Below are 144,179 nucleotides of genomic sequence, written 5' to 3'. Positions count from 1 at the left end.
GGCCAGAGAACTGGATTGTAAGGCAGTTGATTGATGAGCCAAAACTGGTATATGAAGTAGGATTTATTAGAGAGAAAGGAAAGGCGACAACTAGAAAAGTGATGTGGAGCATGGAAACCAGTAGCTTGCTGCTCAAGTGAAGGCTGGGGCTTTTATGGACGTTTTAACTCTGGGTTTGGGTAAGGGTTAGGTGGGCACTTTTCATGGCCGTGGATTCGCAGGCTTTCTTAGATGAACTGGTTTGTTTTGCCTCTTATTGGGGGAGGGGAAACTATCTTAAGAGCATTTTGCTTATCAGCCTGTGGCAAATCTGAGACCCTGTATCTCCTCTTCAAGGTGCAGGAAAGAAGGTTTACAACTCCTTCTCAGGATGCAGGCAGGCAAATTTACAACTCCTTCTCAGGATGCAGTAATCATAGTGGTCTCCATGGGGAGGATAGGATATTCACTCATCTGCCTTAGGTCTCCAGACCCAACTAGTTCCCCCTCTGAGACAAGTACCCAACTGCTGTTAGGGAGAGGGGCAATGATTCATCTAGCTGATTCATGATGACAATGGGATGACAGGGGGATAGGGGTGGTGCTACTTGTCTCAGGGCCTCCAATAGAATGGATGGAAGACTTATGTGTAGGCTGAGGTGAGTATTCCTTGACTAAGAGCTGGAGTTTGATCCATTGGACCTGTTGAAATATGGATCTGGACAGAGCATTTATTATGCAAGGCCCAAATAGGAATATTAGTAGAAGCATAAAAAGTGGTCTGCCAAGGGCTGCATATCTAGGGATCCAGATTCTGCAAAATCTTGTAACTCCCAAGAAAGCTCTAAGCTGCTTTATGGTCTGTGGGAGTGGGAAATGGAGGATTGGGTCAATTCACTCATGACTCAAGGAGCAAGTCTGTTCCTTTAAGACCACACCTAGGTAGGTGACCTGCAGGAAGCATAATTGAGCTTTTTCCTTAGAGACTTTTTATCCCTGGGAGGCCAGAAAGTTTAAAAGGGACTCAGTTGCCTTGGAGATGAGGGGCTCTGTGGCTCCGCACAGAAGTAAGTCATCAACATATTGAAGAAGTGTGGCCTCTGGGTAATCCCAATTTAATAAATCTCTGGTTAGGGCTTGTCCAAAAAGATGAGGACTGTCTCTAAACTCTTGTGGCAAAACTGTTCAAGTTAGTTGTTGTGAAGTGTTTGTGGAGTCTTCAAAGGCAAACAGAGGCTGACTGTCAAGATGCAGAGGAATGCAAAAGAAAGCATCCTTTAAATCTAGTACAGAGTAATATTGGGCTTTTGAGGGTATTTGAGCCAATAGAGTATAGGGATTGGGAACAACTGGGTGGAGGGGAATGACTGCTTCATTAATGAGCCGGAGGTCTTAAACCAACCTCCATTTGTTTGGCCCCTTACAGACACCAAGAATAGAAGTATTGTAGGGACTGGAACAACTAATTAGTAGCCCTTGTTTTTTTAAGGAATTTTTGATAGGTAGGAAGCCTCCTCTTCCCTCAGGCTTGAAGGGATTCTGCTTTTGATGTGGAAACTGTGAGGGATCTTTGAGTTTTCTTTGAATTGGGAGGTCTCACATTACAGTCATTCCATCAGTCCACACTGTGGGACATACTTGTTCCTAAAGAAGGGAGCAGCAGAGATAGTCACCTGAGGGGAGTAGAATTTGAGCCTTTAGTTGAAATAGTAAGTCCCATCCCAGCAGGGGCACTGGAGTTTTGGGGACTATGAGGAAAGAGTGACAGAAGTGGAGATCTTCCCAAAAGTAGGCCAGAAGCCAGGTAAAATAGTGTTCTAGGGGCTGGCCAGATATGCCCTGAATGATAATCTTGTCACTGGACCAGGAACCAGGAGAGAATGGTAAAACAGAGAAATAGGCTCCACTGTCTAGGAGGAAAATGACCTTTTGCTTCTCTACCATTATGGCTACCAGAGGCTCCTCAACATTGATGCTAAGAAGTGGAGTCTAGACAGGAGGCCGCAGGACCCATCCATCCATAGGAGGTGGCGCCCCACCTTCCATCTGGAGACAGAGGCACTTAGACCTCCAGTGGTTACCTTTGCACAGCAGGGGGCAAGGTTGTCTCCTGGGCTGTCCCCCTTTTGGGCATTCTCTGCAGAAGTGCTACTCCTGTCCACAATGGTAGCAAGCCAAGGATGCAGGTCTCATTTGGGTGGGGCACAACCTGAGAGCTGTGATAAGGTCTTAGTGTCTCTTATCTTTTTCTTTCTTTTTAGTAATGTCCAGGTTATAGTATATATACATGGTTAGCTGCATTAGTTGGTCCAGTGATTTTTCCCCTTCAGCCATAGGCTTTTGGAGTTTTCTACAGATATCTGGGACTGACTGAGTTAGAAATTTATCTTTGAGGAGAACCTCTCCCATCTGTGACTCTGGGTCCACTGTGGTATACTTTGAAGTAGCGTCCTTAAGATGCTGTAGAAAAGTAAGGGGGTTTTCTTCAGGGCCTTGCTGTACTAGTCACCTGGGAATAGTTTGGAGGTTTGTCTTTGGACCTTTTTAGCCCTTCCACTTTAAGATGGATGAAGTGGCATCAACGCCATCCATTCTCTTCACCATTTTGATTCCAATGTGGATCCTCCAAAGGGATTGCCTGCACCCCTGTGGGTATAGCCACATTTATTCCCTCATTTTCAGGTGCCATGGGCCAACCTGAGTGGCCTGGGCCAGGAACCACTGCTTTTCTAATGAGGAAAGAGTCTGGTCTAGTAGAAGCATAATATCCTTCCATGCCAATTCAAAGGTTTGGATCACAGAGATAAAGCCTTGGATGTATTGGTCTAGGCCATCAGTATAGCTACCCAGATCTTTTTTAATCTCTCTTAGATCTGATAACTGGAAGAGGACATAGACTCACACTCTTCCTACCATTGCCTGTTGAAGGAGTAAGCATCCATTAGGAGAGTCTGAATATTGGGGTAGCTTAGAAGGTAGGGCAGAGGGTGGGGAAGTAGAGATGAGCGCCTTTTCATTGGTAAGAAGTTTTTCTGGTCCTTCTTCCCCATGTCTATCCTGCAGCTTACAAAGAATGGCCAGTGTTTGAGTATCTAGATAGCAATAATGGAGCCATTCTGGGTGGTCTCAGAGATCAAAGAAAAGCTGCATATAGTGGACTTCAGTCCACTTTTCCTTGTTTTACAGAAAAGGTCTAATTGGTGTATGGTATTGTAATTAAGGAGCCCTGTGAAGGCCACTTCTCTTGGTCACCTTTGTACTGAGGCCAAGCCTCAGTACAAAGAAAGATGAGGAGTTTTTTCTTGAGATTAGGGTCAAGGTCCTTCCAATGTTTCAATATACAGGCCAGCAGAGACCGCTTGGGTACTGAGGCCAGAAGACTGGAGGGGGCAGGTCCCATCTAGAAGAACAACAACAAAGGACAGAGTCAGTTCCCCTCTTGACAACATCCTGACTGGGAATTGACCTAATGAGAGCAGGTGTCCCTGTCTCTTGACTTTCTTTGCCATCATGACCAGGACTGGAGAAAGTGATTGCATTGGATTATGCCACCTGACTGGCACAGTGAGAGGAAAATTCTAAGATCCTGCCTTTTAGCCAGAAGCAGGCAGCCTCTTTAAAGGGATGCCTGTAAGATTAGTGAAGTGTATTCAAAGGGGGCCCCAGGGAAATCACAGTACTACCAGGGACAACTAGTGCTAATATTTGGAGGGAAAAATTTTTATGCTGAAACCAAAAGTATAGGAAATTTTAAATGAGAAGTTTAGAGACCACAGTAATACTCATTTTGCTGTTCCTGGAAAGTTACATTAGTGCTTTTGGGGACCATAACCTTGAGATAACAACTGGCTTCCAAGGGCTTGGTCGGTCAGTCCCAAGGCATGAGGTGAGGTTAGGAATTCTGTCCCCTCCCACACCCGGGACAAGCAACCCTGTCTGCCCAGCCTGATCCTGCATCCTGTCACCCTGCATGCATTTGCATTTTCTCTCATCCCTTTTAGGGGGAGTGGCGGTGGGTTGCAGTCACCATTACGTGTGGCTGGCAGCTTTCGTTGTGTGCCAGGCTCTCCCTATGGATTGTCTTAGCTATGCCAGGCATTACCGCTGCACCCAGAGGCTGGCATCCGTATGCATGCACACATCTGTTTGTTTTCCCCCTCCCCTTGTGGGAACAGAGTTAGGGTGTGAGTGTGTGGGGCAGCCGCAGTTTTTTTGTAGGCACCTTGTGGCTGATTTAAAGTTGATGGGGACTGAGGGGCATGACAAATCTAGGTGTGGAAATAACTTAAGAAAGTCATAAGGTAACATGGTATGAGTTTTCCATGGGAGGCCAGGGTCCCAATAAGCCCAGGGAGAGGAAGGACATGGTGGTGGGACCAGGGAGGGAGCAGAAAAGGTGCCCTGACATCTTAAGTAAGGGAAGGGAAGGCAGAGCCTTGAGACAGGACTCATGCCTGAGGGATTAACAATTATGTGTTTTTGCAGGTCATTCCCACTAGGTGGTACTGGAACACTGCCAGTGACATAAAATCTCCACTCTTGGGTCACAGGCAGAAGAGATATTTGGCAGATGAGAAAAAGACAAAAAAATCATCAGGTGCCACAACCAATCAGGTATCCTTCAACATAGCATAAGGTGTACCTGAATAAACCCCATGCTCAGTCTTGGCCCACAGGGAGGGAGCAAAATCACCCCCAGAGCCGGAATCACCATGAGGCCAAAGTTGGCTAGGAGCTACTGGTTTGATACCATGATGGGAAAGTCCCTCAGGAAGACAGGAACAGAGAGAGAGGGAGGGAGAACACTGCAAGGAAGTCTGCTTTTGGCTAATCCTCAGCAGGGGATTCCCTCAGCAGGAGCATCCAGAAGGGCACCAGACACTCATGGTCACACCTTAGGCATGCCCATGTTGGTTTGGCGCTCAAGTCATACCAACTTTGGTCCAGAAGAAAAGTCCCTTTGTGGTCGCCAAAATGTTATATGCCAGTTTGAAGTGTTGCAGGCTGGTGTCGAAGGTCCTTGCCTTTACAGGCCAAAGAACTGGATTGTAAGGCAGCTGGATGATGAGCTAAAGCCAGTATATGGAGTAAGATTTATTAGAGAGAAAGGAAAGGCTACAGGTAGAAAAGTGGTGTGGAGCACAGAAACCAGTAGCTCTCTACTCAGGTGAAGGCTAGGGCTTTTATGGACATTTTAACTCTGGGTTTGGGTAAGGGTTAGGTGGGCTCTTTTCATTGGCCATGGATTCACAGGCTTTCTTAGATGAACTGAGTTGTTTTGCCCCTTACTGGGGGAGGGGAAACTATCTTAAGAGCATTTTGCTTATCTGCCCTGTGGCAGATCTATGAGACCTTGTATCTCCTCTTCAGGGTGCAGGAATGCAGATTTACAAACTCCTTCTCAGGGTACAGAAATGCAGGTTTACAACTCCTTCTCTGGGTGCAGGACTCATAGTGCTCTCCATTGGGGGATAGGATACTCACTCATCTGCCTTAGGTCTTCAGACCCAACACAGGGATTTGAACTCAAGTGCTCATACTTACTAGACAGGTATTCTACTACTTGTGCCAATACCCCAGCCCCTTTTTGTGTTGGATTTTTCAAGATAGGGTCTCTCAAACTATTTGCCTGAGCTGGCCTTGAGCCATGATCCTCCTGATCTCTGCCTTCTGAATAGCTAGGATTACAGGCATGAGCCACCAGCTCCTGACTTTCCCTGAGTTCTGTGAGCCCTCCTAGAAAATTAACTGAACCCAGTAAGTGGGAGTCATCAGAACCCCAATTTATAGCCAGTTGGTCAGAAGTATAAGTGATAATTTACTATTCATAACTGCATCTGAACTGTGGCTGTATAGGACTTTATTAATCTGTGAGATGTCCATATAGATAGTGTCAGAATTGAGTGTCCACCCAAGAATGCTTAGTGTGTGGAGGGAAAAAAGTCCACACATTTGGTCACGGAAGTGTCCTGTGTTGAGTATGAGAGTTTAGTAGTGGGTAAAAAACTTATTTTCCTTCAGATAGACTAATCAGTTAGTGTACATTATGTTACCATTAACTTTTTTCATGACAATACTAAAGGATAGGAATTTTTATCCTCATTTTTCAAAGATTTTAACCCAAATTCAAACTTGTAAAATCCCGGTGTGCTTCCTACTGAGCATTGGTATTATTCTCCTATGTTACAAGTTGACTTTAAAACCTCAGTGTAAATGAATTCAAGCATAATTGACACAGAATTGGTAAGTCCTGAGTACTGTTTTGAATGTATACTAATTTGTTCACCTTTTTTAACTTTATACACACGAACCTGAGTTTAGATTCCAGTAACATTTCAATCCTATTTTTCAAAGGACAATCCTTTAACCTACTGATTCACTGTATCTTCCAACCAACATAAATATCAGTTCCATGTTTGTTTTTTGTTGCTTCTTTTGGGGTGCTGAGGATCATACTTATGCATGTTAAGCAGGCACCCTACCTCTGAATAATACCACCTGTCCCATTTCATATGTTTTAAACTAATTCTAGGATTTCCAAATAAATGTTCACTTGAAGATGGACATTCTTTAGATAAAGCCATTTCCCTATTAACATCATCAACCTCTCCTGTTGTCTTCTGAAGAAATCTATTACAAAAATGTATTAGTTGAAATAGACTAGGTTAATTATGGTAACAAATTAATCCTGAATTCTCAGCGGCTTAACATAATGAAGATTTATTTCTTGTTCCTTCTACATGTTCAGCAAAGGTCAGCATGAGCCTCTGCTACATAGTCACTGAGGGGACCAAGCAGACCAATACTCACAAACTTGTAGATGTCCTGTATGGAATACATTGCTTTCTTAATTGGAAGAAAAGAGAGACTGGAAAATTATATGGGCTTTTTATTGCCTCAGCCTGAAAATCAGTTTTGCTCCCAACTCACTGGCCAAAGCTAGTCATACACGCTCACTAATTATAAGGAGGCTTGGAAATTTATATACAATGAAACATTTGGTGAGTGTTACTCTCTCTGCCACAAGTCATAGGATGATTTTTTGCCTTTTAGTAATTTCCTTTACCCTTGGCTTAGAGAACAGAGGAATTTTTGGTCAAGATGAATGAACTCAAATAGAAATCTCTTTATTTTGTTTTGGTTGTTTTTGATGCTCATTTGGAATCTATATATATGTGCACTAATTTAAGAATTCATCTGGGGGGAAAAGTAGTTTCTTGATGGGTTAGCTAACAATTTCCATTGAGGCAAAACAGGAATCTGTAATATCTCCTCCCCCTTTATATTTTTGCCCTTGCGATTTTCTTTCCTATAATTGGGTGTATGACCTCACAAGAAACCAAGTTTTCCAGAATTAAAATTACTTTTTATGTTCTAGATTACCCAATATAACATGGGTTCATAACTTAAAACTCTATAAATCTACCTATTTATATTTTATAATTTTTCTCTCAATGTGTTAACCAGAAAATAAAATTTCCTGAAGTTATGTGTTCTCTGATTCCTTTTCTGAAGTAGTTTTATGGCCAATGCCACCCATTCAGTTCAAAAGTTTTTCCAGGATCAAAAAATTGTAGACATAAGTAGGGTGAAGAAATTTGAAACTCTACACATTTAATTATCTGTGGTTTTTGTTTTGTTTGTTTTGTTTTTGCAGTACTGGGGTTTGAACACAGGGCCTACACCTTGAGCCAATCCACCAGCCCTTTTGTGTGATGGGTTTTTTCAAGATAGGGTCTCACGAACAACTTGTCTGAATTGGCTTCCAACTGTGATCCTCCTGATCTCTGCCTCCTAAGTAGTTAGGGTTATAGGCGTGAGCCGCAGTGCCCAGTCTAAAGCTATAAAACTTTCTGATGCTTTGATTAAGGCGAAAGAGATATTTTAGAAATTGTATAGCTAATGGTTTAAACCTTATGTAAATATGTTCAAAGCAAACTCTTTTGATCATAACGATCATGCAGTCTTTCCTCCAGAAAATGCACAAATGCACATGCATGACATTTAAATACATTTTCAAGGGATTCACAGTCTTACTGAGGCCCATCCAGGGATTCCTGGACTCAAGATGGGAATGTGGTTTACAGTAGTGTTTCTCCAAGTATACTGTGCATAAACCACTTATCAAAATGTAAATTCTGATTTACAAGGTCTCAGTCAGGGCCCAGTTTCAGCAAATCTAAGTTCTCAGGTCACACAGATGCTGCTGGTATGTGGATCACACTTAGCAGTAAAAGAGAAGGGTGGCCTGAACATTCTTTGGGGAACCATTCATGAATATAACTTTTCTCTCCTGGAAATTTGATAGAATGAGCAAGCAACAGATCTGAGGTGACAGCTGTTGGCCTGCATCTGGAAAGCAGCAGTTACTCAATGTGGAGCACCATATGCTATATGCAGCATTTAGTAGTAAACTGGTGTTCATCTGCTATTGGATTCTAGAAAACACAAAGCATATCAGTGGTCTGTCCTTAATGAGGAAATGGAAACCATCTCAATAAGCCCTTTATGCTCTCACTTTGCTCTTAGCTTTATGCTATTTTCTAACCCTCATGTTCCATCTACTCTACTTCCCTTCCACATTCAAAGTAATGTTTTATTATATTCAGTTTTGTAAGCTATTAAGACCTTTCGGGAGCCACAAAAGGTATGAAATTTTCTCTCAATTTTCACTAATAAGAAAGCATCCATTAGCTATAGGAATTTTGATCCAGCATTTTTTGTCCATAATAATCACAAACTGATAATAAAAAGCACCCTGGAAATTCTCTCTCCCAAAACATATAAACACACAAACATTTTAAGTGCAATTGTAGGAGTCTTATGCTCCATACTGGAGCCCATGCACAAGCCCCAAGTTCAGAGCCTATTTTCTGTGGGTTTCCTTGATTAACTGAGAGGATCACCTTCCCCAAACCTTAAATAACTAAAACAGAGTCTTCAAAGGGCACTGTACACCTGTGGGGGCAAGGGGAAATACTCTAAGACTTTTCAAGGGATAAAGGGACATGCATAGTTTTAGTGTCATCAGTTTTCAAATCCTCATATTCCATTGGTATTTTTTTCTAAGCATAATGTCTTAGTCAAGACATGATGATGGCTTTCCTTTCTTACATTCCCTTACCTTTCATAATTACATATTCTCTTGTTACAAAACAAAGATATGCTTCTTTAGCACATATAGTAAAATTGGAACAATACAGAAAAGATTAGCATAAATCACACACAAGGAAAACATGCAAATTTGTGAAATGTTCCACATTTTTTTAAAAAGGAAAGATATGTTTCTCATGCATCCCAAAACTTATTGTATTGTATTGCCCTAAGAGAGAAAACTGCAGAGTGAAAACATGGAGAGAATTCTACATATCTGTGTCAATGAAGCCATCTTTAGTCAAGACACCAAAAATTTATAGTAGACCATAGCACTTTTCTCTATCTTAAACCTACTTCTGCCTCCACACTCTATCCAGAGGATGGAACCCAGGGCATCACACATACTAGGCAAGCTCTCTACCACAGAGTTTCAAACATTTTTTTTTAAGAGTGAAGCAAGGTATCATGAAGTACACTGCCAACAACAAATGTTGGCAAGGATGTGGATAAAAGGGAACCCTCACACACTGCCGGAGGGAATGTAAATTAGTACAACCACTGTGGAAAACAGTATGGAGGCTCCTCATAAGACTAAAAATAGAGCTGCCATATGATCCACCAATACCACTACTAGAGACAAACTCAAAAGGAATGTAAGTCAGGTTACAATAAAGATATCTGCATACTCATGTTTATTGCAGCATTATTCACAATAACTAAGCTATGGAAACAGCCAAGATGCCCCACTATTGAAGAATGGATTAAGAAAATGTGGTATTTATATACAATGGAATTTTACTCAAAAATAAGGAAGAATGAAATTTTGTTGTTTGTAGGTAAATGGATGGAACTGAAGAACATCATCTTAAGTGAAGTTAGCCAGGTTAAGAAAGTCAAAGTCCACATATTTTCTCTCATATAGAGGTATGAATATCTATATGTGGAATATAGATCTAATACATATACAGGCAATGTTAAGAAAAACAGACCATGCTAAGCAGAGGTCATATATAAGAGAGGAAGAGTAAAAGAAAGAAGTTAAGGTGAATATGGTTGATGTACTTCCTATACAAGAATGAATATAGAACTTTTAAACCTGTCAAAATCACCATAAAAAGGAGGATTAAGTAGAAAAGAGAAAAATAGAGGAGATGAACCAATTTGGGTTATAATGCATATATACATGGCATTGTCACAAGTAAACTCCCTGTATAACTATCTCAAACAAACAAAAATATCATTTTTTCTTTTTATAAAATCAGAGAACAGGAGGGCAGAACAGGTCCTGTCTGAGGTGTTGGTAGCAGTGTGGAAGGGGGAGGAGGTGGAGAAAGGGTGTGGGATGATGAATATGGTAGAAATATTATGTACTCATGTATGTAAATGGAAAAGTGGGACCTGTTGAAACTATTGCAGAAATCAGGAAGGGGCAATAAAGAAGAATGTTGGAGGGGGTGTTATAAATGTCACAATGACACCCCAGCACAAAAATAGTAAAATAAATAAATAAATAAGAATAAAGTCAGGTGTTAGACACTGTGTTGAGTTGTTTTGATCTTAGATGTATGGTAGAGTGGGGCAGAAGTTTTGGCTCAGAAACCTTATCTCTTCCCTCTTCTACAAATTATCACAAAATGCATTGAATATACACTATTCTGAGAGCAAAACAAGAGTCTTAGCAAGATGAATAGTAGTCATTCAGTAATAAACTCCTGGCAAAACTGTGTACTTATCTAATATCTGTCAGTATTAGAATTAGGAAGGAAGATGATAATTATTGTGATGTATACTAAATAATCTATTTCATTCTAACATGAAATCATATTTTTTTCTAATGGAAAGTGTGAGGACTGGGAATGTGCCTCAAGTGGTTGAGCTCCTGCCTGGTAAGCTCCAGGGCCTGAGTTCAACTCCCAGTACTGACAGAGAGAGAGAGAGAGAGAGAGAGGAAAGAAACAAAGAAAGGAAGGAAGGAAGGAAAGAAGGAAGGAAGGAAGGAAGGAAGGAAGGAAGGAAGGAAGGAAGGAAGGAAAAAAGAAGGCCAACTTTTTTGAGGGAGGCTGGGATTTGAATTCAGGCCTTTGCATATGAAAGGCTTAAGCCTCACACCTCAAGACTTTTTTTTTTTTTTGCTCTGGTTATTTTGGTTGTTTTGGAGGTGGAGTCATGCAAACTTTTTGCCAGGGCTGGCCTTCAACTGCAATCCTCCAAATGTCAGTCTCCCAAGTAGTTGGGTTTATAGACCACTGGCACCCAGATAGGCCACCTATTTTACATGTCATCCATAGATTAAATGAAGTAAATCTAAAACTCTGAGCACACGGAGATCCCTCTAAGTGAAAGAATAAGAGTAACTAATACTCGTTGGACAAGTATTTGCCTCTTGCAGAGACTCCCAGAAATTAAGTGACTTTAATAACTGAGTAACAAATATGTTTGCTAGTTGGTTTCTTTTGTATTTTTGAATAATATAAAGGGATTTCATTGTGAGAATTCCATACACGTGGACAGTGTACTTTGAACACGTTCACTCCCTCTATTGTGTTTCCATTCCCCCCCCTTCACTATTCCCTCTTTTCAAATGTTTGGTGAGTTTCACTATGCTATGTTCATATGTACATGTGAAGTATACTTCAATCCTCTTCACCCCTCAGTATCCATTCCTCTCTCCCTTCCCCTCCCACTGATCAAGCCTACAGAGTTCCCCATAAATTCATGTTCAATTATTATTATTACCAAGTCAGGTAGCTTCTAATTCTGTGATTTCAGCAAAATTGAAGAACCACCTAATCAGGCTATTTATTATTTAAAATAAAAATGCAATACTTCTGGCATGTAACTTGAAATAAGTTTTTAAGCTGAGTAATGTTGCCACAATAAAAATCATCTATTTTCATTACTTTACTTTGGAAATAAAGATTTCTCAGGGCTTACATCATTAAAATTAAAAAATAGACTATAAATAATGTTGAAAATCCCATCTTCTTCTAATGATAAGAAATTATAACAGTTCTTAACAGATGGACTTAAAATGTGGATAGAATCACTACATCATAGTGTTACTGTGAAGAATAAATAAACTAGCACAAAGAAGACTTAGACAATGCCTGACACAAAATGAATGCCAATACACATGAACTACTTTTGCTGTAATTATTGTCATTATTGCTCCTGTACTTAACACAGAGGTGGCAATCATAGGAATTACATCTACCTCCACATGTATCTCCAAAATGTTTTTGCTAATAATTTATCAAATTGTAATATCTGCATGTTATTTTGGTAAATTCGTACTTTAAATAACTATAATGATACCACAATCCAGAGAAATGTTTTCAGTATTCAACAATCATAGACAATAAAATTGCTTTAGGTTCAATTTTTATACATATTTTTGTGTATGATAGAATATTTATTAAAGATTTCAAGCACTAAAATATATTACTTCAGGACAGAATTATACTTTAGAGAAATGCAATAGAATGATTTTATTGATTGGTCTGTATATATTATGAAAATATTAAGAAGAACACTTCACTAGAATTCTGTTTCTGCTTTTTCTTTTCAACTACACAACCTCCTTAATTACAGAGCTTAACCACTGTGATGGTTTGGATCTGAAACACCTCGCTAAACACTCATGTGTTGAAGGATGCATTTCCAATGCATCAGTGTTCAAAGGCAGGGTCTTTGGGTGGTGATTGGATCAAGAGGGCTTTAACCTCATCGAAGGGTTACTACAGCTGGTGCAGGTGGCTCAGGCCTGTAACTCTAGCTACTTAGGAGGCAGAAATCAGGAGGCTCACAGTTAAGACAGCCTCAGGCAAATAGTTTGCAAGAACCTATCTCAAAAAAAGTCACCCTAAAAAAAAGGCTGGAGGAGTGGTTCAAGCAGTAAGAGCACCTGACTAGCAAGAGTGAGGCCCTGAGTTCAAACCCCAATGCTGCCAAAAAAAAATGGAGGGAGGTCAATGTAATTAATATACAATATAATTCTAGTCAGAATTGTCACTATGACTCAACCCCTGTATAACAAATATATCCTAATAAAAATTATTAAAAAAAACAATTACTGCATTGGTGGATTCATAGCTTAATGGTTATTGGACTAGAAAAAGTAGATTACTGGGGGCATGCTTTTGAAGGTAATATATTCCATTTAGCCCCTTCCTCTCTCTCTTTCCATTTCCTGGCCTCCATAAGGTAAGCAGCTTTCCTCCACCCCATGCTCCCCACCTGCCTCACCAAAGGCCCAGAAACAGCAGAGCCAAGGCACGCACTGTGGGCTGAAAGTGCTGAAACCATGAGCCCAGATAAATCTTTTCTTCTTTAAGTTGATTCTCTCAGGTATTTTGTCACAGCTACAGAAAACTGACTAATAACTACACTTGTTCAATTAGCCTCTTTATCATCAATTTTACCTCTTAAACAAGGAGCCCCTAAACATACATCTCCACACATGATCTTGCATTTTAGTTTCGATTTCCAGTATCTCTGGAACATCTCCAGTTACAATTCTTCTAACAACAGCAGACACAACTTATCAAACAAACATACTTCTCTTCTACCCTTTTTTTTGGTGGGACTTACATTTGAATTCAGAGCATCACACTTCCAAAGCAGACACTCTACTGTTTGAGCCACACCTCCAGTCCATTTTGCCCTGGTTACTTTGGAGATGAGGTCTTGCAAACTATTTGCCCAGGCTGGTCACAGACTGCAATCCTGCTGATCTCAACCTCTCAAACAGCTAGGATTATAGGTGTGAGCCACTGGCACCTGGTTCTTCCATATTTCTACTCTATATTCGGTAATATCTTTTTTCCAGTGTGAGCCACCAACCCAGTGCTTCTGTAAGTGCTAACCAAGTGCCCTACTACTTAGCTATATCTCCAGCCTAATACTTTTATTTCATTTTGTTTTAGGTGACAAAGAATCAATATAAATGAGTTTTTTCTTGAGGAAATTTATTGGTTGAACAACTGAAACTTTGAGTAACAGAGTTTGGTCATGACTGCATCAGGTCTTGTCTTTGGAACTCGGCCTTTCTTTTTCTACACTGGTATCACTGGTCACAGACTCCATTAGATTGTTGGTGGTTGAAGAAGGCATGGTTGAGATTCAGAACCTCTCAACTCTAAATTCAGCAGGCAAGAACATCTACCTTTCTCCCAGGATCCTCAGCGAAAGACTTCTAGCATCGATAGGTTCCTTTGGAATCAGTCACCCATCAGTAAGCCAATCCCTACAGTCAAGAGAATGGAAGGCCAGACTAGAACCACTTGAGTCAGAGCTCATTCACATGCTAGTACAGTCAGACACACTACAGCTATGGAGACTGAGATTCTGAAAGGAGAAGATCCCACAAACAAGACTCAGGACTGTACCTACTACAAAGCAGTTCTGATGCCAGGCCACACAACTCAGTTGTCCACTACACATTCTCAACTTCACTTCAACCTGGTTCTACACTTTCCTAAGAGTATCACTGATTTTCTTGTGATGGCTTGACTCTTCTTTTTTTGATCCTCATATTCATTTGATTACTGGTATAAGATGGTGGTTAAAAGTGGGAACTGCCTGGGCTATGCTGGGTTAAGAATGGGAAATGCCTGCCCACCTCTACTTTTTTCCTAGCTCTATAACTCTGGCACATTTACCTTGCTCTTTGCCTTAGATTCTTCATCTACTAAACATAGGTAGTAATAATACCCTCTTCCTAGGGTGCTGCAGAAAGTGAATAAACTATTTCATGTATAGAACCTAGACAGTGCCTAGCACATAAAAATTGTTCAGTGCATACTAGCTATCACTATTATTATTATTCCCTCTGTACTTGGCAGAGAGACCATAGAAACAATACATAGAAGCACATTAGACCACACGTATCAGTCCATGTCTAATTCCATACTGCTTTTCCATTGCTCCTCTGTTTTGCTCAGTTTGTTCATTTTTCCTTAAATGTCCTTGCTTTGTACATCTAGGTTTACTGTGGTTTTGTGTTATTGTTTGTTTCTTTTGCCTTGGTATTGCTGCATCTAATAATAATTGCAAGCTGAATTGAAGCCTATGAAGCAATAAAGGGCCATACAGTTAAAGGCCTGTTTCTAGTCTGACTTTTAGTAATGGCCAATGCAACATTACAACCAATTTGGATATTACAGAGAGAGAGACATACAGAGAGAGAGAGAGAGAGTGAGAGAGAGAGAGAGTTACTGTTAGACCAAAAATAATACACACTTCATCATAAAACCTGAGCAGAATATGTTCTTTATCGTTTGGGGGCAAACGAGAGTTAGATGGAGTAAGTTAGCTTCCTACAATGAATAGGCTAAGCAGCCCAGGTTGTCTTCTGACTATCTGTGAGATCCAAAAACATGTTCTAATTGGATCACTTAACCTCCTCTATCCACCAAAGACAGGGACATTTGGAAAAAAAAATTGGAAAGTTTGAACATATATTTCTGACCATGATCACAAGACAGACTGTCCCAATGGTTCTGGCCTGCAGTCACTGGGGAAGGCCTTCACAATCAACCCCACGAGATATGCCATGTCAGCAAAAATGTACTCTATACTCTGCGATCCAGAGTCTGTAACTGTAGCTATAGTAGAAAAGTATTACTTGACACCACTCCATAGTTGGTAGCCAAACTGAAATTTGGTTTTTTAAAAAGTAATATAGGTCTATACTCTCACAATCTTACATCTGAAATCAGAATCTCTTAAAACTGAAAAACAACTTATAAACCATTGGCAGTGAGTAAAATCTGACCTAACAGGGATTCATTTGTCAACAAATTCTCTTCCAATCTGAGGGCATGATTTATAATCTTTATTCCATTTTGTGTGAGTATGAATGTTTTGCTGAAAATTATTGATATGCTTGACTATGATTTACTTTCCTGAAGTCTATGTGGGAGATATATGTCTACATAGATATGTATATATCTATATCAATATGAGCCCTAAGGATTTTAGATGAGATTGTGAACCTGAACAAATATTTTAAAAACATCTACAAGATATACTCTTCTTTTTAAAACTGTCATTTTCAAAGTCTTCTTGTATTTACCCAGATATTTACTATTTCTAACAATCTTTAATTCACTCTGGGAATCTCAGTTTCTACCTTGTATCATTTACCTTCAGCCTAAAGAACTTACCTAGGCATTTCTTACAGTACAAGTCCTCTGGCAATAAAGTTTTTTAGTCTTAAAAAAAGATCAAAAAAGAATTAACCTAGAAGGTAACACACACTCACAGGAAATCAATGTGAGTCAATGCCCTGTATAGCTATCCTTATCTCAACCAGCAAAACCCCTTGTTCCTTCCTATTATTGCTTATACTCTCTCTTCAACAAAATTAGAGATAAGGGCAAAATAGTTTCTGCTAGGTATTGAGGGGGGGGAGCGGGAGGGGGTGGAGTGGGTGGTAAGGGAGGGGGTGGGGGCAGGGGGGAGAAATGAACCAAGCCTTGTATGCACATATGAATAATAAAAGAAAAATGAAAAAAAAATAAATAAATAAAAATGACAAGAAAAAAAAAACTGTCATTTTGTCTGTTATATGTAGGGGATGATGTTGAGGCTGGGTCTAAATACATTTCAAATGAGTAATAGTGGGTGTCAAGCAATTAATTTCCATTTCCTGCTTACTAGAAACTTTGTGAATCGCCTTCCTTTGAAGTTTCAAAGAAATGCTAGTAAACTTGTTTGACTTTTCTATAGATAATACACATCCTGAAAATTGTCTTGTGTGTGTCTACTTTTTCATCCAAAATTTAAAGCTTTTGGGTTTTTGTTACCCAGGATTCTTTACTGTTGCTTCCAAAACCCCACCAGAGGCCTAAGAAAGGCCCCCATGAACCTGCTCCTCTAAATGAATCTCAGTTCTTTGTTCTAACAGACATAATAAGATAGCTCCAAGGCTTTGACATTGTTCCTCTGTCTTTCTTTCTCTAGCTCAAAATTTCTAAAACTTTGTTCTCATCTGTCACCAGTACTTTCGTCATTTTCCTCTTTTCTATTTCTAATTCTGTCTTTTCTTTAACTGCCCCCCAAATAATCATTTCACCTACTCTGGTAATAAATTGTTGCTTATTGAAACACATACAGAAATGAAGTCAAGAACACTAGAATTTCTTATAAAGAGAACGTGGGGAAAGAGTACCATCCTTATGAGTCTTCAGACATAATTTCCAGTCATTACTTTCATCCAGAAATCATCTCATTCTGAATGCACAGCACAATCACAATCATTTATGGGTTAGTGTGATTTTCCCCCCAAAGTGAAACCGACAATACATGTTTCTGACATAGGAATGGCTTAAATGTCTCAAGCAGTTGCCCTCCTGCCATCACACTCAGTCCAGCCACTGATCAATTAAGAATTAGTTGAACCATTCGATCTGAACATACTGAAAGTACTCAACACAACACTTCTTAGAAGGCATTACTACAATGTGCCAGAGCTGTGGTAGATGGCTCAAATTGTACATATTGGGCTGCTTTTTTTTCCCCAGGCATACAACTAAAAAGCAAAAAATCTTGAGCTCTTTATACAATAATTAGTGGCACAGTATTTGGTAATAATTACAGGTACAGCGATACTGTGATAATAATTAGTGGTATAGTATTATACTTACGCAAAACTCAGAGAAAGTGTGTGATCTACACAAATTATAAAAGCATGGCCCCAGCAGAGAAAGAGGTGAGACTTCCTAATCCCTGAAATTACATTAAGGAGTCTCTGTCGTTTGTGCCTAGTTCTGCTCTTTAAGCAATACCCTTTGAGCAGTAACAATGAGCATCTCTTTGTGGCATTTTGTGACTAGACCCAGCTCCAGCCCCGATGTGATGGTATGTAAGTGGTAAGAAACGGTAGTTTATATTCATCCTAACGTATTCCAGTACACTAAAAGTTGATAACCATTTGACATTCAGAAAACATCCTCATGCTGGCAAGTGCTGGCAAGTGCTAGAAAGTGCAACGTTTCTGTCTTAGTCAGCTCAGACTATCATAGCAAAACACCATAGGATAGGCAGCTTAAACAACAGAAATTTATTTTCTCCTTCTGGAGGCTAGAAGCCCAAAGTCAAGCTGCCAGCACAATTATGTTCTGTCAGAGAGAGAAAGAGAGAGAGAGAGAATGAGCACCCTGGTAATCTCTCTCCCTTTTTTTTTTTTTTTCTTTGTGGTACTGGGGCTTGAACTAAGGGCCTACACCTTGAGCCACTCCACCAGCCCTATTTTTTGAAGGGCTTCTTCGAGATAGGGTCTCGTGAACTATTTGCCTGGGCTGGCTTTGAACTGCAATCCTTCTGATCTCTGCTTCCTGAGTAGCTAGGATTACAGGCATGAGCCACCAGTGCCCAGCTGTGATGTCTTCTTATAAGGGCATTAATTACATCATGAAGGCCCTACTCATAACCTTGTTGAAACCTAATTACTTCCCAAAGGCTCTATCTTTAAATACAAACACATTAGGGCTTAAGGACTTTACCATATGAATTTTGGTGAGAAAACAATTCAGTCCATAGAAGCTTCATAATATCATTTCTGAGTAACCAATGAAATAGTTATGCATAAGCTGAGTTTTGTGAGAAAGGCACACGGAGGGAGTGATGAGGCAACAGGGGCTCAGCCAAGAGGTATGAAGGAAGAGAATTTTTGGTGACCTACATATGTGCACATACAGAATGATTTCATGGCATGGTATCTAAGAAATTCCTCCAAACCAACGGGCTTCGTCTTTAACTTAAGAAGCAATGCAGAACCAGGCACCAATGGCTCACACCTATGATCCTAGCTGCAAGGGAGGCAGACATCAGAAGAGTCACATTTCAAAGCCAGCCCAGACAAATAGTTCATGAGACACTATCTTGAAAAATACCCAACACAAATAAGGGCTGGTGGAGTGGCTCAAGTAGTAGAGCACCTGCCTAGCAAGTATGAGGCCTATAGTTCAAATCCCAGCACTGACAAAAAAAAAAAGAAGAGAAGAATGCAGACTGGGGTGTAGCTCTGTGGTAAAGTGCTTGCCTGCAGAGACCAGGGTTCCATCTCTAACCACAAAATTAAGCAATTCACTTAACTGTTTGTTGATTCTATAAGGGAATTTTACATTTCAGAGTAATCTTAGTTTTTTGTTTTTGTTTTTATTTTGACAATGCCACCTGAAAATTAACCAGAGAAACAAAACCCAGGAGCAGAAATTCTCCCCCAATCCTTTCATCTGCTGAAGTGAAGTATATTTACAGTCACATGGAACCTTAACAAGAAGCACTCCTTTTCCCATTACAGGATTGAACCAGTAAGAGGAAAAGGAGTTGTCATTTATCAGTTTTAATTCTTTTGCATTTCTACACTTGCATGATTCCCTGATGGTTTGTGCCTGGAAAGGGCTCCAGAACTAAAAGAATATCCTTTTGAAGACTATTCCTTCTTTGGCTAATTTTTTTGGAGGAAGTTAAAATTTTATTTTCACTAATAGCCAAATATTTCTCCATCTCTCACATAAATCGTACTTACTCCTTTTTTTAACACTCCAATTTTTCCTTTGTATGACTTAAAATATTAATGCAGACTGGGCAGGTAGCTCAGTGGTAGAGTGCTTGATTATCATAACAGACTTTGGGTTTGATCTCCAACACCACAAAACAACAAAACCTCCAAACCAACCAACCAAACAAATGAAAACACACACACAGATTATAGGAACTATGAAAAATAACTCTCTCTATAGTTCTGTAAAATGGCTACACATAACATTCAATAAATATTTGATTGATTCATGGATATTCTTTATAAATAGATCTAGTTCATTAATTATTTATCCTTTATGTACAGTTTGCAAAATAAGGAATTGAAAGAGAGGGCAAGTTGTGTGCAGATGGACTGCTTCCTGGAAGTTCCTTTATTGTTTATGCTACTTAACGTGTATCTTCTTGTACTGGAGGTTTTAGCTCAGTGGTAAAGCATGTGCTTAGCATGCTTGAGGTTCTGGCTTCAAATCCCCAGCATCACTTTAAAAAAAGGAAAAAAAGCCAAAGCATCTCATCAGATCCATAAGACCATCTGGCAGGAAGCAGGACATCAAATACATTCACTCATGGATGCCCAAATTTATCTGGAGTCTATCAACATCACCCCTCTCCTAACCCAGGCTTTGGTTAAAGAAGTACAGACCTCCTTTCTAGGTACCACTCACTATCATTAAATTCCTTGTTTTCTTTCTAATGTTCTTTTCCTCTCCCAGTGCAAGAAGAGTATTTTTTGTCTTTTTGCTTTCAGATAGGAATTGACAAAGATTCTTTGCCAAACTCTAGTCAGGCTTCTGACCTTTCTTCTAGACCCATCTTTGCATTTTATTGTGAAATCCAGTTCTTTTTTTTTTTTTTCAGTCACCAAAATTCTGTTTATTTATAATATTTGTTTTGGCCTCTTCAAACAGGGAGACATAGTGGTTTTTTTTTTTAATTTTATTGTTCATATGTGCATACAAGGCTTGGGTCATTTCTCCCCCCTGCCCCCACCCCCTCCCTTACCACCCACTCTGCCCCCTTCCTCTCCCCCCCACCCCCTCAATACCCAGCAGAAACTATTTTGCCCTTATTTCTGATTTTGTTGTAGAGAGAGTATAAGCAATAATAGGAAGGAACAAGGGTTTTTGCTGGTTGAGATAAGGATAGCTATACAGGGAGTTGACTCACATTGATTTCCTGTGCATGTGTGTTAACTTCTAGGTTAATTCTTTTTGATCTAACCTTTTCTCTAGTTCCTGGTCCCCTTTTCCTGTTGTCCTCAGTTGCTTTTAAGGTATCTGCTTTAGTTTCTCTGCATTAAGGGCAACAAATGCTAGCTAGTTTTTTAGGTGTCTTACCTATCCTCACCCCTCCCTTGTGTGCTCTCACTTTTATCATGTGCTCAAAGTCCAATCCCATTGTTGTGTTTGCCCTTGATCTAATGTCCACATATGAGGGAGAACATATGATTTTTGGTCTTTTGGGCCAGGCTAACGTCACTCAGAATGATGTTCTCCAATTCCATCCATTTACCAGCGAATGATAACATTTTGTTCTTCTTCATGGCTGCATAAAATTCCATTGTGTATAGATAGCACATTTTCTTAATCCATTCATCAGTGGTGGGGCATCTTGGCTGTGTCCATAACTTGGCTATTGTGAATAGTGCTGCAATAAACATGGGTGTACAGGTGCCTCTGGAGTAACCTGTGTCACAGTCTTTTGGGTATATCCCCAAGAGTGGTATTGCTGGATCAAATGGTAGATCAATGTTTAGCTTTTTAAGTAGCCTCCAAATTTTTTTCCAGAGTGGTTGTACTAGTTTACATTCCCACCAACAGTGTAAGAGGGTTCCTTTTTCCCCGCATCCCCGCCAACACCTGTTGTTGGTGGTGTCGGTAATGATGGCTATTCTAACAGGGGTGAGGTGGAATCTTAGTGTGGTTTTAATTTGCATTTCCTTTATTGCTAGAGATGGTGAGCATTTTTTCATGTGTCAGAAAACCTAAGTCAGAAATCACTCCACACTTGATAGCTACACCTTGCATTTCTACCCCTCCATGCCTACACTTTGAAATTCTTTTCAGGGGTTGGGGATTTAGCTCAGTAGGCCTAAAGAACCTGTGACTGTGTGGAAACTGGGAAGCTCTGGGAACCTCCTCACCCCTCCTCCAGTAACATAATCAGATTTCTCTTCCTTGTCCATCCTAGCCTGTCTTTAACAAGAATCCTGTTAGGTCCATTTTGTCAGAATCTTCTTTTACCCCTGGTATTTTCTCTCAGTAATTTTATATCCATTGACCACCCTCTGTCCTGATTTTTCAGTATAAATTCCCATTTGCCCATCCTATATTTTAGAGTTGAGTCCAATCTCTTTCATCCACGGAAAATCCCATTGTTGTAGTCCTTGTACCTATTATTATAGCCAGGAATAAAGTCTTCCTTACCATGCATTATTAACAAGCATCATGAATAATTGGGAGGAAGGGATTTGCTGGGGATTGAACCCAGGATCTCACACATACTAGACAAGTGCTCTATCACTGAGCTATACCCACCACACTCTGAATAATTTTTTCTTTAACAGAATCACAGGAGGTAGGGACAGACTCATTTCTCAAGTGTTTTCAGCCTTATCTTTGTACCTACTATTTTGAACTTATAAAGCAAGCAAACAAACAAAACCAGGCAATTACTGCCTTGTTTCCCTGGTTCTGTTGTGATGATTTCATCCTGAAGACTGGTTCTCCTGGGGAGGGATTCTCTTGGGGAAGGATTAAGGGAACAAAAGAAAATAGAAGGGGACCATTAATATTTTGTTCATTGTCAAAGGTAGACTCATAATTATTGAAGGACTTATTAAAATAATACTCATGAGAAAGAGCTTTTAGCAATGCATTATAATGATTGTTGTTAAATGAGTCATAAAAATAAGCTGTGTCCTAAATTCCTTCAGCTTTCCCCAATTCTTAACTCAAATTTTTAATGAAAACCCATTAACAATTTTTGTCTGTGAAGTGAAATTTTGATCATTTGATTGCTGTGAAAAGCAGTGGTTTGCTTTCAGCAAAGGTAACATTTTGCCCCTAATTAAGTAAGAGAACAGCATGTAAAGACCTGGGTATCTTGATGTTGAAAAATGGACACCGTGCATCTCTGACAAAGGATGTATTTTCAGCCATTGATCTCATGGGAGACTCAGAGGAGCAAGTTAATATTTTCTTGCCAACTTCTCCATACCATAATATTATGAACTAATTGTAAATAACACAAAGGTTTGTGCACATAAAAATTATCTATGTACAAAAAGAGCTAGAGGAAGAATTTAGCTGCTGATGATTTGTATCATAAGGCTTTTTATTAAGAAGTAGTTATTATTACAATTCCTTTCAATATTTTCTACATTCTTTTTATTGCTAGTCAGCTATACTACAAGAGAAATTTATTATATCCATTGTATTCCCATTAATATTTTTTAAAATTAGTATTACATGACCTTTTCATTTTATCATTTTACAGCTATTGTTTTTCTACTAAGCAATGATTCTTACTATAAGGCTGAAATCAATAAACATTTAACAAGTAATATACATAGGTTTAGCATCTAGCAAAAACCCACACAAAACCCAACACAAAATATAGTGAAATTGAGCTTGAATTTATTTTTGCTATTGCATTTTGTGAAACTTTTTTCAGAAGATTTGGCTTATTTTACTGAGAAAATAATGCAGTTCTCAACGTTAATTGGCTAAAAGACTTAAGCAAATAAAATTTAGAAAAATTATTCATTATACATAGGTAGAATATGAAAAAAAAATAATCCTTTCTTTCTCAATTTCTCTGCCTCTGGCATTGCAGTACATCAGGATATTTTGGTACTACTTTGATTTTGTGTGTGTGTGTGTTTTTGTTTTTTTGGGTTTTTTTTTTTTTTTTTTTGGTTAGAAATACAATACCAAACTGATATCTTTAGGAAAAGCTACATAACTTCAGGAAAACCTCCTCTTCCTCCTTCTTTTGTGTCTTCAGGTGCTTTTGACTATCTGATTAGAAGATCTGCACCCAAGTCAAAAGACTAAAATGAGACAAGCTAAAAGCTTAAAGGTCAAGTTATTAAAAGAATTGTAATACCTGATTCAAATATGTTACTCTTAGATTATTGGAAATAGAAGGGGAAATAGCTAAAATTAAGGAAAGTAGAAAATATGGCTGTAGATAAGCCCACATATCAAAAGCATCTGGTTCAGCAATCAGAGGTCTTGGTAATAAAAACACACAATTTCAAGTATGGAATATTTAGATGACAGAAATGAGCTACCCATCATGCCAGAAGCCAAGCTTTTCACACGTTATTTTGCTTGTCTCCAAGGTGCCTGGGAATTCCTGTTCTCTACACATGGTATAATCTACTTCTTTCTTTATCATAGTTCATCATAGTTCAACCTTCCCTATGCTTTTGGGTTCGCTAAGCCACCTGTAAGTTTCTCTCACCCACCAGGAGTAATTTCATGATTGAGTTTTCCAAAGAATAATGCTCATATATATTGACATGTCACAGCATTAACAGGACTAAAAGGCTTCTCCCTTGATGGAAAAGAAAACTTAAGCTTGCAATAACTATTTTTACACATTACCCTCACTGAAATAATTCAGTATTGTTTGGATGTACATACAAATGTGGGGTTATAAAGAAAACTTCCCAAGGAATGTTTTGATAAGAAGGTAAAGGGAAGAGGGACTAAAATTTTTATACACAATAAAACTGAACACTTGAAAACCATTCTTCACAATTTGGGAGTTGTATAAGACTCTGAGCTCACAAACTCTTTTGTGGTCATTCTGACTATTCCACAGAAGCTCTGAGATGTATCTGCTTCCCTTCTCTTGCCCTTTGGTGTGTAAATAAGAGTAAAAAGCCAACAAACCAAAAGGTGGCAAGGATCATTTAAAATTTGCAGTTTATGAGAAGTCAGAGTCTCTGGTCAGGGGCAGAGGTTTCTTGACTTTCCCATCATATAACTTGAATATATGGTACCCTATCAAAAGTTAAAAGCTGAATTAGGATAACAATTGCTACTCCAAGTTGTAGTTTGTATTCCTTTAGAATAAGGTGATTTTTTTCCAGAACTGTACCTGCCTGCAACTGAAAACAGCTTTTATGAATAAGAATAAGGTGGATTCTTACCAGATCAATACCTTGTTTTCAAGAGGCCAGGTTCTCATTCTCTGTAACTATGGAAATCAAATTACACAGGAACACAATCTTTCCCAGGGGAAGCTGCTTGCACAGGTGAACTTTCTGAGACCACTAGTGAAACTGAAATTCTAAATCCAGCTATGTTGATTGAATTCAACATACTCTAACTGGTGTACACATCACTTCAGCTAGTTTTTTTTTAGTAAAGGAAAACAAAGCACAAATAATATGATTGAAAGTCTTATTTGGCCTGCAAGTATATGCCACTGGACAAATGCAAAAAAATGTTCTCTGCATCAAGAATCTCTTGTCTGTTTAATGGAGCATCTTTTACCTCCAGGAGTAATACATTAGCAGCTGATTTTAATAAATTATTATGCAAATCAAATTACTCCTTATTTTTATAACATCTGCCTTAAATATGTCCATTTTAAAGTTTCAAGTTATTGCTACTGATTACACTAAAATCAGTCCGTTTAAAGAATATCTTGTTTCTGACATTAAAGCATTTTTATCAGTTTCCCCTGTGTAGAAGTATTCAAGTATTTCCTTCACTTTTGAACAAAATTTTCCACTGCATTGTGAAGTCTTGTAGCTTCTAATCAAGATTTTCAAGTTAATTAAACTATAAATTGACTTCACTTTTGATATTAATGTTGTTTTTAGCAACTTCACAAGAGAAACACTCGGTTTTTTTTTTTTATTCATATGTGCATACAAGGCTTGGGTCATTTCTCCCCCCTGCCCCTACCCCCTCCCTTACCACCCACTCTGTCCCCTTCCTCTCCCCCCCACCCCCTCAATACCCAGCAGAAACTATTTTGCCCTTATTTCTGATTTTGTTGTAGAGAGAGTATAAGCAATAATAGAAAGGAACAAGGGTTTTTGCTGGTTGAGATAAGGATAGCTATACAGGGAGTTGACTCACATTGATTTCCTGTGCATGTGTGTTAACTTCTAGGTTAATTCTTTTTGATCTAACCTTTTCTCTAGTTCCTGGTCCCCTTTTCCTATTGTCCTCAGTTGCTTTTAAGGTATCTGCTTTAGTTTCTCTGCATTAAGGGCAACAAATGCTATCTAGTTTTTTAGGTGTCTTACCTATCCTCACCCCTTCCTTGTGTGCTGTCGCTTTTATCATGTGCTCAAAGTCCAATCCCATTGTTGTGTTTGCCCTTGATCTAATGTCCACATATGAGGGAGAACATATGATTTTTGGTCTTTTGGGCCAGGCTAACGTCACTCAGAATGATGTTCTCCAATTCCATCCATTTGCCAGCAAATGATAACATTTTGTTCTTCTTCGTGGCTGCATAAAATTCCATTGTGTATAGATAGCACATTTTCTTAATCCATTCATCAGTGGTGGGGCATCTTGGCTGTGTCCATAACTTGGCTATTGTGAATAGTGCTGCAATAAACATGGGTGTACAGGTGCCTCTGGAGTAACCTGTGTCACAGTCTTTTGGGTATATCCCCAAGAGTGGTATTGCTGGATCAAATGGTAGATCAATGTTTAGCTTTTTAAGTAGCCTCCAAATTTTTTTCCAGAGTGGTTGTACTAGTTTACATTCCCACCAACAGTGTAAGAGGGTTCCTTTTTCCCCACATCCTCGCCAACACCTGTTGTTGGTGGGAAACACGCGTTTCTTTCTGTAGATGTGTACTGAAAAAAAATCTATGCAAGGCATACTGCAAGAGTGATGAGAAAATTTAAAGATTTTTTTAAAAAAATGATTCCTCACTCTGTAATGACTTTGTTTCCTGATACATTAAATATCCTTGGACATCTTATCCTGAATGAACTTGCTCTGAGGACTGCTGAGCACACATAGGGAGACCACTGGCAGCTGTGTTTGCAACATATCTTACTCTGCTGATATAACTGAGTGGATTGCACTGAATACCCATGTGATTATCTTTCCTGGGAATTTGGAATTGGGGTGAAGGGCTATTTGATCTGTGTGTGGAACTAAATGAGTGAAAAATAAGGAAGTAAAATCTAAGAGGTACATCACTTCTGGGTACAGGGAAAAGCAGAGAAAGTGAAGTGTCAGGGGAGAAAATTATGAACAGAAAGCAGTACAGTCTACATGGCTCAAGGCTGAGAATTACTGGGGTAGTGTCTTCCCTGGTTACTGAAGGATTTCCAGTGTCTGACTGGCATTCACAATGATTTTTGCTTAACTTACAGTGAAAGGTGTATAGTCAGTTGTAACTAACAAAATGTTGCCCAAGACAGGAGAAAGTAAATAACAATAAACAAACTAGAAAGCAAGAAACATCTTAGGTAAGTGCAATTAAGCACTTGAGCATGCATGACTGAAGCACCCTTAAGATTGCAGGTGGGGTTCAGAAAGATACATTACAGCTGCACCATTGGATGGACAGTATGGTGTTGGTGAGAGTTTTGAGTAACAAAGTGACCTGATAATAACCGTTGACATTTATTGAGTGATAAGTGAAAAAGACAAGCACTTTATGCTCAAAATTTTTATTCATTCCCAACAACCATAGGTTGTAGAAATTATTACTCTCCAAAATAAAATTAACCAATTATGGAATGAGGGATAAAATGACCTAAAATATTTAGTTCACTCCAGATTTAGGGGTTCAATTCTTCTACACTGTAAGAAGTAAAGCTAAAGCAAAGCTTTGCACTTGCAAGGTAGGTGCTGCCTAAAAATTAAGTAATCCTTTAAAATGACAGCTGTAGCAGGAAATACAAAGCACAAACATAGCACAACATAGTAAGAGCCAGAAGGTAAAGAGACAATTAAGAAAACTTTCCTGAGGCAAGATTTATTAGGAGAGCCACTGGAGATGACATTGGGAGTGAGAAAGAAAAAAAAGTGATAGAAAGATTTCGTTGGAAGTCTGACCACAGATGGCACATAAGGAAAGGGAAAGGAAAGTGTCAAAGCTCATTTCAAGGTTTGGAAGCTAAACCTTGGAAAGGCAGCAAAACTTAAACAGAAATAGTGAGGCCAAGAGAAAGTTTAGGCCGAGTTAGGGCAAGAGTGGGAGGGAACTTTGATGAATTTATTTGGGATGGAAATGTTGGCAAAACATCGAGGTGGAGCTGTCCAACAAGCAAGTAGATATACTCAGGAAAAATCAGATTGGAGATAATGATTTGGGAGTCACGTTCATAAAAATAAAAATCAAACCGTAAAAATTAATGAGATTGTCAAAATACAGGGTGTAATGAGTGTGATGAGGTTGATTGCAGAAACTTGGAAATATGTTTAGCAGCCAGAAGGAGTTTCTAGTAAGATCAAAGATTCCACACATTCAAAACACATTATATCACCACAGCAAAACAAACAACAAAAACAAAAACAAGACAAAAAATAACAGCGAAAATTAATCACTCAATATTTTGAGCAACTAAAACATACATTCAGGTCTTAAAGATCTCCGAAGATACACTCCATCCATTAGAAACTTAACACTTCTACAAAACAGTAGTAAATGTATCACAAGGAAGTTATTTCCCAAAATGCCGCAAAATTGTACAGAAAATGTCTTTATAAACTCAAAGGTAGAAATGATAAGCTTGAACTTTAATTCATGAAAGTCCTCACTGCAGATTTTCTGGGTATCTTATAACGAACATTGCAAAGTTACTTGCAATGTCACCTTTACTAGATTAAGATGCTTTATTTTTTATTTTTGGTACTGGAGTTTGAACTCAAAGCTTTGCACTTGCAAGGTAGGTGCTCTACCTCTTGAGTCATGCCTCCAGCCCTAAGATACTTTGCTATATGTTGAAGGGAGCATTGGGAGGAACTGTGAAAGTTTCTAATGCATAAAAAACTCATAGTGGGAAGTAATGCTAATCCACTACCCTTTTTAAAAATAGTCTTGTGCTTCCCATATAAATATATAAGTATATTTTATATACTTTTGCTGAAGTATATAAAAGATGCAAAATACTGCAAAAGACTGTTTGTCATAAAACTAGTTTTCATAGTCATAGCCTTATAACTTCAAATAGATATGTACAGAGCAGCTACTAATAATTCTTTGAGGAGCAGACATACTGATCCATTGGAAGTTAAAAAATAACATTTTGACTTTAATCTTGAAAGTTAATTAGAAGCACATTTGATGCATTTTGAAGTTCTGATTTTATATACGTGACAGGAAAAGAAAACATAAATTTCTCATGGTTTCTTCTTTCAGCTTTATGCTCCTGCTGTGTTGTGCCAGTCAGTGCTTTGCATGAAATGATACTTGCTTTCTAAGTGATGCCCAGTGATGCAGACAGTTGTGTTCTGTTATTTTCTGTACTTGCAATAGAGCAGAGCACCAAGGACAGAACTCCTATAGTGGAATAGAAAATGACAGCAAGATACGGAATATCCTGAAGCAAAGGTGGAGGAAGGTGTCTCCTGCTTCCCCATGTATTTCCTGTAGAGAATAAGTAACTCTTACTAGGTATCAAGACATTTCCCAGGGAGAGAGAGGATAGAGGAAAATGATGAAAGGGACAAATTCAACTATGATATAAAAAAGTATGAACTTTTGTAAATGTCACAATGTACCCCAGTAAAACAATAATAAAAAACAAAAATAAAAAAAGACATTTTCCATCTGTCACTAATTCAAAAGGGGGATACTACACCAGAAATTTTTGCTATTCTATTAGCAAAAATATTAAAGAAGAAACATTAGCTGTGTATTTCTACCCTCTATTGAGTTAAAATATTTCTCCCCTTTGGGGTACACTTTAATATCAAAAACAATAAACAGGTAATTTCAAGCATAGTGTATTTATGGAATTTCACATTAATGTTAATAATTACCTAAAATAGTATCCAATCTTAGTTGAATAAACCCTTAAAATTGTTAGTAGCCATTAAAAAGCTAGACATTGATGTACCATTTGATCCAGCAATACCACTCTTGGGGATATACCCAAAAGACTGTTACTCCAGAGGCACCTGCACATCCATGTTTATTGCGGCACTATTCACAATAGCCAAGTTATGGAAACAGCCAAGATGCCCCACCACTGATGAATGGATTAAGAAAATGTGCTATCTATACACAATGGAATTTTATGCAGCCATGAAGAAGAACGAAATGTTATCATTCGCTGGTAAATGGATGGAATTGGAGAACATCATTCTGAGTGAGGTTAGCCTGACCCAAAAGACCAAAAATCATATGTTCTCCCTCATATGTGGACATTAGATCAAGGGCAAACACAACAATGGGATTGGACTTTGAGCACATGATAAAAGCGACAGCACACAAGGGAGGGGTGAGGATAGGTAAGACACCTAAAAAACTAGCTAGCATTTGTTGCCCTTAACACCGAGAAACTAAAGCAGATACCTTAAAAGCAACTGAGGCCAATAGGAAAAGGGGACCAGGAACTAGAGAAAAAGTTAGATCAAAAAGAATTAACCTAGAAGGTAACACACACTCACAGGAAATCAATGTGAGTCAATGCCCTGTATAGCTATCCTTATCTCAACCAGCAAAAACCCTTGTTCCTTTCTATTATTGCTTATACTCTCTCTACAACAAAATTAGAAATAAGAGCAAAATAGTTTCTGCTGGGTATTGAGGGGGTGGGGGGGAGGGGAGGGCGGAGTGGGTGGTAAGGGAGGGGGTGGGGGCAGGGGGGAGAAATGACCCAAGCCTTGTATGCACATATGAATAATAAAGGAAAAAAAATTATTAGTAGCCATGAACAAGTTAAAAGATGCTTATTTTGATCCAAAGCTTAAGAAATGCTCATAAAAATGGTTTTTTTTTAAATTATGAAGTTCCTTTTAAAAGTTTTATAAATCACCTTTTTATGTAGAATTCGGGAGTCAGATGTTGGTTGCTCCTGCCTGTAATCCTAGCTACTTGGAAGACTGTGATCAGGAGGATTGTGGTTCCAGACCAGCCTAGGCAAATGGTGAGAGCCCATCTCCAAAATAACCAGAGCAAAATGGACTGGAGGTGTGACTTAAGCAGTAGAGCACCTGCTTGGGAAGCACAAAGCCCTGAGCTCAAGCTCTAGTCCCACCAAAATAAAAACCAAAAAACAAAAAAACTCTGGAGCATGAGCTCTAGATCAGTAGTACAACAAACGCTTAGCCCATAGAATCTCTGGAAAACAGACTCTCTTCTCCAATGTTGATGGAATTAAAAGTTAATTCAACATATTGGATTTTTCTTCCTTGCTTTTGGCAATACCAAGGTTTGAACTCAGGGCCTCACACTTGCTGAGCCACTAAACCAACACTCTCTTGTGTTGTTGTTGTTTTTTTTTTTTTTTTTTTTTTTTTTTTTTTGAGAAGTGGGGCTTGCAAACTATTTGCCTAAGGCTGTCTTTGAACTGCAATCTTCCTGAACTCTGCCTCCTGAGTAGCTAGGATTGCAGATGTGAGCCATCAGCTCCTGACTTGATTCAACATTTTGGAAGGGAAATTTGGCAATCTGACAATCAAAATCACTTTTTAAAATATTAATTTATTACTCTTCTGTGTTGAAGAAAATCCACGTTCTCATGCATTATAGGCAAGTTCTTTACTACAAACCCCACCATACACAATGATTTTGATCCAGTAATTCTTTGAGAAATTTATTCCATGGACATTTACTTGCTCAAATAATCAGATGCATACAGAAGGAAAGTCACTGCAGGCTTTTCAGAAAGGAAAAAAGTGAAAATTATCTAATCACTCATCAACAATTGAATAAATTAATCTTCATTTACAACATAGTCATTAAAATAAAATATCATATGGTCATTAAAATAAAATAATATCTGATATCTATTATTAAGGGAGGGAAGTAAGATGAGGCTGGGTATGTGGCTCAGTGGTAGAACACTGGCCTTGCAATTGTGAAACCCTGGAGTTGATAGCAAATGCAGGGGGAAAAAGAAAACAAACCCAAAAAAAGCATGGTAGAGAACTGCCCAGATAAGTTGGTATGGTCTGATTTGCTTAAGAAAGTGAGATGATATTACATGCAGGCATGTGTCACCATACTTAGCTCTATAATTATTTTAAAGTGGTTTCTGCTCACTTGGGTAGAGTAAGAAGGTGTTCAGGTTTTGGATTTTTTATTTGTTTGTTTGTTTTTGGGGGGTTGGCAGTATTGGGGTTGAACTCAGGGCCTTGACCTTGCTAACGAGGTGCTCTATCACCTGAGAGCCACACCTTCAACCCTTTTTATTTTTCACATAGGGCCTCCCATTTTTTCCCAGGCTGGCCTGACCTCCCCCCTACCTGAGACCACAGGGTGCACCTCCATTCCTAATTGAGATGGGGTCTCGCTAAGTTTTTGACTAGGCTAACCTCCAACCATGTTCTGATCACCCCCCAAGTTGCTAGAATTGGCTGCTGAGCCACCACACCTGGCTCAGGCATTTTTTTTAAAAATAAAATTTGTTGAAAGGACTTTGAGTTAGAAGGAAGGAAGGAAGGTGGAATTAGACAACCATGTGTCTAGCATACTTTGACCTGAAAGACCCTGCAGGGGTGATTGTTAGAAATGCAAATCCCAGGGCCAACCTCAGTCAATTAAACTGGACTTCCTAGAGGTGTGGACCGAGAATTTGCATGTAAGTCAAGTTGTCTAAATTCTCCTTATACAGATTAAAGTTTGAGAAGCTCAGCTCTAAGATAATTCCCACTCTGAAGATTAAGTTCTACCTGGAGTCAGAAATAATCTCTTTATATTTATTTTCTCCTTAGATTTCTAGGAAGGTAGAAAGGGCTCGTATTAAACAGTGTACTAGATGTCAGGATGTAAACCCATAATAAAGAAATTGAGAAAAGATTAAATCATGTTAAGAAAGCAATTGGATTGGAAATTTAGAATCCCTGGAGAAGAATTAAAACATCAATATGGTGACAAAATGTAAGAGCAAAGGCACAGATTAAGTTAGAGAAAGAGAAAGCTAGAGTCAATGCACTTGCAGTTCATGTTACAAGTGTAAGAACTGAACATATTTTGTCTTCTTTCTATTCTACTACTTGTGATATACTTTTTTTTCAGAGCTGGGGATCAAACTCAGAGTCTTGCATAGACTAGGCAATCACTCTACCACTGAGCTACATCCCTAGCCCTATTTTTTTTTTATTTTAGATAATTTTATTGGTAAAACATGGTCTCGTAAATGTTTTAAAGACAGTTGTAAATAAGATTCTGGAGTTTAGATGGCATATGGTCTCCCTATAGAAATTAGAATATTTTTTGATAATGATAAGCATAAATCTATATCTATCTATCTATATGCAACTGTCAACTAGTAACTGAATTGGATTTAGTTCAATACATTTTGACTACTTACTACATTGCCACTTGCCAAAGGATGTTAGAGAAGGAAGACTGGATATATATAGCACAGTCTGTATTTTTAGAGGGCTTACCTGCTTATAAGTGAGGCACATCTACAGAGTGACTATAACAAAAGGCAAAATGACAAATTTCAAGTGAGAATACAGATAGTAGTAAATCAAAGTTGGGGAGAGTTGAATGTGTGAAGGGGGAGGGACACATAGGGAAGCAGAACAAATAAGTTATATCCACTTCAGTTGCAGACATTGCACCCAGATTTAATTTCACCAGAGCAGATCAGAGAAGGCTTCACAGATCAGTCCTGGTTACACAGGAGCTCAAAAGGATGAAGATTTAGGAGTGCAATAGTGAGTAACATAAGATTTTTTGTAAAGTTGTGGGAATGATCCTTGTCGTTCCATCAATAGGTCACTAGATACTCAAAGTGATATTGAGTATCATATCAAAAAATATGCTTATAAGACTCATGGAAGCCAGGTGCTGTTGGCTCACACCTGTAATCCTAGCTACTCAGAAGGCAGAGATCAGGATGATCTCAGTTTAAAGCCAGCCAGGGCAAACAGTCCATGAAACACTACCTGGGGGGGAGGAGGGGAACCATCACAAGAAAGGGCTGTCAGCGTGGCTCAAACAGCGTGAAGCCCTGAGCTCAAACACCAGCACTGCAATAAATAAATAAATAAATAAATAAATAAATAAACATGGATGGAAATGAGTAAAACATTTAAAAAGTTGATGTTCTAAAATGGGAAGAGATCTGTGCATTTCCAACTTCATTATACCTCAACAGCCATATATTTTAAAATCCAAATGCCACAAAAGCGATATCGTTTGATTTTTGACTAACACTAGATTTCTGATGGGGTGAATGATGTATAGTGATTAAAATTTAGAAATAGAAGGCTGAGGATGTGGCCCAGTGGTACAGTGCATGCCATGTGCAAGGTCCTGCATTCAATCCTCACTACTGCAAAAATTATTTTTTTAAAGAAATTAAAAATATTGAGAAATGAAAGGTACTTTGTATCTTTCTCTCTTTGCTTCTTTCAAGAAACACTGTGAACAAATTCCAAGATGCTCTATAGCTATCACTTATACAACATTTATGCTTCCAAGGTTTTATTTTGCCTAATTTCACGGTTATTTTCATCTTGGTTAATTCACAAGGTTGGATGATAGAGGCTCTGTTAGAAGCATTTTCTTTACAATCTTATTGCTCTCTCTCATTTTGCATTTGGCTCTTCCTCATATAGAAAGAAAAAATCAGAGTAGATAAAAACTATGCTTCCTCAATTATCTGTTCATATAAATTGATACGCTTTTTCTGGGAAGATTCAAATACTTAAATTAATCCTCGCATTTAATCCTCACATTAAATATTAATGTGAGCTTAATGTTTCCTGTGTTTTGGAATCATTTCACTATGCGGCCCAGCACCCGCCTTATGTTTACAGTATTTTATTTGACTCCTTTGCTCTTCCTCTCAAGAAAAATGTCTTCCCCGAAAAAATGCGGTGTATTTTTTAACAGCTGCAAATAGCGCTTCAATCTAAGCTCTCACTGAGTCACAGCCACAGATTCCCAGACAGAGACTTTCCATTGGGCCGAACTCCAAACAGAGTCTATTCAAAGACTATCTGGGGCGGCCGCCCAGCGCTTGGAAGAAGCAGGTTAAGCCTGCCGGAGACCAGGAGGCCGAGCCCGCGTCGCCAGCCTCCGCAGCACAGACTCCAGCATCCCGTCCGCGACGGTGTCCGGAGGCCCCGGGCTCCGCCGCGGTCGGGAGAGGCTCCAAAATCTCTCGAACTGTAGGCCCCGGGAGGCCTGGGTTCTCGGACCAGGAGCCACCGCCAGGGTACGGGTTTGATCTGCAGCGTCGGGTGGAAGCCCGGGGACCGGGAGCGCGAGTACTCCCTCAGCTATAGGCCAATTCTACGCGCTCTGCGGCCGGGGAATCAGAGCCGGCTTCGGCCCTTGGGGAGGCGCAGAGCGGACAGAGGTGGTGGTCCCTCCAGCTTCTCTTGCCCGGGGTCAGGGGGAGGGCCGGAGAAGGGAGAAACCGCGCTCCGAGAGTGGCGCGCCCTCTGCTCCAGCCCCGGGGTCGCGCGCGCTCTTTCTTCCCGCGCGCTGGGACAAGGGCCCGGTGCACAGTTTCTCTGCGTTAGAAGTGGGAAGGGCCTGCGGGGCCTCATCCCCGAGTGATCCGTCGTCTGCGGACGCCACGATCGCTGTGTCCCCGGCGCGGCCCCTGGCTCAGCACCGCCTCTGCTTGGAACAGGCACAAGCCAGCTCTCTTCCTGTCCGTAGGCCCTGCTATTTCAAGAATTCCAGAAAAACAGCGCACGCGGTGTGTGCGCTGGGTGCAGCCCGGGGGCAGCCGCGAGAACTTGTGAAACAGGCAGGCGCGACCCGGAAGCATCTTTCCGCTTCCCCATGTGTCCCCAGATTTATTGATCGCAAGGGTGGATATAGTGGTCTCTATCTGCCGCCCAAATCTACAATGAAATAGAGTCTTTAAGGAATGAAGGCTCTAGCACGCCCAGAGCAGTTGCACTGTGCTCAAAATGGGCGGGTGCTCCGTGCGCGGATACAGACTTCTCCAGAAAGGAGGAGACTCTTGACCTAGGGGCTTATTATTGCTTTATGGAAAGGATCTCCGATTTCCCCTAGGAACTTCTTAGTAAGAAGGTGTGTGTGTGTGTGTGTGTGTGTGTGTGTGTGTGTGTGTGTGTGTGTTCCTGTGACCTGACAGTTTGGTACTTAATGAACAAATGGACTTAGGTACAGTAAGTCATGTGCGGTTTTTTCCTTCTTTTTAACCTGTGTATATTAGTTGTACAAAGGGGTTTCGTTGTGACATTTCCATACATGCATATAATGTACTCTTATCAAATTCACCCTGAATTTATTAATACATCTTTTCTATGGATAACAATGGAATTTCTCAGATCTCTAAGACAAGGGCGAAACAGGTAAAGGAACATTTCCAATTCTTCTGTTTAGGAAAAAATAACCCACATTTCTGTAGAGATTCACTGGACATCTCCAACCAGACAGCACCTTACATTTCTTGATGTTCTGAGTTGAATTTCCATGCATTTTCATAAAAGAACATTTGTGATATTGTATGTATGGCCATCGTGGACCACATTCCCCGCAAAATTTGACGTTCCTCCGACGCAGGGATAGTTTTTATTCACTTTCACTTTTCCAAAACCAGATACCGCCTGTGAATAGCAAGTATTCAACAAGTATTAATGATATCACTCATCCCTCAGTCCTTACATTTCCTGGACGCTTTACATATTTCTACACGTATGCAAAGAGGAAGGTCTGTAGTAATAGGACTGGGCCTGGGTGTGCGGTGCCTGTAATCCCAGCTACTCAGGAGGTACAGGTCAGGAGGATGTCAGTTTGAGGCCAGCCTGGGGGAAAAGTTAGTGACCCCACACACACTCAATCAATAAGCCAGCACGAAAACGACAAAAAAAAAAAAAAGCTTAAAAAAAAAAAAGGAAATCAAAGTAAACAAAACATTAAGCCAACCAGGTGATAGGCGCTTATAATCCCAGCTATGCAGGAGGCCATAAGAAGGAATCAAAAAACATGTAGGAACAGGGAAGTAGGGTTCACAGACACTAAATAAAAGTCCATACTGATGGACAGTTATCAGGCAGTAATCATACTATGAATCAGTATGCTAACCAAGTCTCCTTAGTTTTAACAGTTATCATAGGCAGAGGATAGGAATGACCTACATACCTATACTCTCAGGTAATTAATTCCCCCCTCTCCTCTCTACTCCCCCAGTGGGGAATCCAACCCAGTGTCCATGCACTCTACCAAAGAGCCACATCCCCAACAAGGTAATTCTTACAAAAATCAATGTCTGGGTACATTTCTGTTTGGATGTTTCTTCCCACCTCTCTCCCCTTTCTTCCTTTCTATAGATTAGGTGTGGGGTAAGTCATTACAATTGAACTGAAAATGGACTTTGCTAACCTTTGCTACCTTACGTGTTCTTGGGATTTTCTGGTGTGTTTGGTTAATCTATATCTCACTTATATTTTCCATTGGAATTCTAAAATAACATATTTTGGTAAAAACTTCATTTGGTTTCTAAATTATTTAACTGGGAAAGCGAGCTGCAAATATTAAAAATTACTAGCAGAGGGCTGGGGATGTAACTGTGGTACAGCATGTGTTCAGGTCCTAGGTTCCTCCTCAGTACTGTCTTCCCGCTCCCAACTCCACACCAAAAAAAGTTAGCTGCGGTAATTGTTGCTTTTTCAGTTGTCAGTGATACTAGTGTATCCTTTCTCCTTAGCCTTTCCTTGAACTTCCTAGTCTCTTCCACAAGAGTTAATATGTAATACTAACTGATACTGTTTCTCCTAAGGGGTTCAGTGTGCCTGATCAACTTATGTAAGGTTATTTTTAAAATATGACAACAACAGATGCATTGTAAAACATTTCTTCTGGACAACATACTATCTAGAACACTTTCACAACTACTACAAATTTCTTGAAAAGTATACTGAATAGTTTGGTTTTTTTTTTTTTTGGAGACATGGTATCACTATGTAGTCCAGGCTGGCCTCCAACTGGCGATCCTCCTGCCTCAGCCTCCCAAGTACTGGGATTATACATATGTACTACAGCACCAGGCAGAGTTTTTTTTAGATGTTTGTACTAGAAAAATATACTTCAATCAGAACATACTAATGGAAAGACTAGGTACCTCAGCTGTATCATTGTTTTTGAACTCCTGTAGGACAAAAGAAAGGCCTCTTGGCTCTAATATTAACAAATACTCCTTTTATTATGAACTTTGATTTTCGCAGTGTTTCTTCTAAGTAAAATATGGTTCTGAATGTCATCTTTATTTGTAGCACCAGGGGAAAATGCTATTGATATTTACAATAATTCTTGATCACCTTGTACTTTTAGCATCAATTTTCTCTCCTCCTTAACGACTTAGGAGTCCTTATTGCTGGGTTGTTTTTTTTTTTTTCCTTGACCTTTTTTCAAGAGCTTTCATATATAGCTTGCTTTCAATGTTGGTGATTTCTGTGGTGCGGACAAGAAAGTCTTAAATCATGGTGAATCAGTTTAGTTGGTTATCACTTATTTCAGAATTTTTTTTTTATGACTTAAAAAATCATCTGGCTGCAACGTTCATAATTTCACAGTGTGAATTCTTTTGAAGGTATGCTGTTCACGAATGTGCTCAGTTCTCCAATCTGAAGATTAAACCTCCTTCTGCGCTAACCCAGTTGTTATTTTTCTTTGTTGCCTCCCGACCCCCTAGAGAATGCATTTCCAGGAGAGAGGCCTTCTCGGGCTGAACACAGAAGTCAAATGGGACGAGATCTGGTACTTCACGCGCTGGATCCCTCCTCCCGCGCCGGGTAAGAAGTCGGGAGACAATTGTGACAGCTCCTAGCCAGGCTTTGGCTCCCAAGCTCTTGGTCCACGAATGGGTATTACTTTCTGCCCCTGCCCTTGCCTCTGGCCACCCAGAGCTCTCCTCTGGTTATCCTCGGGGCGGGGGGTGGGGGGGGGGACTGGAGAAAGCCACGGCGACGCTGGAGAGGGCAGTCATCCATCCATCCATCCATCCATCCATCTATCCCTCCCTCCCCAGGCTTCTTCCAGCCGTGGCGCACATGTGACCTACAGCAGGCCCCGGCCTGCCGCCCTTTTCGGCTGCGGCGCCCCACTTCCCGCTTCGGGTGAGCGAACCGCGGCTTGGCGCAGCGCCTCCCCCCGGTCCTGGTCCTTCTCCCCTTTGCTGTCACCTCCCCCCTGCTCTCGCGCGCCACTCTCCCCGCCCCCCAAGGCTCTTTCCCCCGCCCCCCCCTTCCAGGATCCCTCCCCCGGTCCCCGGCTCCCCACCCCGGCCCCTTTGTACGTGCTCGGCGGCGTGCAAGCGCGCCCGGCACGTGACCCCGCCGAACGTGGCATTGTGTTATCACGTGACCCAGGTGCGTACGCGACGGAGCGGGGTGTGAAGATGGCGGACGAGGAGGCCGAGCAGGAGAGGTTGAGTCGCGGCGGAGGCGGCTGCGTCGCGGAGCTGCAGCGCCTGGGCGAGCGGCTCCAGGAGCTGGAGCGACAGCTGCGGGAGAGCCGGGTGGCGGCCGTGGACGCGGCCACCGAGTACTGTCAGCAGCTGTGCCAGGTGAGGGCGCCCGGGGTCCCCTCCCCCTTTCCCCAGCTTCGAGGGGGAAGAGGGCGAGCGAGCGCCAGGCGGCCGAGCGGTGGTCGTCGCTGCCTCGGCGTCGTCGGCGCCGCCGCCCGGGCGGGAGTGGGGACCGCGAGGAAGGCGCCTTTGTGTGGCGGCCGTGGTGGCGGTTGTTGTCGTCTGCAGCTCCCGGCTGGGGGAAGGGAGTTGTGATCTGGGCGGAAAATTCTCCCTCCTCTTCCCCTCCCCGACCTCGGGTCTGTGCGGTTCCGGAGACCGAGGTGTAGACGGCGGGGATCGGGGAGGGTCCGGGAGGGAACGGAGACTGAGTCCTTTTTCTCTTCGTATTGTGCATGGGGATTACCGTGCTCCGCGCCTCTGCCTCCACTCGGACGGGCCTCCGCCTCCTCTGCTTGGAGCCCTTTGCCTGCTTTCATCCGTCCCGCCCCCGGCCCCGGCCTCGCTGTCTCCCGGCCTTTGTTGTTCGAGTTTCGCCTGGCGACGGAAGGGGTCTTTGTTGATGTTCCACCGGGCAGTCCCCGGCCGACCCCTTGGAGCTGGGCGAGGCGCTCTGGAAGGGGGCGGTGGCGGAGACTGTCCACTCCTGCCTTGGCTTGGTTGGTGCACGGCTTCCACAGACAGGTTGCTCGCTTCTCCACGGAGAGAAGCTATCTCTGTGCGTCTGATCTGGGGTCGGTGGTCCCCCTTTGGAGGAGTATGATTTCCTCCCCTGCGCACCCAGCCCCACTCCACATTTCTTGCAGGCTTCCCTGTTTGGTCTTTTGGTGAAGGTGGAGAGAGGACTGAGGTAAAGTGGATCTGTACTGGGGTCAGTTTCGGACCTCCTGTTTCTTTTCTCGCCCAAGGACAGTGCTTATCAGTAACTGCTTACTAACGAGGATTTAGAATGTTACTAACGCTACTTTGCTCGTTGGACTTGATCACAAGCCCTCCAGTTATGTATGAAATTCGAAGGACCTGCTTCTGGCCATGGTGAAGATTTTGGTTAAATTCTTTATTTGAGGAGGAAAAAGACAATTTTTACAGGTCACATTAAGAGTTGACTTGTGAAGGTATCATTATACAAAATTTGTTTTGGAACTACTAAGATGGAAGTGGTGGACCATTTTAGCATTTCGGAGTAGATTACAAGTCTACTACTTGTTTTTTAGCCTTCAGACCCTGAAATCTTTTCTTCATAAGGTCAGGGATACTTCATCATATGCAAAGAAATGTCCATTGCTCTGTATACTTTATTGTCGTGAATTATTTGATGATTGTTCATTATTTTAAAAAGAACGTTGTGAGGTCAGGTGTTGACTTGTCCGGGAGTGTATATAATCAGAAAGCTTCCCATTCAAGGTAACATAGGTTTGGAGGCAAAATTAAAAGTTTTTCTCATCCTTTTAAATTTCTTAGTATTTAAGAATTGTTGGAATTTCTCTGCTGTAAAAATATCCACTATTCTTACTTGGTCTTTGGACTTAAAGACTTATTTTAAATATGCAAATCGTTTCAGTAGGGTAATAGAAAATCTTTCATTTACTAGAAGAGTCAGCCTTTTGACCAGTGAAAAGTATTAAAATCTAGCTTTTGCTTGAAGGTATTTTCCCACTTACTGTGTCTACTAATAGTTTTAGGCTAATTACTGTAAATACTCTTGGCTAGCAGCATTTAACCAGGATTAATAATTCTGGGGAGCCCGGAGATCACGCCTGTAACCCTAGCTACTCAGGAGGCAGAGATCAGAAGGATTGCTGTTTGAGCCAGCTAGTAGTGCAAATAGTTCTCGAGACCTTGTCTGGGGGGAAAAAAAATCATAAAAAAGGGCTGCTGGAATGGCTCGATGTGCAGGCCCCAGTACCTGAGAGTGGTAGCGGGGTGGGGGGGGAGGGAGGATTCTGGGGAAATGGAATCTCATGCAAGCTGTGCTTTTTTTTTTTTTTTTTTCAAGGTGTGTGATAACATAAAATTGTTGCTTTAAAATTATTTTTAATGAATGAAACAACATTTTAAAAATTACAATGAAAGTAATCTGTATTAGTTTTATGAAGTGATTAATCTTAGCACACACAAATTGTTTTTATTGACTGCTAACAGAAAACATCAAACAGTAATGAAATAAATTCTAGGTAGATTTCAAAAATTACAAATTGTTTCATGCACTTCAATCCCACAGTAATTTGAATGCATTTAACAGTAATCTCCGTTTGAATTGGATATATTTGATGTTTGATTCCCTCTATAACATTTCTGTTTTTTAAAGAGTAAACTATTTCTTTTAGTGATCCTGTCAAATGGGAGGTAACTTGAAACATTGTTTCTTTAGTAATTATTACTTGCAATTTTTTATGAAGTTGAGCAAAGCAGTGGTTAATATAGAGAATTTATTGGAGCACTAGAAGCTAGAAATTATGTCTTGCTTTCTAACCTTGAGATTATCATTCAACTTTAGTTTTCCCTATAAAACTGCAGTATTGACATGTTTCAAGAAAGCCAAGATGAATAAACTTGTCAAGGCTAACCGACTTTAGAGTTAATATTCTGTCAGTGCTGATCAGTGCTTTTATAATGTGTGCATTTTTAAAATGTGTGTGCATTTAATAGCTTTTTACTTTCTTTTTTAATTGATACAAAAAAAATAGTTGTGGGTCACAATGTGTTACTTCAATACATGTGTATGTCATGCAAAGTTTGAATCACCTCAAACACTCATCATTTCTTTGTGGTGAGACCATTCAAAATCCCCTTTTTGAGGCTGGAGGTGTGTTCAAGTAGTGAAGTGCCTGCCTAGCAAGTGGGAAGCCTGAGTTCAAAGAAAGAAAGAAAAATAAAAATCTCCTCCTGTAGGTGTTTTGAAATAGATATTACATTATTGCTAACTATGTTACCCTGCTGTGTAACAGAGTATTTTATTCCTCCCATCTAACTGATGGTAACTTTCTATTATTGACTAACCACCTTTCATCACCTTTCTTCTTCCCTTTCCCAGTCTCTGGTAATCAGAGTTTTTAAATTCCATGTATGACTGAAGGTATTTGTCATTCTGTGTCTCACTTATTTCACTGAACATAGATGTCCTCCAGTTCTGTCCATGTTGTCACAAGTGACAAGATTTCATCCTTTTTATGGCTAAATAGCATTTTATTGTGTATGTATATGTGTGTGCGTATGTTTGTATGTATACACATATATTACATATATATGCAGCATTTTCTTTATTCATCAACTGATGGACACATAGGTTGATTCCATATTTTGGTTATTAAACATGGAAGTGCAGCTATCCCTTGAAAATACTGACTTTATTTTCTTAGGCTGGGTGGACATGTATGTTGATTCCATATCTTGATTATTGTGAATGGTGCTGCATTAAACTTGGAACTTCAGATATCTATTTAACATTTCCTTTAGATATATATTGAGTAGTAAGCTTGATGGGTCATATGGTAGTTTTGTTTTTGTCTTTTTGATATTAGTCATTAACTGGAGTGAGGCAGTATTTTTGCTTTGTGTGGGTTCCCCTCCCCCTTTCATGTTGGTGCTGGGGATTGAACTCAAGGCCTTCTGAATACTAAGCACATGCTCTGCCACTGAGCTACACCCACTGCCTCCTTATTGTGGTTTTAATTCGCATTTTCCTGATGATTAGTGAAGTTGAGCTTTTTTTTTTTTATATACCTTTTGGCCATTTGTGTATCTTCTGAGAAAATTCTATTAGTCTTTTGCCCATTTTTTAATTAGATTTTTTTTTTCTTATTGAGTTGTTTGACTTCCTTATTATATATTCTGGATACTAACTCCTTACCAGATTTATACTTATCAGGTATATAGATGTAAATATATTTTCCTGTTTAGTTGGTTGTCTCTACCTTGTTTTCCCCTTGCTGTGCAGAAGCTTTGCAGATTCTTTTTAGTTTGATATAATACCATTTGTCTAATTTTGATTTTCTGCCTATGACTTTTGATTCTATCCAAAAAGTCCTTACCCAGTTGTGTCTGGTAATATTTCCTGTTTTCTTCTAATAGGTTCATAGTTTCAGGTCATGTTTTTAAGTCTCAGTCAGTTTCTAGTGGCTTTGTAGATAGTGAGAAAAAAGAGTCCAGTTTAATTTCTCTGCATGTGGATATTCAGTTTTCACTGTCTTTTCCACAGTGTATGTTTTTGGCACCTTTGTGGAACTTAAGTTGGTTATGACTTACAAAAGAATTAACTTATATTCAGAATTTTTACCTCACCAAAAGATGAGTTGGAGAATCTAGTGAAACCCATAAAAGCAGAGTTGCTTATGATTCCTTGTTTGTAGATTTTCTCTTTCTGAATGACGTAGGATAAATTATAGCAGATTTCTTGAGTTCTGAGAAATAGAATAGAAATTAAAGGCATTAAACATTTTTCTTACTGTTGACAGTATTGTTTTGCTCTTTATTGGGTTGCTTCCTGGAAACAAGGCCCAGTTTTGCTTAGTTAAGTGAGCTTTTGCAGGGGTGGGGATGTTGCTTAGTGGTAGTGCTTGCACAGGGCGCTGGTTCTGGATTTGATCCCTAGCAACACACATTTACTGCCCCGTGTCTGTCTGTCTGTCTCTCCCTTCTTCCTTCTAAAAGAAAAGTTTAAATCTTAAATGTGAGGAGGAGAAGGGCAGGTAAAATATGGGCCTATGAGAATGCCTGTAGCAAATTGTAAATATCCTTACATCATTTGAAAACTAGCTTTAGTATGGGTAATATTGACAATGTTTATTAATTTTCTTAAAATTAACCAAAATAAGATTACAGCATACCCAGAAATAATTTCTTGCATTTGTTTATTTTAGAATCATTACCATACTTGCTAAGTGTGAAAACTACTTATTGTTGGAGCCTCTTGGACTATTATACGGGGATAGTATTTACTCATACAGTATTTTTATTAAGTGCCACCTGTACATAATCCAGAAAAACATGGTCATAATTCCTGGCCTCAAGGAACTTGAAGTCTCTGGTGGAAGGGAGATATGTAATTACAGGAAACTCTGATTTATCAATTTCTTTTCTCTTTAAGAAGTATAGTACAATGGAAAATTATTAGGGAATTTAAGCAGAAACATTCCAACTGCAGAGTTGTTTTTAAAAGACTTTAAAATAATCTTTTTTTTTTTTAAACAAAATTAAGTCCACGTAATAGGCAAGCAATGGTTTGTTGAGGTGTGGTGTTGGCTGACAGCTTTATGTACTGGGCAGTAAGATTGGCTGATTGTGGTTGTTGCTGGTTTTTATCTTCCAGTGGCTGATGCCCGTTTTTAAATATTTTTGTTTATTTTTGTGATGGCTGGGATTGAATATGTGGGCCTCAGGCATGCTAGGCAATTGCTCTAGCATAACTACTTCTGCAGCCCAACATCTGTTTCACAAGATTGAATTGCATTTGTGGAAATGTATGTGTCATATGCAAACATAACTTTTATGTATTTATAATTTCTTAGTTCATATCATCACTGATTCTCAACTGGGCATTCTACTGGAGTCTTCTTGTAGAGCATTTGGTTCATCCCATAGCTGCTTATGTATTTTATTCAGGATGTGATACTGATATTTAGTGCCCATAAACATGGATACTAAGTTTTCAGAAGTGATTTGGACTACAGTTGTACCAATGGAAGTTTATCTCTCAGTCTAAATATCCACAGTGCCATTTTGAGAAACACAACAAAAAGAAAAATTATATATTCAGTAGATTTTTATTATTATTATTATTATTATTTGGTGGTAGTGGAAAAAAATTTTATTTAGTTGTGTTCTTTTTATATTGTGATAAAACTAAGCTCCAGAAGTATAGCCAGTTTGGAACAGGTCTAGGTAAATGATCTCCATCCAAATCCAAATGTACTGAGAAGGAAAAGTCAAGTAACTTTCTACTGTCTTAGCAGAATTGTGAGTGATTACTTAAACTGTTGTTTAAAACAATTTTTGGGCTGGAGTATATAGCTCAGTGGTTGAGCTGGTATTTAGTATGTACAAGACCCTGAGTTCAAACCCCAGCACTTCAGAAACAATAAGCAAAACAGCAGCAGCAGCAAAGACAAACAAACTGCTTTTACTAGATTAAATGAAGGAAGATATTTAGAAGAACAAGCTAATTTTATGAACAGTAATTTCAATAGAGAGTTCAAATAGGTAGTAAGCACTTCAGGCTAGGGAGGGTATGAGGGAAAGCTTTATCAAAAAGGTAAGATTTGAACAGATTTGAGCTAGACACTTCATTATTTTTATTAAACAAATTCAGCATATTTAGTTGTCCTGATTAAGGAAAGGACTTAAGCCAGGCATGGTAGTACATGCCTATCATCCAAGCATTTGAGAGGCTGAGGCAGGGAGATCACAAGTTGGATGCTAACCTGGGTTACATAGCAAGGCCTTTATCTCAGCAAAACACACACACACACACACACACACACACACACACATTCTGTCTTTAAGAAAGCATTCAAAAAATAAAAAGAAAGCATTCATATGTAAGAGCCAAGGTTTAGATGTTACAAAAGATACAGGAGACTCCAGTAGGATGTAAATTAATAAGGTAAGATTTAAATGCTACTTCATGATGACAGTAGAGATGTCAAAAGGCAATGTATCATTAGCTAACAAATTAATTTTGCTTTATATTTTAACCTTTTAATCAAAAATGTAGTGTAGCCATGCACTACAACAATGAACTGGATGTATGAGGTATATACTACATAGCCTAGAAAGTGGAGTAAGCTGTACCACTTAGGTTTGTTTAAGTACACTCAAGTGTTCACACAGCAAAATTGCCTAGTGGTGCATTTTTCACAATGTTTTCCTGCTGTTAAGAACACGTGACATGTAGACACAAAGCAAGAATATACAATGAAAACTTGATCTCCTTCCTATCTTGGACATCCAGTGTCCTTCCACAAAGGCAATCCCATAATGTTTTTTTGTGTATCTTTGCAGAAATAATTTACTCTATAAAAAAAATTGTTAAAGATAACATACTTGACGCTGCACCTTGCTTTTTTGTGATGCTGAGGGGTTGAATCCAGGTTCTCAAATGCTAGGTAAGCACATTACCACTGAGCTATATCCTTACCCCATCTTGTTTCACCTAAAAAATGTATCTGCAGTATCATTCTATAGCTGCTCGTGTTAACTCTTTGACTTTCTGTTTTACAACTGCACAATAATTGTGGTCTGTGGCTGTGTCTATTAATTAAATCATTACTGGTAGATACTTAGGAGAACAAGCTAATTTTATGAATTATATATTTACTAAAGAGTTCAAAATAGGTAGTAAACACTTCAGACTAGGATATCAGGGAAGGCCAAGGAGGTAAGATTTGAGCTAGACCTCATTACCTTTATTAAACATTATTAGTGCCTTATTGGTATAAGGAATAAAAAATAAAATTGTTAGGAGAGCTTCTGAGTATTTGAATTCTGTGTTTAAACATTTCTTTGTATTAGTTTGTATTCCAGCATTTGTATTGGTTTATATTTTGTTTCTTTGTATTTGTTTCACCAGTTTAGTATAAATTGATTCTTTTGTTTATCTGAGTGTTTTGTTTAGGTTTAGTTATAGATAAAGTCTTTGAAACTGCTTAAGCATTTTCCTTAAGAAATTCAACTTTTTTTTTTTTAACTAGTAGAGGATATCTTAGGTTAATTTGTAGGACACATTAAATCAGAAGAAAAAATGGCTTGCTTGTTAATTAGTGATAATTACTTCAGGTATTGAGGGAGTAATAAATCATTTAAACTTTAAAAGTTTAGGTAATACTCATGGGAAATACTTTCTTAAATGTTCATAATTAGTATGATTACATACTGGATATATTAAATTCCACTTTGTAGAGTATGCTTATGCCAATTTTAGCAAAGAGGAAAATTTCACCAAGCTTTGCTTGCCTGCTTCTTGATGTTTTTTGGTCCTAAATTAAAGCAAAGGAAGAGATGGTATATTCTATAGTTACCCTTCTTAGCTTTGTTTCTTTGCTTCCTTGTTTAGAGGTGCTGGGGATCCAAAGCCAGGGCCTTGCTCATGTTAGGCAAGTTACAGCCTCAGCCCCTCATGACATTTGTTTATAACTTGCAGAACAAGATTTTTAAAAGCACAGGTTTTTAAGTATGAAGCAGCTTCTCTTCTTGCTTTCTTGAGATTCTGTCAAAGCTGACAGAATTCCTGCAGATAAATCCTGTTTATAAATTTAACCAATCAGTTGGTGACTATCCTTATTATATTTATAAAATGAATTGTATACTTCCATTAATGTGTTGTCACTTGTACTGTGCATGTATCTTTTACCTATGTATCATTTTTCCTGAAGTGCCTTTTGATTCCTTGTTTCTCTTTTGGCATCTAGAGTTGCTGCAGTGTACCTCAAGCGAAAAAAATGTTACTTTTTCCCCCTTATTAATGGAATGGGGCATGATAATGCGTATCTGTGATCCCACCACTCAGGACGCTGAGGCAAGAGGGTTGCAAGTTCGAGGCCAGTCTGGGTTACATAGACCAAAAATAAAAAATAGGGGCTGGGCATGGTGGCTTATAGCTGTAATCCCAGCTGCTTAGGAGTGCAGTATCAGAGGATTTCCGTTTGAGGTGACCCCAAGCAAAAAGCCTGAGATCCTGTCTGGAAAATAAAAAGAGAAAGCTAAGGGCAGGATTCTTGAGTTCAAACACCAGTATAGATGAAAATAAATGAATAAATAAAAACTTTGTGCTCTAAGTTACACATATTTAGCCAAGGAGAGTTATTATTATTCATTCAAATGCAAATATCTTGTTTTTGTGTATTTTTAACCAGGCATTTAAATTTCTTTTATGTGGGAATGCTAAGGGAGCTAAGAGAATTATGCAGTGGATTTGTGCCCTCAAAAAGTTTACAAAATCTAGGGCGTTACATAGTAAAGTAACTAGTGTTAAATAGAGTAAGAGTAGTGTGGATTAAGAGAAATGAAGCATTTTGAAGTTATTTAGCCAAAACTTGAGCAAGAAAGGAAAATGCTTTTTACATTGGGTCTTAAAGGGATTTGGATAACCAGAGAAGTGGGAACGATGAGAATAAAAGTGCAGAGAAATGCAATAACTGTTCAAGTTTGTATTTTGGGGGAAATTAGGTGGTGGATGAAAAATGTGATAGAAAAAGTAAATTAGAACCAGACTAAGGATTTAGGATGACAAACTGAGGAGTTCAGTTTTTAAGTATCGATGATGTATGGTTAAATTACCTAAAGATTTGCTATTCTAAATTTAAAGCATTGAAATAAAAATTAAGCTCAGAGTGTTAGAAATCTTGTTTCTTCATTTTTATTTTTTGGAAGTATCTAGTGTCAGTTATTGCCATGTAACAACTACCTGAAAACTTTGGCTTAAAAACAGTCATTTTTATTACTGTTCACAAGTCTACAGGTGTACTGGCTCTGTAGTCCACTGGCACATTCTGGGACTGAATGGTCCTGGATAGTCTCAATTACGTGTCTGGTACTTGTCAGGAGAGTTGGTTAGGACCTTGCCTCAGTTGGACTGGCTACTCTCTTCACTCTTACCCTTGTCCTTTAGTAAAGGTAACCTGAGTTTTTTTTACCTGGCAGCAGGAAGAATGTAGGCCCTATACTGCTTTACTTTGCAAACCACTCTTAGGTCATGCTTGCTAATGTCCTACTGGCTACAGTAAGTTGCATGGTCAAATGTAGGCTCTGGGGAAGGCAGCAACTCATACTGCTATGGATACAGGGAGATGATTCTTCTTGGAACATTTTATAACAATCTACCACATAACTAATTTTCCTTTATTCCCTACTGCAGTTTTAGACAGTTGTAGGTCACATTTGAATTTTTCCTCTTGATACTCTGCTTTCTTCCTTGTCACCCACCTTCTGTAATCAAAGCATATCTGACTGCCTGTTTTCTCTTGGCTGACAAAAGGTAGTCCCATTCCTGCTTTCTAATCTGTATCTCTAAACGGAAGAAAGATATCCTACCCATCACTGTGAGTGGAAATTTTGTTGAATGACCTCTTTACTTACCATGGTTCTTTGCAGTACTGGGGCTTGAATTCATGCTAACTAGGCAAGCGCTATACCACTTGAGCCACTCTGCCAGCCCTACCATGATTCTTGTCCTTAATATTAAGCCTGGTCTGAATTTTGTGATTTACATTGTTTGTACCTTCTGCAGTCTAATAATATCATACTTCTTGTCCTGATCTTAGGTCTTCTTTTTTCTTCGCTGATGAGCTTGCTTTTAACTTTCAGTCAAAAGTCATCCTTTTGTCTTCCTACCTCAGTGGCAATCCAGTGCTTGTAACAGTGATTTTTAAATTTCAGTTTGCAGGAACTTCAGAGGGTGAACATGTAGATCTCAAAGTTACAAGTTTTAACTCGTAGTAAAATCTAACCATTTCTTGCCTCACTTGTCACTCTGAAACAAAATTATCACAAAATGTATTATGACATGATTTTTTTTTTTCAGTGCTGAGGATCAAACGTAGGGCCTTGAATATGCTAGGCAAGTGTTCTACCATTGAACCACACCCTTAGCACTGTATTCAGGCTGACCCTTGAACTCACATGCTTCCTAATTCAGCCTCCTGAATGCTGGGATTTACAGGCATGTGCTGCGTGCCCCCAGCATGTGTGATATATTCTATAGTCACTTGTTAAAGATGCTACTCTTGATTTTATAGTCTGCTAATAGATCATAACCAACAAATTGAAAAACACTGTTTTAGATCTTTTGGCTTCTCTTTGGTAGTAGCACAAAGGCAGGTTATGCCTAAGTTTAAGCTGGTCTTTTCATCTAGTTGACCCCCGGAGTGTTACTTATTTTTTCTTGCAGTGCTAGAAATCAAACCCAGAGTTTCCTGCATGCTAGGCAAGTGCTCTGCCTCTGAGCATGCCCCCAGTCCAACCGAGAACATTCTTATACTTTATTTAAGAGAAGCCTCAACATTAAAATACACTTCTAAATTTCTTAAAGTGAGTGCAAGAAATCACCAAGTGTGTCCACAGAATCCAATCTAAGAAATACTGTTATAAAGGGTAAAAATCTAAATTTAAACATAAATGAGAGCTCTTTTATTTTTTTTCCTTTCATTGTTTTTCACAGGAACTTTTTGCTTCATCTAAAATTAGTCTGTTTATTCCTCATAAGTATTAGTGTTCATTTACTACCTTTATGATTTGCTTAGATAACTTGCATTGTTAGGTAGAAGAAAACCAAATGAGTTCCCATAGAATCCACAAAAGACATTTACTGAAGTCATGTTTTCTTTGTCTGAAAAATGTAAGGCTGGGTGGGGAAAGGGGAACAGTAATACTTCTCACAACAGTGAGTTGAGATAGTGATGCAGGTACCTGGCACAGTGTCTGGCACAAGACAAATACTAGAAACACGTAATTCTTGACTCATTCTCCTTAGTTCTACTTGTACCTAAGTTGCTAACATTATCACACATTCTCCAAATACAAGCAAAAATGCTTGTGTTGGGGCCAAGGGTGTAGCTCAGTGGTAGAACATGTTCTTAGCATGTGCAAGGCCCAGAGTTCAATTCTCAGCAGCAGCAGTAACATCAAAGGCTTGTATCCTAACTATTGTGGGGTTTTTTTTGTTTGTTTGTTTTGGGTGTTTTTGGTGGTACTGGGGTTTGAACTCAGGGTCTCACACTTGCTAGGTAGGTGCCCTACTACTGGAGCCACTCCATGAGTCCTTTGTATATTGGGTGTTTTCAACATAGAGTCTCGAGAACTGTTCGCCTGGGCTGGCTTCGAACCATGATCCTCCTGATCTCTGCCTCCTGAGTAGCTAGGATTATAGGTGCAAGCCACTGACATCTGGCACTACTGCATGTTTTATAATTGAGTATTAACCCTACTATGTGAAGTTCCATATGTTGGCAAGAAATGATATTATAACCTATTTATAAAATATTTCTGAAAAAACGTGATGTTGTAAATGCTACCTAAGAAATTATTCTCATTGACAGTACTGGGATTTGAACTCCAGGCCTGCTTAGGCATGCACTCTTACCGCTTGAACCATTCTGCCAGCCCTTAGAAATTATTTTGAGCACTAAAACCCTTAGAGAGAGAGAGAGAGAGAGAGAGAGAGTGAGAGTGTGTGTGTGTGTGTGTGTGTGTGTGTGTGTGTGTGTTTGCAGTGCTGGGGATTGAACCCAGGGTCTCACCTATGCTAAGCAAGTGCTCTTCCACTGAGCAATAGACTTCAGTCTGTATTAAATGCAAATATTTGTGGTGTCATGTTATCTCCACCCAGCCATCTTTTTTTTTTAAGAGTCATCTTTTATGGATCTTGTTTGATTGACAAAAAAAACAAAAACAAAACACCCTACTTCCTAGGTTCAGTCTCTCACATACATTTGTCCTCTGGTATCCATGGGGGATTCATTCCAGGATCTCTTGCAGATACCAAAAGCCTCACATGGTAGTATTGGGGCTTGAGCCATGCCCCAGCCCCAGGTCCTTTATTTCTATATGTATAAAGTTATTTGCAGTGTTGGGGATCAAACTAAGGGCCTTGTGCATATTAGGCATCTCTGTATCTCTAGCCCCAAAGTCTCCCATAATGTTTGTAATTTAGGCACATTCTTCTGTAAATTTAAATCACCACTAGATTACTTATAATATCTTATACAACATAAATGCTGTGTAGTTGTTCATTTGTTTAAGGAATAATGCAGAAAACCTGTACATGTTCAGTATAGATGCCATGTTTTTTCCCTGAGTATTTTTGATCCTTAGTTAGTTCAGTACACAGCATGGATATGTAGGGCCAACTGTGTACTTTGCTTGGCTGCCAATTAGATACTGTAAATTAGTCTTAGGATTCTAAGGACACCAGTTTTAATTTCCATATTACTGATTATTGTGACCCTTAGCATGTCACTTAATAGCTTCTCTTTATTCTTGAAATAGATACATCTTTGTTTCTAGAATTGATCAAAGGCATAGTTATTTTAAATAATTATTGTAATATAAAAGTACAATTTTCATTTATACTTAGCCTACTTTGGAAATACCTTGAATGTTTTACATGTGATAATGAACTAGTATAATTTCTCTACTTGTTTGAAGCCTAATTTTACAGAAAGTAGGATCAGATTTTAAAACAAATCATAAAGAATGCTTTTTCCAGGGTGAGGCAGGGTTCTATTAAGATGTGTGGATATGTCAGAAAATTGTTGGTTTTACAGTTGAAAACTTTCCTTTGTCCTAAAGAAAAAGATTAGGGCCCAGTGTGTTGGTTCACATCTATATTATCAGCTACTTGGGAAGCAAAGTTCAGGAGGATTGCAGTTCCAGTCAACCTTGGCAAAAAGTTAGTGAGACCCCATTTCAGCCAATAAGCTGGATGTGGTAGTGTGATCTCAGCTGTGCAGGAAGCATAGGTGGTGGGATCATGGTCTGAGGCTGGCCCCAGGCAAAAATGCAGGACCCTATCCAAAAATAAAGTGAGAAAGGACTACGGATGTGGTTCAGTGGACCTGCCTAGCAAGTGTCAGGCCCTGTGTTCAAACCCCATATTGCTCCCACTACCACTACCACTAATCTCCCCACCCCCTAAAAAAAAGGAAAGAAAAAAAAGTTTAAGATTCCTGTCCAAGATTTTAAACCTAGACTTTGAGTGACTGTGAATGAGACAGAGCTAGGATTACATAGTAACTAAAAGTATAGATTTTGAACTATGATTTTAATTTCAACTTTGTCACTTCCTGTGGGACCTCAGGGTTTTTTATGTTTTTTTGTCTGTTTTCATAATAGCGAGGTAATAATAAAATATCATTTGTGTATAATAATATATCTGCCTTAAAGTTGTGACTAAGCACAATATTTGTTGGGCCCTTTGCATATTATATTGAAAGCACAAAATAAAAGTAAATGTTAGTTACTAATACAGTTATGAGGAGTTGACAAAACTTCTCTTCATAAAAGAACGTTAATCTTGCTGGGTGCTTGTAATCCTAGCTACTTGAAATTGGGAAGAATAAGGTTTGAGACCAGACCAGGCAAATAGTTAAGAGACCTCATCTCCAAAATAACCAGAACAAAAAGGACTAGAGGTGTGGCTCAAGCGGTAGAGTACCTGCTTTGCAAGTGTGAAGCCTTGAGTTCAAACCCCAGTCCCACCAAAAACATTAATCTTAGTAGCAATAAAATATTTTTTAGTTTCTTGTTGTCTAGATAATGACTTTCCCAACATTTCCAATGAGAGAGAGAGAGAGAACACAAGAATGCACACATGCACCAGGTGTGGTGGTGGTGCACACTTGTAATTCCAACACTTGGAGGCTGAGGGAGTTCAAGACCACTTGGGTTACATAGTAAGTTATAGGCCAGCCTGGAATACATAGCAAGATCCTGTCTCAAAAAAATCTCTTTTCTCCCCCAAAGTCTTAACTAACACCTTGTATAAAATAGAAAAGGTAACCCCTGCAGCACATCTGGGCAAATACTAGTCGAGAATAAACAGCAATTCTAGCAAAGATTTTAGAGTTCAAGCATAGTTCTCTTGTGATACTTTCTTCTGAAACAGGTGTTTTCCCTCTCATGTTTCTTCTTATTGCTGTGCTCTTCCAGAGACATGAATGTTCTTGTCCTAGAAACAATAACGCCATAAAGCTAAAGCTGTTACTCAAGAATTTCATGCCTTTAATTATTTTTTTTCTTTTCGGCACTGGGGTTTGAACTCAGGGCCTCACTCTTGCAAGACAGGCACTCTTAACACTTGAGCCACTCTGCCAGCCATACCTTTAATTTTTAGATGAGATTGGGCACATTCAGGGTGGTATGACTGTGACCTTGTTTCTTTTGTTTGTTTGTTTGTTTGTTTGTTTTTGGAGGAATTGGGGTTTGAACTCAGGACTTTGCACTTGCAAAGCAGGTGCCCTACTGCTTGAGCCACACCTCCAACCCACCTTTAATTTTTAAAGACTTTTAATTGTACTATTTTTATCTTACACAAGGCACATTGAATAAGCTCACTTTTGTTACCTAAGACTTTAAATATATTGCATCTGGAAGTATGGTGCTGGTGTGTATATAGTATGAATATAGAAAGTGTACTTTATCGTAGGAACAGTAAATATTAGATAATAGTGAAATGTATATATTAACAGGTCCACAAAAATATTCCCTACTCACATTCAACTCTTATCTGAAAATTCACTGAGAAGGCCCTAGCCCTTGATGGCCTTTATCACACTGAAGAAAAGAGTTTACTAAGATTGGGAGGATTGTAGTTCCAGGCCAGTCCAAACAAAAGTTTGCAAGACCCCATCTCAACAGAAAAAAAATCTGCATCTGGTAGTATGTGCCTGTTTTCCTCGCTATGGTGGGAAGCTCAAAATAGGAGTTTTGCAGTCCAGACTGACCTGGGCAAAAAGCAAGACCCCATCCTGAAAATAACAAGAGCAAATGGGCTGGAGTCATGGCTCAAGCAGGAGAGCACCTGCCTAGCAAGCCCCAAGCCCTGAGTTCATACCCCAATACTACTATTTAAAAAAAAAAAAAAAAAAGTCAACTTGCATAGAACAAATGTAGTACTTGTTAACTGTAGATCTGAGTAGCAATCCAGCAAACCTTATTTCATGTGCCTTTGTTGTTTTCTTTAAAATAATTGTCCACATTTTAAAATCAAAAGTTATCTTCTTAAATTGAGGCTTTTTTCCTTTCCTTGGAAAATCAGAAGATCTGGCATAGCTACTAAGACTGAAGGGACTTCCTGCTCCAGCCCCTGTTGGTCAGCACTTCAAAATGTTTGTAACTCCATTAAAGTTTATCTTCTCTTAGTTGTCTTTACTCAGTCTTCTTCTTACCTGCTGGTAAATGCAGCATTATATATATATAACATTAATGTATTAATTAGTTAATGTAATAATATGTTATATGTTATATATTATGTATATAATATATATAACTAGTATATATAAGAATCGATCTAAAATCATAATTTTTTTGTAGTTTTCCATTGTTGGGGAGAAAAAGTAATGTTTTTCTTGTTCATCACTAGTTCGTGGCTCAGGAGCCTATAACAAAATACAGATTAACAAAAGTATACACATTTATTTAACATATAAAAGTTTTATGTGGCTTGAGAGCCTCCAGAAATGATAGGATGGAGAACAGGGGAAACTGTATTTTTATGCTTTGGTTTGCTGAACAGTGGACAGTAAGAGAGAGGCCTGAGCGGACAAAGGGAGTAGGATCTACTGGTAATAAATTAGAGGAACTTTGTAAGACCCATCTGTTCAGATTCTTTTCTTAGTTCCCTGTGTTCAGAGATAAAGCCATTCCTTTCCTCTTTAAATATGGAGGGCACCTTAGAAATCGGGGTCTTCCAAGCTACTTTAGAGTAAGGTCAGAGCACTTTTTTCTATCCCTGCATTAGTCAGGATTCTTTAGAGAAACAGAACCAATAGAGTGAGTATGTATTTATATAGGAGGGAATTTATTAGACTAGCTCACATGATTACAGAGGCTGAAAAGCTCCAAGATGGCCATCTGCAATCTTCAGGGCCAGAGATGTTAGTGTCAGCTCAGTCCAACAAGCTGGAAGTCTCAGAGCAAGAATGACCAATGATGTTCCCAGTGTGCAGTCGAAGGTCCAAGACCAGCACTTCCTCTGCGGGGCCACTGGCACAAGTACGAGTGCAAAGATGAAGAAGCTGGAGTCTAATGGGCAAGTGCAGCAGAAGAAATGTCAGGGAGGAGAGTGAGAGACTCTCTCCAGGCCCTGTGATTCGGATGAAGCCTTCTACATTCAGGGTGGGTTTTTCTCAGTTCCCTGACTCATAGCCCAGTCTTCTTGAAACATCCTCACAAAAATACCCAGGACATGCTTTTCAGAAAGTGGAGCACACCTGTAATCCTAACTTGAGCCTCATAGGTGTGCCCAGCCTGGTCAATATAGTAAGACTTCATCCCATCTCTTAAAAAAAAAAATATGTATGTATGTATATGGCTGTCTGGTGACCAGATTCACTAACCATGGTTGTACTACAGTGTACCTGTTTTCCTCACGTCTGTGTTTTTGTTTTCTCCTTTTGTGTTTCCTTCTTTAATCAGCCTCATTTTACTACATCTCTTTCTCTCAATCTGTGATAACTATATTAGGCATTTCAAATTCTACACGAGGCTCTTCTAAATGCTAAACCAATGCAATGACTTATTCCTCATCCCTTTTCTCAAACTGTGCGTGTTCTTTATGTTTTTTGTTGTTTCTTTATCAGTACTCAGGTTTGAACTCATGACCTCGTGCTTGCTGGGCAGGTGCTCTACCACTTAAACCATACTCCCAGCCCTTTTTGCCTTTAGGTTATTTTTTAGATATGGTCTGGCTATCATCCTCACGCCCTTGCCTCTTGGTAACTGGGATGACAGAGCATGCCAACCACAGGGGGCTTATTAAGATGGGGTCTTGCTAACTTTTTGCCCAGGCTGGGCTGCAAACTCCCAATCTCTGCCTCCCCAGTGGCTGGGATTGCAAGTGTGAGCCACCATGCTCTGCCTTTGCTTTTCATGTTTTTATCATAGTTTCTCTGTGTTACGATTCTGTTACCCCCCCAAAATGGAACTCCTTAAAATAGGGAATATGCCTTATTTTACTGAATTACAAGTAAGTGAATCTTGTTGAGTAGTTGTCTCCTCTTCTTGAATAGATGTTATTTACTGGGAACTGTTAAGTTTATTTGTGGGATTTGTGCATATGTGGGTTGGGGGGGTGCATTAACTCATTTCAATCCTTACTGACCTCTAAAATAGGTAGTTACTATCCTTGTTTATATATGATACCACTGAGGCACAGAGAATTAAAATAACTTGCCCAAGTCAGGTAACTGTGATTTCAGTTTAAAAAATAAAACCCAAACCAAGTAAAACAACTCTTTTTTTTCCTTTTTATGGGGGATGTACAGGTATTGATTTTTGCAATTTTTTTAAGGTACTAGGAGAGTTTACAATAGTAAACTTTAAAAGTCCTTGAATCTAAACTTCAGCAGACACTTAATGTAAATAAGCATGTTACCATTGTAGTGAGTATGAATAATAGCCTTATTTAAGAATGTGTTAGGGCTAGGTGTGTGGTTCAAAACTGAGTGCTTGCCTAGCATGCTTCCGGCCCTGCTCAGTAAAAAATTTGGAAAAAGAAAAATAAACTTGCCCATATTGTGCAAAGACACTAACTAAACTCTACAGGGAAAAGTAGGGTTATTATCTGCAACAGTGGACTTTTAAGTTTTTAACTGTGTGCCCTGCCAGCAGACATTTGAATATGAAATCTTAATGTAATTTTGCCTAATTATATATCTCATATATATATATACATATATAAATGCATATACATATGTGCTATAGCGATGTATATAGTTAATCCAGGTGTGTTTATTAAATAATAAAGGTATAGGTTTAGGCTTTAGACAAACCTACTGGAAGTTTTTTTCAACTAGAGTTCATTGTATACTGTCTGTCTGGAAATCATTGTAGTGCTGAGACACATTATCAAATAACTGCAGGGTTTACTTGCTCATTTCCACCTGTTTAGGGTTTTTCTGTCTTTTCCGGGAATATAACATGTATTTCCAGCTTATTATTTATGTCAGGCTTTGCTCTCTATGAAGATACCTGAGTTTTGATGTGCCAGTTATCATATTCCCTCTCAGATCTCAGTAAACTTTTCATTACTTGATCTGCAGTGTTGGAGCCTGACCTCAGTTGAGGTTGCTGGAGGGACAACACCCAAGGAAGGGTTTCTGTTACTTTTTGGTTTTGTTCCTACTGCATGACTACTAGTGGCTTGCATGTAGGAATGTCCAGTGGTTCTGTGCTCCTCATGGGCAGATCCTTGGCGAGCTCACAGTCCCAGCTCCATACTCACCACAGTTCCTTGAAATATCGCTGCACACCCCAGACGTCATGCTTTCATGCAAAACAGTCAACTGATAACAACCACCAACCAGCCTGTTAGGACCAAGCAACTGAGCAGGGAGAACTTTGCTGTCCAGTGACCTCAATCATGACTTTTCCAACAAAGTTGGAGCAGTAGCTTTGGGAATTGCCCATCCTCTTAAGTGTGTTCCTTCCTTGCATACCCTCTTTCAGCCTAGAACGTTCTTTAGAGTTTTCCTTTTCATATTTATAGTTACTCCTCTGTTGTATTTAATAGGGTTTTTTTAGGGGGAGCACTGGGGTTTGAACTCAACAGCTTCATGCTTGCTAGGCAGATGGTCTTATCACTTGAGCCACTCAGGATCTTCCAAACTAATTGCTCAGGGCTGGCTTTGAACCAATCCTCCTGACCTTTGCCTCCTGGGTAGCTAGGATTACAGGTGTGTGCCACTGGCACCCAGCTAATTATAGTTCTTTATGTAAAACATTCCCAGATCAATTATTGTATAGTTGTTTTTTATTAGATCCTGTCTGATAGAAGCAGCAGGCTAAAATGAGTTAAATTACTTGATATCTTTATGTATGAAAACTATGACCTACCATTGCTCCCCCTACTCTGCCTCATATACATGACACATTTGAGTTTTTTACTAGTCTTTCAAAACTAGCTTTGGTATTAAAAGGAATAAAGTAACTGGTTGTAGTGGTTCACACCTTCAATCCCAGCTACTTGGGAGGTAGAGATTGGGAAGCTCTTGATTGAGAGCCAGCCCAGGCCAAAAGTTAATGAGACCCTCATCTCAACAAGCAGACCTATTAACAGCTACAAGGTGGGGTGGGAGCATAGATGGGAAGATCGTGACTCTGGCAAAGATATGAGATCCTCTCTGAAAAATTAGTGCAGAAAAAGTACTATAGGCAGGACTCAAGTGGTGGAATGCTTTCCTAGCAAGTACAAGGCCCTGAGTTCAGACCTCAATACTGCAGTCATTCAGTCAATAAATGCCTTGGTGGTAAAAGCAGTTATGCACACTAGTAGGATTGCAATTATATAGGAATGCTCCTTAAAAGTCATTAATCTTAAAAATATGTTAATGAAAGAATGGAATAATTATGTGTTTTCATAGTTAAATATTTATTATCTTAATTTAAACAATCAGGAAACATCAAACAAGGACTTTTCTATTAAGTTAGCAGTTTGTTTGGTAGCTCAAAAAATTTCCACTTGGTTATTTCCTTTTGAATAAGCTGGCAAATGACAGTAATGTGAATTACCTTTTAAAATTTTCCCAAGTAGGAGGTAGGGTTCAAAGCAAAGCACACCTACACTACTGAGAATGTGGGGCTGGTGAGGCAGAGAAGCACAATAGAAGAGCTATTTGCAGCTAAATGTTAGTGCTAACTTGTTAAGTGATTTATTTGTAGACTTCAAAATGTGATTGTGCCCATTTTTATATTTTGAGTTTCCTTGTGGATGTTTAAAATCTATAACATTGCTAATTCTAAGACTTTAAGATGCCTGTCATGTCTTCCATGACATTTACCACATAGTTACTAATACTATCCTCGTTGCCAGGAATTTTTCTTGATTTAGATTCTTGACTTATACTTCTGGCTTTTGTGTACCTTAATTTATGCTTTTTCTGTGAAGTTATGGGATATGTTTAAAATAGGTAATGAAAATATGTTTCTGGAAGTTGAAAGAGGAAGTAATAAAAGTAAATTAATCGAATTATTGTGTAGCAAAATTTGTTAGATTTGCTATATTCAATAGCTTTTTTCTCTTTTTTTATGTTCCTTATATTCAATAGTCTTTACACTATTACAGAAGCAATGAATTGGCACATTGTGTTAATTTTTTTTAAATCATTTTGAACCATAGGACACCAGAATCTTTTAGACGTTTCCTGTCTCTTATCCTTCCCTCCCTCCCTCTTTCCCTCCCCTCCCCTTTCCTTCCCTTCCCTTCCCCTGTGCTAGGGTTTAAACTCAGGGTACCCCTTGAGCCACTCCACCAGCCCCTTTTTGCAAAGGTCCCTCTGTCTCCCACCCCCCCATAGGCTCTTGCAAACTGTTGTTTTTGAGCTGCAATCCTCCTGATCTCTGCCTCCTGAGTAGCTAGGATTACAGATGTGAGCCACTGGTGCCTGGCTGGGCTTGTTTTTGAGATAGGGTCTCAGCTGTCCTCACACCTTGATTCTCCTCTCTCTGCCTCCCCACCCAGTCTTGTTTTTGTATTTTGAGACAGGTTCTTGCTATGTAGCCCAAGCTGGCCTTGAACTTGCAATCCTCCTGCTTCAGCCTACCCAGTGCTAGGATCACAGGCATGAGCCACCATATCTGGCAAGTCTAATCATCTTAAAGTAAAATAGACTGATTTGCAACAGTAAAAGTAACAAGGAGTAGCATATCGCTCTTAAGCATGTTTTTTTCTTGCACGCTGTCCCCTGCTTTAAAAACAAAAAATGTAGCTTGAAATTCAAGCACATGTATTGAAATTCAAGCACATTGTATCTTACTAAGAAGTTACTGCTTACAAAAGTAAATGTTCCCTTCAATTTACACAATATGGCGGTTTAATTAACATTGTATTTTGGGGGGTATACAATTTGTATTTTTCTAGAATTTCAAACATACTTGTCTAAGTTATTAATGGAGATGAACCTCCCAGGGTAATTATATCTTTTTTTTTTTTTAATTTGCAGTGTATACTTTAATGTTACTTTGTATGATTGGAACAGGATGTTAAATAAGAAAGATTGGTTTCCTACCATTTTCCTAAATGTTAGCCCAGCTCACTGTCAGGTTTAAAAATAATTGTTTTTTTTGGGACAAACAAAACACATATAGCCAATGTTCTCATATTTTGTGATTTTTGTATCTTTACTCAAACTCCTTAGTCTATCAGTATAGTTTAAGGTAATGTGTGGATGTGTCAAGTAGATAAGATACTAAGTAGATAATGAAAATGGGAAATGTAAAAGGATGATTTAGGGTAGATGGATCTCTGAGTAGCCAGATCTCCAAAGAAGCAAGTCCAACTCTGGCTGCTGAGTCCAGCTATTTTTTATACTTGTTCCTCTATATCTAACCTCAATTGTTTCTCTCTTGAGTGCTTGAACTAAAAAATTTTCCTCTTAAATTATTAACAAGGGTCCATGGAATAAGTGAATAAAGATTGAAGCCTTGGGTATGTATTGGTTTTTGAAATTCAGGATTCCAATTGTACGTCATCACTCTCAGTCTCTTCTAGTTATGAAGTAAACTTATAAATTACTTCTTTCCCTTTGAGTAAGTAGCATTGTGTTTAATTTCTAATCTTAATACAAACTATAATCCAAACTTTTAGGAAAAATTACTGCGATCAATATTATAAAATGTCAGTTCTCTCTGACTTAAATATATATGAAGTATTGTTAATTGTGGATCCATGTCAGTTAATGATAAATGTTAGTGAACTTGTTCTATCATCTTGTTCAGCAACTCACTGGATCTCAGAAATCTCAGATTTCTAAGTCATAGTCACTTAGTGCTTGAAAATATACACATCCACAGCTAGATCTTAAACTGAAAGGTTGTTGGATGAACCTGTTCTGTGGTCAAATATTTGATATTTATGGATGTCTTAATGTAGTTTGATATTCTTGGATTAAAAGCTCTTCAGTATTTAGCTGTTTTGTCTGTACTGACTGTTGTAACATTCAGTGCCTACAAGTCCCAGGCATGTAAAGTAAGTTAATGACTTACGTAGGAAAAGCACATCTCAGAATCAGAGCTTCCACCCTAATTCACTGGAATGCTGGCCAGTGGTGTCCAGTCTTCTGATTTTGCAAGAACTTGAAATCCAGATTTCTTATGTATAATATCTCAATTTTGAAATATTGGCAACTAATCCAAACTGTCTGGAATGGGGTAAAAACAGGTGGTATGAGCTGTTTGTGTGTGGGGGGGTAGTTTATTCCTAGATATTTTGAATATTCTGCAGTTCGCCCGAAATGGCATGAAAAAACAACTCCACTTCCAGAATGAATTTTGATTCTTTATAATTCCACCATTTGTTTGCCTCCCTTCTTCATTTGCATGCCTTCAAATTTTAGTTTACTGAATGCATCTGGAAAGAGGGTTGTACAAATGGCCAACATAGTGAGGGAAGGGAAACAACTTGGGCTGTTTGACACCATTTTGTTTGTTTGTTTTTGTTTTCCTGAAAAAAGGTTTCTAAGGTACCCAACTGGCAGTTGTATAGGAAGTCTCTTATTGTCTTCCTGGACTTGTATTTCTGCTACTAGCTTTGTGCTGTAACCTTCCCTGAGGTCACACAGAATTTTTTAAAATTTTGTATAAACATTGTATATATATATCCATGGGTGATTTTCTGAGTATTTCAGTGGAAGGACAAAGAGGAGAGTAAATCAGACAACACTAGCTTTACAACCATACTCTGCAAGTTAGTTGATTAAAAAATTTTTTTAAATACTCATGTTAAAATTAGTTTTTAGAATGTCAGTTTATTCTGGTTTTCACATTGTATTTCTTTTTTCTGTTGTGCTGGGTGGGGGCACGTTGTGATACTTACAGAAATTATTACAGTATATCGAATATCATACTTGAATTCACCCCCTCCACCATTCTCCTTTTCTCCCCCCCTCACATTATAATGTTTAAGTTTAGATTAATAACATGAGCATCCAAATTAATCTTGATTATTTTAGAAAGTTTAGCTCACTGTTGCCTTTCTAGCAAAAATAGCAAAATATTAACTTTGAAAGTAAGCATAATAGTGAAAATTTTTTTAAAAAAATACATCTTGGGAATAGGGATGTAGCTCAGTGGCAGAGTACTTGCCTGTAATGTGCAAGGCCCTAGATTCAATCCCTAGCACCATAAAAACAAACAAGAAAAACAACAAAACTGGGGGGAGGGAGGGATAAAGGAAAATGATGGGGCGAATTCAGCTATGATTTACTTTGAGAACTTTTGTAAATGTCACAATGTACCCCCCCAACACAACAAAAATAAAAAACAAAACAAAACAAAAAATTATTTATTGCAATGTTGTGAATCAGCTCTTGGCCTCACGCACCAAGCTCTTATTACTGAGTTATACACCAGCCCGTATCTTTTTATTTCACTTCTTTAATTAAAAAATTTTAAGCAGATACATAATAATTGTGTACACTTATGGGATACTATGATGTTTTGATACATGTCTATAGATATTGTATAGTATTCAAATCAGAGTAAACATATCTGTCCTCAAACATCATTTATTTATAGTGAACAGATTCAGAAACTTTAACCTTTTGAACTACATGGCCCATTGTCTATAGTCACCCTACTGCATACTAGCACACAGAACTTATTACCCCAGCTAACTATAACTCAGGACCAATGCTGAGCAGAAGTTTTTAATTCTATTATTTCTGAGATTTTGGCTAAGATCAAGCATAAAAGTTTTTATAATTCTAATGTAACTGCAGATAACATTGTTTTTCTCTATAGCTGTGTGTTTTATGCCACACTTAAGAAATCCTTCATTGCCCCAAGTTGTTGAAATACTATTCTGTGTTTTATTTTTGAAGTTTTTAAAGTACTGCCTTTTTACATTTAGACATTTAATCATATAAGATATAATTTTGTTGTATGCTAGGAATAGTTGTGATTTTTTTCTTTTTCCTGTATTGCCTGTTTTGTAACAAGGGATTAGAGGCTGCTTTGCAGATGCCCTGTGGGTAACTAAAAGAAAAGTAAAAGTTTAATATCACTACCTTATTTTCTATCTGTATCCTTTGCTGTGAGTCTTCTCTTCTATAGTTGGCTTGGATTCCAGGAACAGGTCTGATAGATAAATACCTTGTGGCAAGAGTCCAGGCTACCCATCAGTCAGTGGTGACTTTTTTAATCTGCTACCCTCGGATAATGATCAAGTGGACCACAGTTTGATCAAGGCTGTTGCTGCATGCATCCCCCCACCCTCTCCCTTCCCTGTATAATCTGGGAGCTCATGTCAGTACCCCTGAAGTCAGGGCTAGGGACATCATTCCCCGCCCCCACCCCCCACCCCCTCACCCCTCAGGTCTCTGGCTTGGAACTCCCATAACGGTTTCAGCTATATTTATTAGCTAGTCTGGGTTGTCTTCATTAATTTCTTAATAGTGCATCTGTTATGTTCTAAATTCACGTGTATCACAGTGTCTTAATTCCTATAGTTTTAGATTAAATCTTGTTATCTGATTAGGGCAAGTACTCTCAACAGTTTTTTTCAAAATTGGTTTGGCCTCCTGTGTTAATTTTAGAATCAGCTTGTCAATTTCTACAAAAAATCCTATGGGGAGTTTCACTGAGGTTGCTTTGACTTTTTAGATTAAGCTTGGATCATATTGTCATCTTTAAATTTTATCTTCCAGCATCCATAAATGTGATTATTTCCACTTGTTCAGTCATCTTTTTTCTTCTTTTTTTATTACCATACTATTGTTGGGGGTACATTGTGACATTTACAGACGTTCTTAGAATATATTGTAGTTGAATTTACCCCCCATCACCTCCCGCCTCCCCAATTCCTGGAACAGTTTGTGTAAGAAATGAAAGAGGTGCAGAATGAATAGACAGGGATAACAGCTTGAATGCCAGCAATCTGGTTTATTATGGAGGAGAAGCTCTGCAGAGGGCTATCCCAGCAAGAGAGCTGGAGCCCATAGCCACTTACAGACTGGGGGTATTTATGAGGTGGTTGGAGAAGTCCCAGAAAGGTCACTAGTTGAGATAATCCTCAATGGCCCTCTGGCCCTCTAAGATAATGACTTAGGGTAGTTTCATTCCTTCTAGGCTAGGTGAGGAGTTTATAGTAAATGGCTAAAGGTGGATGTCTGGTTTTCTTTAGGGATGTGTGGAGAGTTTTCAGTATGGAGGAGGGGTTCAAGTTCTAATGTGGCTTCTTTTTGTTCACCCTAACAGTTTCAACAGGTCACATTTTTCCATTTTCACACAAGTACATAATATTTCTACCACATTCACCGTCCTACACCCTTTCTTTATATCCTCCCTCCTCCCACTGGTCCCAATCCCAACAGGACCTGTTGTACCTTCCTATTTTCCATTTGTGAAGAAAAGACATTTTTACTAGCACAAAAACAGACATGAAGACCAGTGGAACAGAATAGAAGATGCAGATATAAATCCACACAGCTATGCCCACCTGATTTTTGACAAAGATATCCAAAACATCCAGTGGAGAAAAGACAGCCTCTTCAACAAATTTTGCTAGGAAAACTTGATATCTGCATGCAGAAAACAAAAACTAGACCCTTGACTTTTACCCTATATAAGTATCAATTCAAAGTGGATTAAGGACCTTAATATAAGACCTGAAACTTTGAAGTTAGTGCAGGAAAGAGCAGGGAACATACTGGAACATAAAGGCATAGGCAGTGACTTCCTAAATATAAATCAAATGACTCAGCAACTAAGAGAAAGAACTGACAAATGGGACTACATGAAACTAAAAGGTTTCTACACAACAAACGAGATGGTCACCAGATTGCAGAGGCCATCCACAGAAGGGAAGAAAATCTTCACCAGCTATACATCTGACAAGGGATTGATAACCAGAATATATAGGAAGCTCAAAAAACTAAACTCCCCCTAAAAATCAATGACCCAGTGAAGAAATGAACTGAACAGCACTTTCTCAAAGGAAGAAATTCATATGGCTAAAAAACACATGAAGAAATGCTCAGCATCTCTAGCCAATAAGAAAATGCAGATCAAAACCACATTAAGATTCTGCCTCACTCCTTTTAGAATGGTATCATCAAGAACACAAGCAACAGATGTTGATAAGGATGTGGGGGAAAAAGGAATCCTCACAGACTGTTGGTGGGAATATAAGCTAGTACAACCACTATGGAAAACAGTATGGAGGTTCCTTAAAAAACTAAAAATAGAACTGCCATATGATCCAGCAATACCACTCCTTGGGATATACCCAAAGGAATGTAAGTCAGGTTTCAGTTAAAGGCACCTGCACAACCATGTTTACTGCAGCACTGCTCACAATAGCTAAGTTATGGAAACAGCCAAGATGCCCCACTACTGATGAATGGATTAAGAAATGGTGGTATTTATATATAGTGCAGTCTTCTTTTATATCATTCAATAGAGTTTCACAATTTTTTCTAAAAAGATCTTAGAAATATTTTGTTAAGTTTATTCTTACGTACTTTTATTTTGGTGTTACTGGGTTATGAACTCAGAGTGTCATGCTTGCTAGGCAGCATAGCTGCTCTACCACCTGAGCTATCGGCCCTTTTTGTGTTGTTTATTTTTGAGATAGGGTCTCACTTTATGCCCATGCTGGCCTGAACCATGATCCTCCTATTTGTGTTCATCATGTAGCTGAGATGACATGCATGCACCACTGTACCAGCCATTTGTTGAAATGGGGTCTTACGAACTTTCTGGCTAGGCTGGCCTGGAATGGCAATCCTCCTGATCTCTACCTCCCAAGTAACAAGGATTACAGAGTTGAGCCACCTTTCCTAACAATTAACACTTTGTTAGCTGGGAAGTGTATCTCAGTAGTAGAGTGTTTTGTCTAGTGTGCTCAAGCTTTGGGTTGGAGGAAGGTGGGGGAGGTGATAAGGGAAAATCAATTATACTCTCTAATCCCTTACATTTGAGTAGAATTACAGTCGGTATTGCTTACTGATCTAATATCCAGCTTCTGTCATGAATTCTTTTGGGCTTTTAATGTATGTATTGCCTGCAGTAATGACAGAGAAAGAACCTTATTGACTAGCAGTTTAATACCTATTAAGTGGTTGCAAAATACCTAAGTACTGCTGTGAATATGATAGTTAACTTTGAAAAGCATCTGAAATTTGCAGGACTGGGGACTTGGGTCAAGTGGTAGAGTACTTGCCTAGCAAGTACAAGGTCCTAAGTTCAAACCACCAAAAAAACCCAAAATACTGAAATTTGCCTGTGGAAGTGGATATCAGAAAGAAAGTATGTCAGAAGAGATGCAGTTTGTAAGTTACTGTGAGATGGGGGAAGAATTCTCTGAAACTGGACAGAAAGTTACCACATGTGGATAAGTATAAGTAATAACAGCCGTGTTGAACTGAGATATCTAGTACATGTTTTAAGTTGCATGCATGTGTGCATTTTGTGTATTCTTGCACAGCTCAATTCAGCTGGATGCAGTTTTCAGTTTTTACCTAATACTTCTCACCAAAAAAAAGTGCACATAAGCAGGAAGTATTCATGTTTCATATAGTATTGAAACAGCTTTTGAATTTTTTAAACTAGAGTAGAAATGACAGTACAAACATTTGCTTCTATAGATTTCTCTGTTAAGGTTGCTTTAGCTGCAGCCCACTTTGGTAGGTTGTGTTCTGCTATAGTTTGGGTCTAAGTGTTCTCTGATTTCTATTAGAATCTTTGAAGTTTGTGCTTTTTGTAGTGGTATTCTTTTTGGTAATAGTATCTAACTTTATTGCATTGTATGCAAGCAATGTGGAATAAATGATGTTTGCTCTTTGTGTTTGGATTTTGTTTTGTTTTGGTTTTTTGTGGTAATGGGGTTTGAACTCAGGGCCTCACACTTGCTAGGCAGGCACTCTACCACATGAGCTCTATCATATGCATTGGTTATTTTTGAGATAGGGAATTGTGAACTGTTTGCCTGGGCTGATCTTGAGCTGCAATCCTCCTGATCTCTGCCTTCTGAGTAGCTAGGATTACAGGCATGAGCAACTGGCACCCAGCTTGTTTGTTATTTCTTATGACTGTGGCCTGGTTTATGATCAGTTTGTGTAAATGTTTTATTTGCATTTGTTCAGAATGCGTGAGTGCAGGTTTCTGTAGACTGAAATTATCTTTATTCTTTAACTTAACTTTCTTTGTATGTAGCATTAACTTAATTCAAATGTTCCCTCTGTTGTATAAATTTCCTCTCAACTTATTCAAGCACACGTTAGGTAGTCTGTCAATTTCAGCTGGAAGAAATTTCTCTTAAAACTCTCTGACATGTTGTGATTATTCTCCAGACCCATTACAGAGCTGCTTTTCTGACATCTTCTCACCTCTCTCAGGTTAGCTTCCCTTTTTCCTGGATGTCATTGCCACTCCATTCCATCTCATTTTGGTGAGATTTCGCCTTCCATTGAAACCTGATTGGGGGAAATATGTCTACATGGTGAAATTTTCGAGAACTTGGGCACATCTGAGAGTGACTTTTCTATCTTAGTACTTAGAATTATTGGGTAGAAGTAATTTCCCTCAGTTTTTAATGCAGTGCTATATTATCCTTTTGCTCCAGTATTGCTATTGAGGAGGCTGCCACCCCCTCCCTGTCAAAGTTTGATAATTTCTTCTTGAGCTCTGAAATTTTAAGAAAAAGTACCTTGGTGTGTAGGTCTACTTTCAGTTATTGGATATTTTCATTTTCAAAATTCATGTCCTTACATTCTAGGAAATTGACTTTAATTAATATTTTTATAGTATTTGTCTTATTCTGATCTCCTGTCATTGATTATGGGAGCTCTAGCATGAATCTCCACATCTTATCTTTTCTCTCCTATCAGTTTTACTTTGCTTTCTGGGAAAATATCTTTAGTTTTCCAACTCTTTTAATTAAGATTTACATTTCTGTTACTATATTGTAAATTTGCATTAGTCCTTTTTTTCTCTACACATTTCTTTATGACATGGTATTTTTTTGCTCATAGATAAAATGTGTTCTCTTACTTCTTTAAGGATATTAATGATAGTTTCTGAAAATTTTGTCTTTTCCCTGCATCATCTCTGCTTACTTCATGTTGCTTGTGCTCTGCTCCTACCCCTGTTTATTTGGAAATCTTTCACATATTAGAACTTTTCCTCAAATGTCTAGTGGTCCATGGTGTCCACATTTAAAGGTATATACCACTTGGAGTAGGTTGATAACTCTAAGCTTATGTGTTTGTAATCTTTACCATAAAAAGGCTCTAGCTGTTCTTGTTCCCTAGGCACAGCCCTCGGGTCTTTTCTGTTAGAGCTTCCAGAAAAGGACTCAGCCAAGGACTGAAAGTTCTGAAATGCATTGGAAAAAAAGACTTGAGAAGGGAGATGTCTATATAATTGATATGTAAAGTTGTCTTACTGCCTGGGAAGCAAGAGATACCTCCTTCAACTTCTCTGCTTAGGATGGAGAGCAGTAGTGCTAGCTTAGGTCTCCTAGATGTGAAGAATGAGCAAATCAGGGAGACTTAACTGCCTAAATAGACTTTTCAAGCACTCTTCTCCTTTTTAATGCCACCTTCACCCTCATTTCCAGAGGCCCCTAGTGCTCCTAATTCCCAAGTCCTTTGATTCTGTAGAGTTACCATCTCCCTGCCTTCCTTTTTTTTTTATTTTTTTAAAGCTACTTTAAGTCATTTTTCTTGAAGTGCCAGTCTCAACACAAGTATTCCAGGTTTGGGAGGTTCTCTGGGGAGGTTGGTTTCTCATAGGGTTTTCTTTTTGTGTGTGTGTGGGGCACTTCTGGGGGTTTTAACCAGGGCATTCCACATGCTAAGCAGATGCTCTACCACTGAGTTACCCCCTTAACCCCTGCTTCCAATTTTGAAAAAGTTATTTTTATTTACTCCAATCTGATTTTCCCATTTCTTATGGATTTATGAAAATTATTGTAGTTTTAATGAGATTTGGGGAATGCAAGGTACAAATTGTATGTATGCATTACATCATTCTTACATAAGAAATAAATGCTATGATAACACAAATTATGGAATCAAACTACTAGGACTTGAATCCCTTCTCTGCCACTTACCAGCTCTGGTTTTTTGTACCTCAGATTGTTCAGTTGAAATATACATACAATGTCAGCATATTAATTATAATTTACTTAATTGCTAATATGCAATACACGTAAACCTCTCAGGACAGTGTCTAGTACATGGTAACTTTTCAGTAAATGTTTTTAAACTATAGAACACAAATTTGCATGTCATCCTTGCACAGTTGGAGACATGCTAGTCTTCTCTGTATTGTAGTATATGTACTGCCAAAGCAAGCACGTATGCAGCCAATAATTGTTTATTATCCAGATTAAGCATCCTTAGTTGTATCAGTCATTCCTCATAAATGAAGTTTTAAATTTTCTAACCATACAGTATACTCATTAATGGAAGCAATCTGATGCCTGGTAGAAAAAAAATTTTTTTTAATTTTTTTATTTTTGCGGCACTGGGGCTTGAACTCAGGGTGTACACACCAGCGCCTAGCTAGAAAGACCTATTAAGTTTGTTTACTCTTTTCTCTCCTCTGTACCATCCCTCACATCCCTTTTCCAAACCAGACTACAATGACTTTCATCTTTCTTTGTGTATGTGAATATATATGTATACACACATATGTGCGTGTGTATATATACATACGTAGTTACGGAAACACATTCATTTATTCTTTGAAGGGGTGTGGGAATAAAACATTAATGGGAAAGGGGGGGGTGCTTTGGTTCCTTCTCCTTTCTTAATAGAATCTTGATTTTATTCTCACATTTTTCTTTCCTTAACATGGCTTTGCACAGTAGAGAAGCAAACCCTGGACCCTGCACCATATCTTAAGCCTCGGAGAATGGGTTCTGATTGTCTTAAATGTTAGCTGTGGGATTGCATTATGGCTAAGTAATATTTGTTTGTCTGTTGGGATTGAACCAGGGCCTTACACATGCTAAGTATGCACTGTGGCACCAAGGTACACCACCTGTCCATGCAGTGATTTTTGGCATAGATGTTTGATGTACTTCTGACCAGTGTGACCTGAAGGGGAATCATCTTTTTTTTTCTTTTTTTTGGTAGAAAAATTTTATTGTAAAATAAGAAATCAATATATAAAAGGGGAGAAGGGGGGGGTGACAAGTGCAGATGTGCCTTGCAGAATACAAAAGAAATTGGCCGTGAGCATGTGGAAAGTAAAATGGGTCTTGGTAAATGTGGACTCTAAATGAGTCCATCTTGGAATCCTCCAGGGTGTGATTTCCTTATTGCCAAGGTTCACCAAGAGGCTGGACAGGATTTGGCTGGGTCAGTGGAGACTTGGCAACTTCTTCCTCTCAACCAGTTGCCCAGTCTTGGAAACTATCAACCTATCCCCCAACAGTGGCAGGGAACCATTACCCCCAAGGGGGTCAAGTCCCAGCCGGTATGTGGTAGCTTCATATCATTCAAGGTCAGACATATGTGATTTAATTAACTCCCACAGCAAACCCTGTGAGGTGGTAGGTACAATACCAGCATTTCATAGATGTGGGTATTGAAGGTAGGTGAAGTCCTGGTTAGTTCTCTTCAAGAACAGCTTACAACTCAGCACATGCAAGAACTTGTTCCTCTCTCCTGACACTCCTCACAGTCAAAACCTCAAAAGCTAAGCTGGTGAATCCTAGCTCCCACCACCATCCCCAAAATACCAGTGCAAGTCAACTTCTTGTGTGGAACCTCAGGCCATTGCAAATGGCAGAGTTCTTGGTTCTGGGTATTTCTGAGGCACAGCAGAGGATTAAATAAAGAAGGAGGATGGGGCGAATGGGGAGGCTGTGGCTGGCAAACAGGAAGCAAAGGATGTCAGTCTGAATCAGGCCCCTCCCTCTTGAATATTAGTTTTTAATGATGGGCGGTAGACTGGCCCTTCTTGGACTTCTTGGTAGCTGGAGTGAGCTCTGCTCTCCCCTGGCTCCTTTTCAGTTTGGCTATCCTTGAGTTCCAAGGCCTCATTCAGCATTCAGAACAGCTCAAAATGCTCACACCCACAGATCTTAGGGATGAAATATTCACCATCCAGTGGCTTATGAAGGGCAGTCTTCTGACCAGAGTTGAGCTTGAGGTTTCTGGGAAAGGTTTCCTTGTTCCTAAAAGATTTGTATGAAGAGGTGGTTTTGTCTTGTGTTCTGATTATTGCTAAATCTGAATAAGGAAAATATGTTACCCTCAAGACCTGGGGTATAAGTGGTAGGGTCAGGGGCACCATGTAATGGCAGCAGGGTGAAGAGATAGGTGGGTTCCTTAAAGGTATTACTGAGTTACTAAAGTGACCAGTCCTACAACCTGCCCTTTTAGTTTCTTATGTGAGAACCTTTTGTTCTTTATGCTGTTTTGAGTTAAATTTTTCAAAGTAAGCTACCCAGTAAAGAAGTCAAGTTTAATTCCATTGTGGCTGGCAAACTGGATAAATAGTATTTACCTCATATTGAAATATTATGGGTGAAAGCCTCTTAGTAGTTATAAAGTAACTACTAATTTATAGTTATGTTACATTATTTTAAAATGGTATTTGCTTGTAGCCAGCAGAATACTGCAAAGAGAATGAAGATGTCTGTAGTTTCTGTTTACCTATTGTAATAATATTATGCAAGTCACCTGACCCTTTGATGACTACTCTGTAAAATCAGATTAGATGATCTTTAAAGTCTTTCATGACTTTGCAAAATGAGTCTGATTTTCTTTGGATTCCTGCCTGAAAATTCTGTGTAGGTTAAGAACATAGATGCAAATAAGTAACTTTTTTAATTAAAGAAATCATAATTTATAAAGCAAGTATATTATGGATGCTTTCAATTGCACAGTGGTTCTGCTTCATCTTAGTACTTAAGAGCAAGGGGAAACTCTTACTTACTGTGAATGTCAACTCTTGTAACTTTATACAGATTATAGGTATTTGCTTTTTTAACTCAATTTAGTGTAGCTTGTTCTGTATCAGTATGAGTATGTCATCAGTTTTCTTTTTCACACCATCTCATAATCTGTCACCTCCTTTTCCTCTGTCATGACCCTATGTCTGTTATTCTTAGCCGACAAGTAGGCACTTAAATGTTTTCCTTGTCACCAGTATATTTTTCTTATATCCTCTTTCTTCATTTATAAAATCTGGTAAAAGAAGATCATTTTTAAGGTGCTTTCTGGTTCTTAGGTACCATGACATATCACTTATTGTTCAGATTTGGTTTTGGCAGGGAGTGCTGGGGATTGAACCCAGGGCCTCATTAGTATATGCTGTACAACTGAGCTGTACCCCTGTTCCCTCAGTTCTTTTTTTTTAAATTAAATTTTTTTATTTAAAATTTTATTTTTGAGGTAAGGTCTTACTGTTACCCAAACAGGTTTCAAACCCCTGGGTTAAGAAATCCTCAGTCTTTAGCCTTCTGAGTAGCTGGGACTGCAGGCTTATGCCACTGTACCCATCCAATTCACTTTTTTTTTAATCCTGCTGAGAAGTTTGTTTATTCTGAATACCAAATATGTAGTGTCATTTCCACTAACACTTTTCTCTTAACTGCCCAATATCAAACCATTCATAAAATGAATGAATTCATTGCATTCTGACACTAGTATCTGGAATTAGTGTGAGACTTCAGGGTTAAGGAATCACTTTCACAAGGTTACCCTTTACCCAGCTGAAAGTACTAGGGCCCCTGCAGCTTCCCTAAACTTGTGTCACATTTGGCTACAAAGTTGGGAGTTCCCCCAACCAACTCTTCAGGTTTGATAATTTGTTAGAATGATTCACAAAATTCAGGAGAATACTTTGTATATATTTACCATTGCAGTTTATCATAAAGGATACAAATGAAGAACCAGAAAGCTCTGTCCCTGTGGAGTTGGGGTATGCCACCCTCTTGGCACTTGAGCGTTTGCTAGTTCAGAAGCTATTTGAACCCTGTTGTTTAGAGGTTTTTATGGAGTTTTCATTACATAGGTGTGCTTGATTAAATCACAGATTATTGGAGGTTGATCTCAATCTCTGGTTCCTTTCCCTTCCTCAGAGACTTGGGTAGGGAAGTAGTAGGGCTGAAAATCTCAACCTAATCATGGCTTGGTGACATACTCCATCCTGAAGCTATCTAGTTGCTCTACAGCCAAAAGTCATCTCACTAGCATATAAGAAAGACATTCACTCACCACTCAAGAGTTTTCAAGGGTTTTAATTCTGTGCCAAGAACTGAATATAAAAGCCAAGTATTTTTTCTTACACTACACCTTCTTGTTATGGTACAAGCTTGAAAGACTGATGGGAATTCAACATCCCTTTTAACAGAATGCTTGCTTTACATCATTGAGTTTCATATTTTCTTATTCAGTCTTCTTTGATTCATGTTGGCTCAACCAGGCACTAATTGCAGTTCATAATTGTGCTAATCAATCACCATGCAAGAGAATGTTTTCATCATATAACAATTTCAGATCCATGAAAAATTAAAGTTTTTCTTTATTTCAGGAATATTTAGAGAAAAAGTAAGAATTCTGAAAACGTTGTCCTACCTGGAATGATATATAAAATAGTGAGGCAAATCTGAGGGCGGAATAATTTTGGGAATAGGGTAGGCAGCCTTAACACTTTTCCGCATTGACCAGCTACAGTGCCATTCATTTCTAATTAATTTTAACTGACCTGTACCTCCTTAGGGAGTGCTTTTTGTACAGAAGCACTTATTCCCTTCCCCAGCATCTCTATCCTTAATCTTATCCTTAATTTTCATTAAAAGTTCAGGAAGGGCTTTACCTTTGAATCTCCGGATATTTCAAACTTAGATGGAGCTAGGAAAACTTATCCATGATTCTTTTTATTCCCGTAGTCTGTTCTGTACCACAAAGGTTTTGAATACAGTGAGACTGGGATGAGGTCAAAGTATGGAACATAAAGCAGTTGTTTTCAGGACTTGTTTGGGAAAGATTTGGGTATTTTTTCATGGATATTTTGTTGGAGTTTGTTGTGGACCTACTTGAATATCCCTTGCACTGCCTCCTCCACATCCTACACTGTGGCTGTAGCTTTTTGGTGTTTTTTCTAATTGTCTTGGCGGTCAGTATTTCCCCACACTTCTTGGGGTAGAAGAGGAGGAAAAGGTTGAAGTTAAGAGAGGGTCATGGTCTATGAATATATGACTACTATAAAGACTTCTAGATAGTTTTTAGTCACTCGTGATTTTAATAGTTACAGAGTGTTAACATGTACATTTCTGTATACCTGCCATTGCCAGTCTCCTTCATCTCTTCCTTCAAAAGGATAAGCAGTATTTTTCTTTTTCTTTTTTTTTTTTTTTTTCAGTAATTCTCAAATAATGTACTTAATGGAAGGGTCATGAAAGTTTTTTTGGTGGTACCAGGGTTTGACCTCAGGGCCTCATGCTTAGTAGGCAAGTAGGTACTCTACCACTTGAAGCAAAAAATTACCTGACCTTCATTTTTTAATATCTTTAATATTGGTTTTTATATGTTGAAGTTCTTTAGGTTTTTAAATGATAAAAGCTTGTCAAAAGCAATTTGTTATGTCCTGTTTTCTTTTTTTTTTTTTTTTTTTTTTTGGCAGTACTAGGGTTTACACTCAGGGCCTCATGCTTGCTAGGCAGGTGCTCTATCTACCACTTGAGCCACTCCATCCGCTGCACTGTTATTTTTTTATGGACTGAAGTAGTACTGAAATAGTTTTTAACAATAACCTGTAATTCATATGTTATTAAAATTTCTGCTCTGTATGTAAAATATATGAATCTTTTAAATTCTTTCCTGCATGCCTGGTCAGTTACTGCTGTCAGGTATCCTCTTTTTAAAATAACTTTTTAAGTCTTAGTTATTACTAGGGGGAAAGTAGCATTTTTGACTGTAGAGGAAAGAAGAAAACACTTGAACTATTTAAAACCAGGCTTGATGAAATTACACTACTGCTGAATGAATTAACACTAATCTTTTACATAGAGCTGCTATGCAAAAGTATGTCTTTATTTCTTTTAACATTTCAATTAGAATAAACTAAATTTTGTTTTTGTAAATAAAAATGTTTTCGAATTTCTCAGTGAAGAAATAAAAACACAGCTGATTAGCCAATGTATATTTTGATTTGCATTTTCAATACTTTTTGTTATTCCTTCCCAAACAGACCCTCCTTGAATATGCAGAGAAATGGAAAACTTCAGAAGATCCTTTACCTTTATTGGAGGTATACACAGTGGCTATCCAAAGTTATGTTAAAGCTCGACCTTATCTTACCTCTGAGTGTGAAAATGTAGCATTGGTTCTGGAACGCTTGGCATTGTGAGTAGACCTTTGAAAAGTAAATAAAAAACCATATGTAGCTTTTCTCTTAAGCATTTTATCAGTACTTATGGTAATTTAACTTAAAATAGATTTGTTATAGGGAGACTACTGATGATATTAGAATTACTGGTTTTAATTTACTTGGAATTTTAATAACTATTTGTATCCTTACCAACTTTTTGTCTTTTAGAAGCTGTGTTGAACTTTTACTGTGTCTACCTGTTGAGTTATCAGATAAACAGTGGGAACAATTTCAGACACTGGTACAGGTGAGAATATTTACCTGTTAGATTTAATATCAGTGTATCTTACGTCATTTTTCCTTATTCTTAAAATTTTTTGGCTAAACTTTAAAACATCTGAGTAATGACATACAATTTCTGCTCTGATTAACAATAGTATTTTGTATATTGTAGATAAATGTTTGCTAAATGAACATGCACATTTAGATAGACTGGATGAATATTTCACAGTTCATTAAAATCAAATAATTAGGACTTTGACAGAGCAGTAAGGGAAGACAAAAGAAAATGCCCTCATTTGAATATAGAAACCATTTAATTGTTTAAGGTCTACAGTATGATTTATAACAATAACGTCTCATTTAATTCTTTGAAAACTTTTGAGGGTAGGTATATTTCCCCTATTTTGAAGGTGAGGAAACTGAGGCTCATATTCTAAAATAATTAGCAGTTCAAACTTAATACAGCTAACATTACAGAATAGTTATTTGACCAGGGTTCCATATTCAAAGCGTATGTTTTTCCTCATATCTGAAAACACATGCTTTGTCTCATTTAGTACAGTTTTTTATATTTATACTATACAATTTAGCATGTAGTTCCTTTAGAGGATTTTATTTCAAGCACTAGATTGTGCTGCCTTCCTGTATTACTGCTCCTTTCCTTCCCTCCCCTCCTTTCCCTTGCCTTTCCCTTGCCTTTCCCTTCTCTCCTCTTTCCTCAGAGTTCTTAAATTATTTTTAGACCATAAGTTTCTCTGTAACAAATATTTCAAAGAGGGGGTTAGCCATAAATTTTAGAGGCACATAAAGGTATAGCTAGGCAGAGAAATCAACTTTTCTACTTTAATATTAAACATTAAAGTCTATATCCAGTGCAAGGTCCCTGAAGGTGTAGAATTCCTATCTTATTTGACACCGTAGGATTCCACATAGTGTCTTACACATAATAGATGCTTAATAACTGTTTGTTGAAATGGAAGTGTCTTGTCCTGTTTGTCACATTGCACTAACCTTTTGATCATGCATTTTCTACTTTAACATATTAGTAATTTGTCTCTTAGTTTTGTCCCCCTACCCTCCCAGCAAGCATTTATTTTTAAGTAAATAATTATTTCAAAACTTTTCATTGTTTGGCATTCAGATACACCCCACCACCAAATTAAATACGTTGTTTATTCACAAACATAATACTGAGCTCCTTATACTACTGATTTTTGTTTGCTAACATATTAGATAAACTTTAACTTCTGAAACAAAAGCATTTGTTGATCCTTTTTCATATAATAGCAGCAGAATTTGGGGAGAAGCGGAAGGGTGCTCAGGATCAAACCCAGGGCTTTTGTACATGTTAGGCAAAGACTGTACCCCTGAGCTATATCCCTAGCCCTGGGAAGTAATTTTTAAATCCCCATAAATCCAGCAAGTGCTTAAAAAAAACTTTTCTTTTTCTTTTTCTTTTTTTTTAAATGGTTTTGAGGAATTATCTTTTTGCTTGAACATAACTTATAGCTTTAAGTGTTTCCATGACACTTTGTTCTCATTTTAGAGCTTCTTCAAGGTTAATTTATACCTGCTTTATTTCCCCTGTGTTTTAACTGTTAAAACCTTATTTTATCCCACTAGCAGAAGAACTAGCCACATAAAGACAAGAACTGATTGCTCTCTTCCCCAGTAGTTTGTTCATAGAAATTCTAAATAAACATTTTCTGAATTGAATTAAAACTATTGGGTCTTTTATGGATTGAAGAATCTGCTGATTGTGTGAGTACTTGGAAACAACTAGTAAGCAAGGTTCAGAAACATCTCATTTTTTTTTATAAGTCCCTTTTATTGGAATACATGTAAGTTGTCACTTAGGCCATGATTTAGTTCTTTTTATTAATCGTGAAAGATTTTGAGGAACATTTTTACTAAACTAGAAGATATAAAATGCATAAGGTCTTTTATGCTTATGAATATTCTGATCACTTCCTTAAGAAGTAACTTTACTCTTGGTTTAGATTAACTAAGGGAATTCAGCACTTTGTAATGTGATCTGAAATTTTTAAGATAAAAGTCTTTATTTTTCAAAAGTTTAGTATTATATTTAAAACCTGGTAAGCTTGCTTTAAAAAATCTGTTGTAATTCTTTGGATGTTTATTTAATATTTATAGGTAGCTCATGAAAAGCTGATGGAGAATGGCAGCTGTGAATTGCAATTTTTAGCTACTCTAGCTCAAGAGACTGGGGTGTGGAAAAACCCGGTACTGTGCACTATACTTTCCCAGGAACCATTGGATAAGGATAAAGGTAAATTTTCTAGAGAGAGAGAAAAACAATCGTTAGACTAGAAAAAAGCATATATAAAATTGTTTGAATATAATTCATCTCAAGATATCCCAAAGAAGGCCCATTTAATTAAATTTCACCTGAGAGACTCAGTGCCCTTTACCTTATTTTATAGAGGGGAAGATGTATTTATAGATTTTAGAATCTTAGAATAACAGAAAGAACTGGAATTTTTTTCTCAACAACTTTCAACAGAGGAGTTTCCTCTGCAGCATCTTGACAGGTGGCAATGTAGGTTATGTTTGAAGATTAACTTATTTGACAGATGGAGAAGCAGAAATATGGTAATTAAATGACTTCCTCAAAATAGAATAAGAAATCAGTGCTATAACTCAAGTCTTCTGTCTTTAAGATTAGTACTCTTTCCCAGTTTTACTGTGCTTTGATGTTACATGAACTCAGGCAATAAAGATCCCAGTTAAATTCAAACTGTCAAGTTTCTTATTGAGAGTAGATGACAAGTCACTAATATATAAATCAGTATTTAGAGTTTTAAATTACATATACCATGATGAAAAGCACAGTTGTCTTCTAGGTGCTTTTCCTGAGATACTTTAGGAAATTGTGCCCAGATTTCATCCTAACCTTTCCTCAGGTATTTAACTAGAGAAGTAAACTTAGAAAACTAACATGCAGTGCCAAAAAGTGTATAGTGTATAGTGTGATAAGCCACTAACTACTTCTTCCATTATTTATTGCGGCTTTTCTCATTGACTGATGGTAAAGAGTAGATAATTACTATGTTACAGCAAGTTCTGAAAGCCATGATAAAGAAATATTAAGCCACTTGTTTGTACACTCTTCTGATACTTTGATATTTACCAAAAAACTTTACAGCCCATCTCCAAACTTTTTTTCAGGCCAGTGGTCTTCCTGTCTTCCCTTTCTGCCATTTTCTCCTTGCTTTCTGATAGTTCTTGCAATATTACCCATTTCTTCCCACAAGAAGTTTATTTTTACCATCTCCTTCATATCCACGTAGGATATCCATGTAGTTGATACAAAAGACCTTAGAGAAATGGAAAATAGATTCACATTACTTAAAATAATAATAATAAATTTAAAAGTGGAGAATCTTAGATTTTTTGCCACTGACATTAGACTTATCCCTAGTAGATTAACACACATTTATTTTATTTCTAATAGCAAATACTACTTTCTAATCTCAACTTTTGGAAATACTGATTGTGTATATTAAGAGTAATACCAAATTACATTGTATATATAGTTCCTAACGTGAAAATTTACATGTGTGATTTAATTTCGCCTTCACAATGATTCTATAATAAAGGTGGTTCTTGTCCTTTGTCCCTGTTTTACAGATGAGTAAATGAAGGCTCAAAAAAAAACCCAAAAAGCTGTCTTTTCCATATCACTTTAAAAGTGATGAGAGGCAGAGCCAGGAATTAGTCAGGCCCTCAACTTCTCCCTTCTGATATTATGCCCTGTTGCACCTTGTCTAATAAATACAGTTATAGCTAACCTGAATGAAGGATTAGTGTCTCTTTTCCATTGTCAATTGTTTTGACAAAGGAATAGGAGTCTCTCCCTTATCAGGGGTTTAAACTTTATTTTTTAAGAATGTACTCAATTTCCTTACTTGTTTGAATGTGTCTAACATTGTATCTGTTAACACGTCTCTGCCCATCTCTTTGCTGCTTTATTTCTTGATCGTCACCTGACAGAGCTACTGGAATAATTTGGACTATGCAGACAGGAGGAATTTCTACAATGTAGATGGATTGTAGGTAGCCAGATTCTACTACAGCTCATGAAGCAATTAGAGAGTTACATGATTTGAGAGAGTCTGCAGTCATAATCTTTACTTAGTCCTCTAGTATTTAGAATGCTGCTTTGGTGATTAATCACAAAAAACACATGTGTGTATTTATTTCCTTTTAAAAATTGAAGGAATTAACTTTGGCATCAACAATACAAATTTATTTGCATTCTCCAATGTGGTGGTACAATGATGGGGAACGTCTAGCTCTTATATTCTATATCTGGCCTAAACAAAGTATGAAGAGAAGAGTAAGAGCTCAGAGCAAAATGAGTATGCTTTTAAAGGCTGTACTCATTAGTTTGTTTGTAGTGAAGCCTTTGAAGTTTTCAAGAAGTATTTTAACAATGGTAATCCTACTAAATTCCAACTAAACGAAGAAATGCTCTTTGATTCGGAAGAGCAAAGGTAGATGGGACTCAAAATTCCAGATGATATGGTTTCAATTTAAGGTTTTAGTATTCTACAATGAAGTAACTCTAATAACAAACCAATGTTAAGTCAATTAGATAGTTCTGAATATCAGAGGAAGTTTAGACTTAACATACTACTTGTGTCTTAGTCATAACTGGATTGGAAAGGCAGTTAACACTCAATTATTTGTCATCCACTTTTTTCTTTTTCAGTTCATTTTCTTTTTTTATACTTTATTTTTATTGTTGTTGTACTCGGGGTACATAGTGATCTTACAGAACTTTTTACAATATATCATAGTTGAATTCACCCCCTCCATCATTCTCCTTTATTCCCCTTCCCCTATCATTCAGTTTTAACTCTCCTCTAAAACATCACTGAAAAGTCATATCTCATGCTTGTAGAGAATGGTAACTATGTAGGACAGTCCATTCTTAGTCTATTATGAAAAAATATTCATTGTGAAAACTACGTTTGTGAAGTTTCCATTATTTAGATGTTTTGTTCTTTCCCTGTAGCTATAGCTAACACAGTATACATCCCCTTTTACTTGAGAGCAATCGAGATTTTAAAAAGCCACCATCATATATATCCATGCTTGGTCTTTTTACTGAACCTTCTGGGTGTGGTATGATTTTAATTCTGTAATCATGATTCCCTACCTTCAAGTGCATTTTTATGTTTCTTACTATCTTTTTGTTGTTGTTTTCTAGGGTTTGAATGCAGGGCTTAACACTTGTTAGGTACTGTCCCTCTTGAGCCATGCCTCTAGCCCTTTTTGCTCTAGTTATTTTGGAGATAGGGTCTCACTTTTTTGCCCAGGCTGGCCTGAACCACCATCCTCCTATTTTATACCTCTTGCTTTAGCTGGGATGACAGGTGCATGCCACCAGGCCCAGCTATTGGTTTAGGTGAAGTTTCAAACATTTTGCCCAGGCTGGTGTCATACCACGATCTTCCCAACCTCAGCCTCCCAAATAATTAGGATTATAGACGTGAGCCACTGGTGTCTATCTTTTTGTTCTTTTTAATGTGTAATTGTCAACACTTAATCTGTATCTTAAGTGTGATCTGGTGAGCTTTCGGTTAGTGATACCCTCACCCCTTTCATTCTAACATGTTAGTATGACCCAAAATGATACTACCTTTTTGGTAGCCATATCTTTCTCACAGCTTTTTTTGCATGAAAAAAAAGATTAACTACTACTCATATTTTCCAAATTTACATTTTAATACTTTTTTTCTTTTGTTCCACCAGTTTATTTTTTCTGTGTAATTCACCATATTTCATCGTTATCTCTTCCCAACTTGTCAAGGTCCTTTTGAATCTTGTATTTTGTTATTCAAGGTTTTTGTCTTTCTCAGTTTCTTCTCATTAGCAGACCTTATTAGCATATACCCTGTTGACTTCCTGATCTTGATTATAACCATAAAAAAATCATGTCCAGTTAGGTACAGTGATGCACCTCTGTAATGTTAGCAACTGGATAGCTGGAGCAAGAGGAGCTCTAGTTTGAGGCCATCCTGTGCTATATAGCAAGTTGTAGGCCAATTTGAGGTACATAACAAGACCATCTCAAAAAGCCAAGAACTAGGAATGTAGCTTAGTGGTAGACCATTTGCCTAGCACATGCTAGATCCTGGTTTTGATCCCAACACCACTTAAAGAAAAGGTCACATATAGAAATTAAGGTCCCTTAGATACTTAAGTAATCTACTTATCTTCAGTCATTTTATTCATATTCTTTTATTACTATTGTTTTACCAAATACACTTATTTTTTCCTTTTGGCCCTCAGTTGTCAATTTTTCTTTAGAAGGATTTGATGAAAGCCTATAACCAGTGTTTACAGTTCTCTTAAGTAAGAATGTTGCAATATTGAAATTAGTTTTATCTAATTTATTATTTTTTAATTAAGCCTTTTGTTTTAGAACAAATTTAGATTTATTCTGTAATAATTATGAACCATTCCCATATATCCCACACTTAGTTTTCATTATTATTAACATCTTAATGTTAGTATGGTACATTTGCCACAATTAATAAATCAGTATATGGATACTTTGTTATTAACTGAGTCCAGACTTTATTCAGATTTCCTTAGTTTTTACCTAATGTCCTTTTTCTGTTCCAGGATCCCATCCAGGATACCACATTACATTTAGTCGTCATGTCTCCTTAGGCTCTTCTTGGCTGTGACAATTTTTCAGACTTTCCTTGTTATTGATGACCTTGACAGTTTTGAGGAGTACTGGTCAGGTATTTTGTAGAATGTCCCTATTTGGGATTTGTCTGATGTTCTTCTCATGATTAGACTGGGGTTATGAGTTTTGGGGAAGACCACATAGGTAAAGTGCCACTGTCATTACATCATGTCAAGGGTACATACAATGTTAACATGACTAGTAACTGTTGATATGAACCTTGACTGCTTAGCAGAGGTAATGTGTCAGGTTTCTCCACTATAAGGTTAACCACCCCTACTACAACCACCACCATGCTGTATTCTTTAAAGGAAATTACTATAATCCAACCCACTCCCTCCTTGAGGGAGTAGTATCTACATTAGTTGTTTAGAATTCTGCATAGGAGATTCATCTCTTCCCTGTTTATTGATTTACTCAGTCATTTATTTATGTTAATACGGACTCAATGGATATTTATTTTATAGTTTGGTCATAATTGAATACTCTGTTTTGTTGCTCAAATTATTCCAGCTTTGGCCAATGAAAGCTCTTTCATTTAACTACTGCTTTCTCTTGATACAACCTTGTTATCATGAGTTTTTTATTTGAGCTACTTCCTTGCTTTCTAGCATTACAAAATGCTCCAGGCTCATCTTGCTTATTTCTTTGTCAAGTTATAGAATTAGCTATTTTTCCAAAGAGCCTTGATTCCTTTTGTTGGAGGATGTTACTAGAAACCAACTAATACATAGGGTATAATACACTGGGTATGCTTTTTGCTTGTAAGTGGACAATGAAGAAATACATGTTTGTATGTTTCCCTGTTATGTATTATGCGTCTATGAGTGTATAGTAACCAGCTGTATCTACATTAAATTAAATAAGAATTTGTACTGATATCGCCAACTCTAATCCATTACTGCAAGGATCATTCTAGCCTCCTCCCCTTTCTTATCTATAACCTCGAATTTCAAAAGAAGGTCATATAAACCAGAATCATACAGGATGAAACCTTTTCAGAATTGTTAATTTAGCACCTTATTTCCCCATCCCTCTCGGTGAGGACATTTCTTCATACATTTATATTTCAGTGAGGCTCCCCCTTCATTCCTTCCCCTTTTTTTGTGGTGCTGAAGATAGAACCAGGTCCTCACACATGTTAGGCAAGTTCTCCACCACTGAGCTACATCTCTGGGCTGCCACAGTTGGTTCTTTTGTTACATTCTCCATTCCGTTGCATTCTAGGCTATCCCATACTCCTAATTTTGAGGAATTTGAATACCTTAAGACTTTCTTTGTGCTAAAAGGTTCTATGGTTTTTGACAAATGCACAGTGTCATATATCCAACCACTGCTACTGTATTATAAAGAATTGTTTCACTGCCCTGAACAATACCACCACCTGTTTTATGTATTCATCCTTCTCCCAAATAGCTGAAAATTAGTAATCTGTGTGCTGTCTTTATAGTTTGCCCTTTTCCATAATGTCATATTATTATAATCTCTACATTCTGGTCTCTTCTTAACATGATACGTTTAACATTCCTGCATGTCTTTATTGACTTAATAGTTCATTCTTTTTTGGGGGAGGGGGTTGGGTACTAGGCTTGAACTCAGGGGACTTGTGCTTTCTAGGCAAGCATTCTACCACTTGAGCCACTCCACCAGCCCTAGTTCATTCTTTTTTATTGCTGAATAATATTTCATTTTATGGATGTCCCACAATTTCTTTATCCATTGACCTATAAAGCACACCTTACTTCCTACTGTTTTTGGTGATTTGAATAAAGCGACTATAAATATTTATATGGAGGTTTTTGTGTGGATGTAAGTTTTCATATCAGTTGAATACTTAACAACATAATTACTGTATTATATAGTTTATATTATATGTTTAACTTTGTAAAAGACTGCCAAAGTGTTTTCTAAAGTGCTTATACTATTTTGTATTCTTATCAGCTCCACATCTTCACCTACAATGGAATATTCTGTGTTTTTGGTCTTTTTCCATTCTTATAGGCACATAGTGAAATCATATTGTTGCTTAATTTGCATTTCTGTAAGGGTGAATGATAATGAATATCTTTTCATATGCATAGTTCCCATCTGTATATCTTGGTGAAACATTTGTTCAGATCGTTTGCCTGTTTTTTAATTGAGTTGTTTTCTTATTGAATTTCACAGTTATTTATATGTTTAGGGTACAGGTCCTTTATCAAATATGTGCTTCACAAACTTATTCTTTCACTCTGGCTTGTCCTTTCTCTTAACAGTGACTTATAGAACATGTTTCCACACTTAAAGTCCAACTTCTCGGTATTTATTTATTTATTCATTTATTTCTTATTTTGGTTGGACTGGGGTTTTGAACTCAGAGCTTCATACTTACAAAGCAGGTCCTCTAACTGCTTGAGCCATACCTCCAGTCCATTTTTGCTTTTGTTATTTTGGAGACGGGGGTGTCCATCAAACTATTGACCCTGACTGGCTTCAAACCACGGTCTTTTCAATCTTAGCCTCTCAACTAGCTAGGATTACAGGCATGAGGCACTAGTGCCTAGCTCAGTACTTATTTTTATGAACCATGATTTTGTTGTTTTATCTAGAAACTCATTGCTAAATTCAACATCATACAGATTTTTCTTTGTCTTTTTAAGATTTTTATAATTTTGCATTTTACATTTGAGTCTATTACTGATTTTGAGATAATTTTTGTGAAAAGTATAACCTGATTTATATTTAATGAATTTCTTTTGGCTCTTACTGGTCACATTTGTTTTTCTGAACAATCACAAGCTTTTTTGTAAGTATAAGTTTTAGATTCTTATCCAGGATTACATCTATTCTTGCTACAGTTTTGTAAATGTACTATCAGCTTCATTTTGAAGATCACAGTTTTCCATCTGTTTCCACTTACTGTTCTGTTGTTTTAAATTTAAAACAACAGAACCATCATAAGAGAATTCTCTTATGATAAATTCTCCTTTTTCTTGAGCAATAGACCTTTCCAGATAGTTGCCACCTCTTTCAATTTTAAGGTTCTAAGCACCTTCAGTGAGCTGAGGTTTAGCCTTTGGGTTTTTAGCTGTACTAACATTTTACATATGTTAGTACTAGGTCTATGGCACTCTGCATCCTTGGTCCAGAGCCTACTTTTCCTTCTTTTGTGAATATCTTATATTTCTTTTTGGGAATAGGGGATGGCACTGGGGTTTGAAAGTCACAGTCTAGTGCTTGGTAGGCAAGTACTCTACCACTTGAGCCACCCCCTTAGCCTTTTTTAGGTTTATTTTACTCTTTTTGATAGAGCCTTGTACTTTTTGCCTAAGGCAGTTTTGGACCACAATCCTCCTACCTATGCCTCTGCCTGTCATGCAGCTGGGGTTACAGGCATATGCCACCACACATGGCTGTATATTTCATTTTAAAAATATAAACTTAGAGGGCTGGACGTTACTCAAGCAGTGAAGCACCTGCCTACAAGCACAAGGCACTGAGTTCAAACCCCACCCAAAAAATTAAAAAAATATGATCAGGCACTAGGGGTCCACACCTCTAATCCTAGCTCAGGAGGTAGAAATGAGGAGGATCCAGGTTCAAAGCCAGCTTAGGCAAATAGTTTGTGAGATCCTATCTCAAAAATACCCAACACAAAAACAGAGCTGGCAGCGTGGCTCAAGTGGTAGCCTAGCAAGTGTGAGGCCCTGAGTTCAAACCCCAGTATCACACACACACAAAATTAGAGTGCTGGGCATGGTTGGTACTCACCTATATCCCGGCTGCAGGAGAGGTAAGTGTAGGAGGGTCACACCAAGGACACTCAGGGCAAAAGTGAGACCCTATCTGAAAAGTAAGTCAAGCAAAAAGGGACGGGGTATGGCTCGAGAGGCTCTTGAGTTCAAAACCCCAGCACTGCTGCCCCCAAATATGTGCTCCCCATAAGTCACTCTGAATTCTTTATGCACTTACCTCTCTAAGTTCTGCATTAGGATCATTTAGTTCCATAAACTTTATTTTTGTCACCTTGCCAATCCTTTCTTGAATCTTGACCCCTAAAGTTCTCTCTTCTTCCCTTCTCCCTTTTAGGACTCCATGGTTTTCAAAGAAAATTTCTAAACCTTAAGTCTTACCCAGATATTGCTCCCATCTCTTTGCTGTCATGAGTAGTGCTGCTATAAACATGAGAGTACAAATACCTCTTTGAGACCCTGCTTTCGGTTGTTTTGAGTTTATATGCAAATAGGATACATGGATCCTGTGGTGGTTTTATTTTTAAATTTTGGTGGAGGTTTTCTCTAGAGGTTGTACTATTTTACAATCTTTGTTTGTTTGTTTGTTTTTGGTGGGACTGGGGTTTGAACTCAGACTTCATACTTGCAAAGCAGGAGCTCTACTGCTCGAGCCACGCATCCAGCCCTACAAATTTATGATCTTGTTAACACTGTACAGATCTGTCAGTTTCTCCACATCTTCACCAGCACTTTCCTTTTTTTTTTCTTGTATCCATAGTAGCTAGCTATTCTAATGGTTATGAGGTGATATCTCATTACCATTTCAATTTTCAATTTCTGGTGATTTGTGATGTTTTATATGCATGTTGGCCATTTGAATATCAATTTGAAAAATACCTACTCAAGTCCATAACTTGAGAGAGTCTGGTTGACTCCGTAGGTGCCTATCCCCTCTCAGGCTCCTGGGCCCATCCAGAAGGGAATGATTCCTTCCTGTTTACCTGGAGGAATCCTGGAAGTTCTTCACACTTCACACCAGGTGGCAAGCACTTACCCCTCAGAGCTCTGTCTGAATCCTGCCTAACAGTCTTTGGTCACTGACAGCCATCTTCCCTCTTTGCAAGACCCACTGGTCTTTATCCCCATTTGGACATCACTGCTTGCCATTGACATAAAATACCTTGGTTCCAGTCCCAGCTCTGCCTCTGAGACCACTGAGGCCAGTGTTTATTCCTTCTACCTGGACCCTATAAAGGAGGGGGGCTCAGAAACCCTCCTGTTTCCACAGCAACCCTGGCACTGACTGGAGGATTTGAGCATAAGCTGTGTGTCCCTTCTCAATGGGAAGGAAGCAACCCAGAGACAATAAAGCATTAGACACTGTGTGTCCCCCCCCCAAAAAAAAATCAGATTATTGTATTTCTTTCTTCTTGTGTTACAGAAGTTCTCAGTACATTCTGTATAGTAATGCCTTTATCAGATATATGAGTTGTGTATATTTTCTCTCATAGGTTTACTTTTCATTCTCTTAACTGTGCCTAGAAGTTTATGTATGATATAGTCTCATTTGTCTTTTTTTGCTTTCATACCTGTACCTTTGTGATACCCAAGAAGTTATTGTAACATCTAATGGTATAAAGTTTCTTGTGGGTGTTTTATAGTTTGGGGTCTTATGTTTAGGTCTTTAATCCATTTTGAGTTAATTTTTGTATACAGGGCAAGGTAAGGGTCCAACTTCATTTTTTTGCATATGGATATATCGCTTTTCCAGCACTATTCTATTGCATGGTGTATATGTCTGTTTTTATGTCAGTATAAAACTATTTTGATTACTCTAGCTTTATAATGTCTTTTTCAACCAGAAAGTATGATGCCTTTAACTTTGTTGTTCTTTGTCAAGTTATTTTTCCTATTTGGGGTTGCTTGTGATTCCATGTGAACTTCAGGATGAAGTTTTCTATTTCTGTGAAAACTGACATTGAAATTTTTGACAGAGATTCTATTGAATCTGTAGATTTCTTTGAGTAGTATGAATAACTTTATTCTCTAATCCATGAATACAGGATGTCTTTCCAATTATTTGTGTTTTAATTTCTTTCAGCCATGTTTTGTAATCATCAATATACCTCCTTTGTTAGGTTTATTCCAGAGCATCTTATTATTTTTTGATGCTATTATAAATAGAATTTTTTTTTTTTAATTTTTTGTTATAAACATAAAAAGCCAAGTGGAATTTATGTGATTTCTAGATTTGCAACTTCACTAAATTTTATTCTAGTAGTTTTTAAAAATGGAATCTTTATGATTTTCTACATATAATGTATAGTTATGTGTCATTTGCTAGAAGACATGATTTTACTTATCCAATTTAAATATCTTTTCTTTTTTTTTTGCTAATGGCTAAATTGCCAAATACTAACTTTTACCCTTTGAAGGCAAGGAAGAGTAATTGAAAGGTTATGTATTTGCTTTAAAAACAAAACTAAGCATCTTGGGTCACACAGTGGAGAAATGATGGAGTAGAGTAGTGATAAAAGGGAGTAAGAGTGATGCAGAAGACTTTCAGATCCTGCAGGGTGATCTGATTGGTGATTTGGGCTGGAGAGGGCAGGATGTGGAAACAGTAAAATGAATAGAATGGATTATTTAGAGTGGTAGAATTAGCTAATGGATTAGATGTATGGATGATGTATGTAGGAAAGAGACCATTTTTGAGGGCAAATCTCAAGTTTCTGGCTTGAGCACAGTGAATAGATGGAGGTGTGGAGATTACACATACTATAGTGTAGAGATTTTATGTATGTTTTTTAAGATGCTTGTGAAGCAGTAAGGGATGCTGCAAAAGCAGTTATATGCAAACCTGGACCTGGGAATATGAATTCAGTAAATACATTGACCCTACTTTTGAGGGGAATCCAAGAACCTAGGATAAGTTGTTACACAGTACATATTCAATATTTGTGCAACAATTTGTTTATAGCAGAAATTTAACTTAAATTATAATGTATTGTCTTTAATGTAGGAGTTTATATGTTTCTTATTCAGTATTACAAAAATAGCATTTTATGGGAAGAAGACTTTTTTTGTTTTTGGCAGACTGCAACTTGAACTCAGGGCTTTCACCTTGAGTCACTGTGCCAGACCCATTTTTGTGATAGGTTTTTCAAGATAGGACCTCACGAACTATTTGCCTGGGGTGGCTTTGAACCATGATCCTCCCAATCTCTGCCTCTGGAGTAGCTAGGATTACAGGCGTGAGCCAACAGCGCCCAGCTGTTTTTACTTTCTTAAACTGGCTGGATATCATGCATTTACATTGCCATTTTATGTCACCTAGCTCTCTTGATAGGCTTGAATGAAGAGAAATCTGCTTTTCTCTTGAAGCACATAAATGCAGAGAAAGTAGATAGAAAGGCCAAAAGTCAATAAAGTTACAAATTTTGTTTTTGTTGAGTGAAAGTTAGAAAAGCAGAAAATTGAGTGAAATTTAATGCGTCTAGCTATTCAAAGGTAAAGACCGTGAAGCTTTTTCAGAAGTCTGGCGGGCACTAAAACAGGTAGTCTTGTTGTAGTATTGTAATTCTGTAAGGAAAAGCATGTCCTAGATTGGAAAGAGTAGTGAAAGATGTCAATCAGTGGGAAAGAGAATAGAGAGAAGAGCAGGGAGGAGGGGAGAGAGAGTAGTGTTTTCAACAGGAGTGATTTGAGTATTAGAACATAGTCTTCATTTGAACCGTGAACTTGCAGGGTACATAATTATTTTCCTGGGAAGGCCAATGCTATCTCATACTTCTATTACTATAAAGTACTGTTCTAATTGGAAGTAGACACAGTAGTGAAATAGAACATTATTTTCTTTCCTGGTTCCACATTGGAAAACCAGAAGAGCCATTAACTAGTCCTGGTCCTGTCATTAGGTGGAAGTCACTTGCCTTCTCTGAGCCTCAGTTTACTCATCTGCCAAATGGTGGAGCTGGACAAAATGATCTTTAAAGCCCCTTCCTCTCTAATATTCTGCATTTCTTTTTGAAATCCATTTTTTAATGCAGCAAAAACAAGTACCTGTGGCTTTAAATGTTTTAATGTCAATATACATTCTTTTAATACACTGATTTAGCACAGAAATTATTTTTGCAAAATTTGTCTTTCTAACTTACTGCTGCTTTTTGAGGCTTTAGGGACTAAAAGATGAATCTTTTAGGAGTGCTATCACCTTTGTTAGAAACTTGCCACCTTTAAATTATTCTTTGCCATGGTCTTCCAGATTCTGTAGATTGGGAGTTTTGTAAGAACATTTTAAAAAATACCCAGATTTTGTATCTCTAGGGTTTCCTTTTGAGATATTAGGAAACTAAAGCTGTTTTTAAGTGTCAGTTATTTCTTTATAGCCAGAATAACTTTAACTTTTCCCCATCTTCAGATTTTCCTTTGGTAATAAACCTAACTATGAAAAGATATTTTTAATACAGTTATCCTAATAGGGCCACATGATATTAAAAAGAAAAATAATGCCATTTATTTTAGTAAGGTAGATACTCAGAGGCACCAGGCACATGGATTTAGTTTATTTATTTGTGTGTGGTCTTTAGTTTTGGTTTAGTCTAAAGAACAGAGGGTGGTGATAGGTACAGAAATCTTGAAAAGGATGAAATTTAGGATCCTGTGTTATATTGTTTATATACTCATTGTTTTAATGCTGAGGAGCCATGATCATAGTATAAATGAATCTTTTTATAGAGTGGAATATAGTTAGATGTAAGAATGTACTAGAAGGGAGCACAGGATATTTAAAAAAGGAAAAATAATCTCTTATTTTCCATTTTCTAACCCACAAGCTACTTAGATTTATCTTCCAGTGTATTCACAAGTAGAGAAAATAAAAATGTGTTTTATTTAAAGAGCATTTTAAATTTGATTACTAAACGTTTTCCAAGGTTTCCAGCTAGCCATCAGTAAATAAATGTTTAAACATGATTTCCATCCTGGTAAAGAAAACTTAAGGAAAAATTTTAATTTGTATTTGTTAAGATTTAAATTTTCCTTCATAAATACAAAAAAATGAAAATTCTTTTTGTAGATGACCAAAAAAGCACTAGGAAATTCACAGGTATGAACAGAATAGAAATGTATTATGCATAAGTGTGTCTTGAGCTTGATCAATTGATATTTTAAAAATAACAAACCCACAGAAGTTTTAAGGTATTTCTTTGGCAGACTTTTTCCACTTCTTATTTTTCTGTAGATAATTTTAATTCATTCTAAAACATCTATTGCAAAAGGTAGACTTCACATTTGTAAAATATGACAAATACATTGTCAATATCAAACAAAATATTAGTTGAATTTCTTCTTTTAGGACATTAAGAAATCCTTTGTGGTTGCCCAAGTAACTGTGTCATGTTTTAGCATTACAGATTTTAGGGATGCTAACCCCTACCATTCAAGAATAACTGCTATGGTTAATAACACTAACAGAATTTAATGGAGAATTATTTTTATCATCAATAAGTTTGTTCAAACCAGTCTAAATGATGCTCTAAGGAGCAAAAATATTTAATGCAACTTTAAAAAGTTGGCAAGTCAGGTACAGGGTCACCTGTCTATAATTCCTGTACTCAGAAAGCTGAGGCAGGAGAATCACAAGTTCAAGGCCAGCCAGAGTCACATAGTAAGATCCTGTCTCCAAGAAGAAAGGAAAGAAACTTTAAAAAAAAAGAGAAAAATATATATATATATATTAGATGGCAGTATAATCTCCTCTTATCTATAAGGTCAAGTATTTTGTGATAGCCTTATTGGCAGTAATAGAAAATTGCAAAAGAACACAAGAATGAGAGAAGAGTTTTAGTTCCCATGTTAAAAACAATACTTAACAAATATTTGTACTGCAAATGAATTATTACCAAATGTTAATAATCTATTATGTCTTGTTTTTTAAAGTGAATGAATTTTTAGCTTTTGAGGGTCCCATCTTGTTGGATATGAGAATAAAACATCTAATCAAAACAAATCAGTTAAGTCAAGCAACTGCTCTAGCAAAGCTGTGTTCTGACCATCCAGAGATTGGTACAAAAGGTAGTTTTAAACAAACTTACCTTGTCTGTCTTTGCACATCATCACCAAATGAAAAGCTAATCGAAGAGGTAAGTATATTTTTTGTTAGTAATTATTTTTTAAAGTGGAGAAACTAATTTTTTTAATTAGATTAGAATGTCTTCAACTTCCTTTTCTTGTAAATAGTTAAGGAACCATTGTCAAGCATACAGTTTTGGTATGCTTCTGGGAGGGGCAACTTGATTCTGATCAGATTTTGGAATTATATGTAAACTGATTTCATCTAGCTTCTATTTTATGTAATGTGCATCTTTTCATTGTTTTGACTAAATTAAGGGAAGGATGGTAGCTACTTAACAGTTCAGTAAGATGTTTACATTTGACAGCGTTTGGGTCATAAATTCAGTTTTCTGTCAGTGCAGAACATTTGCACAATCTTTTAGCTGGGTAATTTAAGTAATAAGGCAATTATTCCTAGAAGAGTCATATAAATTCTCTATATATGTAGAATGTATAAAAATAAGTATAATTTTATATAACTATATCATTAAGAGTAAATATCTTATTTGCATATTTAATATAAAGTTTATTTGTGAGACATGAGCTTATCATTACTCATGTTTGGCATAAAGCATAATAGTTCAGGTATCTGCATGTTTTATGGTACAAGATTCTGAGAGTAGAATTATGGTCCGAATAAGAATGTTGCATTTTGGAGGACTCAGTTTCAAAGTGGAATTGGAATTAGGGTAGGAGAATTAAAAGTTGATATGTAACAATTTGTGTTTAAAGAATTTGGATAAAGAAAACTCAGTAGTACGTTGAGCAGTGTTCTGTGAGCACTGAGTGTATATAAATGTCTGATCTCTAATATATCTTTTGATTATGGAGCAATAGAGAAAGTTAAGAATATGTTAAGGAAAAGGGTGAGATATAAGATACAAAAGACAATTAGCAGAGCATGCACTATCCCCTGAGTAGACAGAGAAGGATTGTAATTAGAGTCCAGAAGCAGGATAGCCTCAGATAGAAAACTGAAAGTCTACATGAAGTTACAGATGATAAATGTCTGATGAGTGTGTGCTTTTCCTTGAGAATAGGAAGTGAGGAGGCATGTGATAAGTTTGGACCAAGATAAGAAATAAGTCTGTTGGATATAATGAGGATACTGAGAATACTAGGCAATTTCTAGGCTACATGAAGTAAAACCATAGGTTCTAGCCCATGACATTGTTCCATTAGTTTGGACATTGGCTAATCTGTAGACTTTTTTTTTTTTTTTCAGTTCTATTTCTCTTTTATTATCATGGGCAATTTGCCTTTTATTTTTATTGCTATATATGAGAGTAAAATCGAAGATTAAAAGTTTCTTATTAGTTGAAAACCAGACAAGTTAATTCACACATGTATAAAATTTCTTGAAATAGACTTTGAAAGGTGTACAACATCAAGTGTACAATATGTGCTTTATAGGAACTGGGCAGGTGAATAAGGCATAGGCTCTGACCTAAAGAAGTATACCTTTTTCTAGTAGACACTATCTAAACATATAATTTGATAACTTTGAAGTTTGATAACTGTGAACTTGTAGTCTCAAATATCTGCATTTCTAGATCTCTAATCAGATCTTGAAATCCTAAATTCACTTTTGGTATAATTATCCCTCTTGGTATAATTTTTGAGTAGCAACAGCCCATCTCTTTGGGAGATGCTCAGGAAAATTCTTTATGAGGACCCTAGGTTCTATGGAACAATTTCACCCACCTTGTTAAGCAGATACAAGTTTAAAAATTTCTTAAGTGTATATTCTTTAGCAGGGTTCACTAGGTCTCTGTGTATTCTATCAGGGTGGGGAGAGGGGAATAGAGCATGTGGTTCAGAACAGGTTTTAGGGTTTAGCATGTGTAAGTCTAGATATACCTTATTAAAAGGTGTATCTTTTTTCTTAGAGATTGATTGCTCTTGTTTGTGTTCTAATGCATTAAAAACTTGGTCTTCATTGGTCCATATGAGGTGAGTTGAGATTGTCTTGTCACCAAAGCCTGTTATTTCTGCCCCATGGAAAAGTAATGCGATCACCTGAGCTTGAAAGTTATCCAGATACAGTGCCCCTTTCAGCTGCTCACACACATAATATTCTCTACTGCCTCACTACTCCCCCATGCACTTTGTTCCTTTACTTTTTTTTTTCCCCCTTCTTGTAAGCATTAGAATTTTTTTTAGCCTGTTCCTTAAAAGATAAGGGGAAAAGACTTTGTTAGGAGGACTCAGATATGGCCTGGGTTGGTGGTCCATATGGTCCAGTAGGCAAGAGATTAATTATTTCTTAGAACCCTTTCAGTGTGATAGAAACAGCAGCAATCCCTGGTAGATGTTGGACAGATAAGGCTAGAAGAAAGGAACATTCTTCTGGCTTCTCTGGAAGGAAGGAATTTTGACTTGGGTTCTTGGTATAGATAGTAAAAATAGTAAACACTTGGTAGTGTGTAGTTCAGTTGTTTTTGGTTTGTTGTTATTTTGGTGGGACTGGTGTTTAAACTCTCAGGGCTCCACACACAAAGCAGGCACTCTACCCCTTGAGTCACACTTCCAGTCCATTTTGCTCTAGTTATTTTGGAAATGGGAGTCTCATGAACTGCTTGCCTAGACTGGCCTTGAACCTCAATCCTCCCAAGTAGCTAGGATTACAGGCATAAGCCACCAGTGCCTGACAAGTTAGTTTTATCTTCAAACATAGAAGTTTGAAACATAAAATGCCTCTCATTTCTCTCCAGTCATCATTTTCTCATTTAACATTCTCCTGGGTTTAAGTTTGAAGTTTGAAATTTGATATATAAACTTTCTTACATTTTTTGTGCACATACGTATTTTTATATACTTGAAACCACACCCACACTGACTGTTCCTCCCTCTTATTGACATATTTTCATGTCACTCTATGTAAGTTAACCTCATTCCTTTTCATGGCTACATAATTCCACAGTATGGATTTGTAATATCTTTAACTTCCATGCTGAGCCTTTAGATTGGTGTCTTGTACTAAACTTTTTTGCATCTTTGTTGGGAATACACTGTAGGATAGATTTCTCAAAGCGAAATTGCTGGATCAAAGAATCTGCAAGTTTTAGGTAGGATAGGGTCAAAGTAGGATATGATTCAAAAAGGTTTATGGCAATTCATGTTTCAAAAAAAACAATATATGAAATTTCTTTTCTTAACACTAGAGGTTATTAGTCTTTCCAAAAATGTGCTAGCCCAAGAGTTAAAAAATAATAGCTCATTGTTTGAGTTTTGCATGTTCATATTTATGATAGGTTTACCACTTAACTTCTTTTCTATATGCAAAGCAATTTTAATTTGATAAGCAAATCAGTAGTCTTGAAACTATTATTTAAATATGACAACAGCCAATATATTTAAAAGTATACTTGCTATAAAATATTGACGTGTTTTTTGCACTTTTCATATACCTGGCATAAAGAGCCATACCAAAACATAAAAATTATTTTTTTATCTTTCATATATAAATAATTTTTGCTTTACATAGGTATTCAGCATATTATGTCTTTAATAAATAGATCATTCTAATTATTTTGTTTTAAAACTTTCATATGATATTAATAATGGTAATAATAGGTAACTATTTATTAGTGCCAACTCTTCAGAAAGAGCACTGATAATCCACATGAGAGCTTGCTGGGTAGATACTACTGTAGGTTGAGTGTCTCTTATCGAAAATGCTTGGGACTAGAAATGCTTCAGATTTTGGATTTTTTTTTTTAATGGAGGGAGAGGGGGTATTTGCATATACATGAGATATCTTGGGATTGGGACCCAATCTGAACATGAAATTTATGTTTCATATACATCCTATGTGCATAACCTGAAGATTATTTTATGCAGTGTTTTTAAATGGTATTTAAAACCTTGCTCATTTTTCCCCATAAAGGTAATATATTGGTAATTTACCTTGAATTTTTAAAATAATTTTTGTTTATTGGTGGTTATATTTCATTTTTCACAATTTTAATGCAGCCATTCATCAGTTTATTATTCTTACCATTATCTTTACCATATTTTTTCAAGAGGGCCACCTTGTGGCAAATCAGAGAAATGAAAGCTCTTCTGAAGAAGTTGGCACTAATAAACAGCTATTATTACTGTTATTAATATCTTATGAAAAAGTTTTAAAAACATAACAGGCTTACTTATATTTATCTGCATGCATGTATTGGGTAATTGTTTAAAACTAACACAACTTTTATAAAAGATAATGTAATGAAATACAAGAACTTGGGTTTTTGATGTCAGGCACATGTTTTTTGGTTTGTGACTCTACCACTTAACTGTTGTAAATTGGGCAAATTACATAGCTTCTTTGAACCTCACATTCATTGTGTATAAAATCACATGTATGGTACCTACATAGTGATAATGTTATGGTTAAATAATAATGTACATAAAATGTTGAAAAATGTGCTTAACACATTGTAGGTATTTTTAAATATTTATTGCACAATATATATCCATCAGCCCTTTTTTAATTTGTTTAAATGGGGTCACTTATAAAGATTTGTTAGAAAGTGTCAGAGGACTAGTGAGAAAAAGCATTGCACCTGCACCAGAGTATACCAAGACTTAGGGTTTAGGTTTTTTGTTTGTTTTTAATGCAGGGTCTCTCTGTGTGGTCTAGGCTGTTCCCAAACTTGCAGTCCTCTTGCCTCAGCCTCCCTAGTACTGGGATTACAGATGTGCACCACTATGCCAAGTTTAGGGTTTCAGTCTTTTTTTTTCTTTCTTTCTTTCTTTCTTTCTCTTTTTTTTTGGGGGGGGCAGTACTGGGGCTTGAACTCAGGGCCTACACCTTTAGCCACTCCACCAGCCCTTTTTTGTGGAGGGCTTTTTTGAGATAGGGTATCTCGAACTATTTGCCCAGGCTGGCTTCACACCATGATCCTCCTGATCTCTGCTTCCTGAGTAGCTAGGATTAACTCTGCCAGTAACTTCATACTTTCTTTAAGAAATAATTGATACTAATCATGTATATAGTTTTTTTCTTTTCTTGTCTTAATGATTTTTAGCTTAATTTCATATATAAAATGGAAATTCTGAATCTATTGTTGTACAGTCTTTATCCTTACTACAGATCAATCTTAAGATTATCCTCCTCACCCATTTCAACACTTGTTTAATCCAAAACACATTGCATTTTACAGTATGTTTTTATTCACCCTGTATTTGACAAAAGAGAGAGATGATCAGCTAGGAGGGACACAGTCAGATCTGTGGTAACAATCTGTTGACTCTTTGTACCATGTCGTATGTCATTGTACCATGTTGGAATTAATCTTTCTGTTCTGTAGAACACAGGTAACTTGTGATTGTATGATGTTTGTCACATCTCTTATAGCAAGTGGTTTAAGTCTCTTAAGCTTAATTGTTTTATATAGTATATCATTGACTTTAAAAAAATAATAGATGTGAGTGTGTCAAATGAAGCAAGTTGCCTTCTGTCTAGGTTATATGAACGCATGCGTGACTCTTTTGGCAAGCTTTGAAATGGAGTAAATTTATTTGAAAAACAAAATAGTGGAGATTTGTAGAAAACTGAGGTGAGCTTATTTTAAAAGTGGTGTAGCTATATAAAATGTTTTATATTTTTTTCCTTCAGATGAATAGACAGTTTATTAGTACATATTCAGTTTAAACCTGTGTCTTTGTGCTGATTCTAATGCTTATTTAAATCATTGGATAAATTGGGGAAAAGTATGGATCTGATTTAATGGATAAAAAGATGCTTGTAATTAATATTAGTTATTTACTGAACTTTTACAAATTCTTGAAAGTAGTTGATTTCCCTATGTTTCTTTATGCCATAATTACTGTATCAATTTTTACTAGTTATGAAGAAAGACTGCTTTTCAAAAGTATAGTTTTGTCTCAGTATTGACCAATTGTAACTTAATAGTGTAAGAACTAACTATTCTTTTACTGGTGAAAATGATTTCTGGATATTGTAATGAAAAATTTTAAGTGTACTGGTACATAAATATCCTAATATAAAGCCATTTATGGCATACTTCTATTTCCTTTTTCTGTAGATTTCAGAAGTTGATTGCAAAGATGCACTAGAAATGATCTGTAACTTAGAATCTGAAGGTGATGAAAAAAGTGCTCTTGTTTTATGTACTGCATTTTTATCTCGTCAGCTTCAGCAAGGAGATATGTACTGTGCTTGGTGAGTTGGTTTTATTTTTCAAAGGATAATTTGTTAAATAAGAATTCAAAATAGGTTTTGAGAATTTAGTTCTTTTTATTTTTTGGTGGAACTGGGGTTTGAATCCAGGGTCTTGCTCTTGCTAGGCAGGTACTCTACCACTTAAGCTATGCCCCAACCCAGATTTTAAGAATTTGGAGAGCTTAAGAATATTTTATTAAATCTTAAGTTTTTTCAGGGTTTCATTTCTTTACAAGAGAGAAAGCTTATTTTCAGATATTACATGCTTAGTTCATATTTTAGCTTTAAAAACTTTGTATTAGGGACTACACAGTACCTTAGCAAGCATACCATACATTAATGCTAATGCATTAATACAAAATGACCATGTGGACAGCAAATATTTGAATGTTGAAATATGAAAACAAGGTTTATTTTGTCTAATGGTACCATAGAACTTTTTCTGCTGTGTAAATAACCTATCATTCTACGTGAGTAGTTTTTCCTCTGCATGTTTATATACTTTTAGCTGCGTAACTATCACTTATATAGAGAGTTATATAGAGTGCTGCTATCACTTATATAGAGAGTATAGTTTATTTTCTACCCCTGAGAAAGCATTCCACACCACTGACTTCTTTAACGTTCTCCTTTGGTTGCACACTTCCTTGTATGCTACATTTCCATGTGAACAAAATGTATATATAATCCTTTGAGAGATCACAACTAATGTTGACTTCCATTAACTTAAAAAACTTAAGACTAACTGTCTTAGATTAGGGTTAGCCAACACCAACAATTTATTTGGTCAGCCTGTGGTATATTAGTCTTTAGTGTTACATTGTTATTATGACAACACACAAAAAAGATGGTTTGTAACATTCTGACATTTGAGAATATTTGCCACATGACATACAAATGAATACAGAACAGACAAGGTAAATAAAAACTGGTTGTGTAATCAAAAAAATTCAATTTGATAATTATCAAGCGATTGGTCTTTGTTATGAAATAAAAATTGTCTATGCAGTACTGAGAGGATTGATATAAAAGGTAGGTTGAAAAATTGTGAAGGAATAATAAATAAGATGTATGTATCAATGACAAATAGATTTGGTCAGTGTAACATAGAAGAGCAACATAGAAGTTTATATTTAGGAAGCACTTTAAAGCCAGGTGCTGGTGCTTCATACCTATAATCCTAGCTACTCAGGAGGTGGAGATTGAGAAGACTGAAATTCAAGACCAGCCCAGGCAAAAAAGTTCAGAGATCCCATCTCAGCTAATAGGTGGGCACAGTAGCGTGGGCTAGTCAGAGGCTGAGGTTGGGAGAGTCATTGTTCCAGGCCAACTGAGGGGGAAGTGTTAGTGAGTCCCCATATCAACAGAAAAGGCTGGCCATGGTGGCAGATATTTGTCACCTCAGCTATGTGGAAAACATAAATAGGAGAATCACAGTTCGGGCCAGCCCCAGCAAAAGCAAGACTTTATCTCAAAAGTAACCAGTGCAAAAATGTAGCTCAAGTGGTAGAGCACCCACCTTGCAAACAAAGCCCTGAGTTCAAACCCCAGTACTGTTGGAGAGAGAGAGAAACACTTGAAGATAAGCAGTTGAGAACAGTGAGGGCAGATATGGAAAGAAGTGGCCATACAAAGCTGAGATAGAATATCAGCCAAAAAGCCAATGAATAGTCCTGCTAGGAAGTTACAAGGTTTCCTTATGGATGTTGCATGAGGTGAAAGAAATGCCAAAGATGAAGGCCATAGGATCAATGATAATGATGCATTAAATTAGAAAGATGGTGAATTGAAAAGAATGGCAGTCACTTTTTTCACATACATTGCTTAACCACAGGATCCATTCTGAGAAATTCAAGAGAGGTGATTTTATCATTGTGTAATATCATAGAATGTACTTACATAAACTATGAAAGCATGACATTACTAGGCTATATAGTTTTACAGGACCATTGTCCTATATGTGTCCTGTTGTTGGCTGAAACGTAGGATGCAGAGCTGTGCTAGGTTTCAGGTTTCAGAAAAGATCAAAGTGGAAAAGATTTATAAAAGAACTAGAAAGGTGAAAGTAGATAAGACTTTAGAAACAGATTTCAAAGTCCTCAGTATATAGGTTAAAGTCCAATAAATGAGCAAATTTTTCACGTGAGTAGTAAAACCAACAGCGTTCCTAGGAACAGAAAGCAAGGAAACTAGTCACAAAGGCCTGTATTGAAGAGAACTCTTGGTGAAAAATGTTGAAGCAAGGAAGAAGATTTTTGTGGAAATTAACTGTGAACAACAGAAGAGAAAATAAGAGGGAAGTAAACTTTTCACTTTAGTCAGATTTGCTTTTGTGAAAAAATACATTACCTCATTTAAATAAATTTCAAAGTTATTTTTCAAATTGTCTTTTTTTATTTAATTGCTGTGCACAGATTACTTTCTTCTGAATTTGTTTTATTATTGGTTCTTTTATTCATTAAGTATAGTTAACCTTAATTGGTTGGTCTTAATTTAGAAGATAAATGCTTTCTTGGTTTTGTTTTGTTTCTTTGTGATAGTGGGATCGAAGTCAGGGTCTCACACATTCTGTGTAAAGTGTTCTAACATTGAGCTTCACCTCTAATCCTAGAAGAATGCTTCTTAAAGACTCACTATGACATTGTTAGATTTTACACACACACGCACCATTTTATATCACAAAGTTAAAAGTTCAGATGTGGCTCAAAGTTGCCATTTATATGACTTGTTTAAGTATTAGATGCTTTCCTAATAAAAACTAGTGCTACTCTGTCTGGGATTGATAAATACTTGATCTTTAGAAAATCGGTATCTATTATCATGCATTTAAACTTAATTCCAGGTGTAGCATTGAAATCTTAAACAATTTTCATTTTATAAGTAATGACTGGATTGACACAGTCCACAATTATTATATTATTGCTCCAACTTACCTTTAAATTTTTTTTTTTTTAAAGGGAACTTACCCTCTTTTGGAGTAAACTACAACAAAGGGTAGAACCATCTATCCAAGTATACCTGGAGAGGTGTCGTCAGCTTTCTTTGTTAACGAAGACTGTATATCACATTTTCTTCCTGATTAAAGTTATTAACTCAGAGGTAAGGATAATCAAGGTATCTTTTCTTAGTTTAAAATTTTATAAGAGTTTAATATTTACTGTTTGGTGCTTTTCAGTGATTTTTTTTTTCTTTAGTGCTTTGGACGATGATTTTGTTATTAATCCATAGTTGATCCAGAGAAACTTAAAAATGCAGTTGATAACAAAGGGCTTGCTCTTACCTTGAAAGAAAGTAGTACTTGTACTCTTCATTCTTCAATTTTGCTTTTAGGTATTATACTTACTTTGGTAATCAGGCTTTATGGAAATTTAGAAAATGTAAAGAGAAATATTGAAGTTGACTGCTGTTTCTAGCAATAGAGCAGATGATATTGTCTAAAAATCCTTCTACTACAAAATAGCCCCAAGTACTTATGAAATAAAACAAACATGATTAGAGCAGCTGAGATTACAAGATTAGGGAAATCCCTAGGGTTCAAAATGAAGAGGCACCTGAAAACTGGAACAGAAAGCTTAAGATGACTGTTTCTGGGCCTCGCCTAGCCTGGAGACGATTAGGGTATATTTGTACTTGCAGCAGCTATGTAGTTCAGGCTTTACTATCCACATATGGATAGGAGATAGCTGTATGCGATCAGAGATAACATCTTGGGCCCTCTCAAGTTGGGGGCTTAGATATGAGCTTCTCCCCTCTCCCCACCCCCTTGCTCTGCATGCACACACACAAAGCTGGAACCTGTGACATACCATAATTTCATTGAAAATATAGACTAGGAAAATGATACACTCTTAACACCTCATGTGTCCAAACAGAGTCTGGGTTTAGGAGAGAAATCTTTCCTCTAAGAAATAATAATCGTAGTTCTGCCTATACAGATTTAGAGGTCAAATATACCCTGCCTGTATAGTTCAAAAATCCCTACACCAACTAAGTGATGTTTAAAAAAGGTGAGACTAGAGTCCTGGGCCAGTAATACTTAGGATATACCTGTAAAAGCAAACGTGAACTGCTTTGGAAGGACATAGTGTCAATATAGCATCAAACCCTGCTTAAGATGAGTTCTTCATCGCCAGGTATTATGGTACATGTCTATAATCTCAGCTACTTGGAAGAAGAAGATAGCAGGATCATGGTTTAAGGACACCTGGGGCAAAGTGAGCAAGACCCTATCTTAAAAAGCATACTGGACAAAGGGGTATCATACTTGTAATCCCAGCTAGTCAGGAGGTGGAAGTAGAAGGATCGTGGTCTAAGAACCAGTCTGGACAAAAAGCACAGGACCCTATCGGAAAACAAACTAAAGCTAAAAGGACTGGAGGTGTGGCTGAAGCATTATAGTGTTTGCCTTGCTCAATCCCTGGTATTGCTCCCTGCCCCCCCTTCCCCTACCCCTTACCCAGAAAAAAAAACATGAGTTCATCATCTGGATTTATAAAATATGCAACAGTTTTCCATGAGGAGTTTTAGCAAATAAAAGGAATAAATTAAAAAAGAGATCACCATCAAGACATATGACTGAATTTCAGCAAAGAATAGTTAGATTATTTGCCTATTATACTGTAAGCAATACAGATAAATCTACAAAACATATGAAGACACAAAAATTGGGAACTATAGCATGAGAAAGAAAAGACACTCTCAAAATGAACAAGCAGGTTTTAAAGAATCAAAAGAACTTTTAGAAACATAAAAATAGTAATTGAAATTAAAACAACAGATAGATTGTATAGATTAGACACAAGTGAAGAGGGGATTGAACAGAGGTTGCATATATGCTTCCACTTATTTATTAAGCAAATCAGAATCCCAAGTTAAGTGTACACAGAAGGCGTCTTCCAAAGGTGCCATCAGTGCATAAGATTTAAAAATTCATCATAAGAAGTATTTTTAAATGAATATGTATATATTTTTTGAAAGGAGAAACCAAATGACACTTCCCTGTCCCCTTTAAAAGTACCTTTTAAAACTCACAGTTGGTCAGTAAGTCTTAGGTACAGCTTTATTTCTTTCATCCTAAAATAATTTCTTTTTCAGGAGTAAAGAACAGGAATGAATCCTTCTGCTTTCCAGTTTTTCCTGCGTCGACCTTTAAATATATCTTGATTTTTCATTTTATATGTTGTGCTACAACACATAAAATAATCTGAAACAAGACAATAAGTTTCTTAGAATATTACTGTGTGATTTTAAAATATTGATTGTATTACTGTGTAATGTCTAACTTAATGAGCGGCATGGCCAAGTAGAAGGAACTTGGAACTAGAAGCCAGGCAAGCTGGGTATTAATCTTGACTCACTGTGACCACCTGACTACCTGAACCATTTCAGGGGTTCATGTCTTAATCAGATGAATCAAGGGGATTAAAGTGACTATCCACCATCATCCTTACTCCCTAACTTAAAGGGACTGTATTGGGGAGTGGAGAAGACTTGGGCAGGTCTGCACTGCCCATTGTGATAGCCTCACTTTAGGTGCTTCGGGGCTCCATGGGTCGAGTGGGTACCTTATATGCCTACCACACCTGCAGAGCATTCTCACTAATCATCAACAGTTTTGTTGAGTAGCAAGCACTGGAAATAGAGGACATTAAAAAAAAAAAAACAGTTTATAATGTGAATACTTTGGGGAAGTTGGCCAGGGCAGCAGACTTTTCACAAAGCAATAACATATGACTTGATAATTATTCTTGGCCCTCAAATTTTGTTTCATTTGCACTTATTTTTCCCTTTGTTTTTAATTTTCTGGAATCTAACCAAGCAGGGAAGGTTTTATCTTAATACTGAAGTAACAGATTACTATTGTTTTAGGACTAAAGGGATCGTAAAGTTAAAGTGCAGTGAGTGACTAGGTGCTGAAGTAACTCTATTTTATAGATAAGGAAATTTTATCTGCAGGTTTGTGATTTAACTCATAACCTCTTTTTTTCAAATTCTAGGAGTTGTCAAAGACTGATGCATAGTAATTAAAAATAATATTTTTCTTCTTAAATCTTAATTGAGATCTGCAAAGGAATTAGAACAGATAGCTTGGTGCATTTTTGTATTTATTTATGGAGAACAGTGGATCACAATTTCAAGTCCAGCTTCAACATAGATCCCACCTCAGAAAAAGCCATTCGTGATTAATGAATTGAGATAAACCCTTGAGTACAGTAACAGACAGGATTAGATGTGTCATTGGGATTCCCCTCTGAAATAATTTTAGTTGTGAAGAGTTTTCAAATCTACTTTTGTCATTTCTAGCAAAACGGTTTGACATTCATATGATAGAAAATAACTGTCTTACCCAAAGCAAATTTCCTTCATCTCAAAATTCTCTTAAGTTCATTTCTTTCTCCATCATTTTCTAAATAATCACAGTCTTTTCCAGAATTCTCACCCCCTGCAAACATTACCAGTCCTTCTGATATTATTATGTATGCTTTCAAATCATCTTGATCGTTGGCTTGGCCTTTGACTTCTCCAAGACTTCTTTGTGCCCTCCTCTCTTTTATGCAGCTTCATTGGCCACTCATGTCTTTTTCTTTTTTGTGTATCATAACAGAGAAGTGGCCTAATTGTCCACTATTATTAATAGCTCCTAAGGCATGTAACAGATGCACATGTTTTACTGTAAAAGTTGTTTAGTTCACATCTATCACAAAATAGAATAAAATAACCACACAGGTTTACATGAAAGCTAGCGACAGCCATATGGTCCCATCTCTTTCCTAGTTTTCTTGTCTTCCCTGTCACTTTTAAAATAGGTTTCTTCATAACTATCCCTGTTACCCATTTTCTTCCTCATCTTTGTGCCCTTACTTCTTCCTAAAGTCAAGGCCAGTTCAGTATCCTTGCCTTCTCTCTCTCCAATTTTTCCCTGGGGGAAAGAGGGGTAGAACTGAGATTTGAACTCAGGGCCTCACACTTACTAGACAGCACATTGCCACTTAACACATGACCAGCCCTTTTTGTGCTTTAGTTATTTTTTAGGTAGGGTTTTGCTTTTGTCCAGGTCGTCTCAGGCTGTGATCCTCCTACTTCTGACTCCTGCATAGTTCAGATTAATGGCATGTACCATCATGGGCTTGTTCTTTGAGATAGGGTCTTGCTAATTTTTTGCCCCAGCTGGCCTCAAATTGCAATCCTATCTCTACCGCAAAGTAACTGGGATTACACGTATGTACCACTGAGCCTGACCCCCTCACTCTCCTTTTGCTCCACTAATGTAAGCTTCTGTTTTAGCATAAAATTTTATTTCCTTCTTGGCCTTTGAATACAGATCTTATCAGTTTTCTTTACTTATTTTCCTTCCTTGCCTTTTGATTCTACATCACACATATTCCATTCCATCAACCTGGTCATATTCTGTGGCTGGCTCATTTCTCATGTTAGTGTTCCCTTTTCACCACTAATATCCATTTTTAAACCTCTCTTCACTCCATGTATCTTTCCAGTGATTCTTACCTTCATAAGTTCTATCTGGGCAGGCTCTCTTACCACTTGAACCACTCTGCCAATCCCATAAGTGCTATCTAATAATAATATAGTTCAGGATACTAATTCAAAAGAAAAAGGCCATTCTTAATTCTTTAGCAGGTCCAGCCAAGAGGTAGGTATTATGACATTCAGATTTATAACAGCACTAGAATCCCCACTATTGAAGCTCAAATAACTTACTTTGCGAGAAGTAATGTTCTTTAATTATTAATAAGTTAGGGAATCCGAAGACATTCTTGGAATTTGTTGTTTTGTTTTTTATTGAATTAAGAGAGTTGCATTCCCAAAGGATTGCAAGTACAAACTTAGGAAATAAGATTTATGATGAAGATGACATTTATTGATCTTTACTATGTGCCAGACCATACTAAGTCTTATATGAAGCTGTATGAGGAACTTTAGATATTTACTCTCCTTTAAAGCTTACAGCAGCAATGTTCTAAAGTTTCAGTGCTGTTTTGACCTCACTGTGATACCCAGGTCTTTTCTTTAGCTTCCCAGTACATTTTTTCCCCTGTCATTCTTTGCAATTTATTTTACACATACATACCCACACACCAGAGTAGTTTCAGTGCAGTAGAAGGGTAAGTTTTCACATACTACTATAGTAAGATTTGAGTAAAGCCTCTCCCCCACCCCCACCCCCACCTCAAAGCACATCTTGATCTAAAAAAAAAAAAAACTCAAAAACAAATCTGTGTGGATTAGTATAGATTAAGTTGACATTTCCTGTTTGTTTTTTCACAGACTGAAGGGGCTGGACTTGCTACCTGTATAGAACTATGTGTGAAAGCTCTTCGCTTAGAATCTACAGAAAATACTGAAGTGAAAATATCAATTTGCAAGACCATTTCTTGTTTGTTGCCTGATGATCTGGAAGTTAAACGTGCTTGTCAACTGAGTGAATTTCTTATTGAGCCTACAGTAGATGCATATTATGCGGTGGAAATGTTATATAACCAACCAGACCAGAAATATGATGAAGAGAATCTTCCTATACCAAATTCTCTGCGCTGTGAGCTCTTACTTGTTTTGAAAACACAGTGGCCCTTTGACCCAGAGTTCTGGGATTGGAAAACCCTAAAACGACAGTGTCTTGCACTAATGGGAGAAGAAGCATCCATTGTGTCTTCAATTGATGAATTAAATGACAGTGAAGTATATGAGAAAGTAGTAGACTACCAGGAAGAAAGTAAAGAAACTCCTGTGAATGGACTTTCTGGTGCTAACTCTGGCCTTCTTAAAGACATTGATGATGAAAAGCAGAAGAAGAAGGAGATAAAACAATTAAGAGAGAGAGGATTTATATCCGCTAGGTTTAGGAATTGGCAAGCCTACATGCAGTATTGTGTGCTATGTGACAAAGAATTCCTTGGACACAGAATAGTACGACATGCTCAGAAACATTACAAAGATGGAATTTATAGTTGCCCCATATGTGCAAAGAATTTTAATTCTAAAGAAACTTTTGTCCCTCATGTCACACTGCATGTTAAACAATCTAGTAAAGAGAGATTAGCGGCTATGAAACCATTAAGAAGATTGGGAAGGCCTCCTAAGATCACAACTGCCCATGAGAACCAGAAGACTAATATTGTGGCTAAGCAAGAACAGCGGCCTATAAAAAAGAACAGTCTCTATTCAACAGATTTCATAGTGTTTAATGACAATGATGGTTCAGATGATGAGAATGATGACAAAGATAAATCTTACGAACCAGAAGTGATCCCAGTCCAGAAGCCAGTACCTGTTAATGAATTTAATTGCCCTGTAAGTTTTTGTAAAAAGGGATTTAAGTACTTTAAAAATTTAATTGCTCATGTAAAGGGGCATAAGGATAATGAAGATGCCAAGCGCTTTTTGGAAATGCAAAGCAAAAAAGTAATTTGCCAGTACTGTAGGAGGCATTTTGTAAGTGTCACTCATCTCAATGATCACTTACAAATGCACTGTGGCAGTAAACCATATATCTGTATTCAGATGAAATGTAAGGCCGGTTTCAATAGTTACGCAGAGCTTTTGACCCACCGAAAAGAGCATCAAGTCTTCAGAGCAAAGTGCATGTTTCCGAAATGTGGCAGAATTTTTTCAGAAGCTTACTTGCTATATGATCATGAAGCACAACATTATAATACCTACACTTGTAAGTTCACAGGTTGTGGAAAAGTTTATCGTTCTCAGAGTGAGCTAGAAAAGCACCTAGATGATCACAATACTCCTCCTGAAAAAGTACTATCTTCTGAAGATCAACTTAATTCATCTGGAGATTCTGTTCAACTTTGCAAAGTGAATCAGAGCACAGAAGGGAATACTGAGAAAGAAAAATTGATGCTTCCTTCAGAAAATAACATTGAAAACAGCTTACCAGAAGATAAAAGTGATAATTGGGATAAAAGCAAAGAAAACTCAGCTGTGGCCAAACAAGACCAAATCTCTGCCTCTGAATTCAGGCAAGCTAATGGACCATTGTCAAATGGCTTGGAAAGCCCTCCTGCTGCTCCTCTTCTTCAGGCCAGTGAAGTAGCTGTGTCCATCAAGGTGTCTCTGAATCAGGGGATCGAAGATAACTTTGGAAAGCAAGAAAACTCAAGTGTGGAAGGCACTGGTGAGCCACTGGTCACAAATTTACATACACCAGCTGAAGATACTTGTAATAATTTGTGTCATCCAGGTTTCCAAGAGAGAAAAGAACAGGATTGCTTTGATGAAGCCCAGGTTGCTCAGAACTCTTTAGTAAATTCAGACACCCTCAAAATAGGTGACCTTAACCCACAAAACTTAGAACAGCAAGTAAACAATCTGATGGCCTTTTCTGTGCAAAATCAGGCAGGATTTCAAAACAAATTGCCAACTTCCAAGTTTGAATGTGGAGGTAATGTTAAAACATCATCCAATCTTTATAATTTACCTCTTAAGACATTAGAAAGTATCACATTTGTTCCATCACAGCCCAGCCTAGGTAGTTCATTAGGAACTCCATCAGTGCCTCCAAAAGCTCCAGTTCAGAAATTCAGCTGCCAGGTTGAGGGATGTACTCGAACATATAACTCTTCACAGAGTATTGGGAAACATATGAAAACTGCACACCCTGACCAGTACGCTGCATTTAAAATGCAGCGCAAAAATAAAAAAGGTCAGAAATCTAACAACTTAAATACACCAAATAATGGAAAGTTTGTTTATTTTTTGCCATCACAGGTGAGCAGCTCTAATAATGCATTTTTTACACCACAGACCAAAGCCAATGGGAATCCTACTTGTTCAGCCCAGTTGCAGCATGTCTCACCTTCCATTTTTCCAGCTCATTTAGCAAGTATGTCAACTCCATTGTTGCCCTCAATGGAAAGTGTCATAAATCCAAATATATCTGCTCAGGATAAAAATGAACAAGGTGGTGTGTTATGTTCTCAAATGGAAAATTTAACTAATACTACCTTGCCAGCACAAATGGAAGATCTAACCAAAACAGTTTTGCCATTGAATATCGACAGTGGCTCAGATCCTTTCCTTCCTTTACCTGCAGAAAATAGTTCAATGTCTCTCTTCCCTTCACCAGCAGATAGTGGGACTAATTCTGTTTTTTCCCAAATGGAAAATAATACAAGTCATTATTCCTCACAGATTGAAGGAAACGTGAATTCCTCCTTTCTAAAGGGAGGCAGTGGTGAAAATCCAGTTTTTCCTTCACAAGTGAATGTTGCAAATGAATTCAGTAGCACCAATACCCAACAATCTGCACCTGAAAAAGTAAAACAAGACCGTGGACGGGGCCCAAATGGGAAAGAAAGAAAACCCAAGCACAACAAAAGGGCTAAGTGGCCTGCAATTATCAGAGATGGGAAATTTATATGTAGCAGGTGTTACAGGGCTTTTACTAATCCCAGGTCACTGGGTGGACACTTATCTAAGAGATCTTACTGTAAACCACTGGATGGAGCCGAAATTGCTCAAGAACTTCTACAGAATAATGGACAGCCTTCTCTTCTTGCCAGCATGATTCTTTCCACAAGTGCAGTAAATTTGCAGCAGCCACAACAATCTGCCTTCAATCCAGAAGCATGTTTTAAAGATCCATCATTCCTGCAGCTTCTTGCTGCTGAAAATCGCTCAGCATTTTTACCAAGTACATTTCCTCGATCTGGTGTGAGTAACTTTAATACCAATGTCAGTCAAGAAGGAAGTGAAATTATTAAGCAGGCTCTTGAAACTGCTGGCATTCCCAGTACATTCGAGGGTGCTGAGATGCTTTCTCAGGTTGTTGGAACAGGTTGTGTTTCAGATGCGGCACAAGTAAATGCAACAGTGATGCCAAATCCAGCTGTGCCACCCTTGTTGCAGACTGTATGCCACCAAAACACCCTGCTGACAAACCAGAACAGGACACCAAACTCCAAAGCTTCCACTATCGAGGAATGTAGCAATTTGTCTGTTTTTCCAGCAAACAACTTACTACTGAAGACTGTTGAAAATGGTTTGTCCTCTAGTTCATTCACTAATTCTACTGGGCATTCACAAAATTTTACTAGTAACAGTTCACGTGTTTCAGTTATAAGTGGTCCTCAAAACACAAGATCTAGTCATCTAAATAAAAAAGGCAATAGTGCATCTAAAAGAAGAAAGAAAACTACTCCTCCACTAATTGCACCTAATGCTTCCCAAAACTTGATACCAAGTGATTTAACAACAGTGGGACTTATAGCAAAGAATGTTGACATCCCTACTACTAATCTTCCTTCAAACATAATTCCAAATTGTGAACCTCAGGGTTTGATGGAAAATCTAACACAGAAATTAAATAATGTTGACAATCAGTTGTTCATGACTGATGTAAAAGAGAACTTCAAAACCAGTCTTGAGTCCCATGAAGTGTTGGCCCCTTTAGCATTAAAAACTGAAAATGGTGATTCCCAAATGATGACTTTGAATTCATGCACATCTGTGAATTCTGATTTGCAGATTTCTGAAGATAATGTTATACAGAACTTTGAAAAGACTCTTGAAATTATTAAAACTGCTATGAATTCTCAAATACTTGAGGTAAAAAATGGATCTCAGGGTGCTGATGAAACATCACAGAATCCTCAAATAAATTATAACATTCAGCTTCCTACAGTAAGCCCTGTGCAAAATAACAAATTGCCTGATTCATCTCAGTTTTCCTCTTTCATAAGTGTCATACCAACAAAATGTAACATTCCTCAATCTGAAGTATTACATAAGGAGGATCAAATACAGGAAATTTTAGAAGGCTTACAGAAATTAAAATTAGAAAATGACCTATCCACTCCAGCATCCCAGTGTATATTAATAAATGCATCAGTGACACTGACTCCTCCTGTTAAACCAATTTCAAGTGACACAGTTGTTCAGCCAGTTTCTGAAATGATACACATTCAGTTTGCTGACAGAGTCAATAAGCCTTTTGTGTGTCAAAACCAAGGATGTAACTACAGTGCTATGACAAAGGATGCATTATTTAAGCACTATGGCAAAATCCATCAATACACTCCAGAGATGATCCTTGAAATCAAGAAGAATCAGTTGAAATTTGCTCCATTTAAATGTGTAGTACCTACGTGTACAAAAACATTTACAAGAAATTCTAATCTCCGGGCACACTGTCAGTTGGTACATCATTTTACAACAGAAGAAATGGTAAAGCTGAAAATTAAAAGGCCTTATGGAAGAAAATCTCAGAGTGAAAATTTGTCAGCCCCACGAATTACACAAGTGAAAAAACAGCTAACTGTGGCAGAGGAAAATAAAACGGAATTCCAGTCTGCTTTAGAATTGGGAGCAGAGACACAAAATGCCCTCAGTAATGTTGCAGTGATCTCAGAAAAACAACTTGCAGAAAAAAAAAGTCCTGAGAAAACAGAAAGTCCTCCACAATTGATTACAGTTATTTCTGAACAATGTAATACAAATCCTCTCACAAACATACAAACCAAAGGACGGAAAATTAGGAGACATAGAAAAGAAAAGGAAGAGAAAAAACGAAAGAAGCCAGCTTCCCAGGCCCTTGAATTTCCAACAAGATACAGTCCGTACAGACCATATCGTTGTGTTCACCAGGGATGCTTTGCTGCCTTTACAATACAGCAAAACTTGATTCTCCATTACCAGGCCGTACACAAATCAGATCTTCCTGCATTTTCTGCAGAGGTTGAAGAGGAAAGCGAAGCTGGTAAGGAAAGTGAAGAAACTGAAACTAAACAAGCTATGAAAGAATTTCGGTGTCAGGTGAGTGACTGTTCTCGCATTTTCCAAGCGATTACTGGCCTGATACAACATTACATGAAACTGCATGAAATGACTCCTGAGGAAATTGAAAGTATGACTGCATCTGTGGATGTTGGCAAATTTCCATGTGACCAGTTAGAGTGTAAATCTTCATTTACAACATACCTGAATTATGTTGTTCATCTTGAGGCAGACCATGGCATTGGAACAAGGACAAATAGAACCGAAGAGGATGGCATATACAAGTGTGACTGTGAAGGCTGTGACCGGATATATGCCACGCGGTCTAATCTCCTCCGACACATTTTTAATAAGCATAATGACAAACATAAAGCTCATTTGATTCGGCCAAGAAAATTAACAACTGGCCAGGAAAATATGTCAAGTAAGGCAAACCAAGAAAAATCGAAGTCTAAACATCGGGGAATAAAACACAACAGATCTGGAAAAGAAGGAATCAAAATGCCTAAGACCAAACGAAAGAAAAAAAGCAATTTTGAAAACAAGAATGCAAAGATTGTGCAGATTGAAGAAAACAAGCCTTATTCCCTGAAACGTGGAAAGCATGTATATTCCATAAAGGCTAGAAATGATGCCTTATCTGAATGTACAAGCAGATTTGTAACCCAATATCCATGTATGATAAAAGGATGTACTTCAGTTGTTACAAGTGAAAGCAATATAATTAGACATTATAAGTGCCATAAATTATCTAAGGCATTTACGTCACAACACCGTAATCTTCTTATTGTCTTTAAGCGGTGTGGCAACTCACAAGTGAAGGAAGCTTCTGAGCAAAATGATAAGAATGACATAAAAGGTTCTGACACGCGTGTGTTGTCAGAGAACAATGATGACTCAAAAACAACTGTTCCACAGAAGGAATTTGAAAAAAATGAAAAAGATGAAATGGATGAGCTAACAGAATTATTTATTACAAAGTTAATAAATGAAGATAGCACAAGTGTGGAGACCCAAGCCAATACCTCTTCAAATGTAAATAATGATTTTCAAGAAAATAACCCCTCCCAGTCAGAAAAGCAAAAGGCAGGTAATTTGAAGAGAGTTAATAAAGAAAAAAATATCTCACAAAATAAAAAACGGAAAGTTGAAAAAGACGAACCAGAGTCAGCTGTTGAGTTAAGTGGCACACAGAAAGAGGAAGAAACTGCTGTTGCAATTCAAACCACTGAGGAGCATCCTGCATCTTTTGACTGGAGCTCGTTCAAACCAATGGGATTTGAAGTATCATTTCTGAAGTTTCTTGAGGAGTCTGCAGTGAAGCAGAAGAAAAGTATTGACAAAGACCATCCAAATAGTGGAACTAAAAGAGGATCCCATTCAAACTCAAGAAAAAGCACTGATAAGACTGCTGTGGCTAGTGGAAATCATGTATGTTCTTGTAAAGACAGTGAAATCTTTGTGCAGTTTGCCAATCCCTCTCAGCTTCAGTGCAGTGATAATGTAAAAATTGTTTTAGACAAGACTCTTAAAGATTGCACTGAGCTTGTTCTAAAGCAGCTTCAGGAAATGAAACCTACCGTCAGTCTAAAAAAACTTGAAGTACATTCAAATGATTTGGATATGTCTGTAATGAAAGAAATCAGTATAGGTAAATCCACAGGCAGAGGGCAGTACTGATAACTAATGTACTATAGATACGTCATTTATAGTTTTACTTAGGAAGCCATCAAGCATGCTGTAATTGTGAAACTTTTATTTTTTTTTGTTGACATGAATTAACCTGGCCAAAAAGAAAAAAAAAAAAAAACCCATGACATTTGTCATGTAGAACTTTTTTTTTTATCCCTATGGGACTTGAGGAACAGAATTAATACTTCAGTTATTGTAAATATTTGAGTTAAACCTCAAATTTCTATCACCCAATTGCTCTTTTCATGAACTAGATTGAATTGTCTGTGTGATTGATATGTTTCACCACGTCACTGCTCATGTATAACAGTACTCTTTATTTGTAGATACCATTTTTGTATATATTTATTATTGTAAATCATTTGCTGCCACCAGCAGTCTGTAAGTCTAAACTATTAAATGATACATTTATATTTGGAATTTTAATTTTTAACTAAGTGATCAAGTTTTTAAAACTTTTATTGTTTTAAATTAAGAACTTTTTGAACTAAAAATAGAAACTCTGCCATAGTTCATTGATTTTTTTTTTTTAGATGAAACATTTATTTACAAGATGATCTCAAGGTTATGTTTCACAAAGTTAGGCATATTACATCAACACTTTGCTCTGCTTTGTAAATTCACCATCCAGGATTTTTGGATAGTATGTGAAATTAAAAGCAGATTATTTAGTAGTTTCCTATAGCTACACATTTTTCTTTTTTCCATTGCTTCTGATTGGATATAGTTACTATGAGTCCATGAAATATAATGGAAATGTGAATAAAGAATTTACTACATTGAAGATTTTAAACATTGGTATTTAAAAAAATCCTTTGTGAATGTGATAGAATCTAGTAGTGTGGAGCAGTGTAAATATTTGAGGTGGTGATTTGTGAAGTAGCCCAGTATTGCCTTAAATAAAATCACATTTCATTTCTTATTTTATACATGTGATCTTATAAAGGTTTTTTTCCTCCATTTTCTGAGGTTTATAGATTGGTGTATAGCTTTAAACTGTATAAACTTTTGTGGGAAGAATTTTTTAAACATTTTTATAAATCTTAAAATTGGTATCATCAAAGTGAGCCCATCTTGTGTTTATAAAATACAAGAATCCTTAACATTTATAATTACATAGATGAAACACTTTCTATAAGGAAGTTGGATGTTTTGATTTTACTGTTTATAGATGTTAGATTGTACAGATTTGTCTGTATTTTCTCACCATATCTAATGATACTTTTTCATTAGATCAGTCTTCAAGAACAGTATTAGTTCTAATTGATCATTTTGATTATTCACTATATAGTTCTTATAGGTTAGCTTTATTCACCATATTTATACTGTGGATTTATGGCCAGAGGTAGAGGTTATTTTAGGAGAGTCAGTGACCATTTAAAGTCCAACTAAAATCAGTCCTGGAAACAAAAGAAGACATCTTTTGAATATTTACTTTTGTTTTTGTTTGCCATAAATAGAAGCATTGGTGTTTTGCCTTGTGTTATTAAAGCAGTTGCATTCACAATATTATTAGCCTGAGATATTGATGATATTGTGATGATACAAAAACGTGTATACCCCCTGTGCAGCACCGGATTTGCAGGAAAAAATGAAGCACTTACTGAAATTGCTGGTACTCTGAATAAATAAGCATGGTCAAGGAGTGAGCTATTTTCTTTTGGAAAATATTTTTTAAGTTTCATTATTAAAGTATTGTGGTTTTACTTTTAGGACCTTATAGGTTATATTGAGTAGTTGGTTTCCCCTCAAGGTTTATTTTCAATATGCATAAAACTTGACACATTAAGTTCCCTACCCTTTGGTAAGCCCACTGTTATTTATTAAAATAAAAGTTTTTATGGGTGATTAATACGTTTTTTTCTAAACAATAATTTAAATAACTGAATTTTAATATTAAATTTTCATTAACAATTGAATGTGTTCTTACAGTTTTCTTAGAAGTTGACCTAGCTCTCAAAGGTCGGCATGTAGCAGAACTGCTTGATATGGTGCAGTAACAAGTAGATTTATTTCTGATCACTGTACTCACGAGCCACTGTTAAGTGAAAATACAATGTATTGGGGCCTTTTTTTCCTTATTAGCTTAAGAAAACTGACTGACCACTAGACATTTCTGTAAATGTTCTCCTACATTTTAGGGGAAAGAGTTTGCCAACATTGAGTGATTTTTTTTTTTAATATTCTAGGTACTGCGTGCTAAAAGTAATTATGGGAGAGTGGGCTTTTTAGCATGGAACAGAAAAATTATGGTATAAATAAGAATGAATTTATAGAATAGCATGTTGGTAAGATTTGATATGGAATGTAATGCCTAAGTATTAAAAAGAATCATAAAGTATATATTTTTCATGGTATACTTTTCCTCTGTTGTTTTTGAGATACCTTCTTTCTACAACCTAAATTTGCCCAAGGTGTCATCATTAAAAATGGATTTTTCTCTCCCTTAAACACAAAGGATTTTAGTACTACAGTTCCAATCTGTGTTACTCAAAATGCATCACCATCTTAAGTTAAATGTAACAGTTTTAAAAATTTTTGGCAGTGTTAAATTCAGTAAAGTTAAATTATTTTAAAAGTCTAGATATACAGATTTTTAGCCAAAAAAACATGGTTATTGAATGCATTTAAGTTGAACAATTAAATCAGGTACTGATTTAGGAAGATAATTGGCACTACATAGAGGATATACTGATTTGCAGTAGTAGGGAGACTTGAAATGGTTCTGGCAAAAAAATGAGAAGCAGAAGAAAAATCATGTTGAATTGGAAAAGAGACTAATGTTTATGAGAGATGCTAGAATGTAACGCAGTCTAAGACAGCCTTTTTCAAAATGTTTAGGAAGATTTCAGGGGCATGGGAGTGAATTGTGATCAAAGTAGTTTTCTGAACGACACATTGGCAGCCCTCTCTTAAATAATCTAGTGCTGGTGAGTGGCTCAGGTGGTAGAGTACTTGCCTAGCAAGCATGAGGCCCTGAGTTCAAACCCTAGTTCCACAAAAAAATAAAGGAAAGAAACCATCTTAACTGTCAAAGTGGAAATTTTCCAGGCTTAATTGACCATGGAAACATTTGACTATCACCCAATATTCAATTATATTGTACTTTATTATATTTATTATATTATAATAATAATATTAGTCAGTCTCCTTACTTGCTCATCAAAGCCCCTCTCCAGACATTCTTATCCCACTTCCTATTTCCTGCTGTTTTCTATTTCATCAAGTACATACTAAACTGCTTTCCCCCACCATAAAGACCTTACACATACTGTGTTTGGCTGGAATCCCTATTTCTTTCTCAGCTTAAATGTTACCTTATCAGAGAGGCACCCAGAGAATTTTAATAAAATTTCATATGCCCATTCTTTACCAAACATAAAAATTAAAGACTCCCTTGTAATCATTTACTCTTCACCTTCCATCACTACCAGCGCATAGCAAAGGAAATGATACTACTGGTTTTCTCCAGTGACCTCGCTCATTAGAGATGCCCCTTATTTCAGTAATCTCTTCCTCAATAAATGGGAACGCTACACCTTGCCATAATCAAATCCCTTATCATTTTGAATCTTGAATTCAAATTCCCTTTCTCCAATCGCAAAATAATCCACTAAAAAAGACTTGGGCCTCATCCAAGTGTGGGTGGCTCACACCTTAAAATCCTAGCTACTCTGGAGGCAGAGATCAGGAAGATCGCAGTTTGAAGCCGGCCCCAGACAAATAGTTCCCAAGACCCTATCTTGAAAATACCCAGCACAAGAAAGTGCTAGTGGAGAGGCTGAGGTGGTAGAGCACCTGCCTAGCAAGCATGAAGTCCCGAGTTCAAACTCCAGTACCACCAAAAAACACAGCTAACTTGTGCCTCATCACAACTACCACTTGCTGCCTATTTGTCTAACTCCTGTCCTCAGCTTTTTAGAGACTAGATCTCATTGTTCTATATACTCCCTTGCAAAATCCTCATTTTGCCACTTCCCTCTGTCAACATTTCCTGGAGAAATTCTAAAGCTTTCTGTTTATTCTTAAGCAGTTGGTTGGAAGAGAGTTCTTCCAAGAAATAAGTTGATATGGGTTGGCACAGTGGCTCAAGTTGTAAAGCACCTGCCTAGCAGTTGTGAAGCCCTGAGATCTAACCCAAGTACTGCCAAAGGAAGAAAAACGTTGATAATCTCAAAGCACTTTTAAGTGCTTCCTTGTGTTGTTTTAATCACATTTTGTGTAGTGGTCCCTTCTCATCTTTTCACTACCAGTCCATAACCCTGCAGGCTTGTATCTGTACTCTTGTCTACTTCTCAAAAACCAATTCCTCTTCTGAAACACCCTCACTCCCACCCCAGAACTTTCAGTTAACTACTGTCTTTTGTTCAGTGATTTCTTATTAGGTCCTTTTCAATAATTTAGCTCTAATAGCTACTGTTCCTGAAAGGATGAGGAGAGAGACTTTTATTTCACCCACCTATAACCACATTCGTTGGGTTCCAGTCACAGCGAATCTGGTTGTACACTCCCGTTTCCTCACTTGATGTTTACTCCCACTTTATATGTGCCTACAGCCCTCCTAAAATTGATCTTGCCAGGATTGCAAGTCTCTTGTGCTATCATATCTATTAGTTCTTTTTCTGTCCTTAACTCACTTCCTCAGGAGCACTCAGTGGTGTTGATGACTCTCCTTGAAGTATTATCTTTGTATGATTTTCTTGACATATTTTCTTGGTTTTCTCTGCTGCCCCATCTTTGACCCAAACCCTAGTTCACCTCCCAGAACCTTACCTCTGGGTCATTGTCTCTATTCTCTGTTTGAGTGATTTAGTCCATTCCGTGGAATTTAGTATTATCAATGTACTTCAGAGACTGTACTTTTTATTGTCCCAGTTGTATATACACCTAACTATATTAGAATTAATTAGGCATGTTACATCCAAACCATTATTTTCTTCCCCACCCTATCTTCCATATATTCCTCTAAGCAATATTCCTTATCTGGAAAAGTGAAGTCTCTGCCTGTCTTTCTCAAACTAGGCTCTTTGATGTGTCATCACAATAACCATGTCCTTTCCCTATTTTAATCACATTTAAGGATGGCCATTTGTATCTCCTAAGTGGAAAGGAACTTTTTTTTTTTTTTATTCATACGTGCATACAATGCTTGGGTCATTTCTCCCCCCTCTCCCACCCCCTCCCTTACCACCCATTCCGCCCCCTCCCTTTCCCCCCCACACCCTCGATACCCGGCAGAAACTATTTTGCCCTTATCTCTAATTTTGTTGAAGAGAGAGTATAAGCAATAATAGGAACAAGGGGTTTTGCTAGTTGAGATAAGGATAGCTGTACAGGGAGTTGACTCACATTGATTTCCTGTGCATGTGTGTTACCTTCTAGGTTAATTCTTTTTCATCTAAACTTTTCTCTAGTTCTTGGTCCCCTTCTCCTATTGGCCTCAGTTGCTTTTAAAGTATCTGCTTTAGTTTCTCTGCGTTGAGGGCAACAAATGCTAGCTAATTTTTTAGGTGTCTTACCTATCCTCATATCTCTCTTGTGTGTACTCGCTTTTATCTTGTGATCAAAGTTCAATCCTCTTGTGTTTGCCCTTGATCTAATGTCCGCATATGAGGGAGAACATACGATTTTTGGTCTTTTGGGCCAGGCTAACCTCACTCAGAATGATGTTCTCCAATTCCATCCATTTACCAGCAAATGATAACATTTCATTCTTCTTCATGGCTGCATAAAATTCCATTGTGTATAGATACCACATTTTCTTGATCCATTCTTCAGTAGTGGGGCATCTTGGCTGTTTCCATAATTTGGCTATTGTGAATGGCGCCGCAACAAACATGGGTGTGCAGGTGCCTCTGGAGTAACCTGTGTCACAGTCTTTTGTGTATATCCCCAAAAGTGGTATTGCTGGATCAAATGATAGATCAATGTCTAGCTTTTTAAGTAGCCTCCAAATTTTTTTCCAGAGTGGTTGTACTAGTTTACATTCCCACCAACAGTGTAAGAGGGTTGAAAGGAAACTTTCTGCTTCTCCCTACATCATAACTAATCCAAATCACAACCATCTCTTGCCTTGACTGCTACAACATTCTCCCTATTGGCTTTCTTCCAGAATATGCCCCACTAAAGAGCTAGATTGTTTTTTTAAAAAACAGTTTTGAGAGGGATAAAAATTCATTCATATTGTACTTTGAATAGATTTTTGTGGTGAGGGTTTTGTTGTTTTTCACCATGATTGATACCTTGCTCTCTAAGCACCTCTGGTACTCTCCTTTGCCCATTATATTCAGTCTGGCCATAGTGGCTTGTTTGAAGATCCACAAGCCACACAACCCTTTCATATCTCAAGCCCCCCTTGCACTAATTTTCTACTTGGAGTGCTGTGGGTTTTTTGGGGTTTTTTTACTACGCTACAACTACTTCTTCATGTATTAGATCTCTAGCCCCATGACTGATTTTTTTCTGTTAAAATGCTTGGGGTTTTTTCCTGGCATTTTCTCACAAGTCATAATGGCTTTTTTTTTTCCCCTGCTTTACTGTCTTTGCCCCTATAAAACTATAGGCTGCACAGGGTAGAATCTTTGCTTGTTATGTCACTTACCACTGGATACCTGGTGCCTAGTACAATAAAGATACTTAGCTATAGTAAATATTCAGTCCTTAAATGGGTGCTAAAACAGAATTCTGATTTATGAGCTCACAGTTACATTACACAGTTATCCTGCTGTGAAGGATGGTACAAGGTATTGCAGGATTATATTTTAGGATGAGACTGACAGCCTATAGTCTATTGTGAGGGAAAGGAATTTAATAAAGACTTCTAAAGAAGGAGAAATTAAGCTGAGTATGGTAGTACATTCCTGTAATACTAGCAGTCGGGAAGCTGTGGCAGAAGGATCACAAGTTTGAAGCCAGCCTGGACTACATAGTGAGACCCTGTTTCAAACAAAAAAAAAAGGAAAGAAAGAAAAATGAAGGAAGTTGGGGAGAGAAATCAAACTCCAGGTCAAGAGAAAAGTATGTATAAAAAGCTTTGATAGGAATAGCTTTTGAGGAAATGCTATAAAGTCAATGAGGAAAAGCAAGCAAGACCCACACCACATCTTAAGACCTATTTGTATTGGATTTTATTGAAAGCAAGGAATTCACAGATAGGCTTTAAGCAGAGGAATGAGGTTTTTGGAGTTTTGAAATTTTGCCCTAAGTGAGGAGGCATTACCGAGGGGAGTTCAAGAAGACCTGTTAGCTTGTCCAAGTCATCTAGGAAAGAGAAGACTGGCTTTTAGTAGAGTGGTGCTAGCAAAGAAAAAGGTGGATGGACTTGAAAGATGTGGAATATTTGGTCATTATGGATAATGGAAATGGAGAGAGAGGAAGTTGAAAAAAGTTGAGGGTTTAAGTTGGAAAAAATTTTGAACTACCGTTTACCTAGGTAAGTAAGAGTAGACTAAGGAGTTTTATTGATGGATGGTTGTCTAGGGAAAGAGTATAGAAAATGATTCAGGACTGAATCATAAACTCAAAATTTAAAAGAAAAATAGGGAACTCATAGGGATTTGAGAGTGGGAAGAAAATTTGGGGTGGTACTGGGTTTGAACTCAGGGCTTCGTGCTTGCTACCCAGGTGCATTTGAGCCATTCCTCCAGTCCAAGAATACAATTTTTTAGAGGAGGTATATATAATTTTGTCACAATGCTGAGAGAAGAATTTTAGAGTAACCTTTGGATTTAGTGTAATGGGTGACCTTTGTTATTACTTAATTTTAATAACAAGCTAGTTGAAAGTGGATTGAGAGGCATAGAGACCAAGTGGTAACACCTATTTTTGGAAAGCTTATGAAGGGGAAGGATAAAGTAGCTGCAGGGTGTTGTGGATTCCATTCAAAGTTCTTCAAATTGCAGATAAAATAAAGCATATTGAAGTGCCAGTGAGAAGGATTTGGTAGAAAGGTTAAGATGTGAGAAGTAGTATACATTGTAAAATTCTTAAGTTTCTGGCTTTGGTAATTGCTAGTGATGATGCTTATTACCAAGATAATATAGAAAAAATAGGATTAGAGAAAAGGTAATGTTGAGTGTGAGGTTCCTGGATGTCTTCAAGGCAGAGAGATGTAGCGATTAGTTCTTCATAGGTGTGTGAAACAGTTCTGGACCATATATATCTTGAAATCAAGCATCTTGTCTTTTTTCTTTTATATCCTAGGCATTGAGCTAAAAATCTAGGACATAGTAAACACTTGTTGGAATTGAGAAGCAAAAATCAGTCTAGATCTGAGCTACAAGTTTGAGAATTAGCAATTTTTAACTCTAGTTGAAGACAATTTTCAGCTACTAGTGGGAGAGAATGACATATAAGGAAGCATGTAGGAAAAGATGGTGGTGCTCAAGGAATTAATCCTCACAAACACCAACACTTAGTGGGCAAAAGAAAAGAGACCAGTAAAGATAGGAAGGAAGAGTCTGGTGAGAACCCGGACGGGAATAAAGTACAGAGCATTAGGAAAGTTGAGGAGGGAGATTGAGGAAGGTAGATGGCCTGCCAAGTGCCATTGGGAGGTCAATTAGTAAGGATAAAGAGGCCATTAGAATTAGAAGTTTGTAGTGGATACTAAATGTTTATTTTCTAGTTAGATTTATTTTAATGTAGTGAATAGGCCAGTAGATTGAACCTGAGCCCAAGAACAAAGCTAAGAATATTAGCAAACTAGAAAGGACACCTCTTATACTGTCTGTTAAATAGAAATATTGAGCTCCTCATCAGGAAGAAAGGAAACAAATCTCTGCTCAAAAACAAGCATTGGAAAAGTAGAAAATGAAGGTTCAAATGGTGAGAACTTGTGGTAAAGCATGGAAGGAGCTGAGTAGGGGATAGATGTTATACAAGAATTACTGATGAGGTGATATGTGCAGTTTCTCACATTGACAGCCTAATGTACTTACTGCTTGAGCATATGGTAGTGCTAGTAGTGATCCTCAATTTGGATGGAAAAAGTGGTTGTGTAGTCCTGTTAGAAGTAATGTGTTAATGAACTGAGACTAGATAGGGTAGGAAACAAAGCCAGGACAGAAGAAAATAGAGTTGTCAAGGGACTGGAGGTCTTAATGGTGTCAAAAAGAGAGGATATAGTGGGGATAGGGCCAACCATTGGTCTGAAAGACCGGGCCTTTGAAATTTAGTGATTTAGGAATAACACAGCTTTTAATGTCTAGAAATGGGCATAGAATTAGAGAGATTAAGGTTGCTGGAGTTGAACAGTTTAGAGAACTTTGACTCTAATTTAGTGGATAGACTGTACATGAAAAATGCACTTAGTAGTAACCAGTGTGAGAAGCCTGAATTGTGTACAACAGGGACAGTGCTTCTACACTACGTGGTACATGTAGGAAGATCAGTTTCTTCACAGTATCCTCTTGGCCCAGTCATCTTGGAAGATCCAGGTTCAGTTAAGATTAAGTTGTAACAGCTGGGTATAGTGATTCCCAGTTGTAATCCCAGCACTCCGGAGGTGAAGCAAGAAGATCACAAGTTCAAGGCCAGCTTGGGCTACACAGCAAGTTTGAGGCAAACCGGGCCCACATAGTGAAATCCTGTCTCAGAAAACCAGAAAGATAAGTTGCAGTATATAAATTGGTGAAACAAAAAAGAAGAGGGAATGCTTTGTAGGGAGCGTAATAAAGAGGAAAACAATGAGTTGGAGTGAATGTCTAATTAATATAAAGGTGACCAAGAGAATAAATAAGCTTGGTAACTGGATTCTTGAAGTCCAAGCCTGCAAATTTGATTAAAGTACGTGGTGTGTATATATGGAAATAACACAGGGGAACATACTTGTACAATTTATATGCACTAATTTCAAATTGGGAGCAGGATGGTCCAAGGCTGCAGTCTAGCAGGAATCTGCTGTATTGGGCCTACTCTAGTCTAGTTCCTGTAAATCCAGTCTGTATTCTTATGAGACTTAGGTGCTTTAATCACCATTTCAAAATGAGGAAATACTAGGTATCTAAACCTGAGAGTTACACAGATAGTACGTGGCAGAGCTGAGAGTTGAAACAAGCAAGCCAAAGCTGCTACATGCCTTGATTTGAAGACTGTAGGCAGCCAAATGAGATAATAGGTTGAAGAATTTTTAGCTAAAAGATGGAGAAAAAAAATTGACCTAGTGTCTGAAAAGAATTTTCTCTAGGTGGGTAAGAAACAGTTTTAGGAACCGATTGTAATCGATATACTTTTAAGAGCCACATTTATTTCTATATTTTTGTTTATTATTTAATACTGGTACCAAAGAAAAGAAGGAACTCCTAGAACCCAGCCTGTAACCATGGAGGAGGTGACTATTGATGGAGGGAATGAGGCCAAGCAAAGGGTCTCTCCGCTAGACATGGGCTCTGCACCTGTGAACCCATAAGGCAAAGAAGCCAAGAGAGAGATGGAAGCAGTCGTGCAGAAGCTGAGTGGATTCTGACCAGCACTCAACTCTAGTCAGTATGAATTGGGAAGGCTATAAGAAAGTTGTAGCCTGAGGTTTTATTTCTGCCATCAGACTACTAAATTCTTTGAGCAGGGCAAACAGATTTTCACTTTGCAAGTTGCATCTGCACAGCCTCCAGCACTACTACCTCCAGATCCCCTAAGGGTTAGTAGGTTGGATAAGAGCAATGGGTGGTAACAGTGGACCTCATGTGCCAAAGTCCCTTTGTAGTAGTCTTAACTGTTAAGGAACAGATTGTTGCAGGAAATTCTTCACCATAGAGCTGCCTGAGAGGCATCCTCACAAAGGGAGCACCCCTTCTTGCCAAGCCAAAATGACCTCTTTATATGTAAGCTTTAAGATATTCATCACCTTGACACTTAAGATTTATGGGAAGGTGTGTATGCAGAGAATAAACTATTTTTAAAATTTGTTTCCAATATACTTTTATCATCATACAATCCACATGTGTAAACAAGTCCTTCTTAGAGGTCCTGGTTTTCTACTCCAACCCTAAGAAGCTGGTAAACTTGTTGCATTTACTTGCTGACGTTTCAAAACCATCTTTAAAAACAATGAATTGAGAGCTCTAGCTTAGTGGTAGAATTCTTACCACACATGCATGAGGCCCTGGGTTTGATCCCTAGCACTGTGATTGTTTAACTGAAAACTACTTAAGACAAAACCATCTCAGCTGAAGCATTCTCTCAAGCACATACATCCTCAGAGGTTTTCTAATCCCATGATGGCACGTGGGTGTTCGTTTAAACTATGATCCTCAGGAAAACACCGCTCCATAAGAGAATGGAGAAATTAGCATTCTGACTTTATAAAAACAGTGACATGGGGAAAATTTATTGACTTGTCAGGTCTTCTGACCCCTGGTTCAGATTACTTTCTCTGCTGTCCAGTCTAGAGACAGTGTTGTCATTTAATGCAGAAGGATGAAGCTGAAAATTGTCAAGATTACATAGGAAAAATTTTGTAAGTTTCCTGGTGAATACTGGAAGGAAACAGTGCAATATGCTTTTCATTTTGGTAAAGCAAGATTAGAAGTTATGTCATGCCTAACACGACATTGATGTCTGACATTTAAAAGTTTGAAAATGTTATCTACATGTTACTGGTATAAAATGAGAAACTGAAGTAATTCTGTTCTTTTTTCCCAATTAAATTTTGATCCTGCACCAGCTCACACTCAGAGTAGAGGAGCCATTGGCATGGTAGGCAACTGCTGCTCCGCTAGCAGTGAAAAACCAGAAACATCCAGAATGTTCTGTGGTAATGTTCTTTTGCCCTTTCCAGTACAAAACAGTGGCTGTGTTTGAACTCTGAGCTGTGGGTGGGTGTTACTGGGCTTCCCTTCCCCATCTCCATCTCTCAAAGCTGATATCCTTGACAGTGAAGAGAAAATCTGAAATTTGATTTTAAAACTATAGGTTAGGGGCTGGGTAAATATAGCTCAGTGGTAAAGCACTTGCCTAGCATTTGGAAGACCCTGAGTTCAATACTCATTCACTGCTTAAAACAAAACAAAACTATAGGCTGAAGCCAGCATTCCTGTGGCCTACCTGCATTTTTTTTTCTGTTCACTTCTTACTGAATAAGCTATAACATCTGCAGTCAATGTTTCTCAGAAGTGCTACATTGAAGCAAAGGGCAGACCTGCTTCAACAGAGACCTCAGGTCTTATATACTGAGAACTAGGACTTAGGATAGCAGCAGTTAAGTGTTTGAAACTCAAAGGTCCCAAGAGGCTTGGAAAGTGGCACTAGCTAGGTAGTACAAACAACACAGAATATTTAAACAGTCTTGTGCCACACTCTTCTGACCTCTTTACACATTAACTCGTTTAATCATCACTGACAAAGGAATTAGCTGGTACCGGAAGTTAGTTTTTATTCAGTCGCACCACCTGACAACTCTTCTAAGAGACTTAGGTTCCTGCTGAGTCAGGTTAATAATCCTAGAATACTGATTGAAGGAAAACTTACATAGTGGTAGATATTGTATATGTATGTGTACACATAGACACTGTTGTTTTGTTTCAACAAAGCAAGCTAGTAGATTTTATGTCACAAAAGAAAGACCATGTCACTGTTTGACACAATCTACATTCAAATCCTGTTATTACCTTGCTTTCCCATCTTTATCAGAGGAAATGTTCATATTGGTCTAATCAAAAAAGTTACATACATTCATCTTTTTAATTTATATTTATTTTTGTTTTTTGAGAGTGTCTTACTATGTAGTCCAGGCAGGTCTTGAACTTGTGATCCTCCTGCCTCAGCTTCTTGAATACTGGGATTACAGGTGTGCCCACCATGCCTGGCTGTACATTCATTTTTAGTTCATGTATATGCATAATTTATTTAATAAATATTCAGATATTCAAATACCTATCTCTCAAGAGTGTATTTTTTGAGATGATTTTGCTGCTCTTGTAACTGCCAGCATGTCTTTGAAGTTGATCTGGAAGTGAAATTGAAATTGAGGTTAACATGCTGCATAAAAAATTGTATGTGTGCATGTGTTCAAAAGCGCATCAGTTTCACATGCCTTACATTATATGATGGTTGGATACTAAATTGCACAAGAAACCACAAGATGGCGGCCTAACACTGAGAGTGTATATTAAATCAAAATTACCTTTCCATTATTTTGTTATTATAAATATGTAGTATTCACTTGTATTTTAGGGTACTTATGTTCAGTTGAACAGTTACCCAAGCACGGTTTTTAAAAATTGAGATGTGTCTATAACCCATTGGCACATTTTTGGATTAATAAACCAGTCTTCATAATGGAAACAAGCTAGGGCCACTTTATATTAATTATATGTATTTAGTTTTGTCATGTAAAAAATGGTAACACAGGTGGTCATTACATAGGAATGAAAATATTACAAAGGTCTTAGAAATAATTCTGTACAGAAACTTCTGAAAGACTGGATTTGGAGTTTTGTTTTTTTAAAACTGGTTCTTGCTGTGTCACTTCATGAAACATTGTCATTCTAGGTTGCAGTAGTGTCATTTGAAAGTATCTTAAAATATCTTCCAATTCTAGGTTTTTTTGTTTGCACAACATAAACACTGTAAATTTCAGAAATATGTTCATTGTTCCTGAGCAACTACTGTGAGTTAAGCCCTGAAGGTAAGATGGAGGACATGATTCTTGCATGGGTGCTGGTGGCTCACGCCTATAATCCTAGCTACTCAGGACGCAGAGATCAGGAGGATCATGGTTCAAAGCCAGCCCAGGCAAATAGTTTATGAGACCCCATCTCAAAAGTATCCATAACAAAAAAGGGCTGCCGGAGTGGCTCAAGTGTTAGAGCACCTGCCTAGCAAGTGTGAGACCCTGAATTCAACCCCAGTACCACCAAAATAATAACAATAATAATAGTAACAGAATTTTCCTATTCTAGGTTAAAAAATCTTTTACCTCTTTGGTTTTCACTTATTGGTCCTAGTTCTCACCCAGTGCAACTTTGGAATACAAAATAAGCTATTTCCCTTGTAAGCATTGGGACTGTCATTTCCTATAGTCTGGGTCAAGCATCTGCTCATATAAGTTTAACCTTTAAAAGAAAAATAGTCTCATACTACACTTTGCTCACCTTAAGGTAGTGTACAATTAAAACTCCAAGGACATAGTGTTACAAAATAATGTCAGTGCTGTTATCATATTAAAATGATTGATGTAGAATGGTTACTTATCCCATTTTACCTCATGTTCTGAACAAACTTCTACCCTACTGAGATTTTTTAAATCATATTTCAATTGTACTATTCAATCCACTAACAATTTCTTGTGTCTTCAGTAGAGATAAGCATGCCTTCTATGTCTTTATCCTAGTCAGTAATGCAAATGTAGTCAGGAGCTGGTTTGGGCTATAAGAGAGGGGAGAGGGGAGATTACATATCAGCGATGACATATCAGGAAGAGTTAAGTCATCTCTCACACAGCAAGCAAAAAAGCAGATAGTTGGTAGAGAGTTCGGGGCCAATGTGGCAATTCAATAGTATCCATATTCCAAGAGACTATCTTCTGCATAAAGTGCTTTCTTCCTCAAAGTCAGCTCACTTCAGAAACTCACTGCAGCACCAGCTATGAATGCATGTTCGCTGCTGCGTGCATTGTGATATTTCAGGCAGGGAAGAGTGGGGAGTGGAAAAGATCAACCCAATGTTTTTAAATTTTCCCAAAGCATTAGCCAAAGTATCTTGTGGTGTGATAAGATAGTCACATGGCTACCGACATGCAAAGAACACTTGAAAACACACTTTTTTTAGCTGGGTACATTGCCATCCTTAACAAAATTAAGGCTGCCTTAGGTGGAGAGGAGTATATATAAGGTAGGTGAGAGATAGGAGAACCAAGGGGAACACAAAATTATTTATCCAAGAAATAATGAACTCTCAAGTACGAGGGATCTATGGGGGATACAGGGATATACCTTACCACCAAATTATCTTAAGATAATTAGGAGCAATCTGCCCTAGGAAGATTGATGTATCAGGTTTGCTTCCACAGAGAGTCAAATCTCAAGTTACTGCACCCTTCTTTATGAAAGATACTTTATGGATGAAAGCTCTTGGCTATCCTAGTGATTACTACTTGTGTTAGTAATGGGGCTAATGATCATCAGTTAAATGACACTTCATAGCAATGATGTAGCATTCGTATTGCTTGATATTTATCCCTGAGTCCCAATCTGCATTGAAGGGTTTGATAGTGGCCTTTTCCTAAAGAGTAAGAATCTGGGGTCCACTTCTTCAGCCTCCTCTTATTCTATACAAACAAGTAGATTTATCCCCAGTTCTATACTGCTGCCATTCTGTCTGTTTCTACTCTGACAGGAGGTACTAAAGTCTGAAAAAATATCAGGATAAAAAACTATTAGTCGAAATTATACATCATATACTGTATATATTTGCACAATATTTTCCTTTTCTTTTTTAATAAATTTAGGGCTGGGAATATAGCTCAGTGGTAAAGACTTTTCCCAGCATGCACAGGGCTCTGGATTCAATCCCAGTGCCACAAAAAAGGGCACTTTTAATAATAAAAAAAAAATAGAATGTTGAGATCCCTCCAAGCTTGCCCCCTGTATGCACAAACATTTAAACACACATAAAAGGGAGATTATAAAGGGCAGATAAGAAAGATGTATCCTTTTTCCCATTATACAGGGAAGAATTTTATGAAGAATGTGGTAAGGGGACTCTCTCAGTTACAAGATACAGAAATCTAATTTGAACCAACTTTAACCAAAAAAACCAAAATCTTTCATATAGGGGGTCAGGGTGGAGCCAGGCTCGGGGGCAGCAGGACTGAAGAATTCAAATGCCTTCAACTCCTCTGTCCCCTTCATAGACTCTGCATTGGAACCTCAGCCACTTGCAGCTGTGGGAAATCTTTTTGTAACAATGTTTGGAAAAAATTCCTTACCAACTCCAGTTAGAAAAAACCCCTGTTGTCACCAGTAAACTCTGTAACCAGAAAGTGCATAGGGGCAGCACCTGAGCATTCAAGACACCAGTCCATCTTCACCTACATGTTTTTTAATGGAAATGGACATTTTCTTGATCAGGAATTAAGTATTAAATCTTGGAAGGTACATAGAGCAGTGTCAGACTCCCAGGTGCCCAATAAATTTTGGTTAATTTGTAAGAGAAAATAAAAGTAGTGCAAAATAACTAACAATTTATATTAATTAAATGTTTTGGGTCATTGCTGGCAGCAAAAACCTTCAAAATGTTCTTCTTTTGAGAAGCTCGTTTTGTGAGTTAAGGTAGTGCCAACAAGATTAGAGTAAAAATCACTCACTTGATATTTAAACAGCTTTATTTCTATTTCCTTGCTCACATTACCTTTGAGTTTCTTCTCTGTACTAAATAGGAAAGCAAGGGGTGCATACGTCCAACTAATCAGACCTGTTAGTTTAGGTAGAGCTTATCATAACTCATGGGAAGAGACTGAACTCCCCAAAGACATTTTTGGTAGCAAACTCATCCTCAGACTGAAAAAGCTCCTTGCTCCCACTTGGGATCTTTGCCTGAAGCCATATTTTCTAGATTCCATACTATGAACTGCTCTCAAAAACCTTTAGCTCTTTACTCACCTGTTAGTATAAAAAATCCATGGTTACCTGCACTTGTGAAGACTATTTATTTTTATGTTAAATGGGAAAGTATATTGTTGTAAGCTCTTTTAAGGGATCCGTGGTATCACTTGAAAGAAGAAATCCCAAAATTTACCTTTCTTTCTGTTGTGCAGAACATGGCCTTTAAGACAAAGATTCTGACCACCGTTGGTGACATGGTCTGTAGACTGCATAATGTCCCAAATAACCTTCATTGTGCATGAATTGTAATGAGACATTTTTATTCTAAGGAGGTCAGGGCATGGAAGGCATGAATGACTGGTTTTAGTTAAAACTGCATTTTACACTGACTTTCCATTAAGAAATTCCCATGGCAGAACAAGTTTTGAGCTCTCTTTACCAAGTGGTTTTGCAAATCTTGTTCTAAAATTGTCAGGACAAGATTTTTTTCCCACAAAATAACACCATCCTCAGTACAGCCAAGTACAGATATCAATGGCAACCCAATAGCATCACAAAGTATTTTTATTCTGGAGAAATAAGTATATGTCAGAGTTCTAAATTCAAAGAGAATATATCTGTGATTTTTTAAATAAAAAAGTAAAAGAAAGTTAACTTTTACATTATATACTTCACTGTAACAGCATAGTATGCATTTATTATCTGTCCTAGAAAGAGATGTGCTATTAAATTGTAGGCAAATCATGTCACATTTATGGTACATTGTGAATTCCTCTTAATAAGAAGAGTAAGGGTATAAAAAGTGGAAATTTACAAAGTATTTCAATGTTCTTATGATTCAAGAGGAGTGTGGAGTGATAGTCAAGTGATTTCCTGTGGCCTCCCCTAGGGCTTATCAGTGTGTTGCTTTCTTTGGGACCTTCCTCCTTCCCCCATTCCTTCCTTCCACCCACCTCCAATCTCCCCACCCCATTTCTGACCTTACCCTTTTAGACATCTGCTGGCTCAGGCTTAAATAGGATACCTCCTAGTAGCATTTGTATTTAACTTGAAAATCAAATAAATGATGGCTTTCTTCCCTTTTCCCTAGTCCAATTATATACAAGAATGCCTAAACTGCAGAGTCATGGGCTTTCTCATTGGACTTGCTTCTGTGTGCTTTCTCTCTCTATAAGGACTGGGGAGCATTGAGTGAGTGGGCCCTTGGATGCCACTCCAAGGAAGATTATCAGAGCCTCCAAGACCCTGGAATATACCACATTTGTCAGAAGGGTAACTTTTTTATATTATCCAGTTCATTGTGCATGAATTGTAATGAGATAGTTACAAAAACCCTGAAAACTGGTATAGAGTTTCTTTTCTACAGATCTAAACTCTTGAAAGAATGCTATTAGTTATATTTCTTTAGACTAATTTGTAATTAATTAATTTAAAATTTTATTTATCCAGAAAAGAGAACCCTACAACAAAACAAGGAGTCCTCACAACTGAGAGCATGCTGAAAAAAAATTTAAATTCCTCCCAAATGATACTAAAACCTTTGGTTTTCTAACTGAGTTTACGTCTTGCTTAGGAGGGATGCAGCAGGTTTTATTTGTTTAATCCTCATCTCGTGTGTCATAAAGTAGCTTTTCCTCAGGTTTCTGGAGTGTGTCTATGGCCAAGCTTGAGTGATGATTGTGGAGTAGGGAAGGGACACCTGTCTCACCACATTCAACATATCTGAGGTTGTAGTCCTCACATACTGAGGAATTTAGTTTTTTAGAACATTTTTGGAGACAGCACTTTATAAAGCATTTAAGAACCAAAAAGCTCAGTTCAATGAAATTCAACACAATGCACAAGCATGAAGCAATGACCAAGAAGAAGATGAAGACAGTTTTCTCAGTGGGTTTGGAGACAAAGCAGTCCACAGTGTTGGGACAAGGTGTCAAATCACACTTCATAATGTAGGGAACACTAAAACCACCGTACAGCTTATAAAATAAAAGAAGAAAGCCAATTTCAAAACCAGTTTTAACAATAAGACTGATCAGATAAGTGTACCATAGGCCCCCATCCATGGTGCCTGGGCTAACATAGAGTTTCCTTCTGTGCCTTCTCTCTCTACCTTCACGATAGGCTACATGTAGAACCACCAGGAGAGAAGGCGTGGAGACCATAATCAGTTGTAAGGCCCAAAGTCTGATCTGGGAGATAGGGAAGAAGTAGTCAAAGCATACATTTTCACAACCAGGCTGTCTAATGTTGCACTCAAACTCTTTCTGCTCATCCTTCCACACGTGCTCTGCTGCTACTATGTAGACTAGCAAACGGAAGATGAACACAACAGCCAGCCAGATGCGCCCGATCCCAGTGGAGTATTTATTCACTCCACTTAGGAGGTCTCTGAGGAACATCCAACTCATGACTTAGGCTCACAAGAAGGCAAGAGTCTGCAAAAGAGAACAATTCGTCATGATTTCATTTCTATTCCATTGATCATTTCTACTGTTGTAAAGAATCGTAGAAGAAAAACTCCAAAACATCATACAACTGGTCCATGGACATTTTTATTTGGAATTTGGTTGGCCATTCCCACCACACACACACACACACACACACACACACACACACACACACACACACACACACACATACACAATCCCATTTTGAAACAATTCTGTGATTGGTAAAATCTTTGTACTTTATTCTTTCCCTCTAAAGATGGATGGATTATGTTACTGATCAGGAAAGAATTAGATCTGAATCCCAAGTTGACCCTGGTACCTTGAGTTGTCCTTCACATGGTAGGTTGTTGAAGATGTCATCTCTAACACTTTCTCTAATTTGTTACTATCTCTCTCCGATCTTTCTGAGATTTTTCCTGCCCCTGTCTTCTCTCATTCCCCATATCCTACACAGCTGCTGAGCTTTCCTACAATTTGATAATGAAAGGTGAAGCTCTCCAATATGAATTTCCTGAACTGTTGCTCCCTCTGTCCCCAGACTGACTTACACCCACACCAGCTCATCTTCTTTACCTACTTTCGAGTGAGAGATTTCCTTTTTTGCCTCAAAATAATCATTTCACCTTTACATCCCATTTGTAATTTGACTGTTTTCTCTGTTCTATACTCTGTATTTTCAACCTCTTCTATCCCCTTCCTCAGCCAACAAAATGCTTATGTTACTTACTTTTAATAGGGGGGAGGAGGATCCACATAGTTTACCTTTCTAACAACTTCCCTTTCTTCATCCTCAATTTCTACTTCCTCAACAGTTACTCCTCAACTCAATAAGTCTAGTCTTTGTGTTCAGCATTGTACTTACCTTATACTAAAGTTAGCACTATCACTCAACTACTAAATCTTCTAGATGCTATAGATCTTGTTTAATTTTTCTGTGCCGCTTGACACTCTAGCTGCTCTTGACTTCATGCTACTTTACCTTCTCTTTCTGTTGCTGTGCGCCCCTTGATTGTGTCATCTGTTTTCTTTGTCCCATCCTTAAAAATGTTCTGTCTGCTACTGTTTTCTCACTTTGCATGCTCTCCCTGGAAAAAATCTCATTCTGTGGATTCAGGTGCTGCTTTCAGGTTCTATCAGACCTCTGTATCCCAGTACTTCTGACCATCAGGCATCCCAAACCTGGCCTGTCTAACATTGAATTTGTTATTTTCCTGCCCCCTGTCTTTATTATCTTATTGAAGGGTATCCCCAATAGCCAAGCACCTAAGAAATCTCCTATTCATTTGGACACCTTTCTCATGACCCTTTTATTAATTGCCTACGAAGTTCTGATTCCATCTAAACATCTCTCAAGTTCATCTCCAAGTCACTGTTATAGTCACATTTGTAACCTTCCCACTACTTCCTATTTCCACCCTCATCTTCTTCCCTCTCTTCCTAGTATGTTCCCAGTGCTGGTTGGTTTTCTTACACCTCTCTTGAGCTCTTGTTCTTTTCATTATAAAAGCTAACAGGAAGCTGGGGCAGACATTGGCTTTCTGGTACTGTCTGTGCCTATCTTGTTTTAAGGATTGAACCTGACTGGATGAGCCCTGATTTTTATTGGGCCTATCATATGCTCAGCACTGTTCAATGCTTTTCAGTTGGTCTTTCACAGCCATCCTGAAAGCTAGGTTTCATTTGATTATTTGTCTGCTTGTTTTATGGTGATGGCAGTTTTGTTCTTTCAAATGAGGAAGTCAGCCCTGAGAAATGAGTCACTTTCCCAAGGTCATAAAGTAAAATGCAGACAGGGAGAACTCCACGCCTGCCACTAATTCATTTTGTGATTTCTCAGGTGAAAAGTTTGCCTTTAAGGTTCTGTTTCTTATTGCAATAATTACTTTTTATTTTCTCCATAGAGTCAGCCAAAAAAGTATCATGGAAATGGTGTTGTGAAGAGATCCAGGGGGATAAAAAAAAAAAAAAACAACTGGGATCTTGTTGCAGCAGCACTCCTATTGGAGCCCATTACATTATCTCTTACGAGGGAATAATGTGGGGCAAGCCCACACACTAGAAGCCTAAGAAGACTAATTAAGGTTAAAAGGTATTTTCAGAGAGAACAAAGATACATGCACACAATGCTCTATTCAGCAGAGAATGAATACTTCAATGTCCTTGGTTTTCAGAACACAAACAGAATTGTATTAAGTAAAAAGTGTTCCTAAATCTATCTGAAAGGTTAATGTTTTTATGAATTATTGAAGCAAAGCCCCAAAGATTAAAAAGGAAAACAAAAGATATTATGTTTCCCTATGACATGTCATTGGGTATTTGTCCATATTACTCAAGAGGACATTTATGTAATGTTATAAAACATTTTAAAGAACCCTGTTGGACATTTTAGAAAGGAATGAAAGTAAGAGTATATCCAGATTGCATTGCTAAAAGAAAAGCAGTGGGAAAGCAATTGACCTTTGAATAGAATCAAAGGACTGGTGCCATCAAATGCCAGATTACTTTTACTTGACTGATAAATGCCCATCCTATTTTAGATTCTTTGCCGATAGAAAGACAGGCTTTCTCATGGTGGAAAGGTGTTCTAACATTTTTTTCACTTTTAAGGAACTGGTTTGAGAGCCTGGATGCAGTGGTGGATGCCCTGGTTTCACGTGAACTCAGTGATGATGTTAATAATATGAACCCTACTTTCTGGGCCTTGTGCGGCTTTCATGAGTTAGAAGGAGTAAAACCCTCAAAACAGGTATGACATAGGGTTGGTACTCAATATGCATCACCATTATTTTCTTATTTTGCCACTGAAAACTTTTTTCTTGGTGTCAAAATGAAGCCTTGCCACTTCATAAATTTAATAAACACTAATTTAGTTGCAATGATTTAATACAGATTAAATGTAAGTGGTTAGTGGTGCAGCTCAGTGGTTGAGTGCTTGCCTAGCATGTGTGGGAGCCATGGCTTTGATTCCCAGCACTGCAAAAAATCTGTATTTAATGCCAAAAAACATACTTTTTCTCTTCCATTAAAGGCAGATAACAGTCAGGAATCTTCATATAATAGTCTTATAAGCATTTTGAATTCATTAGCTCAGTGTTTTTATCTCTTAATAATTCCAGGTTCTCCCCATATTTTTAATAAAGGTCTGTAACTCATCCTTTTTCTTAAATTTCCAAGGATCACTCTTAGTTTTTAAAGAGACTTTACTTTTCAATTTTTTTTTTTCTTGTTCGTAGTGCTGGAGATCAAACCTGGGCCTCACCCATGCTAGGGCAACAGCTCTGTCACCGAGTCACACCACTAGGCTCTCTGCTTACCAATTCCAGCCAACAAACCCTCCCATGATTTTCTCCTATCTCTTAAGAAGTAGCAGTTTGCGTCATAGGAATTTCATTTAGAAATTCAATTACACAAACATAGAAAGTAAAACATTTTATTTTTTTATTTTTATTTATTTATTTGGTGGTACTGGGGTTGGAAACTCAGGGCCTCACACTTGCTAAGCAGGCACTTTACTGCTTGAGCCACTCCACCAACTCTGTTTTGTGTTGGGTATTTTTGAGATAGGGTCTCGAGAGCTATTTGCCCTGGGCTGGCTTTAAACTGTGATCCTCCTGATCTCTGCCCCCCAGTAGGTAGGATTACAGGCGTGATCCCCCAGCATCCAGCAGAAAATCAAGCGTTTTAGAAAATAAAATATTCAAAATTCCCAATATCAAGAATAATTTAGAAAAATTGCAAATTTCTCCCAGACATTTGACCTAAATTCAAGGTGGGAGTGAAGAAAAGGTACTTGAATGATTGGACTTCCAGGTGTAAAAGATTGAAGTCGGACCCTCCCTCACACCATTTACAAAAATTCAAAATGAATTTACAACCTAAATATAAGAACGAAATCCAGGCCGTCTGCAGCAGCTCAGAAGCCATGGTGGCCTCCCTAGCTGTCTATGAGTTCTCTTCAGGGCAAATTATGTAAGGATCGGTCCATTACTAGGGGGAGACAAATATAGAAATAAATACTATGAGGACAGTGAGCAATTTCTTGGGTCCTGTATACTGCTGAAACAAATGTCACAATCTCAGTCTGGGATGTGGATGGAAGCATGGTGTCTCCTGAATAGCATCAGTGGCTTTGCTGCATGACTGATGACCCTCCAATAACAAAACCACTTACTGCTCATAAATTCATTTGGACAAACCATAAATTCAATGTGACTGGCACTCCAGAATAGTATGTACCTTACTCCATCACCAGAAAGAAGATTCAGGAATGGGGCCCACTGAACACCTTACAAATAAAGACAATGAAAACCATCTTCAACATGGAAAATACAGAGCTTCCTATGTATTACATTTTTACTACTTACCATTAACTTGAATAAAATTGTTTGGCCAAGCCAAAGAGAGAGAGAGAGAGAAAGAGAGAGATTGAGAGAGAGAGAGAATGAGAGAGAGAGAGCTAAGTCCATAAGATTCTTAGAAGAAAACAGAACCAGATTTTCATGATCTTGAATGAATGTCAAATTCTTACTTTGATGTTAATAATTATAAGCTTACACTCTTGTGTCTACCAACATTCACCAATACCCATTTTGGTCAGATGGTTCGTCCTCCCAAGGCTCCCATTCTGTGTACGTGATTGTACTTGCTCATACTGCTCTCCCCCTTCTCTACTTTCAAGTCCTCCTTCCTCCTCACAGTTTTCCAAATTGTGATTTTCCCTTCTTCAGATTCTACAGTGCCCATACCTTAGCACATATTTACCCCTTGATGATATAACATCTTTACTAATTTCATGTATTGCTTTTTTCTCCTCCAAACAATTTATATGTTGCTTGGAGTAAGAGACCATGTTTTCTATTTATTTCATGTCATCCAAAGTGCTCAGTTTAAAGTAACTGTTTAATAAATATTAACTATATTTAGCTACAGAAGCAATAAAATTGATCCTCAGGTGAAATATTTAATCTGATCTGTTTGCTCTTTGCCATAGAATAACTCTCATACAATCTTCCCTTGAAAAGGGAAGACAGACTTAGTTCTTCCTATTGACCACACTAATAGAATTCAGCTAATAGCATTTGTTGCCCTCAACGCAGAGAAACTAAAGCAGATACCTTAAAAGCAACTGAGGCCAATAGGAAAAGGGGAACAGGTACTAGAGAAAAGGTTAGTTCAAGAAGAATTAACCTAGAAGGTAACACCCACGCACAGGAAATCAATGTGAGTCAGTGCCCTGTATAGCTATCCTTATCTCAACCAGCAAAAACCCTTGTTCCTTCCTACTATTGCTTATACTCTCTCTACAACAAAATTAGAAATAAGGGCAAAATAGTTTCTGCTGGGTATTGGGGGGGGGAGAGGGAGGGGGTGGAGTGGGTGGTAAGGGAGGGGGTGGGGGCAGGGGGGAGAAATGAACCAAGCTTTGTATGCACATATGAATAATAAAAAAATAAAAATAAAAAAAAAGAATTCAGCTAAAAGATGGGAAAGTAATTCTATTTCTTTGCTGTCATAGCTGATATTAACATTGATAGTTAAGAATTACTTGGTTAATTATTCAAGTAATTTAAATGGTGAGCTTAGAGCATTTCATTAGTAGCATCAATGCTGATTCAAATATTTCACAATTTTATTTAATATATCAAATGGAATGTTTCTAGGAAATAAAGACTGTGTGTGTGTGTGTGTGTGTGTGTGTGTAACCGGAATACAAAAGGGAAAAACTGTCAGTGTTTTCCCTTTTTCCTGAAAAAGCCATAGTCAAGTCTTTTCAGAAAGAAACAATACCATCTTGGATAGTTCCCAGCAAGTTTGTGTGCTGGCCAGTTTACTCTGCTGTTACTCAAACTGGTATTTTCCTCCTTTTGTCCACATGACAGAGACCCCAAGGTTAACACCCTTTACTCTTCAATTAAACCAGGCAACCTTCTACCCCTAATCTCTCTCTCTGACCACCAGAGAACTAAGCCTGTCAGCCAAGACACACAGCTTTGGAGATGTGGCGCAAGGGTACCTGGAGAACCAAGGCCGATGCTTTTGTGGGACATGCATTGTTGTCACATACCTGAACTGAGCCCCTGAATTCTGCTTTAAAAAGCATACATTTTCTCTCAGAATTGAAACAACAGAGCTTTGAAAGGTTGACTCTCCCTGTCCTCCTCTTTGTCTGATGAATAAATAAACCTTATTTCCTTTTCCTCAAAAACCTGCTCTCATTTTTTATAAATTGGCATTGAGGCCAGGGGACAGGCTTTCCAGTAACATGTGGGTGCAGATGCACAAATACACAATGGGGATGAGAAGTTAGAATCCTTGGTCTAGAGGTGTGGTTCAAGTGGTAGAGCACCTGCTTTGCAAGCATGAAACCCTGAGTTCAAACCCTAGTCCCACCAAAAAGAAAAAGAAAGAATCTTCTAGTAGTAACTACTGGTTTTGTTGTTGTTGTTGTTGTTGCTGTACTTTGTTTGTTTTGGCCGTACTGGAATTTGAACTCAGGATTGCCTGGATTTGGTCAATGTGGTCAATACATCCCTTAGAGCAGACTCAACTCCAGATAAACTATACCCTTGAGTTTCTGAACCTTTGGGACTGAGCAAAGCCCCTGACTAGGGGGGCACGGCTGAGTTACCCATTCTCTTAATCAGGTTGAGCTTTTCATACCAGCAGCTTCTCAGCCCACACAGGAGGCGCTCCTTCTCTGTGGATCAGGCAATAGCAAGCAAACTGGTTGCCAGGAGTGAAGGCAGGAAAGGCCTCCCTGACCAGTCCTCTTTCTGTACAGAGTACAAACACTACTCCAATAGCCCTTGCATTGCCAGGAGTCAGGGACCTGCTTTGTAATTACCAGAAAGTACTTGTTTGAAACTTTTATATGGGGTAACCAGATTTTCAATTGCCTTGCAGATCACTAGTGACAATTCCTGAAAAAGCCTTCATACTCAAGTCTTTTCAGAAAGAAACAGTAATACCATCTTGGATGGTTCTGACCAATTTTGAAGCACTTCATAGTATCTCAATTCAACTTTTACTCCATGCTGTGTGGTAAGCAGGTATGCTTACCTGTGTGTGGTACCACCCCAATTTAGTGATGAGTAAAACAAAGTTCAGAGAGATTGGAAACTCATTCTAGACTCCTAAGAAATGAGCATCAAATCCAGCAGTAGCAGCTGAGCCTAGCTCCCTTTGAAGTTCTGGTTTCTCTAATCTGATCAGGAACTGTCCTATCTTGCATACAAATCATTTGTCCCTAAAGGAAAGAGTTTCCTTTCTTGGGTTTCATTCCACCTCTGAGCCTTGCTTTGCCTGCTGACCCTTGCAAACCCTTTAACTCCCTGTTTGAGTACAAGGCATTTTCATTTTTGGAAATGGTTTACTTGGAAAATCCCTAAAGCTATGTTTTTAAGATGTAGAATCTGTGGCCCCCTGAAGATCCATTGTTACATTCTTAAGATCTACAGAAGTTTTGTGTGTGTGTGTGTGTTATTGTTTTTATGATTAAAACACACATACTCTGAGAGAGAGAGAGAAAGAGAGAGAGAAGAAACTAGAAAGAGAGGATGACCAGCTCATACCAAGGACTGCCGTGGGATTTTCAGCATTTCTGCACTCACATTTAGGAGGATTTGTATCAGGTGCATAAAAACTGCTTTTACTAAAAGGCACTGACTCCTCACTTGGGCCCACAAATTAAAAGCAGGAAAAAACTTGAGATCCCTGATTCCATTGACAGGACTAATCAATAATGTCTTTATGACAAGGGACCAAAACTATCCCTAAAAACCTACAAAAACCTACAAAGACCTACAGGACAGACCACCTGTCAGACAGCAATGACTTGTTTATCCTGACCAGTGATGACTCACCCAAAACCATAACTGAGATAATGATTCACCAAAACACACCTGTGACTAGAATTGTTTAATAATTATACATACTTCTCTGCCCTGGACCCCAATTCTTTGTCTATTTAAACCTATAGCTCATACCCCAAAGATGGCTAAAGAGAAAGTAAAGTGCTGGCTTCCCTTGGCATGCCTGTGCCACCTAATAAACTGCTTCTCTCTACCCTTCATCATGTCTCTTTATTTGGCAAAGAAGGACAAGTAAACCAGACCTGACACATGAAATCCCAGGAGTTTGGAACTGGGATCTAAAACTCTGGTTTCAGATTTCACAAACTACACAGTCCTCAGGTCAAACCAGTCTACCACGTTTCTTATAAATAAGTGTTTTGAGACACAACCATGGAAACTCTTTACTATTGTTTATTGCTGCATTCTCACAACTGCGGAGTTGAGTAGTTGTGACAGAGACCTCAAAGCCTGAAATATTTGCTACCTACCCCTTGCACAAAATGTTTGCATTGTGCTTAAAATTGTATTGGAACCAGGTAGCAGAACTTTGATTATCTAGATCTATGAGAAACAACAGATGGTAGGATGTGTTCAAGGGAAAGTCAAATGTCACAATGGAAAGGTGGCAGCACGACTCAAGCCTGCTAGTACTTTGAATGGAGAGAAATGATACAATGAGCCATCACCTGGCCTATGGAACAGCAGGCCTGTTGGCAGGGCAGATAGATGAGGCAACAGGAAAATTGAAAATAATAAATGTTTTAAAAGGGCAGATTCAGGAATTAAAACAGAACCAGGAAGTAAAGACTAGAAAATCATAAACCAGCAAGTTTTCCTGCCATCGCCCTCACTTTTAGATATTAAATAAGTTGTAAACTCCTTGAGCATATAGAAACGGAAAGAGCACGCCTGCAAATATACGTCCTAAATGTTACACATTGTCTCACATTTTGAATATCACGTGTTCGTGTTTTGAGTAATAAGACCCATTTCAGCCATGTTTGGGGTAACAGTCCCTCCCTAACCGATTTTCTCATGCTTGAAACTTAGCAAAACGATGTCTAGATGGGAGTTCAAGATGGAGTCCCCCAGATGAATACCCCAGACAAAAGCCATCTGTCTCCCATCTTCAGCATGTCAAGTAGGAAATTATTCTTTTTCCCTCTTCTCTATTTCCCCCTCTTTATCCTGTGTTGCTAAATAATTCATTGCTAAACTTCTCCCTTCTGAGAGCCTCCTTTTTGTGATGCTCCTTGAAACGCTTTTTTTTTGAAATGGATTTCAAGTTCCTGTGATTTCTGTGAAAATTGTTCTTTCCCTTCTCCAGTCATAGGCCCGACTTCAAAGAACCCAGGCTTCTGCAGTCAGTAGCTGATTTCTTTAATGAGGGATTAATGTCAGAAAAACAACATCTTTTGTCCACTAAATTTTAATTAATTTTAATTTTATAGGCTTTGTAATATAAATATAGATGCTTAGGAGCCATAACTATAAGGATTTTTCACTAGTTTAAGATTTTATACATGTAAATAATAGGTTACTTAAAAAAATCCACATTTTCAACACTGGAATCTATGAGAGACACTGACTAGAAAGAGCAGCACCTACCCTGGCTAACACATGTGCAGACAAAGCACTTCGAAGGCATTTTAATTCCCTATGTGAACACTGGCCTTGTCATATTTAGAGGCTCCCCTGTTAGGAACAGTGCTAAGGGTGTTGTCAGTCCACACAGATAGGATAGGTCGCTGAAAGGTTCTGGCTGTTCCCCTGTGCTCAAGTTGTCATGCTCATCACATCAACCCATGTATTCTGTGCTGGAGCCAAGAGTTCTTCCTTGGCCCCAGCCTCCAAAAGCCCTCAAGTCAATCACGTATTACAAAGGGACCACCTAACTTCATGGCAGCTTATCCAGAAAAGATAATGTATTCCTGAATGGCAGTACATTACAGTTTGTAATAATTAGGATTACTTCTTTCACTGAAGCATTTTGGAAAGAAGTAAAGACAATCCAATATAAGAAATGCAATTTTCCCATTAGATAGACAAAACCTATCATAAGAAAAATGAGCTTAACTTACCTCTCGATACAGATGTGTGGAGATTTAGAAGAAATCCAGTCAATTATTCACTTAATTATTCATTTAATTAAAAGAAAACGAGTCGATTGCATTATTTCTCTGAGAGCAAACTACACTTTAAGCCCAGGAAGATGGAATCTAGTGGTTTCCAAGGTAGTGTAAGCCAAATAGGTGTAACCTGATCATTTGTTTTGGCTCGTAACTTAGATGAGGATTCTTGGGTCTCTGCTGTTCACAATATATGTTAAAAGAGAACTGAAACTGGAAATAAAAATTCAAAGTCTCTCATACACATGCAGTTCATTGAATATTCCTTTTTATAAAAACTTGTCATCATCCACACAAAGAAGCTGGAACAATGAGAAAGTGTTTCATCTCTGCAAATGATTTTCCAAGGTTTTATCAAAAGCTAACTACAAAAAAATACATAAACAAAAAGCAATTTAAGTTAATCTATCTTTAATGAGCTTAATTTAACTTTACTTGATAGTCCTAGTCTTTAGAAATCTAGCAAGTAGCTGGATGTGAAAGTGCACACCTATAATCCTAGCATTTGGGAGACAGAAGAAT

General features: G+C 37.7%; 2 protein-coding genes, 1 non-coding gene and 1 pseudogene across 4 annotated transcripts; 3 read left to right on the top strand and 1 right to left on the bottom strand.

Annotated features, from left to right (window-relative positions):
• The first annotated feature begins 9,142 nt into the window (after nt 1-9,142).
• On the top strand, nt 9,143-9,245 carry LOC141416256 (U6 spliceosomal RNA). Its single transcript, XR_012441036.1, has one exon. It is a non-coding gene; the product is annotated as a U6 spliceosomal RNA (small nuclear RNA).
• A 29,854-nt stretch (nt 9,246-39,099) lies between these two features.
• Nucleotides 39,100-117,039, top strand: Znf292 (zinc finger protein 292). 2 transcript variants are annotated; one of them, XM_020178542.2, is made up of 8 exons: nt 39,100-39,296; nt 76,116-76,270; nt 76,464-76,542; nt 78,672-78,807; nt 92,898-93,100; nt 99,113-99,249; nt 102,207-102,348; nt 107,536-117,039. In XM_020178542.2, the coding sequence occupies exons 1-8, from the start codon at nt 39,129-39,131 to the stop codon at nt 114,670-114,672; spliced, it is 8,157 nt and encodes a 2,718-aa protein (XP_020034131.1). In that variant the 5' UTR covers nt 39,100-39,128; the 3' UTR covers nt 114,673-117,039. The 2 variants fall into 2 exon arrangements, with proteins under 2 accessions (XP_020034131.1, XP_020034133.1); XM_020178544.2 differs by lacking the exons at nt 39,100-39,296; nt 76,116-76,270; nt 76,464-76,542; nt 78,672-78,807 and adding an exon at nt 83,187-83,299.
• Nucleotides 117,040-130,114: 13,075 nt separating this feature from the next.
• On the top strand, nt 130,115-139,010 carry LOC141420770 (NADH dehydrogenase [ubiquinone] 1 alpha subcomplex subunit 12-like; annotated as a pseudogene).
• Nucleotides 132,751-133,633, bottom strand: Gjb7 (gap junction protein beta 7). The gene has a single exon (XM_020178548.2). It carries the CDS (start codon nt 133,631-133,633, stop codon nt 132,824-132,826), a length of 810 nt encoding a protein of 269 aa, XP_020034137.1. The 3' UTR covers nt 132,751-132,823.
• Nucleotides 139,011-144,179: the final 5,169 nt, after the last annotated feature.

The sequence above is a fragment of the Castor canadensis genome, chromosome 1 (assembly GCF_047511655.1).
Source record: "Castor canadensis chromosome 1, mCasCan1.hap1v2, whole genome shotgun sequence".
NCBI classification, from domain to species: Eukaryota; Metazoa; Chordata; class Mammalia; order Rodentia; family Castoridae; genus Castor; species Castor canadensis.
This window is presented reverse-complemented; position numbering and strand designations above follow the sequence as displayed.

Coding starts and splice junctions, on each gene's coding strand:
- Gjb7 (XM_020178548.2), bottom strand. CDS start 133,633: ATGAGTTGGATGTTCCTCAGAGACCTCCTAAGTGGAGTGAATAAATAC.
- Znf292 (XM_020178542.2), top strand. CDS start 39,129: ATGGCGGACGAGGAGGCCGAGCAGGAGAGGTTGAGTCGCGGCGGAGGC. Junction 78,808..92,897: donor ACCATTGGATAAGGATAAAG/GTAAATTTTCTA, acceptor TGTTTTTTAAAG/TGAATGAATTTTTAGCTTTT. Junction 93,101..99,112: donor ATGAAAAGCTAATCGAAGAG/GTAAGTATATTT, acceptor CTTTTTCTGTAG/ATTTCAGAAGTTGATTGCAA.